We start from the raw sequence: 123393 nt of genomic DNA, 5'->3' as shown, positions 1-123393 counted from the left end.
GAGCATTTTAGGCGGGAAAGTCGTCCACTTGCGCGACACGACCAGCGCTGATTCCGAGGCAACGGTTGCAGTCGCAGAGGCCGGCAGTGGCCGACACGTGGCGGAGAAGGGAATGACAGCTGGCCGGTCGGTTTAGCGGCCGGTGGTTGGGCTTCTTCATCCCGGCCCATTTTTTCCCGGACGATCAAAAAGGCCCGGGCTGGGGGGCTCTTGGTAGGGAATATCCCGACCGACATAGCTTCACCACGACCGAGAAGCCTTTGTCTTTTTCTCTTTGTCTTTGCAGGTAACAGGTCGGGCTCCTTGAGAAGAACCCGGTCGTGGGCCGACCGGGAGTTGCCCGAGCGACGGTGTCGACCACCGAGCGGTAGCCCTTTGGCGAGAGAGCTGACGAAAGACACGTGGCGATTCTCTACGACGACAGACAGGGCACCCGGGAGGACGACACGTGGTGGCTACGTGGAGGACATGCCGAACGGCTGGAATCCTGTCCCCGGCATAGCGGCTATAAATACCCACAGTAGCTACAGTGTAGGGGACTTTTGGACGATCGATAGGTTGTTGTTAGAGAATCCCGACCGCAGTCAGTCGGCACTCAGAGCAACCAAGTAGATTGTACTTAGGGCCTTTACCGTGATCAATAGAGATATTTACTTGCTTTAATTGGTCTCGGGTTGTTATATATTGCTTACGTATAATTTGCAGTATCAATATGATAAAAAGTTTACAATAAGATCGATGGAATGATAAAACATTCTTACAATCAGACATTGAAACAAATTTACGATGCTACACAAAACTTGAATCTCTGATTGTTTTTTAAGATTGAAGTTGGATTCGTTTGGAAAACTTGAAGCTTATTTGATATTGTTAATGATCTTGCTACCCAAGTCTAACTCTATCGCGGTTCTTCTGTCCATAGACAATATCTCCATTAATCTGAACTGCATATCAAGGTTCAAATCTTCTTCGGTGCTCGGGATGAAGCAAACATACTCCATTATTAGATAAATTGTTTCATCTTATGAAAAAAGAACTTGCCAACCAAGTGGCTTGTAGTCTATTGGTATCAGATTACTCCCTTAGGTGGGAGGTGATGGGTTCAAACCTTGGTTGCAGCACTTAGTGTGTATATGTAGGGTATCCCCCTTCCTTATAATAATAATAATAATAATAAAAGAGCTCGAGCGATAACTATTATACACTATTCGTGAGATTTGATTACCCTATCAATTAAAAATCTTATTCCCTAATTAAAAAAATGTATTATTCCATCTTATTTGTAATATGATTTTTAAGTTTGGATGAGTGCATTTAGATTTTTGTTTTGCTTTGGATGTCATTATATTATGATCAATTGCCTTGATTTATTGTTTTTGTATTTTTAAAACCTTTATTCCCATTATAGGATCATATATAACAAAACATCAATATTGGTAATCATTCCAATTCCATCCCACTACCAAAGGTGTAAAATGCTTTAATCAAAACACATCAATTACCAGGTAATCGATTCGATTCCGATTCCGATTTCCATGTGCGAACCAAACACACCCTTATAATTAATTATATTTTAAGTCTTAAATTTATATGTAACAATCCACTTTTAGACATTTTTATTAGAACATCACTATTTGGTCATAGTATTATTGTGGCATGACCATTTTTAGTCATTCGTCAACAAAATCGTTGAAATGTCGTTAAATACAAAGACATTTCAATTTTTTTTTTATTTATACAAAGCAGGTTGAACCGCTATATTTTTATATATATATTTTTTGAAAATTTCATAATTAAAGACCAAAATGCCCTTGTATTTAACATATTTAAATTATTTTGCTGATAAAGAATAAAAATGATCATGTCATAATAATACTAAAACCAAAAATAGATATTCTTGATAAAAAAGAACTTAAAGCTGCATGTTCCTTATAAATCTATGACAAAAAATGAAATTAACTCTTGTATTTATTACAATAAGTTTAATCTATATATATATAAAAGTAAAATCCTCCTAGCCAAGTTTTCCCCCCAAAACTTAGAGGCATTTTTGTAATATCAAATATTTAGACAAATATGGCATTTTAATAATATTAAAGATTTTACCTTTCTTGAGATCTCTTACCATTTTATAATTTCAATACTAGACCCTTTTGATCTCATCCATTATGTATAAATACACCTTATATGACCATACACAACCCCAACTAAGGTTAATTATTTTATTGATTTTTGCTAATCATCATGTGATCTTCCACAGTTGAGGTTGATATGTGATTTGCACTGGTGAGGTTTAAATTATCTTAGTTTCTTTAATTTTTTCTTCTTTTTGGGTTTTATTTTGTTTTTATTCTTTTGTATTTTCTGATTTTTAAACAACAAAAGTGGTTCGTAAGAAAAAATGTTGATATATTCTTTTTTTTTTTTGTCTATTTTTGTAGAGAAGATACGGATCTAGAAAGATTGATCGGGAAGCAATAGACTTCTAATCATCCTGTGATCTTCCACAGTTGAGGTTGATACGTGATTTGCACTGGTGAGGTTTTCATTATCTTAGTTTCTTTTATTTTTTCTTCTTTTTGGGTTTTGTTTTGTTTTTATTTTTTTTTTTTGTATTTTTTGATTTTTAAACAACAAAAGTGGTTCGTAAGAAAAAATGTTGATATATTCTCTTTTTTTTTTGGTCTATTTTTGTGGAGAAGATACTATACGGATCTAGAAAGATTGACCGGGAAGCAATAGACTTCTAATCATCATGTGATCTTCCATAGTTGAGGTTGATACGTGATTTACATTGGTGAGGTTTTCATCATCTTAGTTTCTTTTATTTTTTCTTCTTTTTGGGTTTTGTTTTGTTTTTATTTTTTTGTATTTTATGGTTTTTAAACAACAAAAGTGGTTCATAAGAAAAAATGTTGATATATTTTTTTTTTTGTCTTTTTTTTTTTTTTTGTGGAGAAGATACAGATCTAGAAAGATTGATCGGGAAGCAAAAGAGTTCCTTGCTCATCAAGATGATAAAGTTTTATGATCGAGGGACGAATTATGTGTATATGTAAATATATATAGACTTATAGAGGGAACCATACAAAGAATACAATAAAAACCAAAATGAAATTAAAAGCATTTTTTAGTTGTCAATATATCAAAGCATTGGACTTTGTTTCGATTCAATTTCTCCGTTTTTAAAGTGCACATTTTTTGTAATAAGAGAGTAGTTTGTCTTTCCCTTCAAGACGTTTTTCTTGCCATTTAATTTTTTTTTTTTTAGGAAAAAAATGATTAAGTACTGTGACTTTTTTTTCAATAGAGTATTATTTTGATTTTATTCTTCATCTGACATTTCTTGATATAAAATCACTTTACTAATGTAAAATAATGTTATTGACTTACCATGTTTGCTTCGATATGCTAAGCCATTTAAAATTTAATACGGAGTAAAATTTATAATTGTAATACTTCCGTAATAATATTGAATAAATATTAATCATATGTTTAGATTTAATAATATATTATATTAAAAGAATTATTTATTAATTTAATATAGTGATGGTTAATACGGGTAAACCATATATAAGCAATATTTTACCTTAAGAATATTATACCTTAATTATAAAAATTCTACCTAATAATTTTAGTATTAAAAGTCATACAATAATTACCATAAACAATGTTTAATAATTGTCAAATTCTATTATGCAATAAAAATTACTATTATAAAATTTTTTGTAATATGGACACATTATTTTTAATTATTTCGATTTAATAATATTATATCTTATGTATAAAAATTCAAATAATACTTTTAGTACTATTGAATATTGATTGACTAACAATTATTTTAATTATTAAGGCAATTAATGGATATTTCGATTTAAAAAGTTTTCAAATATATGAATTATACATAGTAGCATTGAATCAATTAGTAAGACAATTATATTAGGTAATCTAATAAATAACTTACTTTTTAAATTATATCTCATCTTTAATCTTTAATAATGAATATTTTCTTAAAGTATATACATAGACTATGGTTATCAATATAAAATTATATATATATATATATATATATATATATATATATATATATATATATATATATATATATATATATATATAATGGATAATATTATTAGTACAAAATAAGTTATACTTACCTTAATAATTAATTATTAATATTATTACCTAATAATTATATATTGTTACCTTTTTCGGTGTAATTATTATGGTAATTTATATACATATATATTTTTATACTTAATGTATAATATATTGGCATGAAAAAAATTATACCTATCTTAATATATAATTAATTTTTAATATAATTTCCTTATTTTTATTAAAGATAATTATTTTGATAATTTTTCTTTCATTATTTTGTGTGATTATTATGGTAATGTATTTAAATTTCGGAAGATATTATTACAAATATTATAATTAATATAAGTAATATAATTAATGAAATTATTATGGTAATTGTCACAATATTTGGTAATTATAATTAATATAATTAAAGAAATTGAGAAATATAAGATTTCTTCCCTAGAAATATTTGTGACAATTTAGTTAAATTACAATTAATAAAATATAAAATATAATTAAAGAAATGAAATTATTAAATTAACAAAACATGAATATTTCTAATCATACATACACTTATGCACTATAATAATCATGCAAAATTTAAATGCAACTTTTTAAATTTTTAAATGTAACTTTTTAATTATAAATCTATCAATATAAATTATAATTAATGAAATTATATTATAGAATTTTCCTATTTTCATTTTAATAAATATTATGTGTATATAAAATGAATTATACAATCATATAAGGAAATGCGTCGGATTAGAGTTTAAATTTATTGATACAAATTTTAGAATTTACATTTTTTTTATAAAACTAATCAAATGTTAATGTTAATAATAATAAGAAGAATTTTAAAATCAGAATTATAAATTAAGTATTAGGGTAATAATTAATCTATATATATTATATATTATTATTATTATTATTATTATTATTATTATTATTATTATTATTATTATTATTATTATATAAAAACAAAATCATCCCTTTTCAAAAAAAAAAAAAACAACAAAATCATCCAATTTCATTTTCCCGCCCAAACTTTTGTAGTAAAGCTTATTTGGTAAGTAAATGTCTAATGGAAATTAAAAAAAAATCTATTAATTGGTAATATTGCATAATTGGTAACATTATGTATGGTATTATATTCTATAATATAATAATATAATTGATAATATTATTGTTCAAGTATAATAAAAATCCTATGTAATAATGTAATAATAAAAAATTAAAAATAAAATTAAAATAATAACAATAACAATAACAATAACAATAATAATAATAACAATAACAACAAATTTAATAATCCAAACAAAACTATATACAAAATAAATTTAAAATTAAAAAAAAAAAAAAAAAAAAAAAAAAAAAAAGGAAGAAGACAAAGGTGGCTTCCCTTTGTAAATGATGTGAGATCATTTTGATTCCACATTGAAAATGTTTAGAAAGATGAGCTCTTAAACTCCTCTATATAAGAGGGGCATTTACAAACATATAATTGCTTGCCCATCAATATGGGCAAGTATGAGAAGTCCAAAGACTTTTTTTTTTATTTTTTTATTTTTTTATTTTAGTACTATTAACCTGACAAATTATGCTGTGGATATGTGTCCACCTTGAAATGTAGACACAGTTCAAAAATTGTTCATAATTATTAATATATAATTCAAAAAATTATGAACATATAGTTCTATAATTATGAACATAGTGTTGTGAACATAATTATGAACATATAGTTATGTAATCATGAATATAGAGATTCAATAATTGTGAATATGAAGTTAAAAATTATGCATATATATCTTTATAATTATGAACATATAGTTCAGTAACTATGAATTTAGAGTTCTGTAATTATAAATATAGAGTTCAATACGTACTTATGAATATGAAGTTCAAAAATTATGAATATATAGCTTTATAATAATGAACATATAGTTTAGTAATTATAAACATAGAACTGTGTCCACCTTGCAAGGTGGACACGGTTCCACAACATAACTATTCGATTGACCCTGTAACATGTAAACTTCCTCAACCTATTGAAACCCAACGTGTCAAAAGGCTCTTATTTAAGAAACCTTATCTTAATGGCTTCTTATTTTAGTTTTTTTTTTAATTTTTTTTAAATTTATTAGGGGGTTTGAGAAAGATTAACCCAAAATGTATATGAGTTGTTTTAGTTTTTAGCAGTTTGGAGCAAATTGCTAAGTTATTAAATAATATTTTTGGTGTTTTGATTAAATATAAAATGTTAAACAGACGAGTTTATTAAAATTTTGACGAATTTGCCAAATAATCAGATTACAACAACAACAACAACAATAATAATAATAATAATCCAAAAAAAAAAACAATATACAAAATAAAATTAAAATTAACCAAAAAAAAAAAAAAAAAAGACAAAGGCGAGCCACCGGCACCCTTTGTAAATGATGTGGGATCATTTTGATCCCACATTTAAAATGTTTGAAAAGAGAGAGCTCATCTATATAAGATGAGCAATGAGACTCTTATAAACATAATTGCTTGCCCATCAATGTGGTCAAGTATTGAGAAGTCAAAAGGTTCTTATTTAAGAAGCTTTAACTTTGTCTTCTTATTTTAGTTTTTATTTATTTATTATTAGTAGGGGTTGTGGAAGATTAACCCAAAATGTATGTGTTGTATTAGTTTTTAGCTGTTTGGAGCAAATTATTGAGTTATTATATAATATATTTTGATTTTGATATTTTGATGTTTTGATTAAAGTTAAAATGTTAAAATGACGAATTTATTATAATTTTGGCGAATTTATCAATAATCAAATTACAAATAATAATAATAATAATAATAATAATAATAATAATAATAATAATAATAATAATAATAATAATAATAATAATAATAATAATAATAATAATAATAATAATAATCCAAACAAAACAATATACAAAATAAAATTAAATTTAAAATTAAAAATAATAAAAAGAAGACAAAAGGGATCCACGGGCTCCATTTGTAAATAATGCTAGATCATTTTGATCCCACATTGAAAATGTTTGGAAAGATGAGTTCTTGAGCTCCTCATCCCACATTGAAAATGTTTGGAAAGAGGAGTTCTTGAGCTCCTCTTACAAACATAAATGTTTGACCATCAATGTGGGCAAGTATTGAGAAGTCCAAATGCTCATGTTTTATTTTTGAGTACTATTGACCCGACAAATTAAGATGTGAAACTATGTCCACCTTGCATGGTAGACACGGTTCCAAAATTGTTCATAATTATGAATATATAGTTCTATAATTATGAACATATAGTTATGTAATTATGAATATAGAGATTCAATAATTGTGAATATGAAGTTCAAAAATTATGAATATATAACTTTATAATTATGAACATATAATTAAGTAATTATGAACATATAGTTTTGTAATTGTGAATATAGAGTTCAATAATTATGAATATGAAGTTCAAAAATTATGAATATATAGCTTTATAATTATGAACATATAATTCATTAATTATTAACATAGAATTGTGTCCACCTTGCAAGGTGGACACGGTTCCACAACATAACTATTCGATTGACCTGTTACATATAATATATGTTCACCTATTGAAGCCCAACGAGTCAAAAGACTCTTATTTAATAAACCTTATCTTAGTGGCTTCTTATTTTAGTTTTTTTTTTAAAAAAAAATTATTAGGGGGTTTGGGAAAGATTAACCCAAAATGTAGATGTATTGGTTTAGTTTTTAGCAGTTTGGAGCAAATTGCTAAGTTATTAAATAATATGTTTGGTGTTTTGATTAAATATAAAATGTTAAACATTTGAATTTGTTAAAATTTTGTCGAATTTGCCAAATAATCAAATTACAACAACACGACGACGACGAAAACAACAACAACAACAACAACAATAATAATAATAATAATAATCCAAATAAAATTAAAATTAACAAAAAAAAAAAGAAAAAAAAAAAAGACAAAGGGGAGCCCGTCCCTTTGTAAATGATATAAGATTATTTTGATCCCACATAGAAAATGTTTGAAAAGATAAGCTCTTGAAATCCTCTATATAAGAGGTACAAACATAATTGTTTGTCCATCAATGTCGCAAGTATTGAGAAATTAAAAGGTTCTTATTTAAGAAACCTTAGATTTGTCTTCTTATTTTAGTTTTTATTTATTTATTCATTATTTATTATTTATTAATTATTAGTGGGTTGGGAAAGATTAACCCAAAATGTATGTATTGTTTTAGTTTTTAGCAGTTTAGAGCAAATTATTAAGTTATTAAATAATATTTTTGGTGTTTTGATTAAAGATAAATTGTTAAAATGACGAATTTGTTAAAATTTTGGTGAATTTTTCAATCTCAATTTTTTAAAATTGTCAATAATAATAATAATAATAATAATAATAATAATAATAATAATAATAATAATAATAATAATCATCATCATCATAATCATCCAAACAAAACGATATACAAAATAAAATTAAAATTAGAAAAATAAGAAGAATGATGTGGGATCATTTTAATCTCATATTGAAAATGTTTGGAAAAATGAGCTCTTGAAAATGTTTACAAACATAATTGCTTGCCATCAATGTGGGCAAGGAGTGAGAAGTCCAAAGTTTTTTTTTTTTTTTTTTTTTTGTTTTTTTTTGTTTAGAAGTAAATGAATATTAAAAATAGAAAGAAAATATTTCAATAATAATATTTCACATCATGAAGGAGTAAATGCATATTTTTAAAAATAGTAAATGTAAATTAAAAATGGAACGAAAATATTTCATTAATAATATTCTACATCATCAAATTTAAATGTAACGGAAATTAGGTAAAAATATTAATACATCTATATTCTAATTGACTGAAAATAAAAAAAATAATTGACTAAAAATAACTCTAATATTACTAATTGACTGAAAATTTTAAAAGGAAATGAATATTAATAATTGACTGCAAATAAAAAAATGCTCCATAATTGACTAAAAAAATGACCAGATCATTGCATTTTAATTAAAAATGGAATGAAAATTAAAAATTGAAGAAAAATATTTCAATAATAATATTCTACATTATCAATAGTAAATGCATATTTTAAACAATAGTAAAGGTGAATTAAAAATGAAACGGAAATATTTTAATAATAATATCTACAATTCTACATCATCAATTAAAAATGGAACGAAAATTAGGTAAAAATATCACTACATTTGATATTCTAATTGATTAATTGACTGAAAATAAAAAAGAATAATTGGCTGAAAATGAATCCGATATCACTAATTGATTGAAAATATAAAAGGATAACTAATCGAGTAATATTCTACCATTATATATTTTAATCCAAAGTAATCCGTCCTGATGGATTGAAAGTGTTAGCTCTAGACGAAGATGAATAGGATTGTGTTGTCACTACCAATGTCGTCTACAAAGAGGTTTCAATAATGTGTAAATATAATCGGTGATATTAAGTTTTTTTTTTTTTTTAAATGAAAAAATTGTTATATATCTGGACAAAAAAATATATCTTCCATACAAATGAATAAGGATACCAATTCATTTCTATAACTGAGTTGTTAGAGAACGAGCACATTTTACTAATTTATGAAAATTCTAAACAATGATAAATAAAATCTTCAAAGTTATAGCACCGTATGCGTACATCTAGACATTAGCTATTAATTTGAGCAATTATTTGCACAAATTCAAGCAATGATACCATCAAAATATATAAACGATCCAAACCATATATTTAATTGCACTATATAATATTTGATGTTCTAATTTAAATAATTATATATCGATTCATATATTCTTAATATATTACAACAAATCAATTCCGTGCATCGCACGGGTGCAAATACTAGTATCAATAAATGCAAAATTTTCTTATCTCTTTATTTTAAGAGAGAATATATTTATTTCTTCATTTGAAATGTATTTTGAGCGAAAAAGATTTCAATTCTTTTGAACAAAATTTGTTTTATATATATATATATATATATATATATATATATATATATATATATATATATATATATATATATATATATATGGTCGCGTTCAGGTGTGAATAGGTGCCCAAGAGAGAAACGCGAACCAATTAGCGCGCGTTACGTGTCAGCATTCATTGATCGGGTGCACCTACTTTCACCTATAAGTGCGCCTACTTTCGCCTGCAAGTGCATGTAGTTTTTGCCTGCATTTATTGATCGGGTGCACCTACTTTCACTTGCAAGTGCACCTACTTTTGCATGCAAGTGCATGTAATTTTGTCTTGTTTACATTCATTGATTTGAGTTCGTTCTGTTTGGCATTTTTTTTTTTGTTCTTGCGGGTAGTAGTACCTGTGGAAACCACCCGCAACTACTTATAATTATATGTGCACTTAGTATTGATACTCATTGTAAATTTTACTTGCACCTATAATACATTTTACATACACTTGTAATACATTTTACTTGTACTTCGATGTTCAATTATTTACAAAAATGCCGTCGCGTTTTTAAAAAAAAATCAGTGTTTCTCATCCATTATATCTGGACATGTGGATGAATATCAGGCATTCGTATATTTACATATGTGCGCTCCATTTGCACCAGAGTGTAATTCTATATATATAACCAGAGTACAATTCTATATATACATACACACAGAGATATAGATTGGGCCATGTTTTGGTGGAGAAGCCCAGTTCACCATAAAAGCCCATTGAACATTTTATAACAAGAGCCCATAGTATCTGATAACTGGACAACTAGACTACATAGTCCAATTACTAACCCACAACAAATTATTGTGTGGATCATGGTTCACATAGTATATTGTGTAGATCATAACAAAAAATATATTTTTAATAAATTAAAAATACATTATTTGTGTATTAAATATATATTATATAAAATAATGTATTTATAATACTTAAATAATAATTTTTTTCTTAATATAAAATACATTTTTAATATTTATTTGTACTAAATATATATTATTGATAATATAATCCATATAATAATAATTGCTAACATGCACGGACGGTCAAAATAGAAGTTCTCCAGTTCTCCACGATATTATGATCCATATATTATAAATCATAATTTACATTACAATATTTATTGTTAATATATAATAATTTATTAAAAATATATTTATAATACATGAAAATAATTTTAAATCTAATGAAATTGACCATGCTATTTTTTAGTAATCATAAAACTACAAATTTAATTTTTATAAATAAATTAATTATAAAGCAAAATTTACCTACTTTTCGGACCAACAGTGGTCCCCACCGGGTTGCGGCTGCGCAGTGCGTGAGCGCACAAAGCAGACGACGGAAAAAAGCTTTTTTTTTTTTTAAAAAAAAAAAAAAAAAAAACTTTTTTGATAATGGAAAAAAGCTTAAATACCTGTGTCTCTGCTTCTTTGAGAGAGAAGACACGGCGATTCTACGGCCACTCTTCTCGGAAGGTAGAGAGAGAGAGAGAGAAGTGGGTGGAGATAGGAGCTCAGTGAGGTAGAGAGAAGCGGAAATATCTCTTGAGGTTCATTTCTTCTACTACGCTCTACGTGTATCTCTATGTATTTATGTGTATACACTCCCGGATCTAACGGTTTTGTTTGCATCTGCATCATGCATTCATGAGAGTGATGAATCTGTAACTGATTTCCGATTTCAATGTGTTTTGGATTTTAACAGATCTGTCGTTTATTGCTGTTTTCTGTATTCTCTGTTATACTTTCAGCTGGATTCTCTCTGTTATATTTTCACGATGGAGGCTCGTTAGACTCATCAGATATCACACCATTTGAGATAATACTTGGGACACTTAGTACAATCTTTCCATTTTAGTGTACATTATTATGTGCTAATTACTGGGCATTTGCGTGTTTTTTCCTCAAAAAGCCTTACTTTTTATTTTATTTTTTTCTTCCCGGATGGTTTGCAAGCTGTTCTTTAATTTTGAAGTTTATGCAGCAGTGTAGTAGAGTGTGTGTGTGTGTGTGTGTTTTTTTTTTTTTTTTTTTTTTTTTTTTTTTTTAATTGGGAATTATTTGTTCTTTATTTGTCTGAACTTGTTAAAGAATAGTGTTCTTCCACAGCATCACAATTTCTTGTCAATTATTGTTTTTATTGTTTGCTACAATGTTAAATGCCTGATTTTGTTTTTGCCCTAGTAAAAAGCAAGTCCACTACGAAAATGATACAATCATGGCACCGAATGAAAACTGAAAAGAACTGACTCCAATATTTTCCATGTATGTGGGACCCCGAATGCTCCAGCTTTCTCTTAGTGGAAACCTACTTTTGACAATAAGATTCCACATGATTGAGATTTAATGTTAATTTTCCTTGCTATGTACTCCTTTTCTTGTTTAACTTTTCTACCTTGAATAGCTTTAGTAAGATGTAAAAATGTAAAATACTTTTCTGCCTTGTCAGTTAGATTAAATATTTGGAAGTTGAGTCTATGAATTTTGGATGAGATTTCAGTTTTGGCATCCTAATTTGCCAATCATTAGCTGGATGCTTTTTGTTTGGTAAATGAAATACACTGTTAATTGCTTGCAGTTAAAAGCTGCTTAGATTGGTGCAATTTTGGTCTCATTAGATTAGGAATATCAATAATTTTTAAGTCTTTTTAGCATAGTATGGATGGTGGTATTCTGAATCCGTTTAATTTGTACTCCTGTAAAACGGTAATAGAAGACTCAGGATAAAATAGTTGTTTGATCTTCTGCTGAACAGGTAAAACTATTTTTTTGGGTCTTATGCTGTGCTGTAAAAATATAAGTTTGTTCTGCTCCAAGCACAAACATACTTGCTTGGTCTTCACTTCTTCATTGTGAGAAAATGATGTGTCTTGGATTTTACCTTCCATTTCTGGGTTTTGAGGTTGTTTTTGTCCCACAGGATTTTCTTATCTTTTTAAGATCAGTAACATGTGATGTCCCTTGCACTTGTCTGGATGATGACATGATTCTCTTAATTTTTTCTGATGATGAGCTAGTCGATCTTGGTTCTATTATTTAATGCTATTGTCTACTTCTTAGATCACGTGGTCCATCCCATTTCATTATTTCTGGTGATAATTGAATGCTCTTGTTCCCTGTTTTAGTTGATTGGTTCTGAATGCTTGAACTTAAATGGGTGCTGTACAACCCCTTATTTGTCATTTTTCTATCTTTTCCTTATATTTTTTCAGAATTTCCTTTTTATCTCTGTAATGTTAATCTGAAATTATTGTTCTCTTAATTAACAGACAATCAACATGCCAATCTGTTGTCATTGACAATTATGAATTCTGATGTTACCTATTGAGAAATAAGGATATTTAGCTGATTAACTCTGTTTTTTCTTCCTTAAAAAAAAAAAAAAAAACTCTGTTTTTTCTTTGGCATATTAAATAATTATAGTTGTTTCTTTCCCAAATGACCTCATTCAACAAAGTCGGCTCGGGTGCCACATAAATTTGGTGGTCATGCTTTGTAAAATGTGTATGGTTGTTATCGCATATGCGTAGATACTACACAGTTTATAATATTTTTGAGTTCATGTTGGTATTCTTTATATGCTGGCTTGTCACCCAAATGATTTCATTTGTCAAACTAATGTTGGATATAGTATATTCTATGAAAATATCTCATTCATTTCGTTTGATTGTATGGTTATAATAATTCTTTATAGCTGAACATACAGTCTCCAATATATACACGATTCTTTTGCCTAAATTTTTGAAACTTGTGGGCCATGAACATTAAACAAATATTACATTTAATTGATTTTAAGTAGTCACATGCGCACACATACAAAAATAATAATATGGTTGTCTGAGTATGTGAGTGCATGTATTGTAAATTATATTTGTTGTGTCTTAATCTGGACGGGTTGACTTGGAATATTTTTACTGTGCTTTATTTAAACCAACCCACCAAGGTAGGTGATTTAGAACGGACTACAGTTCCACTGTTTCTTGCTCAGTTGATCAACTTAGGCTTTGTGGAATTGATTGATTTTTTTTACATTCTATTTATTTGCTGAGATATCAATAGTGTTACCCATTTGTTTGACTTGGTATCCAGTCTAGAGTACACAACCTTAATTATTTTGTATTTTAATTTTATTATAGTTCTTCTTTGGTCTAGAGTACCGACGACTCTCTTTATTGCAATTTATGTGACGCAGGAAAAATGGGTGCTGGAGGCAGAATGGCTGTACCCGCTGAGGGCAAGATGTCTAAACAAGATCTTCAGCGTGTTCCATATGCTAAACCGCCTTTTACTTTAGGTGAGATCAAGAAAGCAATTCCACCCCATTGTTTCCAACGGTCTGTCCTCCGCTCATTCTCTTATGTTGTTTACGACCTCATAATTGCCTCTTCCCTCTACTATGTTGCTACCAACTACTTCCATCTCCTCCCACACCCTCTCTCCTACCTGGCATGGCCGCTTTACTGGATCTGCCAGGGCTGTGTGCTGACTGGAGTTTGGGTCATTGCACATGAATGTGGCCACCACGCCTTCAGTGACTACCAGTGGCTGGATGACACTGTCGGCCTTATCCTGCACTCCGCCCTCCTTGTTCCATTCTTCTCCTGGAAATATAGCCATCGCCGCCACCATTCCAACACTGGTTCCCTTGAGCGGGATGAGGTCTTTGTCCCCAAGCAGAAGTCTGATCTCGGCTGGCATGCCAAATATCTTAATAACCCACCGGGCAGAGCATTCACACTCCTTATCCAGCTTACCCTAGGATGGCCTCTATACTTGATGTTCAATGTCTCTGGCAGACCATACCCCCGCTTCGCCTGCCACTTTGATCCCTATGGCCCTATATACTCAGACCGCGAGCGCATCCAGATCTTCATCTCGGATACCGGGATCTTCGCTGCAACCTACGTGCTGTATAAGCTAGCAGCAGCCAAGGGGCTCGCGTGGGTTGTCTGTGTCTACGGTGTCCCATTACTCATCGTGAACGGGTTCCTTGTTTTGATCACGTACCTGCAGCACACCCACCCCGCATTGCCACACTACAATTCCTCGGAGTGGGATTGGCTAAGGGGCGCACTCTCCACAGTCGACAGAGACTACGGGATCCTCAACAAGGTGTTCCACAACATCACAGATACTCACGTAGCGCATCATCTGTTCTCCACCATGCCCCACTATCATGCAATGGAGGCCACCAAGGCTATCAAGCCAGTTCTGGGCGAGTACTATCAGTTCGATGGCACGCCAATCTTTGCAGCAATGTTTAGGGAAGTCAAGGAGTGTATTTATGTGGAGCCAGATGAAGGTGACAAGAACAAGGGTGTCTTCTGGTACAAGAATAAACTTTGAATTGTTAGGAAAAAAACGTACGATTTTCTTGTTTTCTTGTTGCAATGTTTTGATCGTTGTTCTAAATGTATGCCGTTTTGTTTAATGTGTGAGAAACATTGGTTGCGGTTGAATAAACTTTGCAGCACGAGTTATGAAATGATCTGTCCCTGCAGGAAAGGTAACCAAAACTAAAAAAATGGAACTAAAAATGAACTTTGTTGCATTCTCAAAATTAGTATAGACTTTGGAACTCTTCAATTATACTTTGAATTTTGTGATAGAGCTAATTATGGATTAGTCTTCTGATTATCATTCATTTCAAATTTAGCTTTGGGACTGATTATCATTCATTTCAAATTTAGCTTTGGAGTATTAAATCCTTTTCAATTTTAATCTATTGTAAACATGACTCTGTTACAATGTAGTATATAGGAGTGACCACGATTCCGGTTCCACAAATGATCAAACCGAAACCGGATTTATCTATTAAAAAAAAAAACTTTTTTATTTGTCCTCTTTGACTCTTTGAGTCTTGGCGCAAAGGCCAAAGACCAAAGACCAAAGTTTTTGGTCTTTGGCCTTTGTGCCATTAATGACGTGAGACTTCAAGTCTCACGTCATTTCCCACTCTGCCCACTGCCCAATGCGGCAGTGTGGCAGAGTCCATAGTCCACTCTACGCTGCAGGCTTAAGCCTGCAGCAAAGCTAGCATTTTTTTAATTTTTTTTTTTCGGTTTGGAACCGGAACCATCCGGTTCTGGTTCCAATATTATAGGAACCTTAACCGGAACCTTATAGGTTCCGGTTAAGAACCGGAATCGGAACCGTACGGATGGTTTCGGTTCGGTTCCGGTTAGCACAGTGACGATTTCGATTACGGTTTCGGTTTGAACCGGAACCGTGGTCACCTCTAGTAGTATACATACTTGCTCAACCTATTGAAGCACAGAGAGACACAGTCATGTTACTCGATCACGAAATCTTTGGCCATGGTTAGACTTAAAATTAGAAAGTATTCAATATTTAAGGAATTTAAGGAATAAATTTAATAGTTTTAAAAGTTAAAAGCTAAAATTGAAAAAAAATTAAAATTGGAAATGAGTAATATTCAAAGGATTAGCATTTAACTCTTTGTAAAATCAGTTTTGGTCATTATCCAGAGAAACAAACAACCATACAACGTAAAATATTCTACAAGTGAAGTTACCAACCCCAGTCACAACCTTTCTATTCGTTACAAAAATCAAATACTTTACAGTCAACAAGCTCATATAATTGTGGAAGGTTTTTCCCATTCTTTTGATAACAGATATCTCATGTTTTATTATGCCTGTAATCATGTTGACAACAACGAATAAAGGAGAAGGGTTGATAAGGATACGATACAACTGACAAGAAGTTGGTTTGAAGCGATGAAATAGTTCCTCTGGTATGCAAAACGAACTCTTCAACTTTCATATTCAGTTATTGGTTCTGCCTCGGGGGCCGAAGCCAATCTTGTAAGGACTTCAGGTATTCCAGTAGTATCTCTAATAATCTATACAAAACCAACAAAAAAATGTTTGAACGCCATCAAGATTTCATACTTGCAGATCATGAAAGCTATGCAATTGGCACCCAAAAAAACATGTTTTTAAAAAGGTTAACATCCACTAGGACAGAGATGTAGATTTTAGTGATTTTACCAAACATCAGAAAAGACATTTTTCTGCACTTGTGTGAAGCTTTCTGACAACTTTTGACCAAATCATCAACCAAACTCCAGAGTCCTGACTAGGCTAACAAGAAGGATTCATAGCAAGTGCAGTTTTTATTGATTCGGCCCATAACTTTGCTACCAAGAATGGATCGTCAGCAAAGAGTTTAAGTGGTCACGGAAGTCAATAATTGGTTTGCTGACAACCATCAGCTTTCCTACTTCCATCTTCTAAAAATGTCTACCCAAAAGAATGGATTTATTGGTGCACAGAGACAATACAGACATAGGATGCAGTATAAAGTTAGATAATTGAGTTTTAAGTCTGATACTATCGTGAAACGTCAAAGATGAAAATTTAACAAAGAAGAAAAAGGGTTTTCCAGAATAAATTATACTCCATACTTGGAAGGAAATATAAAGGACTTACCAGAATCTCATCATCAAGATAGGAGACCATAAATAGTCTTTGAAAGCTCCCACCTGTAATTGCAAGAGTAACATGAATTAAATCCACAAATACTCTCAAAAAGTTAGAGGCAAAAACTTGTGTGAGACCGTCTCACGGATCCTTGTCCGTGAGACGGGTCGGGTCACTTTCCCTTATAAGTAACAAATATTTTATTTCTGATTAGTATTACATTTTTCAATATAAGTATTATATTTCCATCTTGACCCGACCCGTCTCACAGGAGAGTCACTCAATGTTAGAAGTCTAAACATAAAAGTTGTTGGTATCTAAGTGACCACTTGTTAGATATTTTATCATATCTTAAAGATTTAGGTTTAACACATGCGTATTTGTATTTCAGTGATGATTGAAAATAATAGGTGTTAGGTGATTTCAAGGCAAATAATATAATTTATAAACCATCTATTTCTTCACTTAGAAAATTTTAAAACTGAAGCTGCAAGCCTTTTGAATAACCAGAAAGGTTGTTGGTACCTAAATGATAGTTTAGGAGAAATTTTATTGTATTTTAAAGATTTAGGTGTAACGTACTCGGAAAGATATATATATATATATATATATATATATATATATTCCACATGTGGTATTATCATGATGATTAAAAACATAAGTGATTTCAAGGCAAATGATATCAATTGTGTTTTGTAGCTTGCAAATATAGTGGAGAAATGCAATATAAAATGAGAGCAGAAAAAAAAAATGATATGTTTTTGATAAGGCATAAGCTGTCAGATAGTGGTCTGTGATACAAAAAATAATAACCAAAATAAGAATGGCACTCTTCTCCTAATTTACTAAAATATAGAGATAGTGGTTGTCCATGATTGGCTGGTTAAAGATTTCAATGCCACAGCTCTGGGAGGATAGACATATCTCCTGAGAATTTTGATTTTCACAGAAAGTGTATGGCATTTTGAGAAAAGGAGAAAATTCAAAATTGGAAAGCTATAAAATAATTACTTAGTGAAACTAAAGAGGCCAGAATCCCCACAGACAAATAAGCAACCGCCTGGGTAAGACACGTGAAGTGTCAATGGAGTAAGATTTCAGTAACATATGTAATACTCCGTAATACATATGGTAATGTTGGTTTGAATCTGTTATGCAACATATATGACTTGTATTTGGCAATGTACCACCCAGTAACCAGCAGAACATCACCTCATAATTTAGCTTGTGCAAGACTGCACTAACTTGGGCTTAAAAGAATGACAATCTAGCATGGCAATGTTAGCATGATTAATGGGTAAAGAAATGAGAGTGCTCACCAAGAGGAATTTTCAATCCACTGGACACTGCATCTCTAATAGGAACGGGAAGTTGCTGAACAGTGTTCACTGCCTGTCCAAAAGCACCTCTTAGTTGCTGAGGTACAGTTTCTTCATTGACCTTAGGTGATTCAAGTATCCCTTCAACATATTCTTCTTTCATTCTAAGAGGCCCCTCAACAGATAACTTGGCGGAGAGTATAAAATTGCTCTCAATCTGCATTATCATGAATCATTTCATTCTTCTGAAATCCCCAACAAGGAGTGACATTTGGTGCCCGCTTAAGTATATTAGCAAATACACTAAACGAAGTAGTAACAGGCAGCCAGCTAGTGATACTACTATGTATATAGCTTCAAACAGCCATAGTTGAAGCATGCATAGATAGATGCAAATTCCAAGACACCAACAACACAGTGGTGGGTCTCAGACTTGGGGTGAGTGTATACAAAATTATCAATATAAATGTTACATACTCACTGTACAACTGCTTCTTTGCTTAGATATCTTAGTCGCAAATAATGTAGTTTCAGCAAATTGAAATCTAACATGCCCTTTATTTTAAGTTTCTCCTTATTTTATAGTTGACACTTGAAAAGTAAAGTATATCTAACAAAAGTAATATACCTAAGGACACTAAAAACACTTGCACAGACTATATAATATACTGTTTTGTAGAGGGCATGACCGAATGCTTACTCTGATTAGGTAGTTCAGTAATTTGCCTAGATTTCACCAGTTACCACACATCCCGAGATACGTGACACTAAAAGAGCATAATATAATTGAAAGACGAAAAGGATAGATTCCTTGTTTGTGTTATTTAATAAACAAAGAAAGGAAATATTTTCTAAATGCATAACACATGAATTTTCAAGCCAAATTTAATCACAGATATTAAGTAATTACCGAGTTTAGATATTTCAAGTAAGCAGTGACATTTGCATAGCCATCTTTGATCAACACATCCAACTTTGATAAATTTGCCAATGATGAAGGAAACCTCCTGAAAAAAAATTGTGGTGGCAAGTAATAATCAGAACTAATTCACTAACAGAATAGCAAATAAAAGTCAAGCCCATCTTTTGTGTCTCAACATGTTAACATTATAACATAGTTTAATCAGTCCCTATCAACAAATTATCAGTTACATGTCGGAATCAGAATAAATGCAAAAAAGAACAGACAGACACCAATTGCAGATATTACAACTTCAAGCTAACACTAGTAACAGAATAAGACTTACTCAAACACAAATTTAGCTGCAACGAATCCCAGGCTTCCGGATCCAAACCACTCAAAGTTCCACCGCCCTTCCAAATACGGAGACCTGCAAAGCTGACAACATGAATGAACATCTCAGAGGGAAGCTTGTACATTGAGTCAGTTGGTCAGACTAAACACCTTACGTTGTTGGGCGAGGTGTTGGATTGAGCCGCTCAAGGCCAATTATCCTCTCATTCACATCAATAAGCTGCATATCCGTAACTTTCCCTGTTACTAATGCCTCGAATCCTCCAGCATCTTTGAACTGGGATTAGAACTCAAGTATTCAACTTACAGCATTCATATTAAGACAGTAAGTATAAACATAAATTCTTCATCCATCTTAGAAGCAAAACTAGGCGAAATCTACAACTAAAGCAAGCACATTGACTACAGTTCAGCCAGAACAAAATCAGAAACATACTAATTGTCCAAATTCCCCAATAAATCATCAAAATTATAGAAAATAAATAAATAAAAGAGGGAGAAGAAGAATTACAGCGAGAAGCAAAGACTCCTTAGCAGAAAGCCTTTCCATTTCTTTAGCGAAAGAAGCAGACGCTCCGCCTTGCACTGTCTGCTGAACCATGGCTCTGCAAATTCCTGAATTTTTCTTGGCATTTCGGAGATTGTAGTTTCCCGGGAAAACTCTGGCGGAAACTATGAAGGGAGAAGGAGGTGGAAACGACGACGTATAGCGCGAAAATGGCGCGTGCAGGTTCATAACAGAAGAAGCCATTGAAGAATGGAAAATCTAAAGGCGCAGAAGAAAGAAACAAAATGAAATTGAAATTTCTGGTGTGGAAAATCTTTGTGGCCAACTGTCAAGCTTCACTGCTTGAGCTTCATTTTTTTGGACGGATTTTGCATTTGAGCCCCATTTCGTCATTTCACTCCAAGTCAACTATAATAGGGTGATATTTTTCTCACTTTTTCTTGATTTTAGTTTCATTTTCACTTTTTTTTAGAACTATGATTTTAGTTTCATTTTCACTTTTTTTTTTTTTAGTACTATGATTCTGTTACAATATAGTATCTGTTCATAATTACTTTCTTAATCTATTGAAGCACAAAGAGTCAATATCATCTCCTATAATACTGTTTCAAAAAGTATTAAATTTTAGTCAAAAAATATTATACGTCTCACGTGAAACAGTCACACACAAGACTTATTTTTCTAAAAATTAATAATTGTACTCTTTGGTTATATACACTTGTCACATTATTTGTATTGGAACTAATAATTAGTTAATATATCAGGAAGTAGATCTCGAATTTGTCAAAATATTTATATTAGAACTAATAGTTAATTATGTAGATGCGTTCTTGATAAAACTGTTTTGAACGGATGTTAATTGATACCAGACTAGATTAGTTTCATCTAATAGAATGCATATATTACAATACAATATGCAAAAAGAACACAAAGGATAATGCTCACTGGTTACACAGTTAAGGCTAACCTTGAGCAAGTTGGCACTACCATTCTCCATGTGTATTTTAAGGAGACAATAGTATATAGACCTAAAGTAAGACGGTATCACATTCTACATATGTTTAAGATGACAATAGTTGCAAGGTAACTTGTGAGGCCATATATGTGTTTAGTAAATAACTGTTGGTTGATTAAGTTAGTGAATTTGACTAGTTGATAACATTAGCTTATTGTAGAAAAGTGTTTGATAAATTAACTGTTAGTTGATAGCTAATTACATGTAAAATGACTTTTTCAAAAAGGCGAAAAATTGATCGAAAAAGTTGTTTTGAGCAATTTTTAAAATTTTAACATTTTAGAGTAATAAGTTGTTACAAAAAGCTAATTAATCAAATATTCATATTGATTGTTTAACCAAGTTAAACAACTGATAGTGGTCTAATAAGCTAAAATTAACTAACTATGTTACCAAACATGATCATATTATTCTGTACCAATCAATAGAGACCGTGAAGGGCGAGCATAACGAACGAAAGAGAATATTTTATGCATGGTTGGGATATAGTATCTATACACCATTGATGAACCGAATGCCAAAAACACAAGATTTTCTCATTTGACAATGAACAGATTGGAGTGAACAGCAGAACTGGTTCAGATCATGAAAAAGAGAAACTGTTGTTTCAAGCATTTCGAGTTAATATCAAACTGTGAATCTTACAATGGGGAACGGGGAAGATTTAGAAGTCGAGGGCCGAATCACCATTCATCAACACTGCACATGATTATCGAGGGTGTAGGCATGAATCTCAGAGGGGCTGGTGCCTGGCCTGTCAATAACACCATTGCCAAAAGTTATGCAGTTGTAAGGTTTCATTCTGTTGTAAAACAGTGTCCATTTCAGCAATAGGAGATGAAATGATCTGGGAATACCTCTTGTTAATGATGCCATAGTGAAACATTGGTCTTCCAACTTTTTTATCTTCTATGTACTACAAGCACGTAAGAAAAGAACATCGTTAGACAGATCTGATGAGTGAAAGCGAGTGATTGAAGTGTGAATTGTCTAGAAATTCTAGCCACTTAACGTACCAACTTCAAAGTGACCAACATGGATGAGAACGCCAAAGACTCGAAGGGGATTTCTTCAATCTCAAAAAGCCGACACTCTGATGATTCTGGACCGGGCGAAAAATGAGGTCTCTTCAACTTGGCCAAGAAAATTATGTATGTCTGTATCAATCAGAGAGGCAATCAGTTCTATGTAGTTACAGCAAATGCCCAGAAATGAATGGAACACAATTTTCGAGATCCTGTACTCACTTGGCCAATAAGCGGGATGTCCAACTGAGCAAACGGTGAGATAATTTCAACTTCTGCACCTGCCTCTTCCCAGGTTTCTCTCATTGCGCCTTCTACTGTAGATTCGCCCATCTCCAGGTAACCGGCAGGAAGTGTCCTAAGTACGCAGCATCAAGAAATTTGGTAGCAACAGTGAGCACAAAATATATTCTTCTAATTTAGTTGACATAAAAAAAAAAATTAGAAATTATGTTCAATTTGCATTGCTTGAGAAACAAAAAGAATCAGAAATCACACTAAAAATAGGGAAGATTGTTTTTTTGGTCGTTCAGTTATACCCGTGGTACAAACTTAGTCCCTGAGTTATATGCGTGACCATCTTTAGCCCCTAAGTTATGCACGAAGTGGAAATTTTAGTTCTTCGGGGACTATTTCTACCACTAATTTGTCAATTAATAAAGTGGTTGATTTGGTCCTTCAAAGACTATAATTGCCACTCCATGCATAACTTAGGGGTTAAAGATAGTTACGCATATATAACTCATGGACTAAGTCTATACCACAGGTATAACTAGAGGACTAAAAATGCAATTTTTCCTTAAAAATATATATATTAATACGATATTTTTCTTGTCCACTTAAATTTCCTATTCCTAGACACTGGGGAGGCAAATGAAACTTCTAAAATTTTCTCCAATTTCCGAATAGTTTCCAATATGTAAACGCATACCAAAGGCCATGTGATGGCTGAATGTTCCGTTTGCACAACAGTATCTTGTTATCATGCTCGATAAGGCAGCCAACAACCTGCATTAGTTTCAAAACAAACATTAGAACAACTCACTTCTCATGTACATCAACAGTATGACACAGATCAACACAAGCTCGGCTCCTGAGTCATAAAAACATCATAGTTCAGCAGAGACTAAAAAGCATATAACCTTAATTATCCAAAAGTGAGATAAAATATGGGAAAATAAATTATTTATGCCTGAAATGTATGAACTCCAGAAAATGAATAAAATTTCTCTAACCCACTTCCAAGAAATATAACGAAAAATGTTTCTTCTACCATAACATTGGTAATTTGCAAAATATCAGGCTTGGATTAGGATAACTTGATCAACACAAACAAATAGCAGCCAGTTGGTGCAAGTCCCAAGTTGTTCAGACTTAGACTTGGTAACTATAAGGTTCCAAGTTCGGCTCTCAGTGGGAGCGACTTATTGACCTTCTTAGTTTGAGCTGGTCAGCTATGGGCAACCTAGGCTGGTTTACCTCCTTGTGGTCCCTTTGCCGGCTAAGGTGACAAAGTGGGGTTTACAATGGAATCCACCTAGTCCATCCATTTAGCACTAAAACACAGTACCAATATCTTTTCTCTTCTCCAAAATTTTCATGGGTACCCTTGTGGAGAGGCATTGTGCATAACATATCTAATCTCAAAACTATAAAATGTCAAAAAGAATGCAATATTTGATCAAAGATTAAATTGTGCCATCGCTAAGAACAGTCAAGGTGAAACTACGAAAGCATCGGAAAGTGATGAATATAGCACTTAAAATCCAGGTGCACAATACACTCTGATACATCATACATCACAGGACTTACCATTTTTGGGTTCTCATAAGCAATCCTCCCACAAACGGTACAAATAGCTCTCACCTTCTCCTCCCCATCAGGAATCTCATGCTTCATGGAGCCACCACATGACTGGCAAAACTTGATCTTGCGAATACCTACCTGTGGAGTGGTAAACGCTAAAGCAAATGAGACAATAAAGCAATTCGGTGCAAGGCTAAACCAGTGTGGAGTAAAACTAACTTATGTGAAAACTCAGTAAAACAAACCCTGTCAACTAATTTTAACAAAAACAAGGAAGAGGAAGCATAACTTCACGAAGTTTTATCTTAACTTGCCTCCCTAACACTATTCATAGGCTTATGTCTGTTACCAAACCCAACAGCAGTGGCATTATATGAATGGAAAATGAAGGTAAGAGAGAACCTTCTTTGAGCCTTTTCCTCTCAGAAACTCCCAAAATGTTCCGTTCTCCTAACCCACTTTATCACTCAGTAATCTAGCCACACAGTGGTAAAAGAAAATAGTCAAATACCATTGGTAAGAACACCTGAAATCAATCAAAATCCCAACTACCATTGTTGAATAACCAAAGAAAACACAAATTCACAAATAAACATCCCACAAAAATGGCTAGACAAAGTGATGAAATGAAATCCACAAATTTGATTTAAGCCCACGAATTATAGCTTCACAGATCCGGAAACAAACCCAAACACGAGAAACTACGGACTCACAGTGGGCTGAACCGCCGCGGACGAAGCAGAAGAATACGGTGCTGCTCCTCCAGATGCCCCGTCTGGTTTTGAGTCGGGATGAAATGAATACATTCGGAAGCTTCTATATCCAGAGAAACGGCCCGTGTGATAGCGTAATAGGAAGCCCGGTAAAGCTGCCTTTGATGAGGAGGGAAGGGATTTAATCGAAATGAAAGAGAGATTGCAATTGGGGTGTGGCTTCCTCAATGTAAAGGAAACAAACCCGGAAGAAGATGAACCCAGAATTTGAATAGCTTTGAGCATTATTCGCTCAAAGTGCGTTAAAATTTTGCTGCCTGGATTTATTATTAGCTCTAATAAGCATCTAAATCAAGGAGAGTGAACTGAAAATGTTGGAAAAGTTTGAATCTTTTGGGCATTTGGCCCTTCGGATTTCGGTTGGTCAGCCGTTAACTGCAATTCCTTTTGGGATTTGCGTTTTGCAATTGCCGCTGACTCCTGCGTCGGCTTCATACTTTCATGGTGTCAGACCACATATTTTTTTACACACGATAAAATGAAAAATGCTACTCCGTAATAAATATGCCCCATATCACACCATCCCTCCCATTTTAAACGTTTGATTTTACTTTCCCAATAAAGGTTGAATCCCAATTCCCAAGTCCAAAGAGGTTAGCATTCCGACACGACAAAATATTTAGGAGAATGTAAATCACGTTAGTTCAATGACTCAGCAGACAAGAGTGCATTACTAAATGTTAGCTCAATGGCTCAGCAGACAGCAGACAAGACTAAATGTCAGTGCGTACAAGGGATCTGTCCACTTTAGACATAATTCTTACATTACCGCTGTCAAAATTCAAACCTTGATCTCTTCTCCAAATACTGCTTACTGAACCAGTGAGCTAAGCTCGGTAAAATCTACAAAATGTATTTCAACTATCTCATTTCTACAAAATGTATTTCAACTATCTCATTTTATATGTTTTACTAGTTATATATGTTTTTATAACGGTACACAGGATAGATAAGGAAGATCTGTGCGAGGACCAATAAGTTACCCTTTTCAGTTACTACTATATGAGAATGTGCATCAAATAAATCTCGTCTTCTGATCCTACCATAAGGAGGTAAATCAACTTATTTTGTCTGCTATGCAGTAAATTGACTTATGTTATCCGTTGATTAGCTCAAATTGAGAAAATTGACCTTTCCCGTTGAGAGCAGAATTTGTAACTTGTGATTACTTTTATTTGTTTGGTTATACCTTATTGCGTTTAGTTATCCTTGCTATATTTTTGGTTATACAAAATCCTCCATAAAATCCACAAAATATAACTCATTTGTCTGATTTTATATGTTTATACTTTACACTCTGTCACAGAAAAAATAAATTAATATCCCACAATAAAAATCCCGGAATATAATGCAATCATAATATCATATGTTACAATTGGACTCAGTTTTATAATCTTTTATTGTCATGACAGACAAGCAAAGCAAACATCATATTACATTTTCAAATACAATCAGAATGCAATACTCTGTACAAATTTGAACAAAATTTTGGAAACATTATAGTAACTTGTGAACATCATAGGTTGTTCTATCAACCTTAAATCTTCTGTTTGGAAGCATTATATTAACCACAGCACTTTTAAGGTAGTCTCTGGCTATTATATCACAACAAAACTGTATCATATTTTACATCCTTCAAATGCCTACAGAATTAGAAAAAGAATGGTGATAATAATTAATAACAGTATGCATAGTCCTACAACTGCAAGGTTAGCATATTTGCATTCTTGCATTATTGAATGTCTGTGTGCAGTAGACTTTTTTTCCTAAAAACTGTTTCTAACCTATTAGAGAAAACTATAGCAGCCGCATCGTGAAGGGCCTCAAAGTGCCAAGCGCCAATATTCCCGTGCTCCCGAGTCCAGCAAATGATTAGTTAAGAGCCATTTTGTCACACAACAATTGGTAAGCAGCACTGCAGACCTTGAATTTCTCTTCTGCAACGACCTAACAACATATTTAACTTTAGGTATAGACAATTGTTTGTAAAGAGAAGGAAAAGTAAGCATTCGGTAGCAATTCTGTAAGATAAGCCATAACTAAAAGAAGAGAGTGGAAAATTCGGGAAGTGAAGTTGGTATCTGAGGGTGACGAGGGAAACTTGCAGCCATTACCTGAGGGCGTGCACTGGGTAAAACCCGCCTTGTGACCCTAGCCGGCAAAGGACCACAAGGAGGTAAATCAGCTTAGGTTGCCCATAGCTGACCGGCTCTAATCAAGAAGATTAATAGGCCGCTCCCGCTGGGAGTTGAACTCGTAACCTTGACTGCATTTGGGGATAGCATACGGGTCAACAAGGTACATGTGCAAGTCCATTTATATGGAATTTGCAAATACAAATCTCGTGTGTAATTCAAAGGAAAGGTTAGAAATGTCGAGCAGTTCGTGGTGAATCATGGTCGGTTCCCTAGTAAAGAATTAGGAAAATGGATTGCTCATCACATGGTAACACAACATTTAGACCATCTGGAATGTAAGTCGTATGCAGTTTTACATGACAAGAATTAGACGAGGCTCGGATATGGTAAATAGACAAGGTGAAGTTTTGTTTTTATTTATACTTTCACAGGAAAAGGTGTTGACATGAAAAGAAAAACAGATAGAAGATCATAGAACCCAGAAAATACCTTGGATGGACCCTGGTGGCGATCTGGATGCCATTTTAATGCACATGATCGATATCTGAAATGAGACATTATTAGGGAATCACATATTTTTAAAAAAAAAAATTAAAAAAATAGCAACTGCATATTATATAGATGTAAAATGATTGCATAAATATTTCATAGCATGCATTTAATTGAACAGGATAATGAAACTTAATGCAAACTTACGCATTTTTAACATCTTCCAGATTTAAAGGACCAGAGGGATTCAACCCAAGGGCCAGTCGCTCTGATTTCAAATCTGATTCATACATGTCAGATTCCGTTGATTCATCATCATAATCCTCTTCATCTGTAAATCGCCATTTCGAATGCCTATAATTGTTAGAGTAACGTGATGAACGTCTTTGTTGTGCATCTTCGTTTACAAACCAATTATAGTAATAGTTTCCACCTAATCCCGTACGGAGAAAGCTTTCTACTTCAAAGTCCAAATCTTCAGTGAAATAGAACCTTCCTGAAAAAGAAAAAAGAAAAAAAAAGGGGGGGGTAAATATACAAAACCGTTAATATTTTAGAGCTAAATTAATTCTTGATTCCACTACTATGAAGTAGCTTACTCCATTTTTGGTGTCCTTTATTCCTTGATCTGCTTGAATTGGGTGCATAAGACCTAAAATCCCGTTGAAACCACGAACTACCTTGGCTTGAAGAAGAATCATGTTCATCAGACTCGTGATGCAAGTTCTGAAACACTAGGAAACAAACATTAGAAATGTATAACCAAATAAAGCAATGCAATCATTCCAGCCAACTTGTCATGGAACAAAAATAATGTTATTATAACTAACATTTTAATAATTCATGCCACACACATATAATATTAACATATTAATATTTCATCTTGTTCAGAAATAACCTGAAAAAAGTCTTCTGCAAATGCACTGACATTGCGGAGTAATGTTTGTTTTGCATTGAACTTCCGAAACCTTTTCTTCTGGTAGTTGAACCTCTGCAAGTAACACTCGTCAATAATTGAAAATTTATTTGGCACGAAAGAGTATAATATGAAACCTATCCTACACAAATAATGATGACAATATGCAACCTAGAGCAAATTTATTGGAATCTATATATCATTTAAATGCCAAAAATAGGTAAAAGATTTTTTTTTTTTTTTTTTAAAAAAAACTACAAGCCTTTTAAAATTAGAGAATCAATTGTTAATTAACTACATTTGTAAAAAGCTCCATTGTCAATTGATGAAAGTAACCAGTGAATTGAAAAGGCGGGTCTTTCCAGTTTAAACAACTATTAAGAATTGTCAGGTTGACGAAGGATGATCACAGCCAAAAGATTCAATTCCACCAAAAACGGGATGCAAAAAACTGAAACTATAAACACAATAGAGACAGGTATTAAAATAAGCAGATACGTGTAACATTTAGCTGGTCTACAAATATCAAAATTCAACTTTCCTAAGTTTGTTAAGAGGTAAACAATGCATCTAAGAACATCCACTAATGAATGGAATACCAAGCCGGTATGTTGATAAATCCAAGCCTTAGATACACAAGAAAAAAGACAATTAAACCCTGGCCAGGCAAAATGTTCCAAACTGCTAATTTAATTTATTTAAATCGGATACACAAACTATACCCCTATATCCTATCCCTGTTCTGGTGCCTTTTAAGGATGACATATTTGCCCCAATACTCTCCGGTGTAGCATAAAAATTCAGGAATCATTTCACTATCTTTGCTTGTCAAAAAAAGTTCCCTTTTTCAGGTTGTAGTAGATCATGGTGAAGAATGATTCAAAAACTCATTTGCAGAGACAGAGACATCTAAATTAGAAATTATATTAATCTTTGACAGCAGGAATGTTATGTATCACTATGCAACAAAGATAACTCTCACTCCATACAAAGTGACACTGCACCTATTTAGTACCATCTATATGCAACATTACTCAATCAATGCAATGTCATTGGCAGTTCGTCAAATTATACTATGGACCATGGTCCACATTGCACTGAGGACTATGCATAAATGTTCTTTTTAATATTTGAAGGTTCATTTTTTTGTGTATTAAAGGTTTATTATTTGGTAGTATTAAAATTGAATCTTATGTACCTTAAAAATAAGATTCAATGTATTAAAATTGAACTTTCAGTGTATATATATATATATATATATATATATATATATATATATATATATATATATATATATATATATATATATATATATATATATATATATATATATATAAACTTATGTAAGTGGTCCATCGACCATGGTCCTATGATATAATGATCATTGGCGGTTCTCACCCTTGATGACCCCTTATTACAGGCCATTTCCCCACAGACAACAAATTAAGAAGAAAACTTTATTCAATTCTGATAGAAACCCAGTTTCAATACAACTATACAAGGCATGAATCATAGTTTTGCTCAATTCCTAGCAGTTATTGGAACTAAGCTCAAATATTCCAACCCTAAGCAGGAAAAGCTCAAACCTTTAATAGTATTTAGCCCTAATAATGAAATTGGTACACCCCAAACTTCATTCAATTTGGGCATATACTCAATTTCAATACACAAATATTCATTATAAATCCAACCTGCTCATTTCATGAATTCATTTCTTAAAATAAACAGCGAGCAAGAGAGAGAGAGAGAAAGACTAACAGAATCCCATTGAGTGCGTCTTTTGCGTTCCAGGATAGGAGTCGAGTGAAAAAATGAGACGCTAATGTGAAAAGGGTTAGGTTGATGAGAGCTTATAAGCGCTGAAATGCCTCTGTTCATATTCATCTTTTACATGGAGATTGCTGGAAGAAAGAGAGAGAGAAGAAGCGAACATATCAACGCATACGCAGGGACAGAGTAAACTCTTGAGAAACAACGGTGGTGGAAGATGACTGCGAAATTTGTGTTACTCCGGTCAGGTCGTCTGGGCCTCACCCGCCTTGGTTCTATTAAGCCCACTCATTTTTTGGGCCGCCCTTTAATGGCCAGAATGTATCCTGGGCTATCACAACAATTGTTATACCATGGACCATGGTTGATATTGCATTGTGAACTCTGATATAAAAATTTTGTACATTTAATTAACACATTATGTACATGCAATTAACTATTTTTGTATATGTAAATAAATAACTTGATAATTGCTTACACATAATAGGATAGTTATAGGTACAAAAACTATCAACTGCAGCATACTGTGCCAACTGCAGTATACTGTGCCAACTATAGATACATAATTTGATTTTATAATTGTTGACACATAATATGATAGCTACATGTACAAAAATTATCGATTGAAGATACATAACGTGTCAACTATAGATACATAATCTGAAGGTTATTTTTGAATAAGGGTCTACGATGCAAGGTAAACCCGAATCCATGGTATAATGTTCCGGTTATCAATGGGTCGGATTTTTGCATAAAATAGTGTATTATTATTATTATTATTATTGTTATTATTATTATTATAACTCTTGTTTCCTGATGAACTCGTTTCAAAGTCCATGAGAATGTAAATCGGGTTAAACTACGTTCAAACCTTAATACCAAATTGTATAATTTTTTAGATAGCACAAAAAATCAAACTCAAACTCAAACTCACAATGTTCGTGGAAAGAATCAAACATTACGGGATGATATATAGTTGCTCAACACACCCATGGGCTAGTTATAGTGTTCTCAAACTATCCTTCAACCTTGCCAAGTTCCCAACTGGTTTATTAATTGCAATCAAACAATCAAATGCCTTTCAAATCTTATAGAGTAAAATTAATCATAATGAATCCACTTTTGTCACATAAAATAAAAGTGTTTTGACGTCGTTGAATATCAAACTCCCAAAAGCCTTGAATAGTCTACCCATTTTCAACATATGACTATTTTGCAAGTTACTCTCCATTCGTTATGGAAGTCAAGCACAATCATATTCAACCTACACTCATTATGGGCCTTGATATCTGAATGCTAAGTATATTTGGCGTGTAACCTCAACAAACATTTACTTTGATATTCACGAAATGTCCGTAATCATTATTTGAAGGTACACTTTGTGTTAAGTTTGTTTTATCTTATAATCTTAGTCAAACTACCTTAAACCGAGAACGTCATTAGATAACTCTTATGAGGAATCAAATTTAGAACATTGTAATTATCGAGTGAAATGTTCGATCAACTCGACTATGATTTCCCCTAACAAACATATACTTTTAATTATTTAGTAACGCGTTATATATATAATATATGCAATTTATAACTCGAATGGGCAGCTCAACTGGTCATATAAGTGAAATTTTGGAAGAATGACGGCTACCTCTCAAAGTGAGGGGAGTTCCTTGTGCGCAGTGAACAAATGTCTAGCCTATGTGATTCATACCTCTCAAAATGAGGAGAGTTCCTTGTGCGCAGTGAGCAAATATCTAGCCTCTGTGGTTCATGTTCAGTTGAGTTACCATGATTTACATCATTCCAAATGCTCTGTCGCATGGGAAGAATATATGCAATTTATAACATTCAATTATAAATCAAGTGGAGATAAGATTATAAAATTCATTAAAACATATAAAATTGAAACGTACTTCCCAATTCACAAAATTTCTAGCTCTCATCAACGGTCCAGTGATAGTGGACCGCTTGATCGGACCGTATATATGGTAAACCGATAAAATCGTAGGATTGACCGGTTCCGTTGGTAGAAACATTGATTAAGATATAAGGAAAATGGGGGATGGGGGAACCGGCAGGTGTGAGTGGACGGAGCTTTCTCCTCACGTGAAGAAAAGAGGGCAGCATCATCTTCACAGGCTGTTGGCGGTGGAATTCTATGCTGGCATTGGCCCCACCATACCCCTTCATCATTGCCCTCACCCACTCGCACACTGAAAAAATATATATTAAAAATAATAAATTTTAAAAATTAAAAAGTGTACCTTATGGCAATAAAGTGATAAATTTAATGGCTTTACAAGAAAAAGTGTCGATTGATTTTCTGGGTACCTCACTAAAATGACAATTATGCCCTCATTGAATTTTGTGTTCTAAAAACCCCTTTGCTTGCAAACATTTTTTATTAGTCATTTTAGTATTTTACCTTAAGCACCAATTCAGCAACGAAGGAGATAATTGGACAATAACATTTATTCAATTTTTTTAAAAAAGTGTTACATTAACTAGCGGTTAATATTCGAGTGATTAAAAATTTAATAATTTTAAATATTGTAATTCATTAATCACACTAGAATTAATTGAATTTAGATGACTAGTTGACATTATACTACGTCTTTGCAAAAATATCAATCCAACGAGATAGATAAACAAGTAAATTTTAATAAGTTAAAATTGAGGAAATTTTCATGATTTTTATTTTTTTGGTAACTTTAGAGTAAGGTGGGAGAGAAAGGATAGAGGAGAGAGATTAAAGATATTGTCATATAAATGTAAATTTTTGAAATGTTTCATTAAAAAATGCTATGTGGACAATGAGTGTGCTTAATAGACGTATCAGGGTGGCCGCCACTTTTATCTTTTGGGACAAAAACTCAACAACAAATTTTGTTAAAAAAAAAAAAAGAAAAAATAGATTTTTTTTGAAAAAAAAAAAGAGAAAAAGAGAAAAAAATTAGAATTAGAATTAACAAAAAAAAAAAAAAAAAAAAAAAGAGTAAAGGGCATAATAGTCCTGACAACATAAATTATGTGCAAAAGAGAGCAACTATGTCAACCACGCACATGATGCTGACGTGAGGTCCGACTCACGGGGAGGTGCAATCATACAACCAACGGCCCTGATCTAAGCAGATCCGAATTTGGGGCAAATTTGACCCGAATTTCATTTCCAGGCTGAGACTCAGTCATTCGGAGCCCTCATTTAAACCAGAGGGCGGGCACAAAATATTCTGTTTAAGGGCGAAAGAACGAAGTCGGAGAACAACAGCCAGCAGTCCAGCACCATATACCCAAACCCGCTTCTTAACAATCCTTAAAAAGGTAATCTTTATGTTCATTTTCCTCATCAAAGTTTGAATCTTTGAGGTTATTCAGCTGGAGAAAGGTTGATATTTGTTGTAAAAGTTGAATATCATTGGTTTTTTTTAAGAATAGGTTCGTTGATTATGCAGTTTTTTTATGAATTTCTGATTGTTTTCGTGCATTTAACGGGTTGATTATGTTTCCATTGGAATCGGATCTGTCGATCTGCAAATGCGTATTTTGAAAATGACTGAAAGATTTATGGCTATTCACCCAGTTTTCTCATTTGCGAAAGTCTGGTCTTTTTGGGATCTGATGGGGGAAGTAATCTTATAAGTTTTGCCTCCATATTCCAATTCTGATTGTGTGTTTAAAAGAGGAACAGAAATGGGGTTGCCCCTTTTCTTCAGAGAAGAAATCATATATTCATATGTGCTTTGCATGTACTGACTTTTCACTTGAAAGTCTGAGATCCATGCTTATCAAGTATCAAGATGTGTATTGCTTAGCTATGTGCCTTCAATTGATTTTAATGGATTAAACCTATTGTTTGATAACATGTTTGTTTTACCACAGCTCATTAAAAAATGGCCGAAGGTGAGGATATCCAGCCTCTTGTGTGTGACAATGGTACTGGAATGGTCAAGGTAGGAATCTTTAACATCTTTAACATATAATGTGATGTAAATAAAGGTTAAGTGTCTGCATTATCTAGGCTTGGAGATTGATGTTTTACAATTTTCATGGAATTTTCAGGCTGGATTTGCTGGAGATGATGCTCCAAGGGCTGTCTTCCCTAGCATTGTTGGACGCCCTCGTCATACTGGAGTGATGGTTGGCATGGGCCAGAAGGATGCTTATGTTGGTGACGAGGCTCAATCTAAGAGAGGTATTTTGACTCTGAAGTACCCTATTGAGCATGGAATTGTCAACAACTGGGATGACATGGAGAAAATCTGGCATCATACGTTCTACAATGAACTTCGTGTGGCACCAGAAGAGCACCCGGTACTGCTCACAGAAGCCCCCCTTAACCCCAAGGCGAATCGTGAGAAGATGACTCAGATCATGTTCGAGACTTTCAATGCCCCTGCCATGTATGTTGCTATTCAGGCAGTGCTTTCCCTTTATGCCAGTGGTCGTACTACTGGTAAGCATTACTCGCCCTTAAAAATATATACGTGTCCTATGTCCTATCTATCCTTCCATTAAGGTTAATTGGTGTTGGTACCCTTTGGCAGGTATTGTTCTGGACTCTGGAGATGGTGTGAGCCACACAGTTCCCATTTACGAAGGGTATGCCCTCCCACACGCCATCCTGCGTCTGGATTTGGCAGGACGTGATCTCACGGATCACCTCATGAAGATTCTGACTGAGAGGGGTTACTCTTTCACCACTTCTGCGGAGCGAGAAATTGTTAGAGATATGAAGGAGAAGTTATCCTACATTGCTCTTGACTATGAACAAGAGCTGGAAACATCAAAGACCAGCTCAGCTGTGGAGAAGAGCTACGAGTTGCCTGATGGACAAGTGATTACCATCGGTAATGAGCGGTTCCGCTGCCCAGAGGTTCTCTTCCAGCCATCGATCATCGGGATGGAAGCTGCTGGCATTCATGAAACTACTTACAATTCCATCATGAAGTGTGACGTGGATATTAGGAAGGATCTTTATGGAAACATTGTCCTCAGTGGTGGTACCACTATGTTCGGGGGCATTGCTGATAGGATGAGCAAGGAGATCACAGCTTTGGCTCCGAGTAGCATGAAGATAAAGGTTGTTGCCCCGCCTGAGAGGAAGTACAGTGTGTGGATTGGAGGATCTATTTTGGCCTCCCTGAGCACATTCCAACAGGTATGCCACTGCAGATTACCTTGAGAAATATGATAATCTTGAGATTTCCGTAGTATAAACCTTTTTTTTTTTCTGTGGCTATTGCAGATGTGGATAGCAAAGGCAGAGTATGATGAATCAGGACCCTCGATTGTTCATAGGAAATGCTTCTAAATGCTGCATGCTGGGAAAGAGACATCTGGAGAGATTTATACAAGCTGTGCTATGAAAACAGCTTCTCCTCAGTTGCTATGCTGCTTCCTTCTCATTTGTTATTTTACTTATTGTTTTCTTTATGTTCATTCTTTCGAGTTTTTCAAGATTTGGCCAGTGGAGACACAAACAGGATCTTGGCATTTTTTTTTTGTTAGTATTGCTATTAAGAAGATTTGTCTACTTTTATGTTATTTGGATTTCTGATAAATGAACATTCTCACTACTGTCAACATGGAGAATTGTTATATGTTACTACTGTTGTTAACATGCAATTTTTCAAGTATTTCAAAGCAACCTATCCCTCCCCCAAGCTCCCACATAAAACACTCTCTTGGTTGAGCCTATGACATGCATGTATAATAATAATCTAATAAACTAAATGTGGGCAAGAGGAGATATATGAAGAACCATTAACATTCAATCCTTCCAGATGGGATGTAAGTTTATCACAGGCACAACAGCACATTATTATTGTAAGTTTATCACAGGCACAACAGCACATTATTATTGGAAATGGAAATGTATGACAGACGAGACGATGTTGAAATTGGTGCAGAATTTTACACCAACTGAGCTTGGATAGCTAATTTGCAGATAATGACAAACAAAACTGAAGTTGAAGTAATTTTTTAATACTCAAGGTCCTCATTAGACTGAAGTTGAAGTAATTTTTTAATACTCAAGGTCCTCATTAGATGTGCACTGTAGAGTATAGAAACTTCACTGTTAATCAGATTGAAGAATTGAAACTGCACTTCTAGTGTGCGCTCACCCTACAGCTCTCCCCATGATGTGCTGACGCTGTAACCAGAGCTGACCGTGGGCATATAGAGCTCTATCATCCCCAAAATTATTGTCTCTTGAAGAATTATAATATCATTTTAAGAAAAGTGCAAATGTCAAGAATTATAATATCATTTTAAGAAAAGTGCAAATGCACCGAAATAAAGTTCACCAACCCCCAAAACATTGAAAAGACAATTGATGAGAAACATCCCAGAAATCACACAATGAAAATTATGTGATATACCAAGTTTACTCGGAAGTTAAGATTTCAAATGTGTTGGTAGCTAGTGTTGGTAGCTAAAAGGTATGGAAATCCAGGAATGAAATGATATTTCCTGGGCTATCTAAGTAGCACACACAAAAAGTGTACCTTTTGTTAGTATTTCAACTTCACCAGTATCTTGGTGCTCATGGACCTAGAGGCGTTCCTTCTGATGATTGAAGGACTGAGTTTGGGTCAACTTCAATGTCGTACTGAAGGTTAACACCAGATGGCAAGTCATTTGTTCTGAGTCCTTTGACGGACAAAATCGAAAAATCCAGTCCTTCCACCGGGCGATCTATGAAGATCACAATTGCAGTAATATCATCATGAAATCCTCCCCTTATCCCCTTGAAACCTGCTTAAATGCGTAATATATCTTATTGATTTTCTCTGCTGCCACTATCAAAGCAGCCTTTATAAGGCGTGCAGTGCCCTGAAACTAATCATAGAAACAACATTAGATAGAACATCATAATACACACAGTTTATCTTAGATTAAACAAGGCAAGCTAGTTACCAGTCTTGAGTTACTATGTACAATCTCTACGGCTTTTTGACTATTAAGTGTTCCCACCGCCCATTGGATCCCAGAATAACAAATTTGGCTTAAGGTGTTTTATATATACATTTGGCTCAGAAATTAGCACTGGCCTAGTAATGGCTTCTGGTTCTGGGAAATATAAACATGAAAATTTGGGGCCAAAAGCAAACTCCGGTTTCTTCACATAGGCATCCCCAATCGATCTAGAAACCTGATAAGAACTAAATAAGCACAAAACACAACAGCAGATTGTATAAACTTCAAGAAACCATATAACAGTATTGGCCACATACCTTTAAAATGTCTTTAACAAGCCACTGTCCAAATCTCCTAACAACAATATTTGGATCACCTGGATGAGAAGATTTCAAATTCTTTTCTGATATCTACAGAGCCGGCACTATGCTCTTGGGTTAACTCATCTGCAATAATCCTCTGCGAATTGCTTAACATGCCAAGCACAGCTCTGGAATTGCCTAGATTTGCAATATATAGTGTCCCCTTCTAAATGATTCCGACGAGACAACAGATTGCAGCCAGTAACGGTTGACCCTCAAACGACATGGTTTTAGAGAACACATGCTTCAATTTGGTATCAGAGCGCTTTTGATGATTAACACATTCTTCAATTTGGTATCAGAGCGCTTATGATGATTAACACATGCTTCAATTTGGTATCAGAGCGCTTCTGATGATTAACACTTCATCCTCTGTTTCAGAGAACACATGCTTCAATTTGGTATCAGAGTGCTTATGATGATTAACACATGCTTCAATTTGGTACCAGAGCACTTCTGATGATTAACACATGCTTCAATTTGGTACCAGATGTCAAGTCATTCGTTCTGAGTCCTTTGACGGACAAAATCAAAAAATCCAGTCATTCTTCCACCGGGCGATCTATGAAGATCACAATTGCAGTAATATCATCATGAAATCCTCCCCTTATCCCCTTGAAACCTGCTTAAATGCGTAATATATCTTATTGATTTTCTCTGCTGCCACTATCAAAGCAGCCTTTATAAGGCGTGCAGTGCCCTGAAACTAATCATAGAAACAACATTAGATGGAACATCATAATACACACAGTTTATCTTAGATTAAACAAGGCAAGCTAGTTACCGGTTTTGAGTTATTATGTACAATCTCTACGGCTTTTTGACTATTAAGTGTTCCTACCGCCCATTGGATCCCAGAATAACAAATTTGGCTTAAGGTGTTTTATATATACATTTAGCTCAGAAATTAGCACTGGCCTAGTAATGGCTTCTGGTTCTGGGAAATATAAACATGAAAATTTGCGGCCAAAAGCAAACTCCGGTTTCTTCACATAGGCATCCCCAATCGATCTAGAAACCTGATTAGAACTAAATAAGCACAAAACACAACAGCAGATTGTATAAACTTCAAGAAACCATATAACAGTATTGGCCACATACCTTTAAAACGTCTTTAACAAGCCACTGCCCAAATCTCCTAACAACAATCTTTGGATCACATGGATGAGAAGACTTCAATTCTTTTCTGATATCTACAGAGCCGGCACTATGCTCTTTGGTTAACTCATCTGCAATAATCCTCTGCGAATTGCTTAACATGCCAAGCACAGCTCTGGAATTGCCTAGATTTGCAATATATAGTGTCCCCTTCTAAATGATTCCGACGAGATAACAGATTGCAGCCAGTAACGGTTGACCCTCAAACGACATGGTTTCAGAGAACACATGCTTCAATTTGGCATCAGAGCGCTTTTGATGATTAACACATTCTTCAATTTGGTATCAGAGCGCTTATGATGATTAACACATGCTTCAATTTGGTATCAGAGCGCTTCTGATTATTAACACTTCATCCTCTGTTTCAGAGAACACATGTTTCAATTTGGTATCAGAGCTCTTATGATGATTAACACATGTTTCAATTTGGTACCAGAGCGCTTCTGATGATTAACACATGCTTCAATTTGGTACCAGATGGCAAGTCATTCGTTCTGAGTCCTTTGACGGACAAAATCAAAAAATCCAGTCATTCTTCCACCGGGCGATCTATGAAGATCACAATTGCAGTAATATCATCATGAAATCCTCCCCTTATCCCCTTGAAACCTGCTTAAATGCGTCATATATCTTATTGATTTTCTCTGCTGCCACTATCAAAGCAGTCTTTATAAGGTGTGCAATGCCCTGAAACCATTCATAGAAACAACATTAGATGGAACATCATAATACACACAGTTTATCTTAGATTAAACAAGGCAAGCTAGTTACCGGTTTTGAGTTACTATGTACAATCTCTACGGCTTTTTGACTATTAAGTGTTCCCACCGCCCATTGGATCCCAGAATAACAAATTTGGCTTAAGTTGTTTTATATATACATTTGGCTCAGAAATTAGCACTGCCCTAGTAATGGCTTCTGGTTCTGGGAAATATAAACATGAAAATTTGGGGCCAAAAGCAAACTCCGATTTCTTCAGATAGGCATCCCCAATCGATCTAGAAACCTGATAAGAACTAAATAAGCACAAAACACAATAGCAGATTGTATAAACTTCAAGAAACCATATAACAGTATTGGCCACATACCTTTAAAACGTCTTTAACAAGCCACTGTCCAAATCTCCTAACAACAATCTTTGGATCACCTGGATGAGAAGACTTCAATTCTTTTTTGGTATCTACAGAGCCGGCACTATGCTCTTTGGTTAACTCATCTGTAATAATCCTCTCCGAATTGCTTAACATGCCAAGCACAACTCTGGAATTGCCTAGATTTTCAATATATAGTGTCTCCTTCCAAATGATTCCGACGAGACAACAGATTGCAGCCAGTAACGGTTGACCCTCAAACGACATGGTTTCAAAGAACACATGCTTCAATTTGGTATCAGAGCGCTTTTGATGATTAACACATTCTTCAATTTGTTATCAGAGCGCTTCTGATGATTAACACATGCTTCAATTTGGTATCCGAGCGCTTCTGATGATTAACACTCCATCATCTGTTTCAGAGAACACATGCTTCAATTTGATATTAGAGCGCTTATGATGATTAACACATGCTTCAATTTGGTACCAGAGCGCTTCTGATGATTAACACATGCTTCAATTTGGTACCAGAGCGCTTCTGATGATTAACACATGCTTCAATTTGGTATCAGAGCGCTTCTGATGATTAACACATGCTTCAACGCTTCTGATAATTAACACATGCTTCAATTTGGTATCAGAGCACTTTTGATGATTAACACATGCTTCAATTTGGTATCTTTGGTATCAGAGCGCTTCTGTTTCAATTTGGTATCTTTGGTATCAGAGCGCTTATGATGATTAACACTGAAAAAATCGGGAAAGACAATCGCTTCTGATGATTAACACATGCTTCAATTTGGTATCTTTGGTAAAATCGGGAAAGACAATCATGAAATGAAATTAGGGTGACGTAGAGATTCAAACCCATGACCTATGATCTGGCTCTGATACCAAATTAAAGCATGTGCTCCATCTCAACTAAAAACCTAAGCTCATAATTGGGTTGCACATTAATGGTTATATGCTCAACAGGGTCAGATCTTAGCACTGACCTAGTAATGGCTTCTAGGAGATAGAATTTTGGGAATTCGGGGCTAAGAGCGAACTCTGGTTTCTTCATATATGCATCCCCGATGGATCTAGAAACTTAAACGGAATGCATAAGAACTAAATAAGCAGAAAAGAAAGCAGAGCACTATGGACAATCAAAGTAACAACAGACTACTTGTTTGTATAGATTTCAAGAAAGAAGGATCTTCATAGAAAAGAAAGCAGGTTCTTCATAGATCACCAGTTTCTAGAGAAAGGAATGTCTTTCCCGTTTTTTCAATGTTAATCATCAGAAGCGCTCTAATACCAATTTAAATCACCAGGGGTCGTCCTCTCCGCGCAAACTTTCATTTTCCCTTCTCATTTGCTCATACTGACAATGCAGATTTTCCCAGCATCCAACAAATGATCTCCAACAAGACATTCTTCATTCCCCAAATGAAGCTCAGTAGAAAATTTTTGCGCAAAACCACTTGAAATTCTCGATTGGGATATCTAGAGAGAGACACAAAATGAAGAAGAGCACAATATATATAGCATCCGCTCATCCAATTCTTGAAACTCATTCAAGATATTCCTAAAGATAGATAGATAGATAGATAGATAGATAGAGAAATAAATGCTCCAATAGAATCTTGAAATCAGAACCGTTCTGTTTCTGCAGATTTTTGCATGTATATGTATGAAACTGTTTCTGCAGATTTTTGCATGTATATATATGAAAATTGGGCGTGCACTGTCGACGAATCCAAGGAGGTCCCGACCCCGTAAGAACGGGACTAGCTGCGTACGCCAGAACAAGAAATTCCTGGACGTAAGCTTGATAGAAACAAAGTGGTGGGCTGAGGCTAGGGTATTCGGGATGGTGGCCGAAGAAGGAACGGCGACGACGGTGATCGTCCGTTCTGACGAGTTTGTCAACATCTTGGTGTTAGATCTAAATAGTCTAACTATAATAAACCATAGTATACGAGAAACCTAACCTCGTATGATAGCAGAAGCGTAGCCGTGTTGATCTCCAGCCATAGTTGATGTTCCTGTTGTGTTGCCTCTTAACGGTAGACCGTTAGTCATGTTTTGCCTCAGACCTGACTCAGAACCCTAGATGGTGTATTGGAGTCTACTGAGCAGTCTGAGTACCGTAACTGAATGTGCTAACATCAATTATCCTGTATCCCATCAATCTAGGATTATATTAGGCACAGAGTTTGGTGGACTAACAACTTCTAGTTGTTCAGTCCAACCAGACAAAAGATAGGTGGGGAGAGAAAGAAGGTGGGTTTATGGCTGTTTACGGTGGGGAGAGAAAGAAGGAGAGGATCAAAACCTAAAGCTAACTGATACCAGATGAAAGAAGCAATTCTATTCAGTTACAAAAGATAGAGATTACAATAGTATATCAGATACGAAAACATAAACTCTCCTAACTAATAGACTAGCTCTAGTAAACTAATATAACACCACACAATTATTAACTATAATATATAACAAATATAATAGGAAATAATAACATTATTAACAATATATATATATATATATATATATATATATATATATATATATATATATATATATATATATATATATATAAAAGTGGAAAGACATATATATGTAGAGAGAGAGAGAGAGAGAGAGATCGAGCAGAAAACTTGCCAAGAAGAAAGGTTGCTTCTTTAAGTTCTCATTTTCCGTGTGTAGTTGAGAGAAAATTAATAATAATAAAATGAAAAATAACCTCACTGTAAATTCTTGAAATTTTTTTAGTCTCAAAATTTTAATTTTCATTTTTAGCAACACTCCCATAGTGACCTTTCAACATTAGTCATAAATTATTGAGTTAAGTCCCCACATGATTTTAGTGTTAGAGAGTCTGTGTTTAAAATTTATAAAATTTTGTGACAATGTAAAAATTTCTTAATTTTTATATATGTTTATAAAGTAAAGTACTATGGATCATTAAATACAAAAAAAAAAAAAACATAATTTAAAGATTATAAAATGTTTAAAGAAAATATACAAACGAATAGTTGGTTTAATTTGACTAATTAATAGTAAAATGAGATATAAAGAGATTATTATTCTAGCTAATGAATTAAAATTGAAATTTTATAATTAATTTAAATAATGAAAAGAAACAAGAAAAAGAAAGTAATACAATAACTAAGGATGTGGTTACTACAAGGACATAAGATCAAAATTATCGAATCCTGGTAGTCGAAGTGTGAGAATTTTACTTTCTTGTACGGGTGACTCATTGTTAGCACTATGCATTGATTCTTCCACTTAAAGAGTTGTTAGGTGGCTGTTTATTGTGATTGCTAACTCCGGAGACTATAGTACCTTTCAAACCCAAAGATGTGATTACTAATAAAAGAAATTTCCTATTTTATTGAATAAATATAAAATATTAATTAAATAAAATAAAATAGAAAATATGTTTCCTCATATATTATTTCAATTTTAATTTTTTAAAAAATAGATAGTGGATTACTAAAAAAATTGAAAATAAATACAACCTAAATTTTATAATAACAAAAATAACATAGGAATTAACATATAACAACTTAGGAGTTGATAGGGTAGTATTGATGGTAAGGACCTTGTAGTCCCATGACACCAAGTTGCTCGCTCATAAAGGAAATTGTGCGATTAAGTTTCAGTGGGTAATATTGACTCTTTGTGTTTCAATAGGTTGAAAAAGTAGTTATGAACAGATAATGCATTGTAATACAGTCAGTAGTATTAAAAAAGAAGAAGATAATATTGATAATGATTTGTTGGCATGATAAGTGGCTTTCCCTTTCAAATAATAACTATGAATGTTAATGTTAATTTAGTTCACAATTTAATAACTATAATAATGCAATCACCTAAGGTTGATGACAATAACATTAAAAGCATGGTTTTTTCTTTTTTTTTTTGAAAACATTAAAAGCATAGTTTAGTTGAATTGACACTTAATAATAATTTATAAACAGCAATACTTTTTGTTATCAAATTTTAATTTGTATTACTAGTAAGTTTCCTGTGCGATGCACGGTCATTAAATATGGTCTCTTAATAATTTAAGATTATTGTATAATCTTCTTATTCTATGTAATAGTAAAATGTTTTTTTTTAATAATTCAACATTTGAATCGGAAACACTTAATCGGAAACAACTCAAATATGTTATACCTCTGGATTCATATGTAAGTCTGACAACCTAGTAGTTGCACCCGTGCGATGCTTAGACATATGATACAATTATTAACAATGCGATGATAGCATTAGCTGATTGTCGATAAGTTTTTTGAGAAAGTTATTTTGCATGTAATCAGTTATCAGCTAACAACTAATTTACCAAACATCTTTCAACAATCAACTAATGCTATCAACTAGTCAAACTTATTAACTCAATCAACTAACAACTATTTACCAAACACCACAATGTAAATGACAAAGAAATGAATTGAAAGAAAACAAGGTTCTTGGTCACTTAGGGTGAGCCAAAAAGACTTGTGTATTCAATTCTGTAGATCGAGTTTCAACCCATTACTTAGTTTATTAAGATTAGAATATATAGGTTAAGAAATTATTTAACTGTTACAAGACATTAAGGGGGCGTTTGGTTCAGGTTATATAACATAACCAAGGGAATGTGATATTCCAAAGTTCACATTCCTGTGTTTGGTTCACATTATCTCAGGGAATCTAACATTCCCCAGGAATGTCACATTCCCTCCCCATAGGATTTTGAAGGGAATGTGATTCCCTTCAATTTCTAAGGTTATGTAAGATAACCTTGGTTATGTTAGTTTATCTCACACACACACACACACACACACATATAATTATTTTTGTAATTATATATTTTTTATTTTTATTATGCTAGGTTAGCATATAAAATAATTTTGTTTCTCAAGTTCAATATTTTAGTTAATATTGTAATTATATATGATACCGTTATCTTATTTATTTATTTTAGTTTTAAAATCATGTAATATATTTATTTAGTTTTAAGGATATTATAGTGTGTGAATAAAAGATAACCCTAAACCAAACATGATTATATTACATACCCCAATTTTAACCAAACACAGGAATCTAACATTCCCAATAATCTAACATTCCCTAAGGTAATCTGACATTCCGTGAACCAAACGACCCCTAAATATGATATATAAACATGCTTCCAATGGTAGCTCTCCTTATAGTTAGGGCTAGTAGCTTAAATACATGGTAATTCTAATAAACTCCACGTATTCTCATGACAGATAAATAGGTCGATCAAGTATCTCCAAATAAAGATAAGTTAGACACTCTAACCTTCTGAAGGATACTCTACGATTTTGAATCTTTCATCAAAGTTCATCCAATTAGCAATTTTGAATCTTTCATCAAAGTTCATCCAATCTTGAGCTAATTTCCTATTACCAAGTGACAATGATCTATAATATTAATTTCTAACATATTCTTTTGAAAAGAAAAAAAAAAAAAAAAAAACAAACAAACAAAAATTAGACCTCAAAGTCAATATACTTACTGTGAAAGATCATGTGATGTACACCTCAATTTCCGAGTCTTTATCTTTTGCAAATTTAGGTGAATTTTCGTAAGCTTTTCAAATGTTAATTGTTGGTCAAGAGTTGATTTCACTAAAAGGTTCTTCCCTAGCCGATTACTAAGTTATTTTTTTTTTAATTATGGTAACCAACAATAAAGTCAACTATATTTTGTCATTGAGACTAATCTTGTTTATACCGGATGGGACTTCAAAGGATGACAAAACACTATTTCATAATGTAGTTTAAGGTAGTCGCATTTTCATGACTCAAGCCTCGAGACTGTTAGGTTAAAAGAGAGACCCATGCCATATCTCATGGGTACATTTGTTAGTTAATTTAAAAGAGACCAAATCCCTTGAACTTCAAAATTAGATTTCACTAGTTGAACGAAGGAAGAAATGAAGTTTTTAGGATTTAAGTATTGGTTTTTAATTAAAAAAAAAAATCACAATTTTATTTTAAAGTGTCAACTTAAGTAAATTATAACTTAAATTTAAAGGTTGGCTAATAGATTTAGTAATAAAAGACTAAATCTATTTTAAAGATAAGGCTAACCTTATCCCAGCAATTTTCTCTCACTTTCTAAAATGGGTCCCACTTTCACATCATCAAATTTGCAATTCTTCAACTATTTTCTCTACATCCCTACAATACTCTCCCACTTTTAAAAATGGGTCCCACTTTCAATAAAATAAACAAATACATATATAATAATAATATTAAAATAGATAAAGTAAAAAAACGTACAAGTTTTGCTGCCAAAGCTGCTATTTGGCAGCTGTCATTGTACTTAGCAAGCTTTCTAAGGCTGACCTTACCCTGCAAGTGTACCCATTTGCAATCTTATTTGGCATGCCACATGGAATTATTTTTTATTTTTATTTTTTTTTTTGTTATATGATGTGTAATGCAAACTTGCATCTTTTGCAAGTTTGCAAAGTACAAAGAAGGCTGCCGAATGGCAGCCTTCTTTGTACTTTAGTATTGCAAGGCAGCCATGCTGCCTGCAAATATGTACTTTTCTTTACTTTTTTATTCTTATATATATATATATATATATATATATATATATATATATATATATATATATATATATAAGTGGGACCAATTTTTTAGAGTAAGAGAGATTTGTAGGGATGTAGTGTGAATAAGAGATGATTTGCAAATAAGATGATGTAGAAGTGTGACTCATTTTTGAGAGTGGGAGATGTTTGCAGGGATAAGGACAGCCTAAATCAAAAAGCTTGCAAGACATGTAAAAAATAAAAACAATTTTAAAAAAGACTTTTTTTTACACATAATCATGCCATGTCACTTTGCAATTGTTAAAATTTCTGGGTTAAGGACAGCCTAAGAGATGAGATGTATAGTGGAATTAATTAGTGTGAAAAAAAGTAGTCTTGTCAATAAGTCAACGAGGTGGGCATTATTAATAGGTGTCAGAACAGCTTAATTGTGTTTGCATTTGGAGTATGGAAAGGGTAAATGTTGTTTTCCAAACTTGAAATGGCAGGCACAAGTGACTCGTGAGATAAAGTTCACACAAAAATGTTTTCACTTCACCTACATTATCTGAGCCAACATAAAAGCTCAATGGGGAAGGTTTGGAGGATTGGGTTGGGGGGTAGCTATCTTGGGTATGGGGTGGGTAGCATCTACATATATGATCATAAGGTTAGTTTGCACTCTGAATTCGAGAGTCTTCACTTGTAATTATTCTATTAGTACCCACAACTAGACAATTCCATTCAGTCTATATGAATAAATCAATGAATGTGTCTAAACGTGCTTGTATACTAGTACTACAACTAGACAAATTTATACCACTACTCTTGATAGGATTCGAAATCGCACATTATGGCTGCTAGCCTACCTCCTGCATGCCAACTAAGCAACTTTTCAATCTTAATTTGAATTGGTCAATTGGATTGGTCTATCTCTAAGAGTGGCAATAACGTATTACTAGTACACATGAATTGTTGGAATGGAACTGCAAGACTCTTGGCAGTCGAACTTGTAACATTGTATAATAGTTAGTAGTTACCAAGTCAACAGTCTAATCAACTTGGGTGGGGTTGCCCCGTTTTTCTGTTTTTGGTTTCATGATGGCAAGAAATGAACTTTAAAGTTCTGGCAATCTCTTAATCAAGAACAGACCAGAATGAATGGTTGAAATGAAAGAACTTTATTCAGTGAGATTTAATTTGACAAATCAAAGAATGCTGCTAAATACACACTAATACATTGTCATGCTAAATAGCCAAAAAACTCATTGCAGTTTCTTTACAGATGGATTCTGCAAAATTAGCATTTAACAAGCTAAGGTTTACCTAGTAGATGTCATTTATAAGACGTTTGTGTCGGTTATAATGTTTCTCCATGAAGACCTTGGAAGCCCCCCCAATGGTCTTTCTCCATGTCTGAAAAAAGAAACATCAATGATGGTTAGTTCAATCTGATGTAAGAGTCATTCTTGCAAACTAAAATGACACCAAGGGCCATTTTTATCATGTAAAATAAGCATTTGTAAAGTACCAAGTAAAATTATGCACAAAGTATACATAACCAAGTATTGGGTACTCGATATGACTATTTTAATATTTGAGCATTGATAGGTTTTTTTTTTTTTTTTTAAACTCAAATTCAACTGTCAACTATCCAAACTTGTCCTATTAAGATTAGAGAGTTAGGTGCTAAACCTATTGTATCCCTAATTATGCTAAACATAAGCTAATTGGATAAAGGCTATCTCAAATGCATCTTAAAATAAGAAGCATTGCAAATAGCAAGTAAATTTTTTGGTCTGTTGACTTGGTAACATAAGGTTACAAGTTCACTCTCAGCTAGTTACTTATTGATCTTCTTTATTTGAACCGAACAGTTACGTACTTACAACTTAGGCTGATTTACCTCTTGTGTCCTTTGTCGACTAAGGTTATAAAGTATAGTTTACTTAGTGTATAGCATTTATGGTGAGCTTCTTCGTCGCCCAGAAAGAAAAGGTATAAGAGGTAGGGCTATTTCCTGCAACCCAATTAGTTCGTAGCCGCTAAGACTCTGGCTGTCTAGACAACACAATAAGATCCATAAATTATGACTGAACATCTACACAGCCGCTTCCGCTATTAAGAAGTTAAGTTTTTCTTAGATTTTATTCGATAGGTTAAGACTATATTTTTAGATCTAACATAATTATGCTAATGACAAAGAAAACAGAAGATAACTGCTAAATGCTATCATAATTCATATCTCAAATGCATGTTAAAGTGCAGAAATTCTAAGAAAGACAATAATACTGTGACATAAATTAAACTTAATGTTGTTACCTTCTCTATGGTACCCATGAAAGACCTGTTCCTGAGCTCCCTAGCTCGGACCCTGGCCTTCCCAATTCCGAGATGCCGAATCAACGCCGCCGACCTCTTGGAACCCGCCGGAGCGAGGAGGGACTTCCTCTCCACCACCGCCGCTTCTTTCCCGGCGGCTGCCGCCACGGCAAGCTGGCTCTTTTTCCGGCGCTTGACGATTCGCAGCTCTCGCTTGTCCTCCGATTCAGAACCCACCTCCGCAAACTTCCTCAGAAGCTCGTCCGACGAAGCTTTCGTCACATGCTGAACTTTGGCTGCTGCATTCACACTGTTCTCCATTTTTGCTTCGAGATTCAAGATTTCAGTTTCCAAAAAAACAGAGAGAGAGAGAGAGAGAGAGAGGTGGAAGGATGTTTGAGCTCTGAGAGAGATGGATGGCTTAATTTAGGGGGGGAAATGGACCGTTAGAGTGGGCGGTGATTGATGGTCTCCTTGCCCACTGCATTATTGATTTATTGTTTAGTGCGAATTGTGGGAAAATTAGCCGTTGGAGTGACAGAATACACATTTGGAAATCTGGTACTAATAATTAACCTCAAATCTAATTGTTAGTGGGAATAATGTAAGGTATGCACGTGGCATGATGTGAAAAATGAAAAAAAAAAAAAAAAAAAACAAAACAAAACAAATTTAACACTGAAAACTATGATATCAACATGCAGTTTGACACTTTGACTCTTGCTTTGATTTATAGGAAGATATGATAATTATAAGTCTATATTATGTACACACAAAGTATACTTTGGTCTATAACAGCAACAATGATCGAGTCTTGTATATTGAGAAGTCCTTACTAGATTTTTGTATGCTTTCAGAATTATATGATTTTATTTTATAGATAATATATATTGAGCTATCATGTACAAGTGTACTTATTAAATTTTTGTATATAATTGAAAAGTAAAAAAAAAAAAAAAAGTTAGATATTTAACAACGAGTTTACTTCTAACAATGATATTAAATGAGTCCTTTTAGTTTGAACTCTTTTTGTATGAAGGACTTTTAGTTTCAACTTTTTTGAAGATCTTTGTGACCATACATTTCTCACAATTTAAATATTTTATATTCCCGAACAAGGTTTCTTTTATTTTTTTATTTTTTTTTAGAAAAATACGATTTGAGTTTTACGAGTTTTAATCCTAAGTTTACTAATTATTTAACTTAATTGTATTAATTTAATTGCATCAAATAGATGAGTAAATATGTTTAATTATAATCTTTTAAAGTTTAATGGGTAATTATTGTTTTTTGAGAAAATGACACTTTTTCCCCCTTTGTTATATACTTATAACACTTTTTCTCCCTAAATTATTTAAGTGACAGTTTTTCCCCCTGATATATTAAATGGACATATTTACCCTTAAAATAAATATTTCATTTATTTTTCTTCTCCAACAAATTATAACCACGATTTGAAAAAATAAAATACATTAAGTGTTGAATTTAGAATATTTTAAAAATAAAAAAATAAAATTTTAAAAGAAAGTTTGAACCAACCGTTCAAATTGGATCCAAAATTGTGAACCGACGGTTCAAAATAAAACTCAAACCGCGATTATATATACTTATATGTGAGAGTCAATATAAATGCGAAAAAAACATACACTATTTGCAAATATTATAATTCTAATTTAAGCTATTGCTAGTAGTTATTCCGATTTGAACCTCCGATTCACGGTTCAGGATCCATTTTTTTTCCAGTTCACGATTTTAATAAACGGAAACCCAAATATTGGGTTATGTTATGAATCATAACCGAAATTTTTTAATTTGATTGCTATAGTGTTTGGTTCAGTTCGAACCGAACCGTGGTCATCCCTACGTATAAGCAATAATTTGTTGAAGAAGAGAAATAAATAAAATATTTGTTTTAAGGGTAAAAATGTCCATTTAATATTATCAGGGGGAAAAACCGCTACTTTTATAATAATTGAGGGGGCAAATGTGAATGCATGAATAATTCAGGGGGGAAAAAGTGCTATAAGCATATAACACAGGGAGAAAAAGTGCCATTTTCCCTTGTTTTTCTAAAGATTGTGCCTATTTGACTGTTCAATATATTATTACCAGATTTGTATTTTAATTAGGGGATGTAGCTCAAATGGTAGAGCGCTCGCTTTGCATGCGAGAGGCACGGGGTTCGATCCCCCGCATCTCCATTCATTTACTTTTTTCCTTCTTTACCTTTTTACCTAAAAACCAAAAACCGTCCGTTTACTTCGTCAGCGGGTCAATCTTCGGCTCCCGTTGTTACTCTGCGGCACCGCCGCCATCCTGCTCTTTCAATAATTCTGTTCCAGCCATAAAAATCCTCTATTCCTTTAGCACAGTCGATCCGATTTTACAATAAAATGGAAAGTCAGACAGTTCCAGAACAGTACGATTCGAGGTTTAATTACCGGAAGGTGGAGGCCGAGTCGCCGAGGCCGCCGCCTAATGGCGGCGATATTGGTTTCGGCGGCAGCGACCGAAGATTCGCATTTTCGCGGCAAGCATCGTTTCAGCAATCGAGCAGTTTCTCAAAGCCTCTTCTTACGCGGAACGTTTCGAGCATCGATATACCGGATATCTATACTCGAGATTCATTCGACAAAATTTCGGAGGATTCGAAGATCTCTGACGAGAAATTTTCTGCTTCTTCGTTTCTCTCGGCCATTTATCGAGGCGTCATGTCAGGGAACAAGCCGATGAGGAGGTTATTCGCGTTGATTTCACTCAATGTAGCTTATTCTACCGTCGAGTTCTTCGTTGGCCTTTTCTCTGGCCGAGTAGGTATGGAGTTTCAATCTCTCTTGGCTTTTGTTTAATGTTAGAACTGTTTTGTTTGTATTCTGGCTTGTGATTTTTGCTGAAAATGCAAATAGACAATGGTATTTTTTGACTTGTGAATCTGCTGAGTAGTTGCTATTAAGTTTTGTTCTCTTGGTCCTATGGTTTCAATCCTATACAGCTATTGTAATTTTTAAACTGGAAGCTACACTTTTAACTATAAGCTCACAATGAAACAACTATAAGTTTCAACTTCTCTATGTTCTCCTTTTCTGCAGTTTTGATTATTTTTTTCTTTTGAATTTTCTCTTATGTACATCAATTTGAGTGTTGATTTTGTTTCAGGTCTTGTTTCTGATGCATTTCACTTGACATTTGGCTGTGGCCTTTTAACATTTTCATTGTTTGCAATAGCTGTTTCCAGAACAAAGCCTGATCGCACCTACACATATGGGTGAGATTTGAGTTTGAAATTTGTAATTATTTGGTTTGAGTTTGAAATTTGTATCATAAATTCCTTATACTTGCTCGATGCAATGCAGTAAATGAACTCAGTGTTTTTGTGGGTATGAGAGAGTCCATTTTAGTAAATTCATAATGGATGTTGGTCTTCTTCTCACTGAGGAGAAGAGATTGTATGGTTAATTGGTTACTAAGTGGGTGGGGAGGGGATGTCAGATTCAATCCCCCTGTTGAGTATACATTCTTGTAATCTTGAATATCAGAATCAGAATTTCTAAATAAAGCGAGTGGGATTTTGTGCGAACATTGTCCCCATCCTGATGCTTACTAAGATATACATTACTGAGTATATTGTCTAATCAGTTTATCCTTTGTCAGGTACAAGAGACTAGAAGTTTTATCTGCTTTCACCAATGCTGTAAGTACATGATATTCTCGGCACTATTGCTCCTTTCTTCTTGCACATGTAATGAAGTTTCAATAACATGGTAAATCTGGTAGTAATGATTGTTGGTCTGTCTTAAATTGTATTTCACCCCCTAAAACCATGTAGCTTGTAAATTTTGAAGTGGATAACATATTGTCTTTTAATATAGTGGAAATAGACACTAAATGTCATTTGCGTTTGACTATGACAGTAAATTCTGTATTTTTCTTGTTTCTCTTACATAGGGCTAACATGAAATTTTCTTATTGTGTTTCTTGTGTAGACAGCTATTTCTATTGTTTTTATCATTCTCTTTGGCTGTGGAAGCACTTCATGCATTCATTCAAGATGAATCTGAGCACAAGTACATTGCTTTCTCTCCTGATATCTAACATTTTTTGCCATGATTGTGTGAATTTTATCACTTTACTAAAGTGAAAGTGTTAAACTATGATCAAGTTATCAAGTTAGTATAAGTTGGCATCTCCATGAGATGCAGAAATTTGTCAAATAAGTGTATAGTTTTATCACTCTCTGATTGTAATGAGATTTTCTATTGAACTTCTATTAAATTTAGCTATCTGGTTTTCTGTTTGGTGAGGCAAGTCTTCCCTTAAGTTGGAAAGTAAATCTCAATTTCCTGAAGATGTCCCCATTGTGCACTATGCACATTATAAATAATTTGACCTATTAGAGGAACGAAATAATGAAAGTAGGATATTGGAAGTGTTTGCCTGCTAAAAATTCAAAGATTCTAGTAGAAGAAACTCCTGTGGGCAAGGAATATCTTATTGGCCAAAAGATGTCAAGTCTCTGAGTCTGCTCCTTCCCCTGGCATACGCAGTGGTTACAAGAAGTGCTAATGTTCATTTCACTATAATAAATCCAGGCTCAGAGTTGAGGCTTGCCTAGGGAGCTTAAAGTCGGCTTACAAAATCATTATTCAACTATTATCATTTTATCTTTTGCATTTAGAGGCCTTATATACTATTCAGTTATGGTATATTATTTCACTCTTAATCACTGTGGAACATTATTTGAGTTCAAACTTCAAAGACTGGAGCAAACTTTTGTTACCTGTCTATCATTCTTACTGATTAAGTAATTTCCAACAAATTTAGTCATTGCACTTCTTGGAATTTTAGAATTGAACTCTGATTGTTTTTTCCCCAAAACAAAGTAAAAGCACTATATTGCTTCTGAGTTCTGACTCATTAGAGGAGAAAAAAATCTTGAGTTGAGAATATGTAATTTCAGTTAATTGTACTACTTTCTCTTAGGTTGTATGGAAGTAACTTATTTATTTATTTTTCCCTATCTGATCATTGTCTTTTTCTAGGCATTACTTGATTGTTTCTGCTGTTACCAACTTGCTTGTGAATCTCATTGGTGTTTGGTTCTTCAGAAACTATGCTCGTATTAATCTTGGTAAGTCTTCCTTATGTTCATTTTAACGGCTATGCAGCATGTTTCTAACTCAGAAGTGGATAGAGTTGATCTATGAAAGTAATAACAGAAAGAAGATGTGTTTGGCTTGTGATGTTGCTCTAGTTTTCTTTGCTATTTAATCTTTCTATTTTGAGTTGCACTTGTGTTTGCATAAATTGAATAGCATCTTCTCTCTACAAAGTGTTCTTCAGATGTGATTTTTTTCTCAATTCGATGGCAATGGAAATGATTAAGGGTCAAATAGGGCATCAAACTACACACCAAACTGTAATTAGGCCATCCAACTAAAAAAAACTACAATCGGGTCCCTGAACAGTGCAAATTCAAGCAATTGAACCTAAAGTGACCTGTTGACCGGGTAATTAGATGACATGGCGGTTACCAAATTACTTTTTATTTTTTAAAAAAATATTTAATAATTTTTTTTTAAAAAAAACCGCCGCCCATCCCCCTTCCCTCCTCCTTCGTCTCCTTTGTCTCCGGTTGGAGATGAAGAGCCTGTCTGTCAAAGACAAAGGAGGGGGAAGGGGGGTGACCGGCAGGTTTACCCCCATTTTTAAAGTGTTTTTTTTTTTTTTTTATTAAAAAATTATTAAAATATTTTTTGTTAAAAAAAATTTAATTTGGTAACCGCCATGTCATCTAATTATCCGGTCAACAAGTCACGTTAGGTTCAATTGCTTGAATTTGCGATGTCCAAGGACTTGATTGTAGCTTTTTTATGGCCTAATTGCAGTTTGGTGTGTAGTTTGATGGCCTATTTGACCCTTATTCCCAATGGAAATAACATATAATGAAAGCATGAAGATGTGTAATGACTATTTTCACCTGAGATTGCAGTCCACTTTATTTTGGGCTTTGCTATCGAAGGCACTAGTTCCTTCACGTGATCTGAAAAAAATAAGCATTGTTGATTGTTCACTTGTAGAAATTCGCTACTCTCCTCTTCCACTTTCAGTTTCAACTTATGAATTTTTGCTATGGAAAATTTAAAATATACATCACTGAGTTGAATTGCCTCCTTAATATTAGTGTTTCCTTTCACTTATCTTTCTGCTTTCTCAGAGATTCTCACTCTAAATATGTTGCTTGCAGTTTATAGGAAGGCTGAAGATATGAATTATCACTCAGTCTGTCTGCACGTTATAGCTGATTCTGTTCGCAGGTAGCTGATTATACTTAGTAGCTCTTTATTTTTCTTTATGAATTCTGGCACACATTGTTCATAGAGCTTAATGTCTTCTACATTCATTGTTTTGCAGTGCAGGTTTGATCCTGGCTTCCTGGTTGTTGACATTAGGGTAAATGTTACTTTTCCTATTGATAATATTTGCAGTTTGGTATTTTCATGGCCTAATCATGTTAAAGTAGCAGAATGTAAATTCACTTGTGTATGGTCTTGATGTTCTAGGGTGAAGAACGCTGAAGTCCTTTGCATGGGATTAGTTTCAGGCACAGTGTTTATGCTTGTCATGCCGCTATTTAAGGCTACTGCTGGAGTTCTTCTCCAAACGGCACCACCCAACATCCCTTCTTCTACCTTGAACAAATGCTGGCGACAGGTAGATTTTCTTGTCTTTATGATGCCCTTATTGAACCCAAGTGGTATTTTTCTTTGATTTGGTTTGTTGCTTCTATGCTCTTTTCTTTAATGTTTAATTTTGTTTTGTGGTTAGGTTGCCTCACATGATAGCGTTACAGAATTATTTCAAGTTCGTCTTTGGGAAATGGTGCCAGGCCACGCCATTGGATCGATTTCACTGCAGGTAATTGTCTTATTACCACTTTACCACTTTACTGACGAGTGGATATAATTTCTCGTAGGTCTTTTCATATCACGGATCATCATATATACTAAATTAGGTCTCTTCAGAGCATTGTAGGGACAGGATCCCAAGTAGAGAAGTAATTCTTAGTAATATTTTTATTCTTACCAATTTATCATCTGTCATTGTTATTTATTGTTGTAAGGTCATCATCATCATATAAGGACCATTATTTTCATAAATAAAATTGTGTGAAGGAGATGGTTGTTGGCCATTGCATTATTTGTTTTGATTCAATTGATCATTGATTATGCTACGATGAATCATTTTTGCAGGTGAAGAAGGGAGTGGATGATCGTCCAGTGTTGCAATATGTGCGTGATTTATACCACGATCTAGGGGTACAAGATTTAACAGTACAAATTGAGGCTTGATTTTCTTCTCCGCGGATTCTTTGTTAAATCCCGGAAGCTTAATGACAATGGAAATACATATACTATCGTTGGAGCTACATTGAAATTCTCTCTCTAGTAAATTAGTACATATATCGTCGCAGCTTCTGAAGTTGTGATGAATATCCTTGATGATCAATCTCGTTAAGAGTTTCTTATTTTCCTAGCTGAACTTTCTTGTTATATATATAAAGGAATAACCACCAATTTTCTCATAGTTTATTTTAGCAGCAAACATTCTAAAAGACTATTGGATCCACATCTGTTATTTGTTATTCGTATAAATTGTAAAAGTATTTTGTTATTTCGTACTAAGAATTTAAGGGATCGTGGTTAAAATTTTCATTTCTTTATTTGTAAATAAATAAATAAATAAATAAATAAATAAATAAATAAATATATATATATATATATATATATATATATATATATATATATATATATATATATATATATATATATATATAGCACATTACACTTTTGGTCCTGTGACTATAGGGGTGGGTTAATTTGGGTACGTGACTTTTAAAACTAACAATTTAGTCCTTTAACTATCATTTTTTTAACAGATTTGGTCCTTCCGGCCAAATTGCCGAAAAGACGTTTGACTTTTTAAATCAAATATTGGTGGGGGTAATTTCATCTTTTTAATTGTTAAAAAATAGCTTCAAATTATATTTATTACCTGGTGATATGCGAAGAACACGAAGAATAAACCTAATTTCAGATCCAATTATTTTTTAAACCAATTTTGCGCTATTTTTTAACAATTAAAAAGACCGATTTAAAAAGTCGAACATCTTTCCGGCCAAATTCCACCCGCAATTTGGCAGAGAGGACCAAATTTGCTAAAAAATGATAGTTAAAGGACTAAATTGTTAATTTTAAAAGTCACGTACCCAAATTAACACACCCCCTATAGCCACAGGACCAAAAGTGTAATTTGTTATATATATATATATAAAATAAAGTTCAAATGCGGCGGGGTCTTCCCGTGCGGCGGTGCAGCGGAATTCCAGAATACACCAACAGTGTTAACAATATGCACCAACAGTGTTAGAAAAACACACCACAATGAAATGCAGTAAAACATCATAGAATACACAACAGACTCAAAAAAATACACCATATAACTCACCACCCCCAATGGTGTATTTCTGAACAGTGTATGGTGTTTTTACTCACACCTAATGGTGTGTGTTTGGTGATGCAGGGCTCTGTTTACTCTGTTTTTTGTGGTGTATTTTCCTAACGCTGATGATGCATATTTGTTGAACTATTGGTGTTGCCGCACCGTAAGACACTGCCGCACCTGAACTCGCCTATATATATATATATATATATATATATATATATATATATATATATATATATATATATACACACACACACGAGTAAAATGGTTTTTTTTTGTGTTTACTTTTATAAATTTTCATTTTCTCAGAAAGTGGAAAATCTCATTAATAAACACATCCAAACTTCACAAACAAAACACGTCGAAAACAGTCCCACAAATCAAGTATATGCTCAATAGTCTTAATAACACAAACATGGAAAACAAGACATGAATAAAGCAACAATTTAGGACACGTTTCCAAGAATTTTAGAATGCTATCTCAATAGGCAGGATATAAATATCAAGAAGAAAAATGCAGTTTAAAAAAAAAAAAAAAAAAAAACTTCAATTCTCTCAGTAGAGAAACAGACCGCATATCATTATTTCTTTTTGTAACATTCAAGCGTGGGGGTACTAGTTAGAAAATATCACAGAGTTACAATATAACAAGGTAATGGAAATACCTATCACTTATTTCCAAGTCATTTACAAAGAGATATTTCTTACGTTGGTCCCTCGTAAGGACAGACGAAAATCTTCACTCAAGAACCTGAGTTGGTCTCTTTCTTGCCAAGCTGACTGTTAAGGAACTCGAGCACCGACAATCTCTGTGCATGCAGACACAAAGTTGATAAGCATTTCTGGTAAAATTATGAACACTGGTTGCAATAAGATAAACGAATACAAAGGGCATCCGTCAATCATACCCGCTGTTCAAGGCCAACTTCTTCAGGATTTAGTTTCAGACATTGCAGCATTTCTATGGCTTCTTGAAATCCATCTACTGCAGTTTTCTCATTCCCAATATTTCTGTCCACATCAGCTACTTTTGCAAGTGATACGGCCACATCTATGGTCTGGGGCAGTGATAATATAGGCCAAAATTAGACAGATTAAGAGAAGGGAAATACTAAAGCTCATATTAGGAGAACATAGCAGCCAAGGCATCACCAATTAGATCACAGGCATTCCCAATTCCCAAAACATCATCACAGATGGGGAAATAGCCACTTAGTTCTAAGCCATTTCTCTCCAAATAAATACTACTTGCCAATTGACACATTTTTTCCTCGTTTTTTTTAAATTATAATTTAAATATATATATATGCATATAGCACTTTTAACACTATAAATTGAGTTCTTGACAGTACCCCACCACATTTCTCACTAATGGTTTCTCTTCAAAACTAGAATCCAATTTTTTGTTTAGGCCTGACAGTTCCATTGGTGGAAAAGGTTAGATTGAAACTAGTTCTACCGCAAACATTGTGGATTGAGTTACAAGGCACAAGCACACCATGAGTTTCTTTAAATTAACCTTCTCCTAAATAAAATATAGAAAAGTTAACTTCCTTGGAACAAAACCAGTATAAAGCAGCTTCTAAACTGTAAAAAGAAACAAGTTTGGGACTTTGGGGAACAATGCAAAATAAAACTAATAAATTAAATATTTATCATATCATAACAAATACACCGGATGTTTTTGCCTAAAATAAACCAAAAATATGAAACAATTTGCAAACTTGTTGACGCTGGGAATGTTACAGTAGTTCGCCAAAGCAACTTGTTTTATGATTATGACCACCGGAAAGTAAAAGGTTAACTGACCTGAGATGGTTGAGAATGCTGCTTGATGGCATTGCGGCGAATATCCAATGCTTGAAAATAATATGATCTTGCAGCTTGCAAATCTTCATCATAGTATTTAAGGTCTCCAATTTTATTTAGAGAGACAGAAAGAGTGTGTGTTATCTGGAAATATTAGATAGCAATAAGGTAAGGCATGGAAATGCATATAAAACAGCATGGATTTATGACACATAAATTAGTACGGGGTGTATGCCAGAAAATACATTACTTAGTAAATATACATTGACAACTATTAATCTCTATCAACACAATCCAAAGCTCATAAAGTTTGCACCAAAGATACCAACCTCTAAATCATCTTTAGGCACTTTTAAAAGAAAATTGACACTCTCTTCAAAATATTTGACTGCAGAAGCGGCATCTCCTGTAGCTCGGCTGCATTTTTTAGAAGTCAGTATTGATTTCTAAGCTACATAACAAGAGTCAATATAGAGCATTACTTGAAGTTTCAAGACCTTAGGAACTATATGCTAAATGAAGGGGGAAAAACCCAAAGTTACATAGTTTAGTAAAAGAAAGAAGGGGCAAAGGCACACCAGCAATCACCAAGCATACCCAGAACTGCTCCAAGTTGTGAGCACAGTTCTGATGTATTTCCCATTCTTTCTACTTGTTCTCGAATATCTTCTGCACATATGCTAAGTCTTGATTTTGCACTTTCAACATTATTTGCACGAAATGCCTACACCAAAATTACTCAAAAGTCAAAATCATTCTCAATAAAGATTTAAATCAACAGCTATACTGAATATCAGCTCAGTGAGTTTAATGTGAAAACTTGAGCAGCAAATAATAATAAAAAATCATAGTCTTACTCGCATGGCATGATGCACCAGGAAAGAGCCTCTTTCCAAAGACACATCCTCATATATAACTGTTTTGTTCTCTCCAACATCTTCTTGGTCTGCATTAACTTGAGGCCTCTTGATCCTTGCATGCCCTTCAATGAAGCGATCAACAGTGCTCTGAAGATTTTCGTCAGCTTCAATCTTCTCAACATCAGCTCCGCATAATGGACAGTCCTTAAAGCGTGTGATACATACTCTGATATCCCAGAATTGGACAAGAACATTACTACAGTACCCACAAGAGAACAGCTAAAAGGGAATAATACCATGCACAAAGCAGGAAAAGAAATTTGAAAAGATTTTCTATTTCATCTTACTTGCAAAATACATGAGAACAAGGCACACATCGGCTGCAATCATAAAGTAAAGCTTGACATATCATGCAGCTAAGAGGACCGAGCTTAAATGTTTGAGAATCAAATCCAAGGGGACACTTGGGTGACATAACGCCAGGCTTCTCAGACACTTGCTTAGGCTTGTTTTCACCACCAGCTTCTTGTGTATATCCAAAGGGGCATTTGGATGACACCTTTGCTTGCTCCCCAGATTCCTGATTAGGCTTGATTTCACTGCCAGCTTGCTGTTTATGGACAAAAGGGCATTTCGACGGCACCATAGCTGGCTCCCCAGACTCCTGCTTGGGCTTCTCACTGCCGCCATGCTGTTTACTTTGACTTTCTCCAGGTTTCTTAACAGATGCATCATCAGGCCGAGCAGCCTTGACAAAAGGGCAAACAGGCGTCATCTTGATCAACAGCCCGTGGCTGTAAATATAAAACAACCACCTCTCAATTCAGAGCATGAAACTGATGTAAATAATGGAAATCCTAGAAATCACAACCAGAAATGCAAATTACTAAACTTCTGTTCCATTTTCTGCTCCTGCAGTGTACCAAAACAGGTATTTCGGACACAAAGAGAACTACAAGTTCTCAAGCCATCCGAACTTAAGCAAAAAAATAGGATATTCATACAAAATTTCGCGATTCATTGGAAACACGCAGATTATCTCTCACACACTTCACCATTAATTTGCAAGTCCAAATACAGCGATCAATCAATTTCCATCTACATGCTACTTTCAGTCAAGCGAACACTAGAACTAGGTAGATCAAAACAAGCACGGAAATACACGATAGAAAAACTAACAAAACACATTCATATATGCGCCAGTCTCTAATTCTCTATACAGGCACACATATACTCCTGCTCTTTCTCACTTGGATTCAACAATTCTCAACATACTCTGCCTATAACATGTAAATTTCATCACAGAAATTGGTTCTCTCCTAGCTAATCACAATAAGCATTCGAAACACACAAATCGATATTGATTCATGATCGAAAAAATAGCAAATTAGGTAATATTACCTTCGACACTGAATTTCAGTAGAGTAGTTTTGGGGAAAATCAATGTTTCAGCATAAAGCCCCTATAGGGAATGGTGATTCGTGAGGGGAAGAACCGATAGGTCACAAAGATGAAGAAACCAGAGCGAACTGGGACGAACAGAAATGCTCATTTATTTCATTTGTCGTCTTCTTACTTTTATTTTTTATTTTATAATTTTATAATTACGGAGTATATTTTTTCTACTTATCATATTTATTAATAATTGAGATTTCGGTCCAATAGATTTTTGAAATTTTTATTTTAGTGTAATAAAGTCCATAAATTAATTAGTAATATGTAAAAATTTTGACATTATTTTCCTATTTATCAACTTAAACTCATAATTTCTCAATTAAAAGAGTCACTAAATTAAAAGATCATTTAAAATTTTTATTTTAGTGTAATAAAGTCCATAAATTAATTAGTAATATGTAAAAATTTTGACATTATTTTCCTATTTATCAACTTAAACTCATAATTTCTCAATTAAAAGAGTCACTAAATCACAAGATCAATCACTAATTTTATCATATTTAGTTACTTCGTACTCAATTTTGTTCAGACGGATGAAAGTAATAATTGAAAATTAAAAGTAATGATGTCATATGCTAAAAATAATATCCATTCATCCATTTTAGTTTTCCTCCTTTCGTTCTTAAAAAAAGAAAAAAAAGAAAAAAAAAAAGATAAAGATATTTAGGGAAGACAATTGAAAGTTGAAACCGCCGGGGGCACAGCCAACTGTAGATTTATGGGCTACTTGATGTGAGGCCCAACACACACAAAGGTTTATTGGGCCGATTGGATAACTTTGTAGGCCCAACTCATACCAGAGGACAAATTTTACTGTAGACTATAGTCTATTGGCAAATTATATCGTGCACCAGGGCGTACAATGCATTGTGCGTCTTGATCCAAAATGACGTCGTTTTTGGTTGACGTGACAGGCACTGTTTCATCCGTCTAATCCCGTTACTCTTTAATTTTTTATTTTTTTTATCTTATGTGTATTATTTAAGAGTTTATGTATATTATGTATTATGTTAGGAGTTTATGTGTATTCTATATTATACAATTCTGTACATACGAAACATGAATTTTTTATTTGTTTTAGAAGTTAACAGCAGAAAGCGAAACGGAATTTCCAAAAAAAAAAAAAAAACTATTAATTAAAAGATACAAAACGACGTCATTTTGAGCCAGGGCGTGAAATTACACGTTTGTCTTTGGATTTCACGACCATTAGAAGGTTGAAGTAACAGAGGACTACATTGGGTAAAAATTGCAAAGTCAAGGACGTCATTGGTTCAAATCAATAGTCGAGGATCAATTTGTGAATTTAGCTATAGTCGAAGGACCATTTTGAGTATTTACTCATTTTTTTTTAACACTTTAATATATTAATTTTATTTGAAAAAAAATAAAATTAAAATATGTTTTTTTTTTTTTTAATTACGAATGTCTTGAGTACGTGCACCTTAATCTATAACATAACTATTGAATTTTCTCGTCTCACTATAGTTAAAGTCAAAATTTATGTTATTACCATTTTGGTCTTTCTAATAAAAAAATTTGATAAATCTTATATGATATTTTTTTTTTCTGTAACATGTGAAACCCGCAACCATTATCCAAGGGTGTGAATTGGGTAAACCTAATCTTGTGACCCTAATTGATAAAGGACCACAAGGTGATAAACCAATTTAGATTGCCCATAAATGACCAGCTCAACAAGGTGATAAACCAATTTAGATTGCCCATAAATGACCAGCTCAAACCAAAAGACTTCAAACTCGTATCCTTGTGATTACAAGTTTGTATTCTTAGTCATCTTGGCTGAGGTTATCCCCAGTCTAACAGGATTTGCTACATAACTTGTGAGTGATCAAAGGTTATGAAAAAAAAATTCACTTTCTACAAGATCATGTCATATAATAAGACATTTTTTTGTCATGAATATTTGTCACTTATATTTCCTGCATGCCATATGACAAAATTTGGTGAGACTTTTTATACTTGTGTACCAATAATAGTAAAAATACCCAAACTCGTGAGATAAAACTTAACAATAACTCTTTATAATATCCAGATACTAAAATAATTCCATAGATTTTAGAAAAATTTTCTTAAGACATTTAGAGAGTAAATTACACTCTTATCACTTAATTGTTGACAATTATGTAATTTAGTTCTTTATTTTCAATTTCAGTAAATATAACCCTCAATTATTTATCGTGTTACAAATTTTGTCTTTCAAATTTAAATTTAGTGAATCTAGTCCGATCCTTATCCGAAATTAAGATAATTAGTTGGAGGATGAAAATTAAAGTTAGGGATTGTTAAGGTTACATTGATGAAGGTAAGTGGGCAGTTGGTAGAGAGATAATTTTGAGAGTGAAGTCACATACCACCAAAGTATTGGTAGGAGTATCAAATATAATGAATACACAAGGGAATCATATAGTTGATGGCAGACATAACACATTAATATAAAATAGATAAAAGTAGTAAGAAAGTTAAGGTGGTTGTGCACTATGTCGCAGGACAGTGTTGTTTTTATTAATATAAATTTGGTTTGAGACCGCCTCATCATCAGACGTACAATAATACTTTTTAATTAGAATAAGATTTTTGAAATAAGTTTAGTGTGAAGCTATTTTATTATGAGACGTATAATACATTTTAATATTTATTCGTACATACTTTTTCAATCTGTTGAAGTATAAAGATTCATGGTCTCTACTGGGGTTTAAACTTATGACCTCACATATGAGAGAGCCACAGTTATATCGCTTACCACAAAATCTTTGATAATATAATACATTTTAATTAAAATATAATATTGTAAAGAAAAAGACAACCTTAATCCCATATAAGACAACCTTAATGTAGTTTGTAAACCCAATTTTGACCGATCACTAATTATTAATTATTTGTAAGTTGTTTTGTTTGATGCAAGTTATTAAAATAATAATCAAATTGAAACATGCCCTAAATGGGATGTTTCGAGTGGGTGGATCATTATTCTTGTATTAGAAAATTAAAAGTTTAATTATATTTGTTACATATGATCTTTCTAGTACGATTTATTACACATAAATGAGTTTACCTAAACATGGCATATTAAGACACAATATAATACTAAAAGAATTGGGACACAACGTTTTCTTAATAATAAAAACAATAGTTTACTCCATTGCCATAAATTAAAATTTAAGATCATTTAGCTCATTGTAGTTCTTTGTCGGTTAAAGTCACAAGATGGGATTTATTTGGTGTGCACTCTCAAATAGTAACTGCGTGTTTCCCTCATTACACACCAAAAAAAAAAAAAAAAAAAAAAAAAAAAGTCATTAAAGACCGTACCCCCAAGATTTTGAGCAAAAGATTAAATGCCTTTTTTTTACCACTTTGAGGATCTAAAAATTTGTTTCTCTATATTAACAATTATCCATGGAAAGTAATTGGTGACCACTAACAAAGTAATTAGTAACATTGACCACCAATAAAGATTACCAAAAAACTTAATGAATTAAGTTGCTAGATGTGTTTATAGATTCTTGACCACCGATCATTAAAAGTGGTTAACAACACTGACCAAGGTTATTAGGAACTTTCTTGATTAGTTCGTTAGAATTGTTACGAAATTTATTTTATTTTCTATTTAATACTCGGTAAAATTTATTTTATTTTTTAAAATTCCTTTGAATTGCTGTGATGGGGTGGACTGCGTTATATTGGGGTGCATGAGCGGAGCATCTTGGCGTGGTTGGAGGTGGGACTCACAGTTCTTGTCAAAAAACCAAAAAAATATAAAATAAAATAAAATACTCCGTAATAATAATAATAAAAGAGGTAATACACAATTTGGCCCTCGATTTTAATAAATTTTATTGATTTAGTTCTAAACATCTTTTTTGTGTTTAAAATTGAGTCCCTAACTTTTATAGTTTTACTTATTTGAGTCATCAACTATTAGAATTAAGGACTGAATTGAAAAAAATTACTATAATCAAGGACTAAATTGCGTATTAACTATTATAGTCAATGACTAATTTAGATAAATTTACATATAATGGAGGACTAAATTGCACATTAACAGACAGAAAATTACCAAGCTATAGTTACAGATGACTCAATAAAGTAAAATCACCGAAGTCGATGACCCAATTAGACACAAAAAGACGTTTCAGACTAGATTAAAAATATCACTATAATTGAAAATTAAATTGTGCATTAACTCAATTAAAAAAAAAAAAAAAAAAAAAAAAAAAAAAAAAAACTCTATTTTGTCAAGAACTTTGTGGTCTAATGATATCCGGTTACAACCTTAAGGGGGAGGTGATAGGTTTGAGCCTCAGTGAGAGTGAGCATCCACATTAGTTGGGGAGAATTGAGGGATAATGTAAGAGTGATTAGGAGAGAGAATGTGAGAAGGAGAGAAAAAAAACAAAAAAAAATAAAATAAAAAAACAAAAGCAAAAAATATATATATATATAAAAAAAGAACTGTCAGGCGCCTGACGCTGTGCGCGTTTCATGTTTCTTTTTTTTTTTCTTCCTCTTTTTCTGTCATTATTTTCTATTTTGCAGATGAATTCTTCCCTAATTAATTCCCCCCACATTAACTATAAACTTGAATGGAGTGAATTAATACTGCATTCTCCCCATATTATCCACTAATGTGGATGCTCTTAGTAGTTTGAGTGTCTCCTTCTCTTTTAATACAAACTGAAAACTCGGTCTTAACGGTAAAACAACCGCCAATAACCCTTTCCGTCATTTTGTAATCTTCTTCTCTTTCTCTCTCTTTATATCCACCATGGCAAACCTTGGTCCGTACATGTCTTCCCCAAAAGGTTAGATAATTGGATTCTGGTGGCTGGTCGCCTTTCGTGCCCGTGACCCGACCCATCCCAATTGCATTTGTGGGGATTCAAGTACCCATCCCTATCCCACATTATTCACCCAACATGTCCTTGTATATCCTGCCCAACCTTTTTTTTTTTTTTAATATTATTATTTTATTGTGTTGTTGTACAATTTTCTTCCCCACAAAAATAATTAATAAAAATAATTAATTTATTATTAATTATTTTTTACTATGGGCTTCAAATTTAGAATCATAAGTCGACTTTACTTTTGACCTATGGAACACAATAAAAGTTTTAGATTGAATTTATTAGTTTTTTTTTTCTTTTTGAAAAAAATCAAATCATGCATTAATAAATTGAGAACATTGTTTGAATACAAGTGGGAATAAAATCATTCCAAACAGAAAATCAGAATAGGAACATACCGGTCTTGCTAAGGTGTAAGCCAACACGTTCGTTGATCGACAAATAAACCGAAAGGACACTAATTCAAAGTATCTGACAAGAAAACAAAAACACTAATGATACAACCTGCATAAGAGAAATTCGGAGAAGAGTGATTCAAAAGGTGACAAATTATAAGATAGTCTGTTTCAATAATAATATCCAGCATCCCTCCATCTTTAAGCAATGCCAATGCCTCCTTAACAAAGAAAATAACATAAATTTAAACCAAACTACATCACTTTGTGTTTGTGAAGAGTAAGGTACAAACTCCATTAGAGGGAACATGAAAGACATGCAAACCAAGATATGTTGGAATTCAAAAAGATGTCATTCAATTTGCACATATACTACTTCTTTATGTATATTCTTTCTCATCAACCTATATACACAAAGGATAAAATTGTAACTTTGTCATAAATGTATGTATGCCGATTTTTTAAAAATAAATTAATTGGTTTGCCTCAATTAAAACATGTGTTTAATCTCAATTAAAAGTTTACAATTGAATTACAAATTTATATTTATATATTATGTATGTTCAACACAACACTCCCCCACACGTGTGTGAGCCGGTTACTTTTAACGGGCTCCAAGCAACACATAGATCATAGTTTCTTTATTTAGAAAGATGTTAACTCTGGTACTAAATTAAAGCATGTACAGTGCTCTATCTCAACTAAAAGTTTAAACTGATAGTTGGATTGCACATTTACGTTTATATACTATATTATATATGCTCAATAGCCTTGAGTTGAACATTTAACTTGCTGATATTTTAAAGCTTTTGGGGAGACTTTGACTATTATTAATTGTGAGGTTACACTTCTTATTTTTAAATTCTAGTTCTTTACTTTGCACAAGGAAGGCCGGTCAGAATACCTCGAAAGGAATAGTTAAATGGATGAAACATAATTATATAACATATTTAAAGATTATCAGTTTGATTATTGTCAAATATACTTTCTCAACCTACTGAAACACAAAGAGCTAATAACGCCTCCACGCCTCCACTGAGGCTCGAACTCACAACTTTTCAATTGGAAGTCTAACCCGGGTACCATTGGACCACATAGTCCTGGTAACAATATAACTTATTCAATGCACACCTTCAAGGCTTCAAGTTGTCATTACGAACTTCCCTTGTCACTAAATATAATGTTAGCGAGAATAATTAAGAATTTCAATTTTCAAAAAATACAGATAGTAAAATAAATTATCAAAAAGATCAAAATGGGACATATATAGAGCTAGCACGTACTAATTTTGCTGCACCCAAAATTTTAATTGACTTAAAAAAAAAAAAAAAAAAAAAAAAAAAAAAACCAAACAAAACAAACAAAAACTGACCGCTCTCACATCCCACTCGAACTCGATCGAGTAGTTTATTAATTTGTAAATTTACTTTATAAATTAAGTAATCTTATTAATGTGTATATTTAGTAATTTAGCATAAATTATCAAGCAGTAGTACTCCAAAATAAAATTAGAAAATAATTGAATTGAGAGTGAACTAGTTATGCAATGAATGTTGATGAATTGCAAACCTTTTTATTGTTCCCTAAAAGGTTGATCTCCAACTCCCTCTTGACTTGACATAGTATCTGAAAGGATATAAATTATGGTAATTCAACTGAACACAGAGGCACCTTGAGAGATTGCTCCCACACTGGTGTTAATAAGATTCGATCCTCCTAAACTTCACCAATGTGACCAACTGAGCTGTTTATGCAAACAATTACAAACCTTTTTATGGTCAAAGATGAGGTGGTTACACATGGAAAAAGAGAAACTAACAGTTACAACTATAATAATTGAAATTGCGTTCATGGTGTAGTAGTCAAGACTAGGAGTAGGGATGTAAACGAGCCGAGATGAGCCCGAACCTGGGTAGGCTCATGCTCGTTAATGATAGCACTGCTCGAGCTCGGCAATTGTAGAGCTGCTCGAGCTCGAGCTCGAGCTCGAGTTTAGGCTCAAATTTGAGCTCAATTTTGATCTCGAATTTGACTTGTTTAATTTAAAATTTAAACTACTTTGTTTTATGACTTTTATCCATACATAATTATTAAAGTATTTTAATTTCCCTCCCCTAATTATTATTTTTATATACTAAATATAATATAATTATATTATATATTATATATTATATAATATATTATAAGGCTCGCGAGCGGCGAGCCTACAATGCCTAAGCTCGGCTCGTGCTCGTTTAATCCACAAGCTGCTCGAGCTCGAGCCGAGCTCGATTTTAACCGAGTTCGAGCCGAGCGTTGACCGAACCGCTCACGAGCAACTCGCAAGCGGCTCGGCTCATTTACACCCCTAACTAGGAGTTATAACAAAGATTTACATAACAATAAATCTTAAAATTACTTTGAAATTAGTAATAAACGCTGTTTCTAAACTGGATTCACATAACAATAAATCTTAAAATTACTTTGAAATTAGTAATAAACGTTGTTTCTAAACTGGATTCACATAACAATATATCTTGAAAAATTATCTTGAAATTAGTAATAAACACTGTTTCTTGACCGGATTCACATAACAATATATCTTGAAAAATTACCTTGAAATTAGTAATAAACACTGTTTCTTGACTGAATTCACATAACAATATATCTTGAAAAATTATCTTGAAATTAGTAATCGACAATGTTTCTTGACTGGATTCACATAACAATATATCTTGAAAAATTACCTTGAAATTAGTAATAAACGCTATTTCTTAACTGGATTCACATAACAATATATCTTAAAAAATTACCTTGAAATTAATAATAAACGCTGTTTCTAAACTGGATTCACATAACAATATATCTTGAAAAATTACCTTGAAATTAGTAATAAACGCTATTTCTTAACTGGATTCACATAACAATATATCTTGAAAATTTACCTTGAAATTAGTAATAAACGTTGTTTCTTGACTGGATTCACATAACAATATATCTTGAAAAATTACATTGACATTAGTAATCAACGATGTTTCTTAACAAGATTCACATAACAATATATCTTGAAAAATTATCTTGAAATTAGTAATAAACGCTGTTTCTTGACTGGATTCGCATAACAATATATATTGAAAAATTACCTTGAAATTAGTAATAAACGTTGTTTCTTGACTGGATTCACATAACAATATATCTTGAAAAATTACATTGAAATTAGTAATAAACGATGTTTCTTAACTGGATTCACATAACAATATATCTTGAAAAATTACATTGAAATTAGTAATAAACGATGTTTCTTAACTGGATTCATATAATAATATATCTTGAAATTATTAATAAACGTTGTTTCTTGACTGGATTCACATAACAATATATCTTGAAAAATTACCTTGAAATTAGTAATAAACGCTATTTATTAACTGGAGTCACATAACAATATATCTTGAAAAATTATCTTGAAATTAGTAATAAACGTTGTTTATGGACTGGATTCACATAACAATATATCTTGAAAAATTACCTTGAAATTAGTAATAAACGCTATTTATTAACTGGATTCACATAACAATATATCTTGAAAAATTACCTTGAAATTAGTAATAAACGTTGTTTATTGACTGGATTCACATAACAATATATCTTGAAAAATTACCTTGAAATTAGTAATACACGCTGTTTCTTGACTGGATTCACATAACAATATATCTTGAAAAATTATCTTGAAATTAGTAATAAACGTTGTTTCTTAACTGGATTCACATAACAATATATCTTGAAAAATTACATTGAAATTAGTAATAAACGATGTTTCTTAACTGGATTCATATAACAATATATCTTGAAATTATTAATAAACGTTGTTTCTTGACTGGATTCACATAATAATATACCTTGAAAAATTATCTTGAAATTAGTAATAAACGCTATTTATTAACTGGATTCACATAACAATATATCTTGAAAAATTATCTTGAAATTAGTAATAAACGCTGTTTATTGACTGGATTCACATAACAATATATCTTGAAAAATTACCTTGAAATTAGTAATAAACGCCGTTTCTTGACTGGATTCACATAACAATATATCTTGAAAAATTATCTTGAAATTAGTAATAAACGTTGTTTCTTGACTGGATTCACATAACAATATATCTTGAAAAATTACCTTGAAATTACTAATAAATGCTATTTCTTAACTGGATTCACATAACAATATATCTTGAAAAATTACCTTGAAATTAGTAATATACGCTATTTCTAAACTGGATTCACATAACAATATATCTTGAAAAATTACCTTGAAATTAGTAATAAACGCTATTTCTTAACTGGATTCACATAACAATATATCTTGAAAAATTACCTTGAAATTAGTAATAAACGCTATTTATTAACTGGATTCACATAACAATATATTTTGAAAAATTACCTTGAAATTAGTAATAAACGTTGTTTATTGACTGGATTCACATAACAATATATCTTGAAAAATTACCTTGAAATTAGTAATACACGCTGTTTCTTGACTGGATTCACATAACAATATATCTTGAAAAATTATCTTGAAATTAGTAATAAACGCTGTTTCTTGACTGGATTCACATAACAATATATCTTGAAAAATTACATTGAAATTAGTAATAAACGATGTTTCTTAACTGGATTCATATAATAATATATCTTGAAATTATTAATAAACGTTGTTTCTTGACTGGATTCACATAACAATATATCTTGAAAAATTACCTTGAAATTAGTAATAAACGCTATTTATTAACTGGATTCACATAACAATATATCTTGAAAAATTATCTTGAAATTAGTAATAAACGCTGTTTATTGACTGGATTCACATAACAATATATCTTGAAAAATTACCTTGAAATTAGTAATAAACGCTATTTCTTAACTGGATTCACATAACAATATATCTTGAAAAATTATCTTGAAATTAGTAATAAACGCTGTTTCTTGACTGGATTCAAATAACAATATATCTTGAAAAATTACATTGAAATTAGTAATAAACGATGTTTCTTAATTGGATTCATATAACAATGTATCTTGAAATCATTAATAAACGTTGTTTCTTTACTGGATTCACATAACAATATATCTTGTAAAATTACCTTGAAATTAGTAATAAACGCTATTTATTAACTGGATTCACATAACAATATATCTTGAAAAATTACCTTGAAATTAGTAGTAATCGTTGTTTATTGACTGGATTCACATAACACTATATCTTGAAAAATTACCTTGAAATTAGTAATAAACACTGTTTCTTGACTGGATTCACATAACAATAAATCTTGAAATTACCTTGAAATTAGTAATAAACGCTGTTTCTTAACTGGATTCACATAACAATAAATCTTGAAATTACCTTGAAATTAGTAATACCAATAAATCTTGAAATTACCTTGAAATTAGTAATACACTCTGTATTTTGACTTTCTTGATCATGAGTTTCCTTTATATCTTATATTTTAGTGATCTTGACAACGATTCACATAACAATAAACCTTGAAATTAGTAATAAAGTGTTTCTTTTTATTTTTTATGTTACAATAGTCAATACTACCTCCATTGAAATTCAAATCCACATCTCACATATAAAAATTAATTTGGTACCACTACACCACAAGATCCTATTAAATTAGATTAGTGACTCTTAGTATAATTATTTAATTATACTTTTTAATATAAAAATAAAATAAAATAAAATAAAATAAAAACATTTCCCAGACCCCGGCAAAAAAATATACATACCAAATGCATACCCGCCCGGGCACACGTGCATTGTCCCCTCCATCTGGCAGGCCTCACACGTGCCAATTCCAAAAAACTATTCTCTCCTTACATCCTTGTTCCAGCTTGTGTGGTGCAACAAATAAAAGCTAGAGAGAGAAACCTGGGAGTGATGCAACAAAGATAGTGAGAGAAAGTAAGAGAAGAGATCAAAATCAAAACCCCCCCCCTCTCTCTCTCTCTATATCTCTCTATGTACAAATTTCTTCTTGGGAATTTGCAATATAACTGTTGCCAATACCTTTCTCTCTCTAAACACCACCGCTGCACCGCAACTTCAATTCACTCCATAACCAGATATACATACACACGCGCGCGCACACACACATATATATATATATATATATATATATATATATACGTGCGTGTAGAGAAAGAGAGAGAGAGGGGGAGGAGATATACGGTGAGGCGGCCATTGTAGGAAGCCATGAGAATCAGGAAGCGGTTTCCTCAGCCGTCAGATCCCCAGCTTAATCACTCAGTTATGGCGGTGCAACGACAGCTGGTACGTGAATCTCCAATAATACTGCCTCAGCCGCCCTCAGCCGCCGCCACGGCCTGCTTCTCTCCGCCGCCGCCGCCGCCGCCTGATCATCCGAATCCGCCTCCCGATCACCCGGATCCGACCCGAATCCCGAACCCGACATGGGGCTGCGATTCCTCTCAGCGCAAAATGGAGCAAAAGGTATGTAAACTGCTTCTGCTGCTGCTGCTAGTGATCATGACTTTGAATTCATATCCATACATAAGAACATAGAATAATCCATGACGATGCGTAGATCTTATGAAAGATTTTGGGTTTTGGGATTTGCAGGAATCGGAGGAGGTCAAAGAGGAAGAAGATGATGAGAGAATTACTACTGGTGGTAATGATTCAAAGTAAGAATAAAGAGAAAAAAAGTTACTGACTCACTTCATTCAATCACTCAATGTTGTTGATTCAGTAAAAAAAAAAAAAAAGGGAAAAAGATAGATTCATTTCTTGATTTAACCCACAAATTTTTTAATCAAATACTATTCAAAAATCTAATATTTTTCGATCTTCAATTCATCATCATCATGAGTTCAATTTGGGTTAGGATATAGCTAGGTAGCTACTATCCAATTCAAATATTCAATGATCCCAATCTCATCTTCTTTTTCTCTTTTTCTCTACATGGGATAATGGTCCCCAATCACATAAACGTCACGAAAGAAATTCTGCTCCGTAATTCCTATTCCCATGTTGCACTACCTAGCTACCATGTTATATGCATTACTGCTATATATGCATTTAATTTTCTGATGAGTCAATTTTTTGTATTTTCTCCTCCTTTTGGGGTGTTTTGTTTGTTTCCAGGAAAGATGGCATCTCTACTGCACTCCAAGATTCGTTCATCTCCCAACCCTTCTCTTCTTTCCATCAAGGTATATATACTAATAATTAACTAATTTATCTTCTTAAAACTCTTATCAGTCCACTAGTTTCGTTACTGTTATATTATGATTAGTCTAGCGTAAGCTGAGAAACTTAAGGAATAATAAAAAAAAAAAAAAAAGTAACGAGGAGTGTTTGGATTGGTTGCATGAATGGAAGATGAGAGAGAGGTGCCATTGAAGAAGAGGAGAGGTAGTGGGTTTGAGAAATTCGTAGTAATGGGGAAAGAAACAACGAAGCCGCCGAAGATGAAGTCGAAAACCAACAAGAAATGCGTGCAGGAAAGTGGCGATCATGGAGCAGCCGCCGCCGCCGCCGCAGGCGGCGGCGGCGGCGATAGTAACAGCCGTTATGATGCCGTGAAGAAGACCAAGAGAGGGAGCGAGATCGTGGAGGGGTCACGGTGCAGCCGCGTTAACGGGAGAGGGTGGCGGTGCTGCCAGCAAACGTTAGTCGGCTACTCATTGTGCGAGCATCATCTGGGCAAAGGACGGCTGCGGAGCGTTAACGCCGTCAAGAACCGTCAAGTGGGCGAATCCACGAACACAAAAACAACCAAGAGCCGCAACGCGGAGGAATCGGAAGAAACATCATGGGATTCCTCGAAAGAGAAGCCTTTGTCGTTGTTGTTGGAGAATATTTCTGAGGATGAGGATGATGATAATGAAAGGAAGAAGCCATCTAGCAGTGGTAAGAAGAAGAGGGTGAAGCTTGGAATGGTGAAAGCCAGATCGATGAGCAGTCTTCTTGGACAAACAGACAACCTGGTCGCAACAAAAGTGGCACAAAACGAAGGCGAAATGAGGGTTAATTAACTAATTAGTTTTATTACTGCATGCCTAATTATCAGCAAATAAACCGTGGTTTGGTTATAATATATTGTATGGACTTTGTTATATGGTCGTTTGATTTCTTCATGTTTTCTTCTGTTGTCTTCATGTTCAAAATGAGTTAAATTAAAAACCTTATTTCACCTAAATTTCAATTCCATGTATATCTATCTTTCTAACACCTAGTATATATAGTGTAAATGGCATAACACATGAGCTTAGGCATGCTAGCTACTATTAGTATGCGTCTTCTTTTAATAGTAGACAAATCTAGATAGATCATAGTCATCATATTATAGAAATTCTGATAAAATTACACCCACAATATATATACAATCCTGATAAATTACAATGAAAATGATTGTATATGATGCGTTGTCATGCATTTAATTCTTAACCGTTATATTCTTTATTAATGTGCTAAATCAAATAAATCCACCGCATAAGGAAGCACTATAAATACAATGCATCATAAATATTAATCTTTAATTTCAACAAATTAAAATTGTTTCCTTTAATTTCAAGCCTATCTTATCTTTCTTAGAATATTAATTATTTTTTAATTATTAGTGTATTAATATACTGTTTTCTTTTTTGGATAAAATTTTTACAAAAAAATTGACATCATTTCTAAGGTTTAGGTAGGGGACTTTTGAAATCCTATGTTGAAAAAGTTGATACACATGCCGGGTGGACATGACAGCCCAAAATAAGTGCTGGCTGATTCATGAGAAAGAAGTCGGGGGAACAAGATTACGAGGAACCAAAATTTTAAACTTACGAGGTTTTAATCGATATTGTGTCAATTAATACAAAAAATATATATATATATATATATATATATATATATATATATATATATATATATATATATATATATATATATAAGATTCTTGCAATACTCGTTATATTCAGTATATATCAGATTATAGGTATAAGTTCCAATGCTGGTGAAGGTTTCTCTTGCAGTTGTGCGAGTGATTAATGTGTGTGAGTTTTGTACTTAATGTGGGTGAGTATTGTGCTTTAAAGTGTGTGGGGTTTGTGCTTAATGTGCATGAGTGTGTAATACTTAATGTGCGTGAGTTTTGTACTTAAGGTGCGTGAGTCTTGTGCCTAATGTGCGTGAGTTTTGTACTTAAGGTGCGTGAGTCTTGTGCCTAATGTGCGTGAGTTTTGTGCTTAATGTGAGTGTGTACTTAATGTGAGTTGTTGTTGAAACTTTAAAGTGCATGAGTTTTGTGCTTAATGTGCGTGAGTTTTGCGCTTAAGGTGCGTGAGTCTTGTGCTTAAGGTGTGTGAGTTTTGTACTTAATATGTGCGTGAATGTGTACTTAATGTGAGTTGTTGTTAAAACTTAAGATGTGTGTGTTTTTGCGCTTAAGATGCGTGAGGGTTGTGCTTAAGATGCGTGACTTTTGTGGTTAAGGTGCGTGAGTTTGTGTTCTGAATGTATTTTATTTGTGTGTTGTGTACTTAAAGTGCGACAATGTAATGCTTAATGTGCGTCCACCCACACAACTGCATGGGAAGCACCACCTGCACCCGATCCCTTGCCTCAGATTATATTATCATTCTTGCAATACTCGTTTAATTTTAATTTAAATAACTACATATAAAATTATACCCCGTATAAATTGACATAATATTGATTCTTTGGGTGAAAATGTATAATGGAAGGGTGTAGGATAGTGTGATGTATAGTTGAAAGTTGGTAGCAGCTGCTGCAGGCTATAATGCAGAATTTAAAGTGAAATTCAATGAGCTTATCAGAGATGGCTATGGCCAATGCACATCCCCACACACACACACACACACATATATATATATATATATATATATATATATATATATATATATATATATATATATATAATGAAAATAATGAAATTAGTGTGAGTCAAATACGAGAACATGTCATCACAAATTACAAAATTCAATTCAACAATTAATAATGTATTAAAAGCACACTATGTCGGACTAAAAATACATTGCATAAATTTATTTCTAAATATTGGAGGGCTCAAATCATTCTATATATGAATGATGAATGTATGTACGTATAAGTACGAGATTACCTAAACTTGATACTCCGTAAACACCTTGAGAAAAGGCTGACAAATTTTAACTTGCCTAACCTACGCAGCAGTAAACAATAGACAACGTACTACCCACGTGCATTGATCGAAGCCTTTTTTTTTTTTTTTTTTTTTTTTATAATTTAAAATTTTAAAGTATATTTGAGCAGTTAAAAATTGAACATGTGATATTTTAAATCAAAAGTTATAGACATATGTCACTTGGTCGGGACAATCACACAAGTTTATATGTGGACTGCGAGATGTAATTTAAAGATAAGTTATACATATTTTTCAAATATAAATTTATGTTCGACTGTTATAATTTTGACTTATTTCTCATCAAATATATAAAAAATGATAGTGTTTAATGGATTTCTTCATTGATTTACAGGAAACAATGACCTTCTTTTTATGAAAAAAGGTAGAATCGTTCACCCCAGACGGCCCCAGATCCTGGCTCGACAGTTTGTAGAGAAGTAAATCATGATGGCTCAACTGACAAATACTGGACTTTTGCTTACTGTGCACAGAGAGCCTCTCATTTTGAGAGCTTGCTCCCACATTCTCGTTGGTGAGACTCGATTCTTAGTCTCTTGTGACAGGTTGCACCTCTACGACTAGTTGAGCTACCCATGCGGGCAAATAATAAACTTCTTCAGTTATATAGTATGTGGAGTAATAAATCCATACCATTTCACAACCAAGGATTCATAAAAGGTCATTCATATAGTAATAACGTAATAATGTAATATATTTTTCTTGGATGATGAAAGAAACTTATTACTACTCTGTTTGGTAGAGCTTATAATTTATTTTAAACTACAAATAAGTTATAAGCTCTGTTTGGTAAAACATGAAAAGTTTAAAATAATAGTTTATTTTGAAATCCATCTCAAGTACCGTTTCAAAATAAGCTCTTTGATTTTTAATTTTTTTTTTTAATCTTTATTAATTTACAAGACATCATCCACCATTCATTAATCAAAATCATAATATCTTAGTTTATCCTTTTTATGTCTTTTAATACAAGTAATTCAATAATTAATTTTACCAAACACTTTAATTTCAATTATTTAGCTTATTAGTTGTTAGATTTTCAACTTTCAGTTTTCAGCTAGTTTTTTAGCTAGGCGTGTCAAACAGAGCGAGCCAGCCACTACCCAATAGTGTTCATTGAGTAACATTTTTGTATTCAAGGATTTGGAAACATGCACATTAAAACTCAAACACTCGTAACTAGTTTGCACCCTTTTTTGAGTGACTGAAAAAACTTATAATAATCACTACCCGATTATGATTTTATACCCTTCTTGACCATAAAAATGTAAAGCATTACTTAATAGAAACCGTTGAAGAGGTATGGAAGGAACATCAATACACCGAAAATCTTGATTATGTCGTCCAAGTTAGCAATAATATGCATAATTAAGATTTTATACCGTATTGGGAGAAGATTTTATACCGTATCCAATAAAATTTACCTAATTATTACATGTAATATAATAGTAGAAAGTAAGTGGAGTTACTATAGTCTAATTAGATGAGGCTCTTTCCAACGTCTAACCACACAATATACATACACTGATACACATAATTTAATGTTGCCAGTTGCATATATGTGACCAAATATATTAGTTTGTTCAACGCTATCTTCATAGTTTTAGACCATTATCTCTGACTAATTTATAATAAGGCCGTTGTAAATTATATATTTTGAAGAGACATTATTACTTGTCGTGTATATAACGAATTGATAGACATAAATTAAATATATTACTCCATGACGATCAAAATTAAAGTTTGTAATTATCTTTTAACTTAATACAACAACAATAATAATCGATATAATATAGTATTCGTGACTAGCCAAACCCTCCCTGGGAAGCTAATTGGACGAAGTGGCCTGGTCGAGGCCTCTACCCTAGGGGTGTAAACGAGCCGAGCCGAGCTCGAGCATGGGTTGGCTTGAGCTCGAGCTCGATAAGCATGGTTCGGCTCGAGTTCGAGTTCGAGCTCGGCTCGAGCAGCTCGATTATTTAAGCTCGGGTTCGATTTTGACCTATTTGAATTCATATTTCAATTAATAATAAACATTGTTTTATCCATACATAAATAATAAAAGCTTTAAAAAATTCAAAAGTCCAAACTTCAATGTTTAAAGACTCCAAACACTAAAAACAAGTTTGCAACTCTATTTTAATTACAAGTCAATAGTAGTCATTGATCGTTACCATATATATAATATTTATCTATTAATTTAATTATGGCTCGCGTGCGGCTCGACGAGCCACGAGCCTAGAATATTTGAGCTCGAGCTCGAGCCGAGCTTTGACCGAGCGGCTCGCAAATTGCTCGCGAGCCGCTCGACTCATTTACACCCCTACTCTACCCCATACCGAGTTGTTATACTCTGGATCAGGGTCCACCTTGCAAGGTGGATCCTGATCCTAAACAACGTATAAATTGTTTATTTTTAGTATTGTAATTATGAATTTCTAGAATATAAATTGTGTTTCTATGTCTAAACACATAACAACTGTAAAAAGAAATTTGTGAATACAATACATGGTCATCAAATCATAATCTGTTAATAATAATAATAATAATAATAATAATAATAATAATAATAATAATAATAATAATAATAATAATAATAATAATAATGTTTTTAAATTAAAAAGTATGAGAAGAGGTCCCATCATCATGTTGCTGCCGTTTTTTGAAATGATGATAATAAGGATTATGATATGAAAGCATATCTATGGCATGATAGTGTATAGTCTTATGCTTGCATGATTAGAATAATAATATATTTTTAAAGCGAAAATCATAATATACTATATGTAAATAGATTTAGTTGATAATTTTGCAAATTTATTTATATATAAAACTAGTAATACAAAATTATTATTAAAAATGAATATTATTTATACAATACAACGGCTAGTTTCAATTTAATAATATAATTAATTATATTATGTATACACTACAAACGTGTAATATAATTTCCCAAGTAAAAATAAGTTTTATTTTGTTTTTATAAATCTAATGTATGCCTTAAAAAGAATGGACATTGTACGTTACTCATTGGCTCATTGCCATGTGACCTGTAGCCTATTATTTTTGTTAAAAAATGGTTTTTGTACAATTTTTTTGCACCTAATTTTTTACCACATGGCATAACATATATATCATATCATATCTGTCATAATTATTTTATATTTGTTAGTTATTTATATAAAAAAAATAATTTAATCCATAATTCCATTTAAACTTGTTCATTCCAAGTTCAACTAAAATGCTGCCCATTTAGAACTAAAGTTATGGACTTATTAATTAGTTTTTTTATTTTTTATTTTTAATTATTTAATAAATTTATTAAACTTCATGTTTAGGTTGTAGTTAAGGTTGTTTTATAGGCATGAATTATTCAAAGAAGTGTGTCTCTCGTTCTTGGAAACAGCGTATTTCTCTCCATTTCAATAGATCTGACCCGACCATTCCTTTATAAGGTGATCTTAGAAGACAGAACTCCATCTTTTGGTGGTATTCATCGTCTCCAATTCGAATTGAATGAATTTTGAAGTTGGCGAAGGACACTATTGTTCATTTATTCACGACTAAAGGTACATAATATATTAATATCCTTCTGATCATGTATTCAATTATAGCTTCAAAATAGCCAGAATAAAAGATTCAAGCATTGAATTGAATTGTTTGATTTTTGAGAATGGAAGACTGCAAATTATCAATGGATACACTGATTGACATTTTGGCGAGGTTACCGGTAAAGTCTCTGATGCGATTTAAATGTGTTTGCAAATTTATCTATAATTTAATAAAAAATGACCATCAATTCATGGACAAACACTATGAATTTAGAAAGGGAAAAAGCCAATGTGCTGTTATCGACTTTGGGCCTCCCAATATTATTCCCGAGTCCTGGCCTAATCAAGTATTTAACTTGATTTACAAAGAATCAGAGTGTGATGATGCGATATGCATATACTTAGACCTGCCAAATTCAAATACGAACTTTGTCAAGTGTTGTCATGGTATGCTATGCCTCATTCTATGCCGGGGCAATTTGATCGCATTTAATAGAGGTACGATCATTTCACCCGAAATCATTTTTGATGTTTTGATATTCAACCCATTCACTAGGGAAGTCAAGACCTTGCCTTTTATTAAGGTACCCAAAAAACCACCTAACAATGACGTGCTGATACAATTTGGATTTGGATTGTCTAATAGCATGACTTGGAAGGTTATCATGCTTGTGAGTTTTGAAAAGTTAAATTATAAATTCGAAAGAAGTCATCAAGACATTGTAATGGTTTGTAGTCAGGTAGGTGATCTGTGGAGTTGGAGACAAATTGATGCGGATCTGGATTCTCTAGATTTGCATCTCCTTTTCGAAACTAGGGATTTTTATTTAAAAGGAAAATATTATTGGCAGTATCTTAAAGGTCATTTGGTTTGGTTTGATATGGATGGTGAGGTCTTTGGTAAGATTGAACTGCCCTCTAATGTTGAACTCCTTGATCATTATACGGTCATGAATGAGAGTATTGCTCTTTTTACGGCGCCACAACCATGTACAGAAAATGAGGTTTGTATCGAGATTTGGGTAATGGATGAAAATGATAATAATATTGCTTGGCATAAACAAGCAAGTTTATTCTTTAGCAAGGACATAATACTTGGAAATGAATATTTCGATCCGATAGGATTTTGGAATCCGAGTGGTTGTTTGCTTGTGTTTTTTGGTCTTATAGAACCACCGTATAAAGGTCATAATTCCTATGGTCATTTTTATTTCAAGGAAGATTTTGGATCAAATTTCAAGGAAGGTTTTGGACCAAATCTAATTTCTTTTGATTTGGAAACCCACGAAAAGAAGATAATTTTTGCAAATCAAAAAAGGAAAAATACTCTGACAATTGGATTGAATCTAGCTGGGCATGTTCAAGTTAGGAGTGTTGATCAAATTCAAGAATGGAACGATAGTAATATTGGATGGAATATGGGAACATATGCTCGAACTTTCCATGAGAGTTTGAAATTACTATAGCGAGTTAAGAGTGAAAATATATGTATTTTGTTTACTTTGCGAGCTTCCTTTTTATTCACACTTTTTCATGGCAGGATGTAAGGTTTTGCTTTTCCCTTTTTGTCAACCTTGATGAATGATAATAAGATTTTATTTTATTGTATAGTTATGTTTCATTCTGGAATTGTTCTTGAGAGAGAGGGCAATAGAGAAGATATATAGCTAATGCACATAGAAACCATTCTCTATCCTTACTAATTAATTAAGGATTGTAGAGCATATTCTGAATAATTCATAAGTTATTGCATGTCTTGAATCTTGCACATTGACATATAATTATTATCTGATGAATCTGTCTTCTTGTGTCTTATGGTTTGCTTTGCAATTTCCTTATTGTTAAATATATTTATTTGACATTTTTCTTAATTAATTATATAATGTTTAAATATGAAAGTTAATTAATATAAAATACATTAATTATTTTCAATATAATAAGAATAAGTGTATTTTTAATTTGTGATAAAAGTAGTATTAAAAATGAATATTGTGAGCACTGAGCACTGGGCACTTGAAGAAGAAATTGATTGGTGAGGATGTTTCTAAGGTTCTGGGGCTCTTAAAAGTATCATTTTTTTTTTTTTTTATATTGCCTTCTTCCAAAAAGCAGTGAGGATGGCAAACAAATTTCGTTAATAATGTCTTTTGGCTATTTGCCACCCCCTCAATTTTTTGGACAATTTTTTTTTTTTTTTTTGAAATAAGATGCTTATGAAATAACTATATTATTCCTGTACTTAACACTCATTTGACGGATTAACAAACGGAAGATAATATTGAGCATTAACACAAAATTCTGCTACTACTTTATGACACCAAAGTCGTTTAGGACAAAATTGAGAAAAATCAGTATAGTCTGGGACTACTTTATGATACCAAAGTTGTTTATGAAAAAATTGAGAAAAAACACTATAGTCGAGGACAATTTTGAGTATTGATTCTATTTTTAATATATTAAAAGTACATTGTTTGTGTGCTGAATATATATTATTTGATAGTATACAAATAATGTACTTTCAGCACTCAAATAATGTTATTTACGTATATAAATAATAATGTACTTTTAGGATATTAAACTGTACTTTTATATGCACAAAGTGTCAGATCCCTTGTGCGCACTGGCATTTGGTTGTCTGCATAGCCATTGGGTCACCGTGATTTACATTCTCCCAAATGCTCTGTCAGGCCGGGGTGTGGGGGACCCTTATGATTGAGGATTCAACCTTTTGAGAGAAGAAAATGTCCTTTTTATTTATGGTCCATACAGTGGCATATACATTATGAATATAGAGGAACGAATTCTAAAGACTAACGACAAGGATAGAAACAACTTCTTTTTTTTTTTTTTTTTTTTTTTTAAATTCAGACAACGTCGTTTTGCACAAAACGACGTCATTTTTGAATCCGAGTCCACCTTGCAAGATGGACTCGGATCCACGACATAACAATTGTCATACACTTGTGTTGTGGGTCATGGTCCATGAAGTAATGATTGCCAATAGCCCATATAGGCCAGTTGATGATCCATAATACCTACAGGCTGGTCATGATCTTAAGCCCAAAATAAAATTAGATTTGAGGCCCAAACCGTTTTTTTGGAGAAAGGCCCAAATATTTATTCAGTCCATTTATTATTCCTTTGAATTTTGATCTCCCTCTTCAATCATTATACCGTGGACCACGGCCATCATTGCAAGGTAAATTACATACATAACTTTTAATATATTAAATGTCCAATTTTAGTGCACTACAAAGTTATTTTATACCATTCATTTTTAATATATTACCTACAAATAAATCTATAGTATATTAAAAACAAACATTTAGTTTGCTAAAAATGAACATATATTAGTAATTTACTTTGCATTATAGAACATAGTCCTTAGTGTAATTTTCCCTCGTTTTTGGAAATCTTTTGTACGAATTAGTTGGCTAATGGCTAGTCATCACCTTCATTAATTATAAGTTACAATTGAGATTTCATTACTTTGGAACTCCACCAAATGGGTTAAAACCATTTTTGATGGCAGATAGCGTTAGAATATCTTGGTCACGTTAATTGTGATATGATGTTAATGTTTTAGTTTGTCCGTTGCTTGTAAAAACAGAAAAGAAAAAACCTTTGAAGAGTAAATAGCGAAGACTTTGTTCTTTGGTCGAATTATATTATTAGACTCTAATTTTATAAAACAGATTATTAGTTCAATAATATTTGAGATTTAATTTGTAGCCTGGCCATTCATGCTTAGTACGGAGTAGTAATACAAGAAGAGCTAGGATAAAAAGATGACTTACAAGAACCTTGGTTTAATATTTTACCCTAAAGGTGGGTTTGAAAACTCAAAAAAATGATTTATATCATTTTTCGGGTTTTCAGTGTTTGAGAATGAGAAAAATTTTAAGTCAATGGAAAACAATGCTGTGGTAAATATAAAATAGCTAAGATTTTCAAGAAAATGACTTCGCATTTTTTTTTTTTAGGGGGAAGTCATTTTCTAAGCCTATCTCTACTATGACCACGCCTCTCTACCCTCTCGATCTCTACCAACACACCACGCATCTTCTGCTCTGACCTTCTTCTTGCTACACCATTTGCTTCTTCATTGTCTTGCCATCTTCTTATCACCAAGGTATGTTTCCTCCCTTTTTCTTTTTTTTTTTATTATAATTTTTTTTTATAATTTTTTTTTTTTATAATTTTTTTAAATTTTTTTTCAGTGGCAGATCTTTCTAGATCTCGCCATCTGAAATGGTTTCCGGATGTGGGGACAAAAACCCACAGCCAGAAACCAGAGACACTAGATTTTGTTGTGATCTCTGGTTCCCAGTTATTTTGTTGTGATTTTGTTTTGATTTTGTTGTGATTTAATTATACAATTATGCTCATTATCCAAAAAATGAATCAAACACATCAAAATAATTTTTTTAAATGCAACCAAACACGGAAAATAAAAATATTTTTTTAAAAATGACTCATTTTCAAAAGTTATTTTTTTTTGGTTTTCAAACACATTTTAACATTAAATATTGTAAAGGATGAGATTAGGAATTCATATGGTATGGAGTAACGTTACGTTGAATTATATATTCAATGGGTAATTAATGTCATTAATTTCAAGTTTTCAACAATCCTCACCAAACCAACAAATACACAAGTTTGAAATTATTTACTATGTGGATGTAGTTATTAGGCTCTTTCTCCACCGCTTGCTTCAAAACCCAAGCAACTTATCTAATTTGTGCGCCCACACGCCCATTGTTAATTGTTTCTTAAGTAAGTTGATGAACATTGACTCTTAGGGTGTGTTTGGAAATCTCAAAAATGAGTTCTGGAAATCATTTTTCAAGTTTCCATTGTTTGGATGTGCCTGGAAAATCAAGTCAACGGAAATCATTTTCCGTACTTTGGAAAATAGGCTTGTTTTGGAGGAAAATGACTTCCCCTTCTTTTGGGGGAAGTCATTTTCCAACTTTTACACCAACATCACACCACCACCAACATCATCAACACCATACCACCACCACCTCACTACCACCATCACTACCACTACTGTCGCTGCCACCACTACTATACCACCGCAACCACCGCCACCACACCACCACCATCACATTACCACCACCAACACCATCAACACCATACCACCACCGCCGCTGCCACCACCACCACCGCCACCACCCCACCGCCACCACACCACCACCATCACACCACCACCACTACCACCACCATTGTCGCGCCGCCACCGCCGCCGCCGCCACCACTACCATCACACCACCGCCGTCACCACCACCACGACCATACTACCGCAACCACCACCGCCGCCGCCACCATACCACCACCACCACCATACCACCGCCGCCGCCACCACCACGACCATACCACCGCAACCACCGCCGCCACCACTACCACCATACCACCGCAACCACCGTCGCCACCACCACCACCACCACCACCACCATACCACCACAACCACCACCACTGCCACCACCGTCATACCACCACCAGTTATTATTATTATTATTATTATTATTATTATTATTATTATTATTATTATTATTATTATTATTATTATTATATAACAAACAACACCACTACCACTACACCACCACCACTACACCACCACCACCACCATAATATTTTTGATATATTATTAGTTATTTTTTTATTATATTTAAAATTATTATTATATTATTATATATTATTATACACGTTGTAATATTTTAAATAAAATAATTAAAATGTTTAATTATACAATTCTACACATTTTTCAGAAAATGAACCAAACACACAAAAACAGTTTTCCAGAATACAATCAAACACTGGAAAGGAAAATGTTTTCCGGAAAATGACTCATTTTCCAGAAAACATTTTCCAGAAGTCATTTTCCTGCTTTCCAAACGGACCCTTAAGTTTGAATCTTGAACTTGAGGGTTTATCATCGCTAAAAAATGTAAATTGTGAGATTTAGAATATCTCAACCGGTTTATTGGCTTATTAGGTTCGTACATATGCATGTATATCCCTGTGTCTTTGACTCGTTTTTGTATATGTATGTTTCAGATGTGTCTCGATCTGTATATAAACTAGTACCTTTGTATTCTTGAGACTCACATTGACTCTCTTTTGTGTGCGTGTATGTTTCATGGATCATATGGACTTGTTACACAAGATTTCATATTTTTTAGATCATTGGTTCACCGATGCTATGATTTGAAGGAAGAATATCATATATCTAATAACGAAAGCGTAACTTTAGTTTCTTATATTTATCGGTCATCTCTATATTTTGATAGAAGGATGCTTGTTTTTGCCCTCTAAACTCTACCCAATACTATACTATTATATACCTATGTTTTGTATTCATGATTTTTTTATTCCACATTAATGCATTTTCTTTATTTTTAAAAAAATGTATGACTAATTTAGAGTAAAAGATTGTGACATAATTGATAGTTATCGCAAGTTACATCATTTGGTTACAAAGTATACATTAGATAACATTTTCTTCTTTTAATAAGTATGGGTCGATATATGTTTATATATAATTATATATGTTATCTTTTCATCTAAGTAATAAGAACAATGAATAAATAATGTGGATGTCTCACACTCTTACTATTATTCTAATTTTGGGTCAAATGATCCCCTCATTTTTTTTCTCATACATTACTTTCAATCCTGCAATATATTACAAATTGTTCAATATACCAAACTCGTAAAATCATAAAAAAAAAAATACATTAATTAATTTTTTCTAACATTAATACTCGATTCACTTTTAGAAAAAATTAATGTAAAATGCTAAAATGCTAAAATTTAAAAATACATTATACATTAAAAATACATTATTATTCTAAAATGCTAAAATTTAAAAAACTGCTCAAAAGCGTTTTTTTTCTATCAACTTTTTGAGAAAATCACTTTTACACGTAATCAGTTATCAGCTAATTTTACTAAACATCCTTCTACAATCAGCTAATACTATTAACTAGTCAAAATCACTAACTCAACCGGCTAATAACTATTTATCAAATACCCCTATGTAGTCGGGCACCGATCGAAGTCCACAAATTTACCCCATGGTGGAGATCCAAACATAGCTGAGAACAGATTTAATTGCAATCCAAAATCCACAATATACATTAGTTTAAATACGCTGATTGCGGTATTACTTTCCTAGTAACTTTGCTTTCTTATGGACGAAGAAAGACAACTTCAACCTTGCTTTCTTAAGATCATATAATGTAATGTTTTGAGAAAATTCAAAGGCAACGTTAAAAGTGAATCGAGCGAGAATATTAGAATAATAAATTTGAAGAAAAGTATATTATAAATAGTATTTCATTAAGTATAATGAAGTAAAGTTACATAGTATCTTTTTATTAGGTATAATTTTCAAATAGTGTTAGGTGCTGAATTTGACAATTAGCATAAATATAATAAAATAAAATTACGCCAATTATGACTCGGTGCAGTCTTGAAACATTTTGAGAAAATAATTTTAAAAACTACTTATTTCTTACATACTTGAGATTTTTAATAAAAACACTTGTGTGTTTGTTTGTTTTTTTTTTTTTTAAAAAAAAATTATGAAAAAGATTGCAGTCATTACGGGACGACGCATTTTGGGTGAAACTCGCTCTAAGATGTACCCTAGCTAGTCAATTAAGGACTGCAATGAGGTAAACTAACCTAGATTACTCATAGCATCGGGTCAAACTAATAAGAAGGTGAAGTGTCAAACTTAGTACTTTATGTTACTAAGCTAATTATCTAATCAACTTGGCTGAGATTGTCCCGCATAGGTTTAGCTCAATGGTTCGGAATGTAATATTTGAGAGAAAAGATCAATGTTCAAACATCGACAGTAACATGTTAGGATTATGTCTAAAGTGTGCAAATCTCTTGTGCTAGCCATTAGATTGTTCTAGCATGTTGAGATTATGTCCAAAATGTGCAAATCTCTTATGCTAGCCATTATGTCACTTTGAATTATATATATTCTCCCATACGTTCTATTGGACCTTGTTAAAAGAATAACTTGGTTGAAATTGTTACATCCACGTTTGTTCCCATTGATTGAGGAAGGAGACTTTTTCGCAATTCTACTCCTAATAATTAGCAAACCCAAGTTGTACTCTACTAGAAAGTATAAACCGCAATGACTCTGTCGAAGCTGACATAGTTTAATATCATATCCTCGGTATATTTTTCTTAACCCGTAGAGTGCTGACAATGGCTTTTTAACAGAGCTTATTTAAGAGGTTATAATTTATTTTAAGCTATTAATAAGCTATAAGTTCTGTTTGATAATATTCTCAAAATAAACTTTTAATTTAAAATAAGAGCTTATTTTGGAACATTATCTTACTATTTTAAAGAAATGACATAATTTATTCTTCTCAATCAAAACCATTTTCTCCTCTCTTTTATTGCAACTTTTATTATTATTATTATTATTATTATTATTATTATTATTATTATTATTATTATGATGATGATATTTGCAACAATATTGCTATTGAGATGCTAGATCATAATTTAAATTTAAATTTTACGAAGAGTCCTTTTTAGTCTTTTTTACATTTATCAGCTTATCTTAATTTTACCAAACACTTTTAATCATAACAGCTAGCTTAACAGTACAGCTCTTTGATTTTCCGCTCGGAGCTTATAGCTTTTCAGCTAGGTTTGCCAAACAGAGCCAATGTTGTCTTTTTTTTTTTTTTAAGTGTCAATTATGTTTAATTATGTTCTAAGAAAAGTATACTCCTTTCTTCGCTATATAACGCCTGCACATATTTGCCCATCATATCACCATCCATTTCAGCATTATTACGCAATAAGAAATCAGCAAATTAAACCCAAAAAAAATGGCTTCTTTTTCTGCCCTTTTAGCCATGGCAGTCGCCATTTTCATCTTCTTCTCTCAATCAAATGCTCAGCTAAGTTCCACTTTTTACTCCACCACATGCCCTAACGTTTCTTCAATCGTTAGCACTGTGATTCAACAGGCCTTGCAGAACGATGCCCGCATTGGTGCCAGCCTCATTCGCCTCCATTTTCATGACTGCTTCGTTAATGTAAAGTCATAAAATAAATAAATAAATATATATGTAGCATTATATTGTTCTTGAATGTAATGGGAAATTATTAATGATGTTTTTTGATTGATCTCTCTGCAGGGGTGTGATGGTTCACTTTTGTTAGACAACAATGGAACAACCATTGTGAGTGAGAAAGATGCTGCCCAAAACAATAACTCCGCTAGGGGTTTCGATGTTGTTGACAACATTAAGACCGCGGTTGAGAATGCCTGTCCTGGTGTTGTCTCTTGTGCTGATATTTTAGCTCTCGCTTCCGAATCTGCAGTTTCTTTGGTATGTTTACACATTTTTTTTTTCTCTCCCTTAATTTCTAGCCTTTTACATTTTCTTGAATTTATACTCGAGGAAAACTATATTAATTGTATGTTTATATATGCAGGCTGGTGGTCCTTCATGGAATGTTTTGTTAGGGAGAAGAGACGGCACGACAGCAAACCAGGGAGGAGCTAACACTAGTCTTCCTAATCCCTTTGATGACTTAAGCAACTTAACAAGAAAGTTTACAAACGTTGGATTGAATGTTAATGATCTTGTAGCTTTATCTGGTACGTCTATATACATGCATGCATACACATAAATATATAGACAACACAAATACCACATATTAACCTTATAATTCCTTTTAAAACTATATTAGTATTCCCATCCTTAAGATAAAGACTAATTTGGGGCAACCTAACGAAGTTGGTCAGACGGTTAGCTTGATAATTATAAGATTTTAAGTTTGACTCAGTGTGAGTCTGTGGGAGCGGTCTATTAGGATTACAAGGCATCCTAAGCTAGTTTACCACCTTGTAATCCTTTATCAGCTAGGGTTACAAGGCATGATTTAAGCTAGTTAGTTATGGCCTATGGGCAACATAGGTGATTAGGCCTCTTTGCCGGTTAGGGTTACACGACAGGTAATGCACACCCTCGGTTAGTGATTACGAGTTTTTGAATTTTGACACACATTAACCTAATTTTATTTCAGGTGCTCATACGTTTGGACGCGCACAATGTCGTACATTTAACAACCGATTATTCAACTTCAGCAACACGGGCAATCCTGATCCCACCTTAAACACAACCTACTTAGCCACTTTACAACAAGTTTGTCCACAGGGCGGGTCTGGATCTACCGTGACCAACCTTGACCCGACAACATCAGACACCTTCGACAACAATTATTTCTCAAATTTGCAGAACAACCGTGGGCTTCTGAAATCAGATCAGGAGTTGTTCTCAACATCTGGGGCTGCAACCATTGCCATTGTCAACAACTTCAGTGCAAACCAAACTGCCTTCTTTCAGAGCTTTGTCCAATCCATGATCAATATGGGAAATATTAGCCCCTTAACAGGGTCCAGTGGAGAGATTAGGTTAAACTGTAGGAGACTTAATTGAGCAAAATTGCCACTCCTACTATTTACCTGTCTGTGTTTTGACTTTAATTTCACATATTATTTGTCCCGGCCTTTTGGTGTGTTTTAAGGCTACCTTTGTTGCTCTGTGAGTGAAACACTAGGAACTGAATATGAATTGTATAATCATTTTTCTTTCTCATTTACTATAACGTACAAATGTACAATCAGCTATGGTGTATTTTTAATTTTCATTAAATAAACGAGTCTGTTAAAATAATATTCTTTCCAAAAGGTTGGGGTGCCCCAACCCGGTCCGACAGAACATTTGGGAGGATGTAAATTATGGTAACTCAACTGAACATGAACTACAAAGAATTGAAAATTATTGAGGAATACCCGTCACCATATTCTTTTGGTGCAGAGTCTTCAAACCTCCAAAGTTCAAATGCCCATAGTGGAAGTGCCACAGCCATGCAACCTCACTTAATTGTACAGAAAAACATTCATGGGTTGTAAGGTGAAGGAGTGGAAACATGCGATTTGCCGTCATTTTGACTTGAGCAATCAATCCAAGGTTTGTATCTTGAATCCGACATTCTTCATTTTTTATAGTGATCCCATACCCCTTTTCTTGTAGTTGACCCACACTGAGCAAATTGGTTTTCAAGTCTGGAACAAAGAGAACATTTGAAATGGTGAATGTAGAGTTCTCATTGGTTTGGATTGCAACCTTTCCTTTTTCCCATCACATGTACTATAGAATTATTGCCGAGCTTAACAGTGTCTCGATAAGATATTTCCTTTTTCCCATCACATGTACTATAGAATTATTGCAGAGCTTAACTGTGTCTCGATAAGATATGTTTAATTCAGAGAACATCTTCTCATCTCCACGCATATGATTGCTACAACTAGAGTCTACATGGCATGCCATCAGAAGAGAAATCTCTTCAGAAACTTCTTCTTTCTTTTCGACAAAATTTATTGCTTCTCCATTATGTCTATTCAAACTCGTATGCCATTCATTTTGATAATGGCCATACTTGTGACAGCGATAACATTTAATGTTGGACTTTTCTGTTGACTTGCCTCTCCCGCTCCTTTGTCCACGGGCATGGCCCCCTCTTCCTCTCCCACGACCTCTTCCTCGATTAGCACCATTAAATGATGAAGGTTGGTTTTGAGTTGAAACTTTCAATGCTTGCTCACCCTCACTATCCTGCGAACACAACTTTTTTCATGAACTAGAATGGAACTTTCAAGTTCATCTAGTGTCATCTCATCCATGTCAAGGATTTAACTTGGCGGCTCTGATACCAGCGAACACAACTTTCTTTAATGAACTAGAATGGAACTTTCAAGTTCATCTAGTGTCATCTCATCCATGTCAAGGATTTAACTTGGCGGCTCTGATACCACTATTAGAAGCAAGTAACTTTCAAACTTTCATCTCATCCTTGAGGCTCTGATACCACTATTAGAAGCAAGTAAGCTTTCAAAGCTCTGATACCACTATTAGAAGCAAGTAAGCTTTCAAACTTTCAAGTTCATCTAGTGTCATCTCATCCTTGAGGCTCTACCTCTGATACCACTATTAGAAGCAAGTAAGTTTTCAAACTTTCAAGTTCATCTAGTGTCATCTCATCCTTGAGGCTCTAATACCACTATTAGAAGCAAGTAAGCCTTTCTTTCATGAACTAGAACCAGCGGCAGTGAGAGAGAGAGAGAGAGAGAGAGAGAGAGAGAGAGAGAAGATTCAGGGCTTCGAATTTATAAGAGATAATTTGTAGCGGGAGTAATTCTAAAATAAAGCTGACGTTTGTGAAAGAAATGAAATAAAACTAAAAAAATTATATTTATAATTCTTTGCTCCCACACTGCAGTTGGTGAGACTCAATCCCTGGTCATTCTTTTCAAACTTCACCTCTATGACCAGTTGAGCTGTCCATGCATCCCTTTTAAAATAATATTAATTATATATATGCAAAGTGTGGTGCATCTAATCTGGAATTGATCTAACCTATACTCCTATAGTAGCTTGCAATTGTTATTGTTCAGACAGATACGGGGATGTTGAAAACCTGGCCGTACTATTCGAATTACTGAACCAATCGAGCTACCCTTAACGCTATCAATAATAGTTAATTTATATTATTTAACTATGCATGACGTACCACTCTTGCTAATAGATTGGGATTAATCTATTGGATTTGTTAATTAATTTTCCTTTGGACATCTCTTTATTACGGAGTATTTTTGTTAATGAGTTTCAGTTCACTTGGGCCTGCCCTGTGCAAACAAAGTTGTAATTTACACACGCAAAATCTGCTAGAGCATGCTTACTATGAACTCTTGTATTTTAGAGACCAATTGTCCAAAACCAATTCAATGATGTAAAAGACCAATCCAAATGTAGAGGATGCTAGGTTAACAAATTCCTATGTGAATTGGTTCGCTACTCATGTTCATAACTTATGATTTAGATTGGATGTGCTTTGTTCATTGTTTTAGTTTGTGTAGTTTTTAATTTATGAGAAAGTTTGCACCCGATACTTGAAGGTATGCTATGCTATAAATGAAGTTTGCCTTTTGATCCTAACTGTCAAATGATCACAATAAGGCAATAAGGTAAACTAATCTAAATTATTCATAATTGACTGACTCAAACTAAGAAGGCTGGCCAATAAACAACTCCTTCAATGATATGGGAATTTGACCTAATGTGTATGTAGTAATAACGCCTAATGGAGTGCTACACTCCTATCTTTGAATGATCAGGCTTGATTAAAAACTTAATTGGATTAGTTTCATCTCATCCTAACGAGAGTTGCCTCTGAATATGGCTCGACCAAGACTCAATTGAATTAGTCTCATCTTATTTTGGGGAGAATATTTGTTGGAGGATAAAAATGTAATATCCTCCCCTTCCATTTTATTTCTTTTATCTTTTATTTTTCCCTTATATAAACCAGTAGCTCATCATCAATAATAACACCTTTCTTCTTCATCTTCCCGCACCTCTCGTTTCTCTCTGCTTCCTTCGTTCTCCATCAATGTAGTCTCTTATTCCAACATGGTATCAGAGCGGTGAGACAGCCACGCCGCCGCTGTCACCGTCGCCGGAAAATTGAGTCAAAGCACGGCTCATCCGGTGATGTCGATTGTTAAATCCCCAATTCCGCAGAGGAAGCCAAACAATCCGATTGCTACGCAGAGTAGTCGATCAATTCCGCAGAGGAATCTAGAAGACAAGGAGAATCCGATTGCTAGAACCTCCCCAGCCGCAGAGGAAGGAGTTCGTAGCTCACACCGGTTGAAGCAGATGGAGCAGTTCTCCGATTCAGCCATAACCGTAGCCGATCCGCAGCGGAAGGCGATCCAGGAAGCTTATCCGTCGTTTCCGGTCCAATCCTCCGATTCAGCCACAGCAGTTGTGTCTTTCCATCCGAAATTTCGGAGAGAAACGGAGAGGAGTATCGCCGGAATTGGAGCAGAGGATACGGCATTGAGGAAGCTTACGAAGGTTCCAGTGGAGTATCGCTATACTTGGCGAGAAGTATCGCTATATTTTGATTATCATGAAGTGGCTGCGAAGAAGGGGGTCTCGTTTGCAGTGGAGAGTCTCAAATCTGGTAATCCTTCTAATCTAGCATCTACGTCTTTTGGTAAGGCTATTAAGGGGATTAGACATGCTGATTGTGTTGAGATTAGTGAACAATTGTTAGATACACCAACTGTTTGTAAAAATGCATCAGTGAGCCTGAATCCCAGGAATGCTGGGTTGGACACTAAAAATGGTGCGGTGATCGTGGATGACGAGCCTATTAAGTATTTCGCTATTGCGAAGGCTGCAGGTAGCGTTGATATGTCTTTAGGTATCAAGCTGGGTGTTCAGTACAGTCTTTGGGGAGGCTCTGTTCTCAATTTGGGGACTAAGAAACACAAAGACAAGTACTTTGAAGGCATAAACAACCTGGAATACACCGGTTGCTTTGCAATGACTGAGCTTCATCATGGTTCCAATGTTCAAGGCCTTCAAACTGTTGCCACCTTTGATCCACTTAAGGGTGAATTTATTATAGACACACCTAATGATGGGGCCATTAAATGGTGGATTGGTAATGCTGCTGTCCATGGTAAATTTGCAACAGTTTTTGCAAGATTGTTGCTACCATCTCATGATTCAAAAGGTGTTTCCGACATGGGTGTTCATGCTTTCATTGTTCCAATAAGGGATCTAAAGACATACAAAACTCTACCAGGAGTAGAAATACATGACTGTGGTCACAAAATTGGGTTGAATGGAGCAGACATCAGCAAGGTTGTTGTTAAGGAGCTGACTAGTTGGGTGATTTACTCTGATGAGGAGCAGAAGTTCAACAAAGACATAACTGTTCGTCTTATACAGAGTGAACTACTGAGCTTTGCAGAATATAACAATCATATGGCGGAACTTATTAATGCTGAAAGAAATAAGTCTACAACTGTGTTTTCGATTTCTCTTATACAAACATTGCTGAAGATTGATTCAAAAGCTCTATTGGAGCTGCAAGATCTTGTGGATGCATTGGGAAAGCTTGCTGCAAGACCTGGTTCTCACGAGTCATTGAAACAACTAGTTGAGATAGCCAAGAATACTTCTGCTAATGTTATGGCTTCGTCTGGTGCTTCTGGCTGGAAGGAGGATAATTTCAAACAATCTAAAGAAAAAAAAAAGGCTGCTATGCTCCCTCCAAGCGGTGGAGATAAGAGCTCATTTGAATGTGTTGAGCCAGGCCCTGCTGGATTCCATGAACAGGTCTCCAAGCGGTGGAGGCTATGCTATCCTGTTGTTACATATTTGCCCAAGTCAAAAGCAGATAAGAAGGAGAGTTTGTTAGGAAACACTAAAGATTCTATAGATGAATCAGATGTGGCCAAGGTAGTGGAAGAAGATATGGCTGATTTTAAAGAGGATGTCCAAGTTGAATGGGTTTCATATTGGAAGCTAAAGTTTACAGTCAGTTTGGTTGATGATTTCACAAGATTCACTCAAAATGCAGTCCCACCAAATATTGTTTTTTTTTTTTCTCTTTTGTATCTAAGCTGGGCATGTAGGATCTACACGCTCCAGCTTACCGGGGGGTGTTGGAGGATAAAAATGTAATATCCTCCCCTTCCATTTTATTTCTTTTATCTTTTATTTTTCCCTTATATAAACCAGTAGCTCATCATCAATAATAACACCTTTCTTCTTCATCTTCCCGCACCTCTCGTTTCTCTCTGCTTCCTTCGTTCTCCATCAATGTAGTCTCTTATTCCAACAATATTAGAATGATAAATTTGAAGAAAAATATATTATGAATATTATTTCATTAAGTATAATGAAGTAAAGTTATGAATTCATTGTCCAAAACCGATTCAATGATGTAAAAGGACCAATCCAAATGTAGAGGATGCTAGGTTAACCATCCAAATGTCTGAGCGTTCTACTGTGACGGTGAATACCTGTGCCCGTATCTTGTAGAAAGTCTGTGTGCAACCAGTCGAAAGCACCCGATTATACCGGCAATTTACTTTTAAGGTAGTGTATTCACACGACACAGGCGTCCCCTCCATCTGGCAGGCCTCACACGTGCCAATTCCAAAAAGCTATTCTCCCCGTGGAGAAGGCGACCACTGGGTCACCTTCTCCGGCGAAAAGCGACCCAGATTTGGGTCGCCTTCTCGTTGAAAAAGGCAACTCGGATGTGGTGTCTTCTCCGATTGAGCTATCAGCTAATTTTACTAAATATCTTTCAACAATCAGCTAATGCTATTAACTAGTTAAAATCATTAACTTAATTGACTAAAAACTATTTATCAAATATCCCTATATAGTCTAGATCCGAAGTCCACAAAATTACCCCATGTTGGAGATCCATAGACAGCTGAGGCAGACTTTTTTTTTTGAAAACCAGCTGAGAACAGACTTAATTGCAATCCAAAATCCACAATATATATTAGTTTAAATACGCGGATTGCGGTATTACTTTTCTATACTAGTAACTTTGCTTTCTTATGGACGAAGAAAGACAACTTCAACCTTGCTTTCTTAGGATCATAAAATGCAATGTTTTGAGAAAATTCAAAGGCAACGTTAAAAGTGAATCGAGCGAGAATATTAGAATGATAAATTTGGAGAAAAGTATATTATGAGTAGTATTTCATTAAGTATAATGAAGTAAAGTTATACATATATTATTTTTTTATTAGGTATAATTTTCAAATAGTGTTATGTGCTGGATTTGATGATTAGCATAAATATAATAAAATAAAATTAAGCCAATCATGACTCGGTACAGTCTTGAAACATTTTGAAAAAAAATTTAAACAATTACTTATTTCTTACATACTTGAGATTTTTAATAAAAACACTTCTTTGTTTGCTTCTTTTTTTTTTTTCTTTTTTTTTTTTCTTTTTTTTTTTTTTTATAAATATTTATGAAAAAGATTGCCGTAGTTATGGGACAATGCATTTTGGGTAAAGTTCACCCTATGACCCTAGTCAGTTAAGGACCGCACACTACTGGGAATTATGAAATTTCCGACCACCTGAAAATGATCTTAAATCAAGTCAAAAGCCTTGTTCCGGCCACTTTTGGTATCCGGAAAAATCTTTGTTGCTATTTCCGACCACTTTTTGCTTTCAACTTGATTTAAGATCACTTTCAGGTGGTTGAAAATTTCATAATTTTCAGTAGTGGCAATGAGGTAAACTAGCTTAGATTACTCATAGCATGTGGTCCAACTAATAAGAAGGTGAACAAACAAATTTGGTACTTTATGTTACTAAGCTAATTTATCTAATCAACTTGACTGAGATTGTTTTGCATGGGTTTAACTCAATAGTTTAGTAGACAGTATTTGAGAGAAGAGACCAAAGTTCAAACATTGACGGTAACATGTTAGGATTAGGCCTAAAGTGTGCAAATCTCTTGTACTAGTCATTCAGCCACAGTGAATTATATCCTCCCATATGTTCTGTTCACCTTGTTGGAAGAATAACTTGGTTGAAATTGTTCCATACTTTCCCATTGATTGAGGAAGGAGACTTTTTCGCAATTCTACTCCTAATAATTAGCAAACCCAAGTCGTACTCTACTAGAAAGTATAAACCGCAATGACGCTGTCGAAGTTTGACATAGTTTAATACTTTAATATCATATCCTTAGTATATTTTTCTTAACCGCGTAGAGTGCTGACAATGTTGTCTTTGCTGTTTTTTTTGAAAGTGTCAATTATGTTTAATTATGTTATAAGAAAAGTATACTCCTTTCTTCCACTATATAACGCCTGCACATATCTGCCCATCCATCTTATCACCATCCATTTCAGCAATATTACGCAATAAGAAATCATCAGCAAATTAAACCAACAAAAATGTCATCTTTTTCTTCTTCCCTTTTAGCCATGGCAGTCGCCATTTTCATCTTCTTCTCTCAATCAAATGCTCAGCTAAGTTCCACTTTTTACTCCTCCACATGCCCTAACGTTTCTTCAATCGTTAGCACTGTGATTCAACAGGCCTTGCAGAACGATGCCCGCATTGGCGCCAGCCTCATTCGCCTCCATTTTCATGACTGCTTCGTTAATGTAAAGTCCTAAAATAAATAAATGTATATGTAGCATTATATTGTTCTTGAATGTAATTCGGAATTATTAATGATGTTTTTTTGGTCAGGGGTGTGATGGTTCACTTTTGTTAGACAACAATGGAACAACGATTGTGAGTGAGAAAGATGCTGCCCCAAACAATAACTCCGCTAGGGGTTTTGATGTTGTTGACAACATTAAGACCGCAGTTGAGAATGCCTGTCCCGGTGTCGTATCTTGTGCTGATATTTTAGCTCTCGCTTCCGAATCTGCAGTTTCTTTGGTATGTTTACATTTTTTTTTTTTTTACCCTTCCTAGCCTTTTACATTTTCTTGAATTTATACTCGTGGAAAACTATATTAATTGTATGTTTATATATGCAGGCTGGTGGTCCTTCATGGAATGTGTTGTTAGGGAGAAGAGACGGCACGACAGCAAACCAGGCAGGAGCTAACACTGGCATTCCTGCTCCCTTTGACAGCTTAAGCAACATTACCACAAAGTTTTCAAACGTTGGATTGAATGTTAATGATGTTGTAGCATTATCTGGTATGTCCAATATATACATGCATACACATAAATATATAGACAACGTACACAAATACCACATATTAATCTTATTCTTTTTAATACTATATTAGTATTCCCATCCTTAAGATAAGACTAATTTGGGGCAACCTAACGAAGTTGGTCAAGCAGTTAGCTTGATAATTATAATGTTTTAAGTTTGACTCAGTTTGGGAGTGGTCCATTAGCTTTTTAGTTTGAACCGATCAGCTATGCACATCTTTGGTTAATTTACGACCTTGTAATCCTTTGTCATTTAAGCAACTGGGTTACAAGGCATGGTTTGATCTGGTTAGCTATGGGAAACCTAAGGTGATTTACCTCAACTCCTTGTAGCCCTTTGCCGGCTAGGGTTACAAGGTAGGCAGTGCACACCCTGAATAGCTAGATCTGGACGTTGGTACGAGCCCTGTACATTCGTAGCGTGCTCTGTCAACTCTTTCTCTTAATTTGTCCCTTTTGTTTTACGGTTGTGTTTACGCACCATCCAGGCTACCCCATGGCCGTAAAGCAAGAAATCCCTTCTTGGAGACTTGCGTTGTCTCTGTTTGTCTCGCTGACTTACATACCCACCACTGCACCACAGTTGTGGGTAGTGATTACGAGCTCCCATAGTGACTCAAAAAAAAAAAAAAAAAAAAAAAGACTAATATAATCAAATTTTGACACATATTAACTTTATTTTATTTCAGGTGCTCATACCTTTGGACGTGCACAATGTCGTACATTTAACAACCGGTTATTCAACTTCAGCAACACGGGCAATCCTGATCCCACCTTAAACACAACCTACTTAGCCACTTTACAACAAGTTTGTCCACAGGGCGGGTCTGGATCTACCGTGACCAACCTCGACCCGACAACCCCAGACACCTTCGACAACAATTATTTCTCAAATTTGCAGAACAACCGTGGGCTTCTGCAATCAGATCAGGAGTTGTTCTCAACATCTGGGGCTGCAACCATTGCCATTGTCAACAACTTCAGTGCAAACCAAACTGCCTTCTTTCAGAGCTTTGTCCAATCCATGATCAATATGGGAAATATTAGCCCCTTAACTGGGTCCAGTGGAGAGATTAGGTTAAACTGCAGGAGACCTAATTGAGCAAAATTTTGTCACTCCTACTACTATTTACCTGTTTTTCATTTGTCTTTTCACAGATTATTTGTCCCTTTAATTTTGGTGTGTTTTAAGGCTACCTTTGTTGCTCTGTGAGTGAAAGAAATCTCACAGGAATTGTATAATCGTTTGCAATTTTTCTTTCATGTACTACAACATACAACTGTACAAGTCAGCTGTGGTGTATTTTTTATTTTCATTATCTGATATTTTAATGAAAAATGTAATTGTTTCAAACTATGTGAAATTGCATGTTATCAAAAGTTACAAAGCATGGATACCCTTAGCTTTGTAAAATTGTGATGATTTTAAACCCTAGCGATACTAAAATGTTAGTAAAAATATTTGAACTTTAAAACATTCTTTCTTTTTTTTTTTTATTCGATAGTGAGCTAAATTAAATTTCCACGATCTTATAAGTTTAAGAATATCCTCATCAATTAGAGGATTCTGTCAAATTCTTTTCATACAATATTTGATAATTACAACACCATAAGATCAGACTAATTTAAATTTAATTCGAGACACATTTATAAAATTTCATTCTTTTCGCCCAAATAAAAAAGAAACTTTGTAACACGAAGCATAATGGATTGCCTCACAGGAGTGACAGGCTCACAGGTGATCAAAGGAGCTAAGTCACAGACTTCTAGATAGTTTGGTTCAAACTTCAAATAGTAGTTTGACCTAATCATCACTACTATAATATAATATAATATAATCGTTTTAACAGTTGCTGGAACCTTCCAATTCCTAAATTAGGTAGCAAGAAATCTAGATCTAAAACTAAGTCGTATTGCCAATTAAAGAATATAAACGAGTCTTTTAAAATAATACTTCGTATTAATTATATGCAAAGGTGTGGTGCATCTAATTAAATCCGGAATTGATCTAACCTAGCTTGCAATTGTTTTTGGTCAGCCAGATTTTCGAATTACTGAACCAATCGAGCTACCCTTTAACGCTATCAATAATAGTTTAATGAAAAGAAACAACGCTCGTTTCGCGTCGTTCCGCCAAAATTAATTATGTTATTCAGTTTCATTTTGTATATACTTCAGTTTCAGTTCAACACAACTACAGCCTCATTTCGATATAACTACAGTTTCATTTGACGTTCATACACTCAAATATGTGAAAATGTTATTTAATTTTATTTTATATACACTATAGTTTCATTAAAACACAACTACATGATCATTTCGATATAACTACAACTTCATTGCACAATATACACTCAAATATGTGAAATGTTATTCAGTTTCATCATATATACACTGCAGTTCCATTTCACCACAACTACAGTATCATTTTGATATAACTGCAGTTTCATTTGATAACATATAAAATAATACGTGAGGTAGCTAGTGTCGGTTTAGATACATGTAGTGTCAGTTTAGGTACACTGTAATTTCAGTTGGTAATTAACACATCAAAAAATGCACGTTCCGTTACTGTTAACGGTGCTGTTTCTTTGCTTAAAGAAATGGCGCCGTTTTGAATGCACCGCGGTCCACGATATAACGAACGGTTTCTGTTTACTTGGGCCTGCCCACAAGTTGTAACTTACACAAAATCTGCTGGAGCATGCTTACTATGGACTTTTTGTATTTCAGATCGAGACCAATTGTCCAAAACAAATTCATTGAATTCAATGATGTATAAGGCCAACCCAAATGTAAAGGATGCTAGGGTTAACAAATTCCTATGTGAATTGGTTGGCTAGCTAGTTATGTTCATAACTTTTGATTTAGATTGGATTTCCTGGGTTGTTTTAATTTGTCCAGTTTTTAATTTTTTAGAAAATTTACACCCGATACTTGAAGGTACGTTACACTATGGATGAAGCTAGATTGCCTTGTGATCTTAACTGTCAATTGATCACTATAATAAGATAAGATAATATAATCTATATTATTCATAATTGATGACTGGCTCAAACTAAGAAGCTAAGGCTGACCAATAAACAACTCCAATCCTTCAATGATATGGCTGGGAATTTGACTTCATGTGTATGTAGTAACGCCTGAGTGCTACTGCTACCTTTGAATGAGGCTCGATTAAACTCATTGGATTAGTGTCATCTCGTCCTAAGAAGAGTTGAATTGCCTCTGATTCTCCGAATATGGCTCGACCAAGACTCAATTGGATTAATCCCATCTCATTTTAGAGCCAATTGCTTTCGAATTTGACTCGACTATAAGACTTAATTGGATTAGTCTGATATCATAAAACATGGACATTAGTATAGTACACCAATAAAGAAGATTGAAAGAAAGATAGATGGAGACAATTCCAATTGATTAATAGGTAATAACTGCCATTACTTTCAACAACTCCCACCAAATTAAACCTACAAATCCTTGGCACCAATTTGAAATTATTTATTATGATGGATAGATGTATCCATCTCTCCCTCCACCACTTGCTTGTGCACCCCACGCTGATTACTAATCCAGATACTAACAAAAGTTGATTTACTCATTTGTGTGTGTTTCTTGAATTTGATATTTTATAATGAATTTTATATTATTTGATGTGATTATATATGACTAATTCAAAATAAAATTGTTCATCAATTGACAAGTAATTGATAAATATAAACGATTGTGACATTTTGAGATGTATCACAAGTTATATCATTTGGTACAAAAAAACTAGTCTTCAGATCATTTTTATTTTTATTAATCTCTGATGGATATATTTATATAAGTTATTTTTTTTATCAAGTAATAATAACAACCCGAAAAAAAAAAAAAAAAAAAAAAAAAAAAAAAAGTGAAAGTCTCACTCTTGTTTCAAATGATTCTTTTTTTTTTTTATTTTTTATTTTTTTTATAACAATACTTTACCATATACTACAACTCTATATTGTATTGTAAATATTGACTACGATACTACATAATCATCAAATTACATAAATAAAACTTAGAAATAACACAATACTGGCCGGGTAAAAGCTTCGAGAATTAACTTACCGAAATGATGTAGTGCTGACTATTCAACTTAACTTAACACAATAATAAACTCTTGATCTTGACAATTAGTATTAGAAGAGCTTATGGTTTATTGCGGTATCAGAGCATGTCATGGCTTCAAATGAGGTGGCAGGCAGGTGCCACTTTTTGGCGCTTCTAACTAAGAGTTGGTTAGGTTAAAATTATTTTTATATATTTTAAAAAGTATAAATTGATAAAAATGCCCCTCTGATATATTTCTTATTTTATAAATCAACACTGATTGAAAGTGATCTGAGGTCCACTTAATTACTATACCCCATGCTGTTTGAGATCTAATGACAGCTGAGATTGACTTGCTATCCAAAATCCACGATATACATGCATGCAATAATGCATTAGTTACAATAACACGCTAATTGCGGTCTTATTACTTTGTTCTTATATGGAATAAGAAAGACAACTCCAACCATAGTAATGATTATTCGGAGCTTTCTACGTATTGTTCTTAGAGAACTCAATGACAATGTTAAACTGAATCTAGAATGTTAGAATAAATTGAGGGAATCCCGATCAAGTTGGTTTGGTAACAACAAGATTTTAAATTTGAATCTTAATAATGAGAATTGTCTATTGACTTTTTTAGTTTGAAGTTTGAACCGATCAATTACGGACAACTTAAGTTGGTTTACTTTCTTGTGATCATTTGTTAGATGGTTAGAGTCCTCAGGCAAGTTTCACCTAGAATGCATATTCTGTGGTGATTTATTCAATTCGTACATCAAAAAGAATGTCAGAATAGTAAGAGCATCCGCATCAGTTGGGGAGAATTGATGGATAATGTAATAGTGATTAGGAAAGAGAAAGTGAGAGGGGAGAGAAAAAAAATGAGAGAAAACTAAAATTGAAAAAAAAAAAAAAAAAAAAAAAAAAAAAAAAAAAAAAAAAAAAAAACTGAAGCGTTAGGCACGCTGTCTCTATCCAAGTTTATTCATCTGACATTAACTCCTTATTAATCTTTGGTGTGGATGCTCTAAGAGAAAGTAAGTATAAAGATTTGTCATGTTTAACGACAATTCATCATTGGAGATCAAGAAGAAAAAAGCAATTTTGCTTTCAATTTGTGGAAATTTTAAGCCTCGTGATGAAGAGACTAATTAATGAATACCTCTTCTTCAACTATTATATATTGAGCTACTATAATACAATTTGGGGTCATTCAAAAATGTTTTTAGTATGAATTCTTTAATATATACATTAGAAAAATCATTAGATTTATTTTTTCTATAAGGTGTTGGAAAAAGTTGGCAAAAAGTAGCAAGTGGGTGCACATTTTTAGATAATGCATGTTTAGAATTGTATTCTGCTTATATTTGGAGCAAGTCAAAGTAAATGAATAATATATAAATGAGAAATTGATTCTAAAATATACACTGATAAAATTAAGGAAAATGATACTTAAGCTTTAAAGTTTGAAGGAGCTTTTGTCTACATTGAAAGTAAATATAAATTTGCAATAAAATGAAATTATAAATATATATCAATTTTTTTAAAGATGTTTGATTTGATAAGAGGCATTAAAAAAAACAAACAAACAAACAAACAAAAAAGGTAACCAAAACAAAACATAAACTCTTCTAAAATTTTCTCCATGACAACATATACCTTGCTAGCCTACCCAGGATCAAAGGAATCCTTGTTTGTTTCCACTTTCCATTGATTAAGGAGAATCTTGAAGACTAATTATGGGAGAATGTTCCACAATTATTCTTATTATACTCCCAATATATAATTAGCAAGTTAATACTCTAAATGATCATTAATTATAGTTATTTTTCTCAATTTCGTCATAAATAACCTTATATATAAAATTTGATTTGCAGGTAAATGAGTAAAGAGATGTCTATATGGACATTACTGAATTGTCTCTCTATTTAACATCAAATGGACGAAATAATAAACAGATGATTAAATTGAGCAAAATAACAAAAATTTTTGGACTATAATAGGTCACTAAAATCGTTTACGACGAAATTGAAAAAATGATTATAGTTGAGGACCATTTTAAGTATTAGCTCTATAATTAGCAATCCAAGTCATAATAATACTACAAACCGCAACGACGCCGTCGAAGTTTGACATAGCAACTATTTATGTTTACTATCATATCCTTAATACCACCGCGTAGAGTGTGTTCGTTCACAACGTTGTCGTTTGAAAGTGTCAATAATTATGTTCAATTATTTTAGAAGGAAGAAAAGTACACTCCTTTCTTCCACTATATAACGCCTGCACATATCCACCCATCTAATCATCATCCACTTAGGCATTATTATTACCCAATAACATATCACCAATCCACCAAAAATGGCTTCTTTTTCTCCCCTTTTAGCCATGGCAGTCGCCATTTTCCTCTTATTCTCTCACTCAAATGCTCAGTTAAGTTCCAATTTTTACTCCACCACATGCCCTAATGTGTCTTCAATCGTCCGAACTGTGATTCAACAGGCCTTGCAGAACGATGCCCGCATTGGTGGCAGCCTTATTCGCCTCCATTTTCACGACTGCTTCGTTAATGTAAATTCTAAAACGAATATATACAATCTATATATATAGAGTTGTTATTGAATTCAAAATTGTTAATGATGTTTGTTTAATTTGGTCTCTTCTAGGGATGTGATGGTTCTCTTTTGTTAGACAACAATGGAACAACCATTGTTAGTGAGAAAGATGCACTCCCAAACACTAACTCGACTAGGGGTTTTGACGTTGTTGACAACATTAAGACCGCAGTTGAGAATGCTTGTCCCGGTGTTGTTTCCTGTGCTGATATTCTTGCATTGGCTTCGGAATCCTCAGTTTCTCTGGTAATTTTACAATTCTTCCCACTATTTTTTTTTTTTGAAGATTTACATAGCTGAGGAATTAGTGATTGAATACATATATTGTGCATGCATGCAGGCTGGTGGTCCTTCATGGAATGTGTTGTTAGGGAGAAGAGACGGCAGGACAGCAAACCAGGGAGGAGCTAACACTAGTCTTCCTTCTCCCTTTGAAGACTTAAGCAACTTAACAAGAAAGTTTACAGCCGTTGGATTGAATGTTAATGATCTTGTAGCTTTATCTGGTACGTCCAATATATATATACATAAACAGCACAAAACACCACATATATATTAACCCCTTTCTTTTCATACTACGTAGAATTTTGAAACATATTAAATAAGCTTATTTTTTTCATTGCACAATTATATGCACTCTACAAGATAAGGCTAATTTGGGGCTACCCTAATCAAGTTGGTCGGGTTGTTAGCAGTGTAACCACAAGGTTTTAAGTTCGATTACAATTGACTTTCTTGGTTTAAGCCAATCAGTTATGGGCAACCTAAGTCGATTTTCGTTACCCTATTATCACTCTTGGTTTGAGCCAATCAACTATAGTTAACCTAGGCTGGTTTCTTTTCTTATGTTCCTTTGCCAATTAGGGTCACAAAGTGAAGTTTACCCGTACGCGCATGTCTTCGAATATATAGTGAATGCCGATTTCTCTTGTCACGCAAAAAAATGTATATTTAATTGAATTTTCATACATATTAACCTAACTTATTTTGTTTTCAGGTGCTCATACGTTTGGACGTGCACAATGTCGTACATTTAGCAACCGGTTATTCAACTTCAGCAACACAGGCAACCCTGATCCTACCTTAAACACAACCTACTTAGCCACTTTACAACAAATTTGTCCGCAAGGTGGGTCGGGATTCACCGTGACAAACCTCGACCCGACAACCCCAGACACCTTTGACAACAATTATTTCTCGAATTTGCAGAACAACCGTGGGCTTCTGCAATCAGATCAGGAGTTGTTCTCAACATCTGGGGCTTCAACCATTGTCATTGTCAACAATTTCAGTGCAAACCAAACCGCCTTCTTTGAGAGCTTTGTTCAATCAATGATTAATATGGGAAATATTAGCCCCTTAACTGGGTCTAGTGGAGAGATTAGGTCAAACTGTAGGAGACCCAATTGATGAGGAAAATTTTCTCACTCCTACGATTTACCTGTCTGTCTTTTGTTGTCTGATCTCCCAGATTATTTGTCCATTTTGTTGTGTTTTTAACTCTACCTTTGTTGCTCTTTGAGTGAAATAATACAGGGATTGAGAGAATATGAATTATTGTATCATCATCTATCTGCACATGTTTTTCTCGTATATAATCAAGAACATACAATTGTACAAGTCAGCTTTTGTGTACCTCTCATTTTCAATATGTAATTTGTTTAATGGAAATATATATATATAGCAATGTTACGTTGGCCCCTCGGGATTTAATTAATTATTTGATTATAAAGTGGCAAAAGTTATTACAAGACATATTGACAGTTGCTGGAACCTTTCAATCAACACCTTAATTAGGTACCAAGAATTAATGCATTATTGCTACGTACTCACAAAGTCATATTGCCAATTTAAAGAATTGAATAGAACTTGTAATAGGACGGTCCATTCATGTTACACGTACGCCAATTTTTATTTTTATTTTAAAGAAAATTCTATGATGGCTACGTTGCTTCTCTTTTATAATAATAATACATCAAACTAGTCCGGAGAAACAGCTCAACTGATTCATCGACTCTAAATATATTGCAAAATTTTACTTTGTAAGTAGTAATAGGGTGCACCAAAAAAGAGGATTAAGAATTTGACATTGTTGTAGCAGTAAGATTTAAACATTTTGAGAACTCTCGCAATTTAACTCCTCCATCAGTCTCCATGGTAAGAGCAGTGAGGGGCCTCAAGATGCAATCCTAACATTCCATCCCGCAAGATTACTTTTAATTGCAATACTAAAATTTGAACATTTGACTATGTAGTTATATATAAACAGGACATTGGGCTCAATGACTATATATCATCGAACCAACGTAACTTATGTTATTCATTTTATTTACTTGTGCCCCAAAGGTGAAACCTCTGTCACTCCAATGACACCATATTCTGACCTAACAGGATTATGGAGACAAAATTTTAAATAAAACTACAATACACACACACAAAGGTTGTCGGAATTTTACAAGAACCATACTAGATATTTCTTGGCATGCCATCCTTTTATTAGACATGTAAATTCATTATTAAATTAGGATACGGTAGTCAATATTCAAGCAATGCATAAAATAAATTGTTTTCATTTTTTATTCTGGGGTGTTTAGAGAAGGATAATTGTAGGAGTGGAAAATATTTTTCATTTTTCAGAACTATTATATATGTGGCTACTACATGCATATAATATATGAGACACAAAACAAATATAATAAGGATATAATAAGACCACAATGCCCATAATTTAGATGGGCTTTGTACTTTATACCGCATTCAAGGGAGGGTAGACTGCCCTAATTCAGTTTAATCTCAAGGGCTTAACAGTCCATTTATTATTAGCCCATTTAATACAGTACCATTCACATTTGGGTTGGTCTTTACATCATTGAATTGATTGAATTGGTCTTGGGCAAATTGTCTCTGAAACAACATGCATGCATGAGTCCATACTAAGAATGTTCCAGCGATTTGTGTCTTTGTGTGTAACTTAGAGCTTGTTTGCACAAGGCTGGCCCATCCATGTTCAAAACAATCCGAACTAACTAAAATGTCATCTTTCTCTTATATTGAATATATCCCTACGCCGCCCTCATGGGCAGCTCATCAGTTGGTTATATGTGCGAATTTTGAGAAGAATAACCAGTGATTGAATCTCACCAGCGACAGTGTGGAAGCAACCTCTTAAAATGAGGGAGGCTTCTTGTGCGCATACAGTAAGCAAATGTCTAGCCCCTGTGTTCATCAACTATGTTATCATGATTTACATTTTCCCATATACTTTATCGGGTCGGGGTGCGGGAGCACTTGGGATTGTAGATTCAACCCTTTGAGAAGAATATATCCCTATGCCAACCCTCAATAGACATCCTGATCTTATTTCAACCTTAGGCTTACTTTTGTCCCATCACCAAAAAAAAGAAAAACAGTAAAAAAAATCATTTAAAATGGTGTGTTCACACGCAAAGTTTGTTAATCTAGTTAGGAAAAAAGTGTTTATGGGCATGCTTGTCTTTACTCTAATCATGGTACTCAAGTCGGCGATTAGTTATGTTAGTGGTTTTTAGGGTTCGATGATTTGGAATCTAATTACTGGCTAATCACTAGAAAAAAGAGAAACGAAACCCCCAACTTTTTGATTGAGTATCCCACGCGGGAGAAGACGTAAATCAAAAGCCAAAGTTGGTCAAAAAATGATTCATCATTACAAGACAAAGAAAAAATTATAAAAAGAAAAAAAAAACAATTATCTTTAGGTTGCAAGTGTAAGAAGTATGGGCAGAAGAATTGTTGGCTTTCAATCATACGCCCCACAATCGCAATGATTCCCCCGGCGGGTATTTTGATGTATGTAAGTTTGAATGTGGTAATGATAGAAGAGATGCCTCATGCCGGCCTCTCCTTCATGCTCATTCATCTCATCTACAATTATGAGGCCTCACTCACTCAAGTTTGCACTCCTAGGGTTTCCAAAGATATATGGGGATGGAGTTAATTTTGGTTTCATTAGTTGATCTATGAGTACGAATCAAACTTTGTAAGCATAGTTTATATTGGAAAAGTAAATCATACTAAGAGTGGTGGCTATTTTAATTTGAATAAAGAGGAAATTCAACCGTATGCACATGGTAAATCATGTTCCTAATAAGTAATAGTTCGCAAATTATACGGCAAAGGTAAATCGCGCTAAAGAAAACTTAGTGTGACAAGTTCAACTAAGGGTGTTTGCAAGAATCGAACTCGTGACATTTAGGTACGAGAAATCATGTTACACTCACTTAGTCACATCTTTCAGGTTTACACTAGCTATTTTTATGGTGGGGGTGAGGGAGGGGTGTTTATATGGTTCGTACTATATTAGATAGATAAATCAACCTTAGCTTCTTTATGTACAATATTATTAAAAACAAGTTTATAAATTTTATTTTGCTAGTACCTTAATGTGCATGGTCTGAATCATACCGATGATTTTAAAAAAATAAAGATATATATTTGACATTGGTTTTGGTTCTAATATACAAGAATTTGGGGGCATGTAAACTAATTGAGTCAGATTCCGTGATTTACCTCCTATACCAATTTTCAAGGCAAGAACAGTGAGAAATCATAAGTCTAGGGGTTAAAATTAAACTTATTAAAAGTATATTAAATTAATTGAAGAATGTACTCATTTTCAATTAAAAAGTCTAAAGTAATAATTTGAATGTACATTTAATATTAATATATACTCCATATTATGTTAACACCATATGTTACCAAGACTATGTGGTCTAATGGTACCCGGGTGGTCGGGTTGGACTTTCATTTGAAATGTTACGAGTTCAAGCTCAGTGGAGGCGTTATTGGTTTTTTGTGTTTCAGTAGGTTGAGAAAGTATATAAAGAGATACTACAATGTAATAGGACCAATAACATTCGAAAAAAATGTTAACACCATGTGTTCCGTTTCAATTAAAAATTTAAATTGATAATTTTTTATTTTAAAATACATATTTATTATTTATATACTGAACAGAGCAATAGTTATTATTAAAAAAAAAAAATCATTATTCAATACATGCTAAGTATGTATATATTGTGATTGACATAAACACACACATTTGTGTCATATGTGTTAATTTAAAATTTGACTTTTACTTCATTCAACTTGTGAAGTGGAAATTCCACTTTCACTTGAACCTTTTTATTCTATCCTTAGATATCACCTATTCATAATCTCTTTCTAGTTTGATAAAGATTGATTTACATGATGTAATGCAAACGAATCATGATATGATGGACATGTTTCCCCATTAAAAGATAAAAGATAGATCAATATAATATTGTTTGTGATTTGTTGCAATAGTCTTCTTTCACTTCTTCCCCCCACATCCAACCAAAACTTTGAAAAAGCCACTTTATTTCTAGTATTCTACATAAAAAATCATCCAAATAAGAATGTTCATAGTTTCACATACACAATTAAGATTTGATAACAATGTTGATAAGATTTGTCCACAATACCAATACTATGTATATGTTTTTAGAACCCACAACCCGAGTTTGTGAGGCTGGTTCAACCAAGACGCTATTAGCAATAATAGTACTCATGATCTTCATCTTCTATTATGGGGGTATTTTCACTGTCAGAAATTTCATTGTTGTATTGTACGCACTTCTAGTACTCATGATCTTCATCTTCTATTATGGGAGTATTTTCACTGTCAGAAATCCCCTTGCTGAATTGTACGCACTTCTTTTGGATGTGACTGTTGACCTGAAAATTTAAGGATACTTCATACCCAAAGCTAAAGATCATACCCTTGACCTTTGGTTAATGGTGGATGAGTCTCTTCCACTCAACCACACTGTTTATGGTATATTTCTGTATACCTACTGAATTACAAGGTCTAATAGCATCTAAAACAATCAAGTATGATATATCTAATTGTATATATCAAACAATCAACATCAATATCTTTAAAAAATTGAAATTAAATAATACTCCTGAAATAAAAGTTTTTTTTGGGAAATGAATATATTTTGGGTAGTTGCATGCATGCTCACTACAAAGTTATCATATACACATATAAATATACTTGTACATATATATGTCCATGGTTGGAAAGTATGATATCATGATGAGGAAACATGATGCCTATGATAATGAAAGTGTAATAATTGTTGGGGAGTGAATCATTATCAACAAATCATGACAAAACCAAAGCAATCTTTTAAATCCCTAGTAGTTGTGTCCCATTCTTTGCCAGCATACAAACAGCATCCCAGGTTGGTTGATAAGGAAAGGGGGGGCCATAACATGTGAAATTGTGATGTGTTTTATCCCATGATAATCATTACACAAAGGAAATTTGGAAGAGCATGACAAAGCACCTCCCATAATTGTGTCCCAGGGGAACCAAAGGATCCTTCCATTTCATGAAACCTTTGTTGCATGACAAAGCTGTCTTTCTTCCTTAATAATGTTTTGTTTATTGCTTTAATCAATGCCCTTCGGCTTTTCCTTTGGCCTAATTGCAATAATGCAACCCATCATGGCCTTCCATTGGGCTACTTAGGTTGTGTTAGTCAACAAAACTTTGAATGTATTTTGTACAATTAATTAAACTCAACGACTCAGTAAACGCTTTGAATGTTTCTTATTGTAAAATGATTTATTTTAAAAGGATTTATACTATTCTAATTTGATTTTAAATTATGGACTTTGACTCTGTTTGGTATATATAGTTAGCTTATCAGTTAATTTTGACTCATTTGACTACTATTAGTTGTTTGACTTGGTTAAACAATCAATATGATTGTTCGATTAATCAGCTTTATGTAACAATTTTTTGCTCCTAAATGCAAAAATTCAAAAAACTGCTTATAGTAACTTTTTTATCAACTTTTTTAGAAAGTCATTTTGCATGTAATCAGTTATTAATTAACAATTAATTCACTAAACACTTTTTTACAACCCATTAATAGTATCAACTAGTCAAATATGTTAATCCAAATAGCTAACGGTTATTTACTAAACACCCTTTTATAATACACGGATTCGACAGAAACTCCGGTGGTCAAAAGAGGAAGAGAAAGGAGAGATGGAAAGTAAAAAATCAAAACCCTTTGGAGTCATGGAATTTTATATCAAACAGTATAGATTTGACATTAAAGAAAGCTGCCATATACCAGGCTTGGAATAATTCCTTTTACTCTGATCTGTAAGCTTTTCATATTCAGGAATAGTATTAGATTTTCAAATGATCTACTGTATATGCATCACAGTAGATGAGTAGAACCATATATATACGCCAAAAGCATTCTTTCTATGTGGAGCAATCACAAACAAGTTGGTAGATAGTTAACTTGTATAATTATATTGTTTTAATTAAATTTAAATCTTTGTAAAAGTTATTTATTGACTTTCTTAATTTGATTGGATCAAACAACTTCAATTAGTTTATCTCCGGTGTTTCTTAATATTTTTGCTTATTAGGATCTCAAGATAAGTTTCACTGATAGTGACTACGGATTTTTTTGTTAAGTTTGCGACTAGACTGTTTTGTGAATATAGTGGAGGAAAATAAATGTTATGATCAAACACATCATTATGTCAAAAAATTATAGCTAATAGTGTATTTCCTTTATACTTACCTAACAGTCAGTTTCCGCGTTTTGATAACATAATGCTCCCGTCTCAACTTTCTAAGCATCTGCCCAACAATAACAAACTAGAGAAAATGTAACGAAACGTGGACTCCTACAAAATTTGTGACTATAAGTCGACGAATACCATTTAAAATTTGAAGGGTCTTGATCTAAAAATTCATGCTTATCGTACCAAGCTCTACCTTCATTAGCAAACAAAGTCATCCAATTAGCACAATGATGCAAGGTTTTACCAAGCATGCAGTAAAAAAAAAAAAAAAAAAAAAAAAAAAATACTCCCCCATCCCATTTTTTTTGTTTGATTCGATTAACAAGATTTAACTGGAGTTGTTTTTAATTCAATTTTTTTTTATAACATATTAAGTCTAGTATTATCATATAAAATTTATATATTTAGAAACTACGATCAAAATATTATTAAACACAACATACATAATTACACCTATTTACACCAATGGAAGAACAGCGAGTTGTATTGGATGAAAATGGAACTAGTTGGTACTGGAATAATGATTACAGAAATTGACTGGGGATAGAGATGGTTGAACGTAGAATGCAGGCTGAAGCTGAGGCTGGCTTCTAGTTAGTTTAGGCTAGGAATAGGAATAGGAATAGGGAATAGGGAATAGGGCAGAGGCCCATGCTAGGTCCTATAAAAGAAGCATACTGTACAGCCCCTTGCCTACTCATATATCCCCCACTGGGCTCTCTATAATCTCTGGCCCGAATCTTCTCAAGTCAGCTCAAAGATCTATCCCCTCACCAATCCTCCAATCCTTATCTATCTTCCCTCAACAATTCCCATACATTATTCCCACTTGATGTGACATGCTTGTCCACCTCAACTTCTCATTTTGTTTTCTACTTCTAATATAGTAATATGAGAATGGAAAATAATTTTTTAAAAACTATTATGTTTTATATGTATTAGATTTTTTTGACTTTGTCAGATTATATATATAAATTTTATAAATACGATTCAACACTGCACTTCAACACAAAGATTTGTGTAATTTCGTGTATTTGTAATATTCGTGCAATCAGTAGTCCAAGAAATCTCTTCTTGAAGATCCGCGTTCTTACTGTCTGTCTTGTCACTGTATGAAATACGGTGTGTAAATTAAGCTGTGTAGAACTTTCTTTTCAAAAGTAATTTTAAACCCAGATCATCAACAAGGTCTTGAGGAGATGAAATCAATCTCAAAGTATTCTCTTTGTAATTTGTAAAAAGAGTTTCTTGATATATATTCAAATATTGAAGGATATTTCTTGTAAAACTATCTTCTCACTTGTTTCTCACGCATAAACAATTTTCTAACTAGTATATATACTATTCTGAGTCATGAAAGACAAGTAATCTCCTAAAATTTTTTCTTGTAGAATGAATTACTTTCTTATCCTTGAGGTAATTTAGTCATAGAAGGATACTCTTGTAAAATAACATCACGGCACGTAATTGCTCTTCCAGCTGAAATAGATAAGTCGGTGTAGTTCCAACTTACAATAGCTAGCTTCCAAAGGCTATGATATTGTGCTTGTTCTACTTAGATATTCACTCAGTAGTATAACTAACATTAAACTTAACCTATCTAATTTGTCATATTAATTTTTCAATTACATGTGGGGTTTACATTACTAAACCCTAACAATTTCAACCCAAATTCAAATGTTCGTTACAGTAAAAAATACTTCTTCAATTCAAATGTTCGTTACATAAATAAACACATCTTCACCATATTACTAGAAGCAAATTTCAAGTCAAAATTCTAATATATTGATTAAGTGAGAAGGGCGAATAATATGATTGAAATTATCAAGAGAAACTCTAGCCATTCATCTCATGCTCATAAAAAGAAACTCTAGCCACATATGCGTATTCTAATTAAGCAAGAGAGGAAATTAAATGAATGAAAATTAGTGATTCACTATTTTTAATTATAATCAAACAAAAATTTGTACATCAACAAAATGCATATAATATTATTCTATTTGCGAGAAATAACACTTTGCCCTTCAATTATGATTCTTGTTTATATTTACTCGAAAATTAAATAATTAAAAATTTACGGTGCATTGTTTTGTTAATTAATCAAAACATATTACATCAATAAAATAAGGAGTGAAGTTCATTTTTTAAATACTTATGATTATTTAAAAGGTAGTATTCTATATATGTTATAAATTTTCTCAATCATTTTCAGCTCAAAGAGTGAAATTTATTTAATATTATTATTTTTTCCAAAAAAAAAAAAAAATTAAGACACGCGCATACATACTTTGTCCTTTGTGACCGTTGTTTAGATTTATTACATCAATTATTTACAATACGCATTTAGCCTTTCAATTATTATTATAATATTTTAGTTCATAACCAACCATTTTTTAAAATAGTATTTGAGAACAGTAACAAATTAGTTAATTGAGACATCAAATATGTCATTTTGATAATAATTAATGAGTAAATACCAAAATGATCCCTCGACTATAGTTAAATTTACAAATTGATCCTCAACTTTCAATTTCACCCAATTAAATCCTTAACTTTGTAATTTTGACACGATTTGGTCCTCCATCTAATTGATCGTTTGTTGACCGTGATCGACGATCTCCAGAAGAACCTTCAGCTCTCGTCGGAGCACGTGGAGGCCTCCAGGATGACGTTGCACCGGTTCGAAAACACGGCGTCTTCTTCGCTCTGGTACGAATTCAAGTACATTGAATCCAAAGGGAGGATGAAGAAGGTGACCGGGTTTGGTAGATTGCTTTCGACAGTGGATTCAAATGTAACAGTGCGGTCTGGAAATACAACCGGAACCTTAAAAAACCGACGATGAACCATGAAATTACATATATATATCCTCAAAAATCACAGTCAACAAATGGTCAAATAGACAGATGACCAAATTGTGTTAAAACTATATGTTTGTGAAGACTAAATCATTAAAAGACTAAAGTTACATTTTGATGGTAATTAAAGGATTATAATTTTTGTTTATTTATTTATTTTGTCTATAGACTATATGTTTGTGAAGAATAAAAAGTAGAGGTTTCGTTTTCCGAAGAAGAACCGTAAAATCTTGAGATTTAAAAAAGTCAAACGTCCTATGCAGTGTGTGCTTAATTATTGTGGGCTTCCCAACCAATTAGTGCCCCTATGAACCAAACAAAAGATTAAAGTAGAGAATGCATGCAATCAATTTTGAAGGACACGCGCATACAAAATTACAAATAAAGAGAACACCCTTTTCTTAAAATTTGGTATAATTAATTAACTAATTTGTAGGATTGTGTGATCTTAATTAGAATACCATATTGTTTTGATTGATGAGAAAGTTTGTTATTGGTATAAGATACGCTTTGAGTGAAGCATGCCTTTTGCCTAATAGATAAAAGATTATAATTTGATACATTAGCCTGTGTTATTCAAAAAATGATAATCGACAGCTATAATCGAGTTTTTGATAGAGAGAAATTGTAATTCATTTCTCACTCAATTTCAATAAGTGAAAAATTCTAGAGTTTAGTTAGGAATTGAAGAATTACAATTCATCAAATTAAAAGAATTGCATATCCCCCAACCACCACCACACCCTTGCTTGCAATTCCATAATACATGAAGTATTAGGACCAAATAGCGGTCACCAGGACTATGTGGTTTAATGGTATCCGGGTTGGACTTCCATTTGGAAGATTGTAAGTTCGAGCTTCAGTGGAGGCGTTATTAGCTCTTTGTGTTTCAGTAGGTTGAGAAAGTATATGAACAGATAGCTCTTTGTGTTTCAGTAGGTTGAGAAAGTATATGAACAGATACTACAATGTAATAGAGCTAGTAGCATTCAAAAAATGACCAAATTGTGGTCCTCCATAATCATCATACATCTTTCACTAAGAATCACAATTACATGAGTATTTTTGTCTTTATGTTATTTATTCTCTTTGCAATTTTCATATATACCAAGCACTATAATTGAAATCCACATAAATGCTTTTCTTGGATTATCAAATAACGAAATTTGAAATCATACTTTATTCATTTTCCATAGAAATACAATTTCTTTCTCCAAAATCCCTCTTTGCAACCAAACGACTTGTAAGATAAAGGGGGTGTTTGATAAATAGCTGTTAGCTAGTTGTGTTGGTGTATTTGACTAGTTGATAATATTAGCTGATTGTAGAAATATGTTTGGTAAATTAATTGTTAGCTTAGCTGATCATATGCAAAATGACTTTTTTTAAAAAAATTATTTTGAACAACTTTTTAAATTTTAACATTTTTTTTATCAATAAACTATTATTAAAAAATAAAAAACCGATTAATCAAACACTGGTTGTTTAATCAAATCAAACAGCTAATAGTTGTAAAAAAAAAATTAAAATTGACGGATAAAATAACTATGTTACCAAACAAGACTAAAATGATACAAAGATAAGCCATCTTTTTACAAATAACTTGGAACATTTTGATTAGTAACAATAATACATTGAAATAGAAATATAATTATAGTGTATCATGAATACAGAAATGTCCAAGGACAAGAAAACAAAAGACACATGAAGTGATCTCGTGAATGAGGAAATGAATGCAGAGAGTATAGTGTGGAGTGTGGTTAATGAATCAATCCGGTGGTTTTCACAGAAAAGAAGTGAAACATTAATTGATGACAAATTGGTAGAAATTGGGAAGGGAGAATGGGAAAGGGACAAGACAACGAGAAGAATGGGGACTGACCCTTCAATCACCTCATAATAATTTCATTCTCGGCTTCTTTCTTGCTTTCTTTCTACTCATCTCATTCATTCAATTTTTATATTTTCTCAACAATTAAATTATTTTCACAAAAAAAAATTAATAAACATGTTTGATTTACTTTATAAAGCATAGCAAATAAATCTTCACTAAACATTATTTCTAACAATTGCTTCGTTTGGAGTTGTTTATAATTTTCTTTTTAATCTTCAGTATTTTTTGAGTGATGCGGGAAATCATCAATCACTACTTGAGTGTATACACGTACTGAGTAAACCTCACATTACGAATTTACGATCATAGCTTACAGAGGGTTACAAAGAGATAAGTCATCATTGGTTGTTAATAGTTAATTGACTCAAATCAAGAATGCCAACAGATCACTCGGGTTGAATGTGTTACGTTGCGATTATCAATCCAGCAAGATGACCAACTTCAATATATTTTTACCGCATGTAAACAACAATTTAAATATTTTCAGAAATTTCATAATTATTAATTTATTACACGTAGAGTTTAAAAAACAAAAATATGAATTTTACCTTATTATAATTATTAATGTACAAGCATTTATGGACTTGCATATCATTCAAAACTCAAAACACATCCTGCAATATATCTTTTTTACCCGTCTTTAAACAAGAACAGTAAAAAATCTTTAAGTTTGAAGTTTAAATTTATAAAACTAATTGAAATTAGGTAAAATGAAATTCAACTTTATTAGAAACATTATAGTTGATTAAACAACATTAATTTTCTTCTAAAAAAAAACAACATTAATTTAATATTAATGGGAATAAATTTATAGGGTTATGGAAGTGAATAAATAAGGGGGGGGGGGATCATACTAGAGTGTTACTGTACAAATGATTGCTGCTGCGGAATTTGTCTCCTGTGGGAAGAGCAGCTGTCCCATCATGCGTTAATTTCGTGGGCCCCACGTACCCCCACCCCCCAACCCCACATTTTCACGGCCCTCTTTTTATGACCCTATTCCAATTTTGCCCATTCTAAACATTGATTTGCCTCGCGTGAGTCGCGCCCATCACCCTCCGAGACGGGTCATCCACACATTTATTACGCCTTTGCCCTTCCTTAAATTTATTTAATTATTTCTCACGCACAACTCACGTGAAGCACCCTCCATTTATTATTTATTTATTTATTGTCAATTTTCATGATGACAATTGAAAATCATTTGAGCAAAATGTCATCAATGATGAGGTATTTGGTCATTATTCATTCTCTTCCTTGTAGTGAAATTTTATTATTTTTTTTTAAACATTTTTTGTAAGTATGATTAGTAAAGAGAAGATGAAAAGAAAAAAGATTAAAAAAAATTAATTTGACACTTTTCTTTTTTAAAAAAATGCGTAATGCGACAGGCCACGCATCGGCTTGGCTTTGCTTTGCGCGAAACATACATAAATTTTCTCTCTTGAATTCTCTCACGCACTGTTCTAAAAACTAATTTTTGGAGCGCAAGCAAAATTTTTAATCTCTTGCCTCCTCTCTCCACCATGTCAGCGCTTATTGTTCCAAAAACCACAAAATATGCACTAATAGTGTTCTTGCGCATTCAAATTTCAAGATAGAATTTTTAGGATAGTTTTTGTTGAAACGAAAGAGTGAAAATGAGAGGGGTTCTTGCAAGAAGAGTTATTTTTGTCTTCGAAAGTGGACCTTACCAAAACAACGCAACACTGCTGCACGTGAGCAGCACAAAAGTGCTCAGTTAGGTGCAAATATGTTGTATGTTGTTTGTGTGTGTATATATGTTGTATGTTTGACCCGCTATACGCAAGACATGAACACAATATCTTTTCATTGGATTACGTGGAGATTCAAACTTGTGCCCCTCCACATAAGTGTGACTTTGATACAATATTAAATAATGTGTTCTTTTTTAATTAAAATTTTAAAATGATGGTTTGAATAAATATAATTGTTATTATTTATGTATTATTTGCTAAACTATTATTACTATTATTGTTGTTGTAAAAATAACATTAAAAAAAAAATCTCATAAGTCATAGACGACTTTAAATTTGGTATATTGAAGTAATGATATTGTGCGTACACCCATGAATAGTTTTTCTTTGTCTAATGGTTTATTAAGGAGGCTAATGGAGTGGTTAGAATTAATTGTGTGTATAAAAGTGGAAGAAATGAACCGTGCAGTGCATTTGTCTTAAGTTGAGGAATTTCTACGCTGTACAGTGTTATTAATACTCCGTAGTAGTTAGGCAGTAAATACAAGAACAGAAAGTTTTGCATGAGACTTAGCGTAGTTAGTTGGTAATCTGACTTAAAAGTCATAACTAAATGTGATAATTTAAGGCTTCAAAAATTTACTGGAAGTATATATAAGATCCCTTGTGTTTACATGAAGATTATGATATGATCAGTGAGCTGATTGCACGACTTACCTCCACAATGACTATAGAGATGGAGTTCTGTGAGTTTATGATTAATCCGACAAAATTATGATAACCTAAATTTTCTTTTAAAAAAAAATAGAAACCAAAAAAAAAAAAAAAAACAACTCCTTGACTAATTTATGCCTTACAATATGACCAATCTTAGCTATCTAAGAACAGCAGATCACGTCTTAAGTTATATTATACTCCGTATTAAAGACAAATGAAAAACAATTTTGTCCCTAGTTTTATATCAGCTCTTAAATTAGCTAATTCTATAACTTGTATAGTATATTGTGAATAGGGATGGCAACGGGGCGGGGCTGGGGCGGGGAGTATACTCCCCGTCCCCGCGACCCCATCCCCATCCCCGTCCCCGTCCCCGTCCCCAACGGAGAAGTGAAAATATTCCCCATCCCCATCCCCACGGGGAATTAGGCGGGGACGGGGATTCCCTATTCCCCGTCAATTCATAGTCAAAATGTTAAATAATTATAATTTTTAATAAAAAAAAAAGAATTTAATCTAAATTCTAGTTTCAAAAATTAAAATACTAAGTATATATATACACACACGTTGTATACTGCCTGTATATATACTATATAGTGCAGTGCATACTGGCACTTATATATACACAGTGAATAGTGGCACTTATATATACAATTACGACATTAATTATATATATAATTCATTAAAAACATATATAAATAGCATACTGCCATTACTTTACTTATATATACACCGTGCATAATGGCATTTATATATACAAATACAACATTAATTATATATATAATTCATTTCATATATAAATAGCATACTGCCAGTACTTATATATTATATATTCGGGGACGGGGCGGGGCGGGGAGGGGTATCCCCATCCCCGCCCCCGTCCCCGACGGGGAATAACACATATTCCCCGTCCCCGTCCCCGTTCCCCGAAAATTTTCCCCATCTCCGTCTCTATCGGGGCGGGGATCGAGTATCCCCGTTGGGGACGGGGCACATTGCCATCCCTAATTGTGAATTACTTAATTCATTTGTTAATGTGGCAGCTGGGCTATATGTGTGTGTGTGATTTACGTGAAACATTGTGTAAGATATATAGTGTGAAGTGTGATTTATCTCTTTTGTATAATTTACAAGAAAAGTATATATAAATTGAGTTTATTTAGTGCACATCCTCAAATAATGAGACCAGGCTTAAAGCTGCCTGGCAAATTATGTTGTGGAAATGTGCCCACCTTGCAAGGTGGGTACAATTCTACAACGGTGACATTTTCAACGAAAACGACGTCGTTCTAATTAATAAAAAATTTGTTTTTCACTTGTCGTTAACGGCGTTTCTCTTTTCGAAATCGCACAGTTTAGAAATTATGAATCTACTGTAATTAAATAATGAATCTACAGTATATATAGAAATTATGAATCTATAGTATTAGGTTTGTGAACATGTGATAGAGCCATATGTTCATAATTTTTGATGTTCATATTCCCAATTGTTGAACTCTGTACTCACAAATCATAGAACTATATGTTCATAATTTGATAACTGTACAATACAGAAATTATGAATCTACAGTACAGAAATTATGAATTTACTGTATAGAAATTATGAATCTATTGTATTTAAATTATCAATCTACGGTTTAGAAATTATGAATCTACAGTATAAATATTATGGAGGATGCGTCGTTTGGAACCGTGCACACCTTGTAAGGTGGGCACAGTTCCATAGCATAATCGTCCTCATACAGTTAGGGTATGCTTAGAACACTTCATGACCAGACAAAAAAATAAAAATAAAAAAATAAACTCCCAATATCACGATAGTGTCAATTAGAATTACAACAAAAATTCAATCTTAAGAATGGATTATAGAAAGATTAGAAATTAAAGAGATGAATCATAATAATCATTACAAGAATCTTTGGATTAGATTATTTTTGTCGGTAAACTACGGAGTATTAATGAAGTAGCAGTATAAGATGGATTGATCCCCAAGTTTATGTGCGTATTAAACGTAAAACCCTATACAACAATGATGATGACAACAATTATAAAATAGTTAAAAAATATTTTATTAGTATTATTATTTTATATACTCTATTGGAAAATGATGAATATTATACTAGTGAAAATGCCATGGACAAGAAGCACATGAGTTGACCATATTCACATTATCACTCCCACTCTTGTCCAACCTTATCATTGCCAAACTCGTGATTATGGGGGATAGATCTAGTAGCAAGATTGAGCTTTTCATCACACTTATTATTATTATTATTATTATTATTATTATTATTATTATTATTATTATTATTATTATTTGATGGATATATTATACCCACGATCCGATCTGGGGTAGCAACACAGACCCGGGGCATCATGGAGGTGCTCGAGAGCAACGCGGACCCGGGGCACCACGGAGGTGCCCAAGAGCAACACGGACCCGGGGCACCATGGAGGTGTCCGAGAGCAACGCGGACCCATAGCACCATGGAGGTGCCCAATACCAACACGGACCCGGAGCACCATGGAGGTGCCCCGACCCGAGCCGACCTACGCGGAGCTCGGGTCGGTGAGCTCAGTCCTACTCGAGCTCGGGACCCGACCCGACCGGGTCCGTCCGAGCCCAGTCAAAGTGAGATCTAACCACCCCCCGATTTAGGGGGAGGCGGTTGGGGGGTTAGCTTGTATAAAAAC

The 123393-nt window shown here is 33.4% G+C and overlaps 12 protein-coding genes and 1 non-coding gene across 16 annotated transcripts; 8 read left to right on the top strand and 5 right to left on the bottom strand.

The window, feature by feature from the left end:
* The first annotated feature begins 11504 nt into the window (after window positions 1-11504).
* Window positions 11505-15568, top strand: LOC109182042 (delta(12)-fatty-acid desaturase FAD2-like). Its single transcript, XM_019332056.1, has 2 exons — window positions 11505-11632; window positions 14275-15568. The coding sequence occupies exon 2, from the start codon at window positions 14280-14282 to the stop codon at window positions 15426-15428; it is 1149 nt and encodes a 382-aa protein (XP_019187601.1). The 5' UTR covers window positions 11505-11632; window positions 14275-14279; the 3' UTR covers window positions 15429-15568.
* A 944-nt stretch (window positions 15569-16512) lies between these two features.
* On the bottom strand, window positions 16513-20969 carry LOC109180934 (probable plastid-lipid-associated protein 13, chloroplastic). Its single transcript, XM_019330654.1, has 7 exons — window positions 20613-20969; window positions 20257-20378; window positions 20094-20177; window positions 19757-19853; window positions 18847-19063; window positions 17537-17589; window positions 16513-16947 (listed from the first exon to the last, which is right to left on the bottom strand). The coding sequence occupies exons 1-7, from the start codon at window positions 20850-20852 to the stop codon at window positions 16858-16860; spliced, it is 903 nt and encodes a 300-aa protein (XP_019186199.1). The 5' UTR covers window positions 20853-20969; the 3' UTR covers window positions 16513-16857.
* Window positions 20970-22071: 1102 nt separating this feature from the next.
* On the bottom strand, window positions 22072-25695 carry LOC109180922 (nudix hydrolase 23, chloroplastic). Its single transcript, XM_019330641.1, has 7 exons — window positions 25169-25695; window positions 24462-24593; window positions 23581-23657; window positions 22872-23007; window positions 22641-22781; window positions 22482-22540; window positions 22072-22378 (listed from the first exon to the last, which is right to left on the bottom strand). The coding sequence occupies exons 1-7, from the start codon at window positions 25451-25453 to the stop codon at window positions 22318-22320; spliced, it is 891 nt and encodes a 296-aa protein (XP_019186186.1). The 5' UTR covers window positions 25454-25695; the 3' UTR covers window positions 22072-22317.
* Window positions 25696-26703: 1008 nt separating this feature from the next.
* Window positions 26704-30801, bottom strand: LOC109180918. The gene is made up of 6 exons (XM_019330637.1): window positions 30530-30801; window positions 28754-28846; window positions 28455-28581; window positions 28063-28351; window positions 27856-27910; window positions 26704-27175 (listed from the first exon to the last, which is right to left on the bottom strand). The coding sequence occupies exons 1-6, from the start codon at window positions 30653-30655 to the stop codon at window positions 27101-27103; spliced, it is 765 nt and encodes a 254-aa protein (XP_019186182.1). The 5' UTR covers window positions 30656-30801; the 3' UTR covers window positions 26704-27100.
* A 2917-nt stretch (window positions 30802-33718) lies between these two features.
* Window positions 33719-36140, top strand: LOC109182137 (actin-like). 2 transcript variants are annotated; one of them, XM_019332209.1, is made up of 5 exons: window positions 33719-33856; window positions 34415-34485; window positions 34595-34988; window positions 35080-35693; window positions 35781-36140. In XM_019332209.1, the coding sequence occupies exons 2-5, from the start codon at window positions 34426-34428 to the stop codon at window positions 35844-35846; spliced, it is 1134 nt and encodes a 377-aa protein (XP_019187754.1). In that variant the 5' UTR covers window positions 33719-33856; window positions 34415-34425; the 3' UTR covers window positions 35847-36140. The 2 variants fall into 2 exon arrangements, with proteins under 2 accessions (XP_019187754.1, XP_019187756.1); XM_019332211.1 differs by lacking the exon at window positions 33719-33856 and adding an exon at window positions 33875-33970.
* Window positions 36141-47769: 11629 nt separating this feature from the next.
* LOC109182058 lies at window positions 47770-49396 on the bottom strand. Its single transcript, XM_019332079.1, has 2 exons — window positions 48934-49396; window positions 47770-48027 (listed from the first exon to the last, which is right to left on the bottom strand). Exons 1-2 carry the CDS (start codon window positions 49252-49254, stop codon window positions 47938-47940), a joined length of 411 nt encoding a protein of 136 aa, XP_019187624.1. The 5' UTR covers window positions 49255-49396; the 3' UTR covers window positions 47770-47937.
* A 1665-nt stretch (window positions 49397-51061) lies between these two features.
* On the top strand, window positions 51062-51134 carry TRNAA-UGC. Its single transcript has one exon. It is a non-coding gene; the product is annotated as a tRNA-Ala (tRNA).
* Window positions 51135-51185: 51 nt separating this feature from the next.
* LOC109182056 (metal tolerance protein C2) lies at window positions 51186-56568 on the top strand. The gene is made up of 10 exons (XM_019332078.1): window positions 51186-51747; window positions 52090-52198; window positions 52585-52624; window positions 52921-52997; window positions 53973-54061; window positions 55178-55247; window positions 55345-55383; window positions 55494-55644; window positions 55759-55848; window positions 56184-56568. The coding sequence occupies exons 1-10, from the start codon at window positions 51327-51329 to the stop codon at window positions 56280-56282; spliced, it is 1185 nt and encodes a 394-aa protein (XP_019187623.1). The 5' UTR covers window positions 51186-51326; the 3' UTR covers window positions 56283-56568.
* A 1409-nt stretch (window positions 56569-57977) lies between these two features.
* Window positions 57978-61658, bottom strand: LOC109182055. Its single transcript, XM_019332077.1, has 8 exons — window positions 61506-61658; window positions 60452-60898; window positions 60102-60330; window positions 59823-59968; window positions 59574-59661; window positions 59245-59388; window positions 58344-58493; window positions 57978-58244 (listed from the first exon to the last, which is right to left on the bottom strand). Exons 2-8 carry the CDS (start codon window positions 60877-60879, stop codon window positions 58179-58181), a joined length of 1251 nt encoding a protein of 416 aa, XP_019187622.1. The 5' UTR covers window positions 60880-60898; window positions 61506-61658; the 3' UTR covers window positions 57978-58178.
* A 10979-nt stretch (window positions 61659-72637) lies between these two features.
* On the top strand, window positions 72638-75011 carry LOC109180992. 3 transcript variants are annotated; one of them, XM_019330729.1, is made up of 5 exons: window positions 72638-72932; window positions 72977-73308; window positions 73438-73502; window positions 73963-74030; window positions 74200-75011. In XM_019330729.1, exons 2-5 carry the CDS (start codon window positions 73051-73053, stop codon window positions 74853-74855), a joined length of 1047 nt encoding a protein of 348 aa, XP_019186274.1. In that variant the 5' UTR covers window positions 72638-72932; window positions 72977-73050; the 3' UTR covers window positions 74856-75011. The 3 variants fall into 3 exon arrangements, with proteins under 3 accessions (XP_019186274.1, XP_019186276.1, XP_019186275.1); XM_019330731.1 differs by lacking the exon at window positions 72638-72932 and having other exon boundaries at window positions 72967-73308; window positions 74200-74327; window positions 74373-75011; XM_019330730.1 differs by lacking the exon at window positions 72638-72932 and having other exon boundaries at window positions 72967-73308; window positions 74200-74329; window positions 74360-75011.
* Window positions 75012-89342: 14331 nt separating this feature from the next.
* On the top strand, window positions 89343-100551 carry LOC109182364 (peroxidase 15-like). Its single transcript, XM_019332527.1, has 5 exons — window positions 89343-89642; window positions 89745-89939; window positions 90046-90211; window positions 90640-91086; window positions 100331-100551. The coding sequence occupies exons 1-4, from the start codon at window positions 89433-89435 to the stop codon at window positions 91050-91052; spliced, it is 984 nt and encodes a 327-aa protein (XP_019188072.1). The 5' UTR covers window positions 89343-89432; the 3' UTR covers window positions 91053-91086; window positions 100331-100551.
* Window positions 98369-100551, top strand: LOC109182362 (peroxidase 15-like). The gene is made up of 4 exons (XM_019332525.1): window positions 98369-98626; window positions 98715-98909; window positions 99011-99176; window positions 99887-100551. Exons 1-4 carry the CDS (start codon window positions 98414-98416, stop codon window positions 100297-100299), a joined length of 987 nt encoding a protein of 328 aa, XP_019188070.1. The 5' UTR covers window positions 98369-98413; the 3' UTR covers window positions 100300-100551.
* A 5014-nt stretch (window positions 100552-105565) lies between these two features.
* Window positions 105566-107563, top strand: LOC109182363 (peroxidase 15). Its single transcript, XM_019332526.1, has 4 exons — window positions 105566-105848; window positions 105944-106138; window positions 106233-106398; window positions 106890-107563. The coding sequence occupies exons 1-4, from the start codon at window positions 105639-105641 to the stop codon at window positions 107300-107302; spliced, it is 984 nt and encodes a 327-aa protein (XP_019188071.1). The 5' UTR covers window positions 105566-105638; the 3' UTR covers window positions 107303-107563.
* Window positions 107564-123393: the final 15830 nt, after the last annotated feature.

Source organism: Ipomoea nil, unplaced genomic scaffold (genome assembly GCF_001879475.1).
Source record: "Ipomoea nil cultivar Tokyo-kokei standard unplaced genomic scaffold, Asagao_1.1 scaffold1043, whole genome shotgun sequence".
Lineage (NCBI taxonomy): Eukaryota > Viridiplantae > Streptophyta > Magnoliopsida > Solanales > Convolvulaceae > Ipomoea > Ipomoea nil.
This window is presented reverse-complemented; position numbering and strand designations above follow the sequence as displayed.

Excerpts from the sequence above, each read along its gene's own strand:
- LOC109182055 (XM_019332077.1), bottom strand. The coding sequence starts at position 60,879 with ATGACGCCTGTTTGCCCTTTTGTCAAGGCTGCTCGGCCTGATGATGCA. Across the intron at positions 59,662-59,822 it reads GGTATGCTTGGTGATTGCTG|CCGAGCTACAGGAGATGCCG; the intron begins GTGTGCCTTTGC and ends TAAAAAATGCAG. Across the intron at positions 58,245-58,343 it reads AAGTTGGCCTTGAACAGCGG|AGATTGTCGGTGCTCGAGTT; the intron begins GTATGATTGACG and ends CTGCATGCACAG.
- LOC109182363 (XM_019332526.1), top strand. The coding sequence starts at position 105,639 with ATGGCTTCTTTTTCTCCCCTTTTAGCCATGGCAGTCGCCATTTTCCTC. Across the intron at positions 105,849-105,943 it reads TTCACGACTGCTTCGTTAAT|GGATGTGATGGTTCTCTTTT; the intron begins GTAAATTCTAAA and ends GGTCTCTTCTAG. Across the intron at positions 106,399-106,889 it reads TGATCTTGTAGCTTTATCTG|GTGCTCATACGTTTGGACGT; the intron begins GTACGTCCAATA and ends TTTTGTTTTCAG.
- LOC109180992 (XM_019330729.1), top strand. The coding sequence starts at position 73,051 with ATGAGAATCAGGAAGCGGTTTCCTCAGCCGTCAGATCCCCAGCTTAAT. Across the intron at positions 73,309-73,437 it reads AGCGCAAAATGGAGCAAAAG|GAATCGGAGGAGGTCAAAGA; the intron begins GTATGTAAACTG and ends TGGGATTTGCAG. Across the intron at positions 73,503-73,962 it reads ACTGGTGGTAATGATTCAAA|GAAAGATGGCATCTCTACTG; the intron begins GTAAGAATAAAG and ends GTTTGTTTCCAG.
- LOC109182058 (XM_019332079.1), bottom strand. The coding sequence starts at position 49,254 with ATGGAGAACAGTGTGAATGCAGCAGCCAAAGTTCAGCATGTGACGAAA. Across the intron at positions 48,028-48,933 it reads TCATGGGTACCATAGAGAAG|ACATGGAGAAAGACCATTGG; the intron begins GTAACAACATTA and ends TTCTTTTTTCAG.
- LOC109182362 (XM_019332525.1), top strand. The coding sequence starts at position 98,414 with ATGTCATCTTTTTCTTCTTCCCTTTTAGCCATGGCAGTCGCCATTTTC. Across the intron at positions 98,627-98,714 it reads TTCATGACTGCTTCGTTAAT|GGGTGTGATGGTTCACTTTT; the intron begins GTAAAGTCCTAA and ends TTTTTTGGTCAG. Across the intron at positions 99,177-99,886 it reads TGATGTTGTAGCATTATCTG|GTGCTCATACCTTTGGACGT; the intron begins GTATGTCCAATA and ends ATTTTATTTCAG.
- LOC109182137 (XM_019332209.1), top strand. The coding sequence starts at position 34,426 with ATGGCCGAAGGTGAGGATATCCAGCCTCTTGTGTGTGACAATGGTACT. Across the intron at positions 34,989-35,079 it reads TGCCAGTGGTCGTACTACTG|GTATTGTTCTGGACTCTGGA; the intron begins GTAAGCATTACT and ends ACCCTTTGGCAG. Across the intron at positions 35,694-35,780 it reads CCCTGAGCACATTCCAACAG|ATGTGGATAGCAAAGGCAGA; the intron begins GTATGCCACTGC and ends TGGCTATTGCAG.
- LOC109180934 (XM_019330654.1), bottom strand. The coding sequence starts at position 20,852 with ATGGCTTCTTCTGTTATGAACCTGCACGCGCCATTTTCGCGCTATACG. Across the intron at positions 20,178-20,256 it reads CCAACACCTCGCCCAACAAC|GTCTCCGTATTTGGAAGGGC; the intron begins GTAAGGTGTTTA and ends TCAGCTTTGCAG. Across the intron at positions 16,948-17,536 it reads ATCTTGATGATGAGATTCTG|ATTATTAGAGATACTACTGG; the intron begins GTAAGTCCTTTA and ends GGTTTTGTATAG.
- LOC109180918 (XM_019330637.1), bottom strand. The coding sequence starts at position 30,655 with ATGAATATGAACAGAGGCATTTCAGCGCTTATAAGCTCTCATCAACCT. Across the intron at positions 28,582-28,753 it reads TTGCAGAAGACTTTTTTCAG|AACTTGCATCACGAGTCTGA; the intron begins GTTATTTCTGAA and ends CTAGTGTTTCAG. Across the intron at positions 27,176-27,855 it reads GCCACCAGGGTCCATCCAAG|GTCGTTGCAGAAGAGAAATT; the intron begins GTATTTTCTGGG and ends ATATGTTGTTAG.
- LOC109180922 (XM_019330641.1), bottom strand. The coding sequence starts at position 25,453 with ATGCTCAAAGCTATTCAAATTCTGGGTTCATCTTCTTCCGGGTTTGTT. Across the intron at positions 23,658-24,461 it reads CTTATGAGAACCCAAAAATG|GTTGTTGGCTGCCTTATCGA; the intron begins GTAAGTCCTGTG and ends AAACTAATGCAG. Across the intron at positions 22,782-22,871 it reads ACATCCCGCTTATTGGCCAA|ACATACATAATTTTCTTGGC; the intron begins GTGAGTACAGGA and ends TGATTGATACAG.
- LOC109182056 (XM_019332078.1), top strand. The coding sequence starts at position 51,327 with ATGGAAAGTCAGACAGTTCCAGAACAGTACGATTCGAGGTTTAATTAC. Across the intron at positions 52,998-53,972 it reads CAAGATGAATCTGAGCACAA|GCATTACTTGATTGTTTCTG; the intron begins GTACATTGCTTT and ends GTCTTTTTCTAG. Across the intron at positions 54,062-55,177 it reads CTATGCTCGTATTAATCTTG|TTTATAGGAAGGCTGAAGAT; the intron begins GTAAGTCTTCCT and ends TGTTGCTTGCAG.
- LOC109182042 (XM_019332056.1), top strand. The coding sequence starts at position 14,280 with ATGGGTGCTGGAGGCAGAATGGCTGTACCCGCTGAGGGCAAGATGTCT.
- LOC109182364 (XM_019332527.1), top strand. The coding sequence starts at position 89,433 with ATGGCTTCTTTTTCTGCCCTTTTAGCCATGGCAGTCGCCATTTTCATC. Across the intron at positions 89,940-90,045 it reads CCGAATCTGCAGTTTCTTTG|GCTGGTGGTCCTTCATGGAA; the intron begins GTATGTTTACAC and ends TTATATATGCAG. Across the intron at positions 90,212-90,639 it reads TGATCTTGTAGCTTTATCTG|GTGCTCATACGTTTGGACGC; the intron begins GTACGTCTATAT and ends ATTTTATTTCAG.